We start from the raw sequence: 143,526 nt of genomic DNA on the forward strand, positions 1-143,526 counted from the left end.
AGCATTGTTCGGAGGGCACAACCAAAATGCTATGATTCTCAAACAGGAGGCCATGGCCTATATATTAATGCATGGGGCATTAGCTTCCCATTGGTTTCTCACAAATAATCATATGCGCTTAATCATGAATTGCGATCTCACTCTTTGATCATTTACAAAACCCAGAAACTGAATCACCTAAGTACTTCATACGTTATCCCACATTTTTAACTAAAATTCTATGTGTTAGATTTACTTATAATATTTAAAAGGGAATTAAATTAATCTCTTATAGTTAGGTTTGTCACGATCATTTAAATTAATATACAACATCCATTATTGATAAATTGTTAGGTATCATTAAGGCGCTGCAGAAAAGTTAGGTATATTTTCCTTCATGACTCTTTTTATTTGGGGGTGATGATCAGAAGCACGCAGCATGCCTAGCTAGCTTCTTGATCAAGAGATTGATGGATGTTGTTGAACATATGTTTCGCACCAGTCTGGCTAGTACTTCCTCACTAGACCTTGTGTCAAAACTGCTTGATGGCCCGGAGTGTCTGGAATATCTTCGATATCAAAGTTTAATACGTTACATGAGAGAGATAGAAAGTGAGAGAAATTTTTTTGGGAATTGAACTGTTCATCTTTGTGTTAAAATGGCTCTTGCTCCTATGCATGGGATTTCGCACCCTTGTCCTGGGCGACATGTAGTCCCATGATTTAATGTGGCAGTCCTTGTTAAGGTCTCTAATTTTGGAGTGCCATGTTGCTGGATTTAATGCCGCGACCCCTATTAGGGATAAGATCTCGACCCGTATTAAATCATTTAATACACGTAGTTGGATGCATGCGAGCATGAAGGTTGGCTTGGGCTTTCTTCTCGCCACTCGCTGGATCCTTAGCTTCTGGACCTTTAGTCCTCGCCATGGCAAAGTGGGCCGGGTCCAGCCCGGCAAGGGATAAATGTGCCCTCACCTCCTAGATGTAATCGGTAGTATCCTAATTATATATGAACCATCGTCCATCAAATTGAATTTGTTTGGCAGGTGCCGATCCACGTGAAGAGAAAATGATGGATCAAGGTACGTACACAGAACTATCCAATTAAAATTAATTTTTTTATACAATAAATTTGACGTATTACAATAAAACATATAAACAATAGGTTAATTTGATTATATATATATATATATATATAATAGGTTAATTTGATTATCATGACATACGTACTATTAACCAAAATCAAGAAGATCGAGCTAGCCCGTATCCAAACAGAGAAGACTTTCCATACCTCTCTATCAACGGCTATGACCATAATTTCCTCTCCAACGCTATATCAGACCATACTAGCAAAAGTTAGTAAATATGATTTATACTCTAGTTGATTATTTTCTTGTACAGAGTAGTCCTCCAACGGTGATGTAATTTCTTACCATATAAACACATTGTAATATACAACTATATATACAAAGAGAAGGCTCTCAACACTAGTACTCTCATGGTGTTAAGAGACATTTTTATAAACACCAAGTGCTTGTTTTCTTCATGATAACAGAGCCATGTGAGAGTAAGAGAGTCTTCCTCCATGGCATCTATATCACTCAATGTTAGCAACTTTGTCACTACTCTCCATCTCAAACCCGACAACCACCCACTATGGAGAGAACAAATTCTCGGCCTTGGCCGAGAGCCAAGACCTCTTCAACGACCTCACGGGCAACACAACAGCCCCTCCTCAATATAACCAAACGAATGGTGATAGTTCCAGTAGCAAGCCTGAGATTAGTCAAGATTACCTCCACTGGCGCAAGGCTGATAGGCTTCTTTATGGGTGGATCATTGGGACGCTGTCTGAAGAGGCTCTTGTTCTTGTTGTTGGCCTTGAGTCTTCACACCATGTATGGCACGCCCTTTAGGAGGCATATGCATAGAACTCCCAAGAAAGGGAGTTTCACTTAACCCAAAAACTAACATATTTGAGGAAGGAAGCTTCTACCTCCCTAGCTAATCACTTGCGGCAATTCAAGGGCATATGTGACAGCCTAGCAGCAATTGGAAAACCAGTTACCGACATGATGAAAGTCTTCTCCCTCCTCAGCAGCCTTGGCCCAAAATGAGCCCTTCACAACATCCATACTCAAACCTCCGATGCCGACATATACAGGAATTGTTCCTCTCTTGCAAGGGTTTGAGATGAGGTCTTATTTACACGACTCTGTTACTAATCCAACGTTTGCTTTTTATGGGTAGGAAACAGGTGGTCCTTCATCTAAAGGACAACGCACCATTGGGAACAATTAACCCTTCTATTCAAAGGGACATGGCTTCACTCCTGCGAGCTAGGCACTACGGTCTACCAATAACTCTACTCATAGTGCTGCTCCGAGTCCCACACGTGAATCAACAGGAGCCACATATGTCAAAGATGTGGTAAGAAAGGCCATATGACACTCAAGTGTTGGCATCGCTTTAGTCACTTGTTGCAACCCGATGATATTTTGCAAGCTCTTGCAATGTTGATGCTTGAAAAATTTTCACAAGATAATGAGTGGACTACTGATATAGGTGACTTTGCTCGCATGACTGGTAATCTAGGTATACTTGAAAATCTTCGTCTTTATTTAGGTATCGATACAGTACTAGTTGGTGATGGTAGTACACATGAAATCACACACATCAGTAATACATATATTGGATCTGATTCTTCTAAAATCAAATTAAACAATGTCTTATTAGTTCTGGACTTAGCAAAAAATCTTTTATCTATTGGACAACTAACCCTTGATTATCCTGTTAATTGTGATTTTTCTTGTGATGGTTTCACCCTGCTGAGCCGGCGACGAAAGGGTAATTTGTACGTGTTGTCCCCAACCCATGAAGCTCACTTCTCGACCCTGTTCCAGTCAGTTTCTGAAGAAGTACTGTAGTATCAATGGTTGTAACACCCTCAAGCTTCTAGTGTGCCTTTTCTTAGCTCGCAAGGCCTAATTTACATTGTTGGCAAAAATAAGGGCACTCCCATTTGCACTACAACACATTTGATTTTTTGTGACAGAGGAAAACGTCACAAAAACTGACCAAAATGTCACTAAAGACATTTGGTGACGGTTCGAAACCGTCACGACTACCGTCACCTAATGTGCGTCACAGAAAATAATTGGTGACAGTTTACTATTCAACCGTCACAAAAAACATTTTTAGTGACGGTTGGAGGTCTTCCGTTTGATGTCACATTCAAACGTGAGATTTTTTGTGACAGTTGAAATCTGTCACAAAATGTAACGTTCAAACGTCCAACAAAGTGTTCGAATGTTAACCTGACTGATTGATATTTAAATGAGAAAATTTGACGTTTGTTGGTTATAGTTCGAACGTATCATATTTATGTTGGAACATCAAACAAAACGTTCGAACGTAAATTATTTAAACATTTGAACGTTGTGTTCGTTTTGAGAGTGAATATGTTCGAACGTTGGGTCGTACATTCAAACGTTATTTCATAATTTTGTGTAATTACATTCGAACGTTAGTTCTAACGTGAACCAACATTCGAACGTTTGTTATATACATTCGAACGTATAGATCAAAAATACTATTTTCATAAAATTAAAAAATATACAAATTGTATCATCATATTACACCATCAAATTAACAACTAACAATGTTTTATATAGTTGTAAAATTAGATATTAAAAGTTCTATACAATGAGAAAACTGAATTGATTTCATTTCTTCTTCTTTCCTCGTCTACCGCGATTCTACTGTAGTGACATAACACGCTCTATCTGGACTCTCATCTCTCTCTGCACTTGTTCTTAAACTTCACTGCACATTCTTTCTTCTTGGTCTCTATGTTGCTCCTGTAAACGCATCTCTAAATCAGACTGCTGCTCTAAGAGAGACTACAACTCTTGTTGTCTTGATCTCATATACTCATTTGATAAAAAAACAAATACTGCAAAATAAGTAACGTTTAAAAGAAATACAAATAAAAATTAAATTAATGACATGTTGCATAATTTAATAAATTATTCCCAACATATTCAATAAAAGTTCACAAATTTATTCAAAATGATATCATATATTTCCACAATATATAAACATATTCACAACTAAATTTACAATATTTTACATATACTCAACAATTTTAATAAATACTGTAATACACAAATTCACAATATATAAACATATTTTCCATAGACTAAACTAATTCACAAATCACATATACATATGCACAATAATAACTAATTCACAAATACCAAAACATAGTCACAAAAAAATAACCACAACATATGCTTCAAATTCAGATACACAATTATAAAACATATTCATTTTAATCTATAAATATACACAAATATTTATATTTTCATTTTAAAAATAAGCATACACACAACACAATTTTTCATTTTAATTCATCATATTACATAATCCATATCACAAAGATTTGTTTTTAATTCATCAACATAAACAATTCAATTCCTTCGAATTCATCAATAATATCCAATTCAAAATATATTCACAATATATACAATCAAAATTCACTACTCAACTCACAATATTATACCCATATCTAATCTTTCAAAATCCACGATCAACTCACATTATACACATCAAAATATTCATCATTATCCACAACAAAAGCACAACAAAATATATAAACATCTTAATAAAGTTTAGAAATATATCTATCACTCACAAGATCCTCTTACAAATCACAAGTTTTGAACAAGTCACAACAACCAATCCTTCAAAAAAATCACAACACTAGTTAGTTAAAAACATATATATATATATATATATATATATATAAATACAAAATAAATATCATAAAATTGCAAAACATTTAAAGGAAAAAAGAGTTTTTCCTTACCAAAATCAATGGAGAGAGCAAAAATATTAATCCTCTCTCACTCTACTTTCTTTCTCTCTAACCATCTCTCACTCTAATACACACACTCTCTCTAACCCACAACCCTCTCTCACTCTCACTCTCACTCCCTCTTTCACGCATGGGAGAAGCAGAAGAAATGATTTTGCTTCCTCCCGTGCGTTTATTTATTAAAACCACTCTGATTTGATATGACGTTCAAACGTTTAAAAAGTAACGTTCGAACATTTAAAAAGTAACATTCAAATATTAAATTTTAACGTTCGAACGTTATTTAAAAATGAGTGAAAAATTTCCCGCACTTTTTCACGTTCGAACATTTAAAAAGTAACATTCGAATGTTAAATTTTAACGTTCGAACGTTATTTAAAAATAAGTGGAAAATTTTCCGCATCTTTTCACGTTCGAACATTTAAAAAGTAACGTTCGAATGTTAAATTTTAATGTTCGAACGTTATTTAAAAATGAGTGAAAAATTTTTCGCATTTTTTCACGTTCGAACGTACGTATATGTATAAACATTCGAATGTTTAAAAAGTAACGTTCAAACGTTAAAATTTAACGTTCGAATGTTATTTAAAAATGAGTGGAAAATTTTTCACATTTTTTAATATTCGAACATATATGCATATACGTTCAAACGTGAAAAAGGTAACTTTCAAACGTTAAAATTTAACGTTCAAACGTATGTGAAAGAAATATACTCTATTATTATAAATAATATATAATAATATATATAATATATTAACTATATATAATATTAACTATATACTATAATATATACTATATATATTAACTATATAATATTAATATATTAACTATATAATATATTATATGTAATGACTATAGATATAATATATAATGAGTATATATATACTATATATATTATATAATATATACTAGACTATATATAGTATAGTAAATAGCACTAGACTATATATATAATATATATTATATACTTAACTAGTATATAACATAGTGTATTATATATTATATATATAGTCTATAATATACTACAGTTAACTTATCCAATATTAATATTAAATCATTGCGCTTCAAATTTCAATCTCTTTAAATTTGTAATAATTGTTCACAAAGGATGCATTATTTTATTTAAAAACTACATAAAATTTAAATTATAGTCATATTTACCAAATACTCTATCTAACGTTCGAACTTCACCCACTAACGTTTGAACGTCAATAATCAACGTTTGAATGTCACAACGTTCGAACGTCACTGATCAACATTCGAACGTCACTGATTAACGTTCAAACGTTGGCGCCAAAAAATATTACGTTTGCACGTAAAAATTTTTAACATAAATTTTCCTACATTTGAACGTCAAACGAATTCTCATCTACATTCGAATGTCACAAAAACTGATTTTTTGTGACAGTTTGAGGATTGTCACTAATTCTAAAGCGTCACTAAATCTCAATTTTGTTGTAGTGTTGTGAGAGTTGCCAATAAGGCAAACCTAGTAAATTACCTTTTTGTCCTGTCTTTTAAAGGTTCTTTTATTTTACTTGAAAAAATTTATTGTGATTTGTGGGGCCCTACCCTTGTTATCTTAGCTGGTAAATTTCAATATTATGCTTGTTTCGTTGATGCCTATTCTCTTTATATATGGTTTATTCCTTTGCATAAAAAAATAAGATTTTTTTTTTACATTTTTGTGTCTTTTATTGCTTATGTTGAGAGATAGTTTAATAAGAAAATAAAAAATTCTTAGACGGATGGTGGTGGTGAGTTTGACAACCGTGATCAACTTAATTCTTTTTTTGTAAACACAAGGAATAACTCACCAATTTTCCTTCCCTTATACGCCGGAACAAAATGGTACTGTTGAACGCTGCCACTGTACCATTAGTGAGCTTGGGATGACCATGCTCTTTCATATGGTGTCCCAGAATGTTTCTGGGTTGAAGCTTTTGCCACTGTCATTTTTTGATTCAATAGCTTGCCCTCTTTGTCTATTGCCAAATATATTGACTCTACTACTCTAAACGATGCATTCCATCAACTGACTCATGCTTTTTATGAGTGAAACGACGTACGCCACCTCCTCTCTTGGTCAAACGGAACCATTCCTTCTTCCCCCAAGTTCACTAGTCTTCTTCTTTCTTCCACAGTTCCTCTTCATGGCCTCCTTTTTGTATTCGCCGTGACCCAGCAAATTCATAATAGATATATAATTTATAAACAAAACTTATTAAATTTAAGGCCACAAACAGATCATCATCCTATAATAGCAATTAAATGGCATCATGCCAAACCTAAATTAACTGAGCCTATGTAATATATATATATATATATATAGTAATCTAGGCACAAGACGTCATACGTACAATTATTCCTCCACCGGGCCACTTCTTCAAGTTTCTGGACAAGGCCAGGATCGATCTTTTCATGCCATGTCACAAATTTTTCACTTTGCGCCATTCATATATTTCTTTGTGTTGTAATTCATCAGTTTTACGTATATACGTATGTACGTACGATTCATTTAATTCCATACGTCTTATACCACCATTAATTCATATGCTAAATACGTGCATGCGTGTTGCAATTTTAATTTTTACCAATAATTGATTTCTTCAAACCAACCTTTAATATTTTAGAGTGCCTAAAAAACACAGGTGGAGCTCATAAGGCCAAATGACTTTGTCCCGACCCTTTCTAACTCTGACCACGTATGAGTCCGACAAAAATTCATGCATGCATGAGAAATGCATGGAAGCAGTACTGTAGACACACCTTTCTGCTATAAAAATATTCCACACAATCCTGTGATCCATATACATATTCTTTTGACACAACTTACCAAGAGAGAACCAAGTCCAGGAAACCAAGAGAGAACGATCGACATTTACAATACATACGTACATATAATACTACTTAAATATAGTGGCAATGTCCAAAGGAGCTGTTATTTGCTTGATCTGCATGTTCATGTTGGTTTGTGGATTGGAGATACAGATGCAGCCCCACTCAAATATGGACCTATGCCCAAGGGTAGAATTTCGGCTCCAGACTGCGATTTGGATCTGGACGCTCTGATTTGCATTGAGGATGGCTACTGCCCAAAAGGAAGTGATTGCCCGGCCATCATCAAGCACCGCACCAAAACCTAATAATTAATATCGAATTAGTATTTGAATTCGACATGATTCATCTCCTCTTTTTTATTTTCTTTTCTTTTCTCTCTCTCTCTCTCTCTCTCTCTCTCTCTCTCTCTCTCTCTCTTATTTTTTCCAATGTTGAATTTGATCTTCACTAGGCCAAAATTCCATGCAGCTTAGAGAATATTGGTGCTCTTTTGACTAAATAGGATTAACTTAGTTAATGATGTATCATACTATATATATATGTATTTATAGGCTAATAATTATAGCCTTTTCTTTTATTAAACTCTCTCTTCTCCTGAAACAACCAATTAAATTTTATTATAGCGGCATCTGATCTGATGATGCTTGTTTTCGCTTATGCATGTGCATATATAACATACATTAATTACTAGGGGTGTCAAATCGTGTTAACGGGTCGTGTTCGTGTCGTGTCAAATCGTGTTAACGGGTCATATAGGTCAACCCTAACCCGACCCGTTAAGCTTATCGTGTCAAAATCTCAAACCCTAACACGACCCATTAACATAACGGGTCGTGTCGTGTCAACCCGTTTTGACCCATTAATAAATATTACGAAATATGTTTTTTTTATAAGTAAACAAATAAATTAAAAAAATATTACGAAATAGGTTAATACGACACAATACAACTCATTTTAAACTATTTATGTAAATGGGTTGAATAGGCTCGAAATTAACCTTTTTAACCTGATTAAATTTAGCATAATTTTATATAAATGTTAAAATTACAATATCTATAAAAATTATAAAACTAATTATAAGTCCAAAACTACAATCCAAATAATAAAAATATCGGATTTGAAATTCTAATAATTTTATTTTTAGATATAAGGATATAATTGTAACTTTAACTTTCTTAACGTGTCATAACGGGTTATAACGGGTCAAAACGGGTTAACCCGTTATCAACCCGTTAAGCAATCGTGTCTTAACGGGTCAACCCGTTTTGACCCAAACTCATTAAGGCTAAACCCTAACCCGCTATTATCGTGTCGTGTTCGTGTTGGGTTAACGGGTCGTGTGACATATTGCCACCCCTATTAATTACACATACAATATAAAGTATCATGTATGAATGTGTGTTATGTGTACGTACATGCATGTATGTTATGTGTACATACGTGCATGCATGCATGGTATTATACATAATATGCTTGTTATTTAGGATGCATATATGCTTATGTTGTGAAACGTGCGGAAATTCCACTCCGTTTCCTGTTCCGCTTGTTACGCTACACTCCCCTCACTCCATTCCGTTCTACTTTCGGCATCTGCTTACTTTTTCTGTGAATTTGTATATATGTGGATTTATTAAATGTGACTTACTCAAGTTATAATTTATTTTTGTGGAATTACTACCACAAGTAGATGCATTGGCTTAGTGTAACTGGCAGTAAGCTAGTACTCAAGTTAAAATTAATGCTTTAATTTTAACAAAGTATGGGATAGTCTAAGAGGGGCATCCGCATGCTATCACATCCGTAGCATGGCAGGGCACAAATCCATCCCGTGGGCTTAAGCACAAGGCTCGTCTATACAGCCCGTCTGAAAAGGCACTTTGGTGGATGGCAATACTTCAAAAATTAATATATATACCCAAGTTCATTGTCATGGGTGTGTTTGATCTTTCACAAGCTGTCATTTCATTTTAAATGTAATCTATGAATTTAAACATTTTATTCTCTTATTATTTTTAGTCATATACATAATTTTATAAAGAAACTCTAAAGAAAAGACATTAGAATTGCTATATGAGGTTGGTAACTAGCTTGTTGTTTCCTAAAGATGGATTGTTTGTAACATAATATCAAATTAAACTATTTTGAGTGGGAGCAATTATTACCTTAAAGATAACATTATACACGTCTTAAAGTCGCATTTATTTTTCAAATCTGTTCAACTTTCTTCAACAAGGGATCGATACATGAGATAGAATTGATTACTAGGGGAAAACTAGTCAACTCCATGGCTAAAAGTAAAACGAAAAGGCCAAAGAGTTGAATTTCCATTGATCTGTTCAACATGTGAAGCTCAAATGACATGAAAAGCCAAAGACAAAAAATATGAGAACTTGGCAAGCTATTAATTATGCTAAGACACAAAAATACCAATAACTATATATATATTTTATAGAAATGGTAATATAATTAATCAACGGAAAAAAATTACAGATAATTATCAAGCCATAAAGTTTGAGAAAAAAAGTCTAGAATACAATCTAGCCACCAAACATCAATGCTTTCAACTTTGAAAGCATTCCTAGCCAAATTATGAGCTACCATATTACCCTCTCTATATACATGTGAAAACAAACAATTATCAATACATGTTACAAGCTTCTTTATCTCATGATATAACACCCCTAACGAATAGTTAGTCATGCTATCATCATTAAGAGCATCAATATATAGCAAACTGTCACTTTCCACAAGAAGCTTTGAAACACCCATGGTAGCACATTGTTGCAAACCTCTGAAAAATGGTATTGTTGAACACTACCACTGTACCATTCGTGAGCTTGGGATGACCATGCTCTTTCATATGGTGTCCTAGGATGTTTTTGGGTTGAAGCTTTTGCCATTGTCATTTTTCTCATCAATAGCTTGCCCTCTGTGTATTGTCAATGAATCCCCTTTTTCCCTACTTTACGGGCTTCTTCCTGACTATACGTCTCTTTGTGTTTTTGGTTCATCCATACACTTGGGATTCAAAACATAATAAGTTTGGGATGAGTTACAACACTAATTGCTAAGGTTACAACTACGACCACCCTCCGACTTGCTGCACCTTCATCTCTCACCATGTTGTTTCCCTGTATAGAGTAGTCTCCAACGGCTATGTAATTTCTTACCTTATAAACACATTGTAATATACGACTATATATACAAAGAGAAGGCTTTCAACACTCTCACTGTAATACCCCCATATGATAAATATAAGGGTAGGTGGTGCATAAGATCTCACATTGCTTGGAAAAATAAGTTTTTGCTTTTTATAAAGTTTTAATGGGATTTCAATTATATCATTGACTAGTCCTTTTGGAATATAGACTATATAATTTGGGTCTTCCATTAAGGTGTTACACTCATAGTGTTAGAGACATTTTTACAAACATGACCAAGTGCTCATTTTCTTCACGTATCGCTTCTGAAAAGATCATTAGATATCTAGCCATATATATACATAAGCTATATATATATTCTTTAGAAAGATATTGTTATGCTCCCAAAAGTAAATAACAGAAAAGTAAGAAGATCATGGAAGAACAAGAGATGTAAATGAGGAAATTCTGAGATTGAAATAAAATTGATCACGTCTTGGGATAGTCCGAGGCATCCCAATTCCTCCCAAATTCAGCCAAACAGATTCCAGAATGAATATCTCTCTCTACAGAATTCCCTTACGTACTGACAATAGATTCGAGGTCCCCACATGGAGGATTACAATTAGAAACTAAAATAATAGACTCTGCAGACTACTGGACTCCCAAACGCAACACATAACAGACCCCATACTATTAAAATGTTGTATGACTAGACACCCTTTATTGACTCTACTACTCTAAACGTTGTGTTCCATCAACTGACTCATGCTTCCTGTGAGTGAAACGACGTACGTCACCTCCTCTCTTGGTCAAACGGTATCGTTCCTTCTTCCCCTGAGTTCACCCTTCGTCTCTCTTTCCCAGTTCCTCTTCATGGCCTACTTTTTGTATTCGCCGTGACCCAGCAAATTCATAACAGATATATAATTTATAAAGAAAACTTATTAAATCTAAGGCCACAAACAGATCATCGTCCTATAATAGCAATTAAATGGCATCATGCCAAACCTAAATTAACCGAGCCTATATATATATATATTAATCTAGGCACAAGATCACGTTGTACGTACAATTATTCCTCCGTCGGATCGATCTTTTCATGCCATTTCACAAATTTTTCACTTTGCAGCGCGAGCCAAACAATCCCTGCCATTCATATATTTCATTGTGTTTTTTTATGTATATACGTACGTACTGTTCATTTAATTCCATACGTCTTATACCACCATTAATTTATATGCTAAATACGTGCATACGTGTTGCAATTTAAATTTTTACCAATAATTGATTTCTTCAAACCAACCTTTAATATTTTAGAGTGCCTAAAAAAAGCAGGTGGAGCTCATAAAGCCAAATGACTTCGTCCCGACCCTCTCTAACTCTGACCACATATGAGTCTGACAAAAATTCATGCATGCATGAGAAATGCATGGAAGTAGTACTGTAGACACTATTTTTAGCTCAACGTATAACCTTTCTGCTATAAAAATATTCCACACACCATGTGATCCATATATATATATATATTAATGATCATCAGCAAACTCTTTGACACACCTTACCAAGAGAGAACCAAATCCAGGAAACCAAGAGAGAATGATCGACCTTTACAGTACATAAGTATGTATAATACTACTTAAATATAGTGGCAATGTCCAAAGGAGCTGTTATTTGCCTGATCTGCATGTTCATGTTGGTTTGCGGGATTCTTGTTGCAGATACAGATGCAGCCCCACTCAAATATGGACCTATACCCACAGGTAGAATTTGGCCACCAGACTATAATTTGGATCTGGACGCTCCAATTTGCATTGATAATAGCTACTGCCCAAAAGTAAGTGATTGCTCGGCCATCATCAAGCACCGCACCAAAACCTAATAATTAAGATCGAATTAGTCATTAAGATTTGCATAATTCTTAATTACTAATTCATTAATGATATATATATTATATTAATTACAAAATAAACAATAAAGTACGTGCTGCTAGTCAGGTAATTAATTACGTGCTAGAATAGTATTTGAATTCAACATGATTCATCTCCTCTTTTTTACTTTTTTTTCTTTTCTTTTTTTTCCTCTCTCTCTCTTCTTCTTCTTCTTCTTTTGATCTTCACTAGGCCAAAATTCCATGCAGCTAGCTTAGAGAATATTGGTGCTCTTTTGTTTGAACACGATTACCGGAGTTAATGATGTATCATACTTTATATATGTATTTATAGGCTAATAATTATAGCCTTTTCTTTTATTAAACTCTCTCTTCTCCTGAAACAGCCAATTAGATTTTATTATAGCGGCATCTGATCTGATGGTGCTTGTTTTCGCTTATGCATGTGCATATAACATACATTAATTAAGCATACAATATAAAGTATCATGTATGTATGTATGTTATGTGTATGTACGTGCATGCATGCATGCATGGTATTATATGTAATATGCTTGTCTCGGGTTGAAGTATATATCTTGATCATGAAGAAAAAGGTTCTCAAAACAAATTATTTAGTATTGTTATGAAACTAAAAGAGAAATGATATTGCAAGAGAGAGAGAATATTGCAAAAGAGAGAGAATATTGCAAGAGAAAAAGTTGTTTTTCAATGCAAAAACTTGATGATACACAAGTGAATGATACCCATATATATAAGAGTACAAAGGAATAGGTATGGCTCAATGGTCTTAATTGTAGGCTAAAGATAGGTCTTAATTGATGGCTTCAATGGTCTTAATTGATGGCTTCAATGGTCTTAATTAATGGCTTCAATGATCTTCATTAATGGCTTCAATGGTCTTCATTAATGGCTATGTATGGACATACAAATAAGTTCATACATAACACTCCCCCTTTGGATGACCATACATAAAGAATATGCCTGGTTAAAACCTTGCCAAGGAAAAACCCAGTGGGAAAAAACCAATGGCAAAGGAAAAAGAGTACAATATTCATGTATATCGCCAAGTGCTTTAAGATTGTCTCATTAAAACCTTGCAAAGGAAAATCCAGTGGGATAAAACCTTAGCGAAGGAAAAAGAGTACAATCAGCACAAGTCTTCAAGACATTACTCCCCCTGAAAAGTGCATGATAATAGGTCTTCAAGTCTCCGCATTTTAATGTTCTACACAATCTTCTTAAATGTTGTAGTTGGTAATGCTTTTGTGAATAAATCTACCAGATTATTACTTGATCGTATCTGCTTGACGTTAATTTCACATTTCTCCTGAAGTTCATGAGTATAAAAGAATTTAGGTGAAATATGTTTGGTTCTATCACCTTTGATATATCTTCCTCTAATTTGAGTAATACAAGTAGCATTATTTTCGTATAAAATTGTTGGACTATTATTAATCACTGGAAGACCACACTTTTCTTGAATATGTCGGATCACTGATCTTAGCCAAATGCATTCTCGACTTGCTTCATGAATTGCAATGATCTCTGAGTGATTTGAAGAGGTAGTAGATAGTGTTTGTTTGACAGATCTCCATGATATAGCAGAATTTCCATAAGTAAATACATATCCAGTTTGAGATCTACCTTTGTGTGGATCTGAAAGATAACCTGCATCTGCATATCCAACTAATTGTAAACTTGAACCATGTTGATAAAATAATCTCATATTAACCGTACCTCGGAGATATCGAAGGACATGTTTAATGCAATTCCAATGTCTTCGAGTTGGTGCGGAACTATACCTTGCAAGTAAATTAACTGAAAATGCAATATCAGGTCGAGTGCAATTTGCAAGATACATCAGGGCTCCAATTGCACTGAGATAAGGTATTTCAGGACCAAAAATTTCTTCATTGTCTTCACAAGGACGAAATGGATCCTTCTGCTCATCAAGTGATCGAACAACCATTGCAGTACTTAGGGAATGAGTTTTGTCCATGTAAAAATGTTTTAAGACTTTCTCTGTATAACTTGACTAATGAATGAAAATTCCATTTTGTAAATGCTCCAGCTGCAGGCCGAGACAAAATTTTGTTTTGCCAAGATCCTTCATTTCAAATTTATTCTTTAAATATGTAGCGGTTCTTCTGATCTCTTCAAGAGTTCCAACAAGATTTAGATCATCAATATAAACCGCAATAATAACAAATCCGGAGTCTGATTTCTTAATAAAAACACATGGGCATATTGGATTATTCTCAAATCCTTATTTCAATAGATATTCGCTAAGGCGTTTATACCACATGCGTCCGGATTGCTTTAACCCATATAAAGATCTTTGAAAATTAATAAAATACATACTTCTGGATGTACTTAGATTAGAAGCTTCATGCATTTTATATCCTTTAGGGATTTTCATATATATGTCATGATCTAATAATTCATATAAATATGCAGTGATCATATCCATCAACTGCATATTCAATCTTTTTGTAACTACCAAACTGATCAAAAATCTGAATGTGATTGCATCCATAACAGGAGAGTATGTTTCCTCATAATCAATTCCCAGTTTCTACAAGAAACCTTGTGCAACAAGTCGTGCTTTATATCGCATAATTTCATTGCTTTCATTACGCTTACGTATAAATACCCATTTATATCCAACAGGCATTACACCCTTTGGTGTTTGTACAATTGGTCCAAAGACCTCTCGCTTTGCTAGCGAGTTTAATTCAGCTTCAATAGCTGATTTCCATTTTGGTCAGTCATTTCTACGTCGAGATTCTTCGACAGTTCTTGGCTCAATTTCTTCATTACTTCTAGTAATATCAAGGTCCATTTTATATGAAAATATATTGTCGACAACAGTTTTATTTCTATTCAAAATTTCTCCAGTACTCATGAAATGTATCGAAATCTCGTTATTTTCAGGTACCTGTCCCTCTTCAAGGGAAGACATTTCATTAAATACCTCTTCAGGAGGTTCTTTCTCAGGAGATTTAGTCTCTTTAGGAGCATCAATTACTCTTATGGCCTATGTTGGTATAGACTCTTCAGGAGTACCAAATTCATTTTGTATTTTTCTCTTCCGAGGAATTTTGTCCTTAGCACCAATAGACCGTCCACGTTTCAGGCGTATTTTAGACTCGCCTATTGATGTTTTGGCAACTTGTCCTTTAGGGACTGTAATCCTTGCTGGAACATTAACAGCAGGAATATATGATTTTACCACACCTTTAGTGTCAGTAAATACATTCGGTAATTGGTTTGCAACACTTTGCAAATGACTATTTTTTTGAACCTCTAGATTACATTCTTTTGTACAAGGATCAACTTGGGAAAGAGTTTTATTTTTCCAAATAATTTCCTATCGTGCTTCAGGCACCGACTTCTCGTTACCCAATGTTGGAAAAATGGATTCGTCAAAATGACAATCCTCAAAACGTGCCTTAAACATATCCCCTGTAAGAGGCTCAAGGTATCTAATAATAGATGGAGAATCAAACCCAACATATATCCCAAGTCTACGTTGATGGCCCATTTTTGTACGTTGTGGAGGTGCAATTGGAACATATACCGTACATCCAAAAATACGAAGATGAGAAATATTTGGTTGCTGACCAAATGCAAGCTGTAATGGTGAATATTTGTGATATGCTGATCGCCTAACTCGAATCAATGATGCTGCATGAAGTCTAATATGTCCCCAAGCAGAAATAGGAAGTTTTGATTTCATGAGTAAAGGTCTAGGGATTAGCTGAAGCCTTTTAATCAATGATTCAGCTAAACCATTTTGAGTGTGTGTGTGGGCAACTGGATGTTCAACATCTATTCCTATTGACATGCAATAATTATCAAAAGTTTGAGATGTAAATTTCTCTGCATTATCCAATCGAATAGTTTTAATTGGATAGTCAGGGAATTGTGCTCGTAACTTAATTATTTGGGTAAGAAGTTTAGCAAATGCAACATTTCTAGTGGAAAGTAGACAAACATGTGACCATCGACTTGATGCATCAATTAAAACCATAAAATATCTGAACGGTCCACTTGATGGTTGAATAGGCCCACATATATCCCCATGAATCCTTTGTAAAAATGATGGAGATTCAAAAACAACCTTTGAGATAGATGGTTTAATAATCAATTTACCTTGAGAACATGCAGAGCATGGACATTCATTGGGTAAGATAATTTTCTGATTCTTTAGGGGATGCCCATACGAATTATCAATTATTCGTCTCATCATTATTGATCCCGGATGTCTAAGGCGATCATGCCAAGTCATAAATATTTTGGAGTCAATGCACTTCTGGTGCATTACAACATGTGATTCAATTGTTCTCATTTCTGTATAATACAATCCAGATGAGAGAGCTGACAGTTTTTCTAATACGAGCTTCTGGCTTAGTAATAAGAAGATGTTCTTTATTGTCTTCGTTAGTGGTTTCAATATGACAACCATTACGACGTATATCCTTAAAACTCAGTAAATTTCTTCTAGATCGTGAAAAAAATAGAGCATCATCAATACAAAATTTGGTGTCATTAGGCAACATAATATAAGCTCTTCCGGAGCCTTCAATTAGATTCGATGAGCTAGAAATAGTATGAACATAGGCTTTACTCAATGTTAGATTTTGAAAATATTTTTTATCCTTAAGAATCGTGTGAGTTGTAGCACTGTCAGCCAGACATACATCTCTATTACTCATCTTAGAGATAGAAAGTTCATCAGTAAGACTCATGATTCTACAAAATATATAAAACTTTCATTACTACAAAACATTGCAAAATATAAAAAAAAAAAAAAAATATTGTATAATAAGATAAAGGAAATACATTAATTAAAAAGGAACACTTCCATCACCAATCAAATGATCAACTCTACCACTAGAATCCTTAGAGAAATCAGAAACATCAAGGCTTGTAATATCTTCTGCATCTATAGAATCTAAAGCATATGATGGTTCAGAAAAATTTGTTTCAAACTTTTTTGTTTTTTCTTTTATAGAAGATTGGTATAAGTCAACCAAGTGCTTAACTGTACGACAGGCATGAGACCAATGTCCAGTCATACCACATCTATGGCATCCATCTTCATCTTTCTTTAAAAATTTGTTTTGAGGACCTTTGCCATTCTCTGAGTTGAACCGCTTCTGGTGGTACGGTGTATATCTATTATTATCCCTTTTAGTGTGGTCACTTATAGGACCTCTACTTCTATAGTTTTTCCTACCGTCCTCGGTTTCTTTGAAAAGATGCACCATTCGCTTCTGAGAATGATGTAAATCTAGTACCATTCATTTCAGAGAATGATATAGAACCAGTAGGACGTGACTGGTGATTTCTTGACAAAAGCTCATTATTTTGCTCAGCTAATAGAAGACAAGATATAAGTTCAGAATATTTTTTGAACTTTCGCTCTCGATACTGCTGCTGCAGGAGCACATTCGATGCATGAAAAGTAGTATATGTCTTCTCTAACAAGTCATCATCAGTGACTTTTTCACCACATAATTTCAATAGTGAGCTAATTTTAAAGAGTGCAGAGTTATACTCACTAACACTCTTGAAGTCTTACAACCTCAGGTGCATCCAATCATGACGAGCTTTTGGGAGGATTACAGTTTTCTAGTGTTCATATCTCTCCCGTAAATCATTCCACAAAATAAGTGGATCTTTCATCGTTAGATACTCATTTTTTAATTTTTCATGAAGATGGTGCCGAAGGAAAATCATTGCCTTAGCACGGTCTTGCAGGAACCCTTGATTTTCTTTTTTAATTGTATCTCCCAGGTTCATCTCATTCAGATGGATCTCAGCATCAAGGATCCAAGATAAATAATTTTTTTCCAGAAATGTCAAGAGCAACGAATTCCAATTTTGTAAGATTTGACATTTTCTACATATATAAATCAGGAACATAAGTATGTTTAATATTCATAAAATCAAGATAATAAACATAGAGTTTTCATCAAGTAATAATAAGTAATATAACATTTCATATTCATTTTGGAAACTACAAAAATATATTGAAAAACTTACTTGAAGTAGAGGACTACTGGCTTCAAAATCGTCAGAACCTTCGTGCTGATAACGTGTTATGAAACTAAAAGAGAAATGATATTGCAAGAGAGAGAGAATATTGCAAAAGAGAGAGAATATTGCAAGAGAAAGAGTTGTTCTTCAATGCAAAAACTTGATGATACACAAGTGAATGATACCCATATATATAAGAATACAAAGGAGTATGTATGACTCAATGGTCTTAATTGTAAGCTAAAGATAGGTCTTAATTGATGGCTTCAATGGTCTTAATTGATGGTTTCAATAGTCTTAATTAATGGCTTCAATGGTCTTCATTAATGGCTATATATGGACATACAAATAAGTTCATACATAACAAGTATGCATATATGCTTATGTTGTGAAATGTGCGGAAATACCACTCCGTTTCCTATTCTGTTTGTTACGCTACGCTCCCCTCCCTCCACTCCATTCCACTTTTGGCATCATCTACTTACTTTTTCTGTATACGTGTAATACTCTATATGAGCCACATACTACAACAGCTTATTAATTATATTGGTTAGGAGGAAATTTTGGCTAAAAAATTCTGGTAATTAATTAATCTATTTTTAATTGCAAGCATTCTATATATAATAGCTGCATGCACTTGCATGGTTGATCACCAACATCGTAAATTTATGTAGATCAGGCATTACTCTTTTCCGTTCCGATTTTCTAATCAGAAAAGAGAATGGTATCCGTAACTTTATTAATGTAAAGACTTCATATTGAATTAATCACTCATTTTAGATTCTTAATTTGTTTTTTTTTTTTAAATTAAAGACAGTATCCCGACCTTATTAATATATAACTGATCATTATAACCCTCAATCATAGACTATCAATATCTATGCCATCATATATATTATAAACTCATTATATTGACCAAAATCCACAACAAAGATATTAGACGACGATCCACAAGAAAGAGCTACTTACTACGTGGATTTATATATACGTGGATTTATTAAATGTGACTTACTCAAGTTATTATTTATTTTTGTGGAATTACTACCACAAGTAGATGCATTGACTTAGTGTAACTGGCCAGTAAGCTAGTACTCAAGTTAAAATTATTAATGCTTTAATTTTAACAAAGTATGGGATAGTCTAAGAGGGGCGTCCGCATGCTAGCACATCCATAGCAACATCCATAGCATGGCAGGGCACAAGATCCTTCACGTGGGCTTAAGCACAAGGTTCGTCTATGCAGCCCGTCTGAAGAGGTATTTGGTGGATGGCAATACTTCAAAATTAATATATATACCCAAGTTCATTGTCACGGGTGTGTTCGATCTTTCACAAAATGTCACTTCATTCTATATAAATTGAGGATGTAATCTATGAATTTAAACATTTTATTCTCTTATTATTTTTAGTCATATACACAATTTATAAAGGAACTCTAAAGAAAATATATTAGAATTGCTATTTGAGATTAGTAAGTAGTTTGTTGTATTCTAAAGATGGATTGCTTGTAACATAATATCAAATTAAACTATTTTGAGTAAGAGCAATTATTGCCTTAAAAATAATGTTTTACACATTTTAAAATCGTATTTATTTTTCAGATTATTCTATCTGTTCAACTTTCTTCAACAACGAATCGATACATGAGATAGAATTGATCACTAGGGGAAAACTAGTCAACTCCATGGCTAAAAGTAAAACGAAAAGGACCAACGAGTTGAATTTCCATTAATTTGTTCAACACGTGAAGCTCAAATGCCATGAAAAGCCAAAGACAACAAAATATATACTACAAGAAAAATGGCCTTTTGCGACCAATTTATAGCAACGAAAAGACTATTAGCAACCAAATTTTGTTGCTAATAATCTTTTCGTTGCTATAAATTGGTCGCAAAAACCTATTTTTCTTGTATATGAGAACTTGGGCAAGCTATTAATCATGCTAAGACATAAAAATACCAATAACTATATATATATTGATAGAAATGATAATATAATTAATCAATGGAAAACAATTACAGATAATTATCAAGTCATAAAGTTTGAGAAAAAAGTCTAGAATACAATCTAGCCCCCAAACATCCTAGCCAAATTATGAGCTACAATATTACCCTCCCTATATACATGTGAAAACAAACAATTATCAAAACATGTTACAAGCTTCTTTATCTCATGATGTAATACCTCTAATGAAGAGTTAGTCATGCTATCATCATTAAGAGCATCAATATATAGCAAACTGTCACTTTCCACAAAAAGCTTTATGGTAGCACATTGTTGCAAACCTCTGAAACATGGTATTGTTGAACGCTGCCACTGTACCATTTGTGAGCTTGGGATGACCATGCTCTTTCATATGGTGTCCCAGGATGTTTTTGGGTTGAAGCTTTTGCCACTGTCATTTTTCTCATCAATACGTAGATGCATTGGCTTAGTGTAACTGGCCAGTAAGCTGGTACTCAAGTTAAAATTAATGCTTTAATTTTAACAAAATATGGGATAGTCTAAGAGGGGCATCCACATGCTAGCACATCCATAGCATGCCAGGGCACAAGATCCTTCCCGTGGGCTTAAGCACAAGGCTCGTCTATGCAGCCTATCTGAAGAAGTATTTGGTGGATGGCAATACTTCAAAAATTAATATATATATATATATACCCAAGTTCATTGTCACCAGTGTGTTCGATATTTCACAAAATGTCACTTCATTCTATATAAATTGAGGATCTAATCTATGAATTTAAACATTTTATTCTCTTATTATTTTTAGTCATATATACAATTTATAAAGAAACTCTAAAGAAAAGACATTAGAATTGCTATCTGAGATTAGTAACTAGTTTGTTGTATTCCAAAGATGGATTGCTTGTAATATAATATCAAATTAAACTATTTTGAGTGAAAACAATTATTACCTTAAAGATAACATTTTACATGTCTTAAAGTCGTATTTATTTTTTAGATTACTCTATCTATTTAACTTTCTACAACAACGGATTGATACAGATGGAATTGATCACTAGGGGAAACCTGGTCAACTCCATGGCTAAAAGTAAAACGAAAAGGACCAATGAGTTGAATTTCCATTAATCTGTTCAACACGTGAAGCTCAAATGCCATGAAAAGCCAAAGACAACAAAATATGAGAACTTGGTAAGCTATTGATTATGCTAAGACACAAAAATACCAATAACTATACATATATATATATATATATATATATATATATATATATTGATAGAAATGATAATATAATTAATCAACGGAAAACAATTACAGATAATTATCAAGCTATAAAGCTTGAGAAAAACAATCTAGAATACAATCCAGCCACCAAACATCAATGCTTTCAACTTTGAAAGTATTCCTAGCCAAATTATGAGCTACCATATTACCCTCCCTATATACATGTGAAAACAAACAATTATCAAAACATGTTACAAGCTTCTTTATCTCATGATATCACACCCCTAATGAAGAGTTAGTCATGCTATCATCATTAAGAGCATCAATACATAGCAAACTGTCACTTTCCACAAGAACCTTCGAAATGCCCATGGTAGCACATTGTTGCAAACCTCTAAAAATGGCAAGCAAATCTAAACCTTTAGAATCTTCCATCTGAAACTCAGCTTTACCAACTGCCATAATAAGAACTCTACCTAAAGCATCCCTTAAAACTACCCCAATACCTGCTTTGTCCCATTAAGGAAAAACTATAGCATCAACATTTAGTTTTAGCTAGTCAGATTTAGTTTTAGCCAAATATATATATATATATATATATATCTATAATTGGAGTTATCCCATATATAATTGCTAGCAAAACTAAAAATTACAGATTAATGTACACATTGAGGAGCGACTCATTATAAGAAAATTATTTATTTATGGCAAGTTATTTCCTGCTAAAATGATTATTTCCTGCTAAAATGATTATTTCCTATTAAAATTAGTCTATTCTTGACACAAATAATAATTCTCATCGTAAATAACTAGTCATAAATACTATTTTTTTTGTAGTGACTGCAAAATTAATTATAGATAGACACTAGTACATGATCGAGATAGAAGGCTAGCATTGTTGCACTGCCCTAATTTAATATTGTACCTCATATATATATTGCACATGAGAGTGTATATATATAGATAGATAATTTTACACTACAATTAATTAAATTATATTAGTAAAAATAAATAAATAAATAAATATATTAACATCCACCTTCGGGGTAGATTTCTAATTAGTCAAATGTTTTGGTTTCTAACTAGCCAGCTAGCCCATTTTTCAATTCTCGTCCCCCATTTTAGAACTCCTTTATCTGTATACGGGTATGTCTTTTTTCTTTATAAAAATTTAGTATTAGTATTAATCATATTATCTATATATATTACATATATTAATTGTGTATGATTGCATGTATTGATTTAAGTTGTTGTTTTTTTTTTTTTTATGGTATTATGTGTTTTAATAAATTGTTTTATTTTAATTTGAGACCTTATTATTAGAATATCTATAAAGTTTATCTAACTTTTTAACTTTATTTTATATATTTCAATTTGATTTTAAATTTAGGTTCATGAATGATGTCTAAATTAAAAACTATCGACTCATTCTTTAAAAGAAAAAACGTTGATCTTCCAGAAAATTCTTCTAAAATTTCAAGGATTGAACCTGATGAAAATTGTTGCTCAGATGACTAACACAAGAGGGGGGTGAATTGAGTTGTATTAAAAAAAAAATAACGATTATAAATCAAATATATAATATAAAATATAAACAAAATATGAAATAACAATAAATATAAAGAGTAAGGGTAAGAGAGAAGCAAACTCAGTATGTTAACCAGGTTCGGCCCCACTGCCTACGTCCTCGACTCAAGCTACCCCTTGAGGATTTTCAAATTCACTATTCAACCTCCTTCAGGTGGAGATAGAAACATATTACATCTTTGAACAACACCGCTACAAAGGATCCGTGTAGAACACCCTCTACACTTGCAATCACCTTACACGTGGTGATTCTACTATTCCCCGTGTAGAATACTTTCTACACGCATAAGGGTTATACACACCTTTTTTCTGATACAAAAGCTGATAGTGAGTAGGTTATCAGAAAACACTCCTCAATGAGTGAAATAAGAACAATACAGCGCAAACTATATCTCTCAAAATGAACAAGGATTAAGGCTCAATGCTTAGAGAAGAGAGAATGAAAGTTTTGAATGAATGTTGTATGCTCTTGGTGTTGTAAATGTGAAACTCTCAAATGATCTATTTATAGGCATATGAGACTTTATATTCAAATTTAAAAAGATTCACATGTCAAAGACAACATCATTCACGTTTTCAAAAAATTCAAATAAAAGGTTCTTCTTTTTCAATTGTCAAAGACAATATCATTCATTTTTTTTAAAAAATCAAACCTAATCTTTTACTTTTGGCATATGACAAAATGAACACACTTTCCTTTTCAAAAAATTCAAACCTAATCTTTTACTTTTTGCATATGACAAAATGAGCACACTTTACTTTTTAAATTTTTCAAACAAAATCATCTACCTTTTGTATAAGTCCAAAAAAGTATCAATCACTTTTGAAAATATTTAAATAAAATATGCACATGTGAAAGATGACAATCAATCATCTTTAATATTTTCAAAATTCAACCCTTTAATCAAGGCATGCACATGTAAAAGATGACAATCAATCATCTTTCAAAATTTTCAAATTTAATTTTCAAAAATATTCATGCACATGTGAAAAATATATTTTAATGTTTTATGATAAAATATTAATTTTGAGCATTAATCCTAATTTCAAATTTTGAAAAAATTTACAACATTACTCTATAATTTTAATGTGAACTTGTTCCCTTCTTGCTCATGCTTGTTTCCTTGATATGCTTGACTCCATTGTGTAGACAACTTGAGCTTGAGACTTATTTATTCTTTGAATTCATTTGTTATCATCAAAATTCATGTGTAAATATATAATTACACAAAACTTGAAATCTTGGGTTCAACAATCTCCCCCTTTTTTATGATGACAAATACTTGATAGAACCTGAAAGTTGTATTAATACTTAAGCTCCCCCTGAGAATGTGCATTAGTTTTTCAAGCAAAAGTATAAATATAATTCCAAGCATATATAATAAGTTTAGCAATTCAAACAATGTTAATGTTCTAGTCTAATACTTCTCCCCCTTTTGGCATCATTAAAAAGGATCCGTAACAAGTAAATGGATCTGAAGAAAACGGTGCGTTAGTAGACATTGTAGATAGTTAAAAAAATAAATAAATTTCATTCATCCGTGACCCGACAAGTGCGGCTGGAGATTTGAAAAAATCGCCTGATGTTGTTGACAAACAAGATTGAAGGCTCCGAGTTTCAAAAAAAATGTCATTTTCACCGATCGGGAAAAAATACATTGCTCTTTGACTTGGATGATAGCTTGTCTTGTTCTTTATGCTATCTCTATAAAATCAGTCCTGAAGTTCATCCAATCCACATCAAGTTTTCTTCTCATCTCTATAACTCATCTGCATTCCTTCAACATTCTCGTTTTAAGCCTTCTATTCTTTTCTCAATGGCTCATTCTTCTAACATTTCTCTAGATCCATCCATGAGGCATTCTGCATCTCAACCTCCTATCCTTTCTGCAGCTGCCATTGGTGCCATGTTGCAGCAGGAAAATAATAATTTGACTAATAAGTTAGATTCTGATGCTATTTATGACTTGGTGAATCTTGGGTCTCACTACTCTTCCTCAATTGTTGCTTTTTCTCAGCGGCTACAAGCCAAAAATCATGAAGTTGAAAAGCTCAAAGAACAAATTGTTGTACTTCAACGAATTGTTCAAGAGTCTCACACAAGGGAAGGAATCATTCGGCGGAAGAATAAACAGTTGAATCTTTATTAGATTCTTCATTCCGCTTGCCGGTTCCCATGGATAAGAATGACATGATATTGTATGAAGAGAATGATCGTCTCAAACATGAGGCTAAGAATCTCAAGTTTATGTAAAAGTATTTAAAAAATCTATCTCTATTTTTATTGACTCTAGTCTATCTTTTAAGAGATATTCATAGCATGCATCATACTTATTTATCTTCTGATCATACATAATCTATCTTCTGGTAAAGGCTTTGTGAAAATATCTGCTAACTGATCGTGTGTGTTTGTGAATTCTAGTACTATATCGCCTTTCTGCACATGATCTCGAAGAAAATGATATCTTATTTCAATATGCTTAGTTCTAGAATGTTGTATTGGGTTCTTTGAAAGATTTATAGCACTTGCATTATCACATTTGATTGGAATGTGATTATACATGAGTTTAAAATCTTCAAGTTGTTGCTTCATGTAGAGAACTTGAGCACAACAACTACCCGCAGCAACATATTCTACCTCAATAGTAGATAGTGCAATAGAATTTTGTTTTTTACTAAATCAGGAAACTAGTGCATGACCTAAGAAATGGCATGCTCCGCTAGTGCTCTTTCGATCTATTTTACAGCCAGCATAATCTGTATCTATGTAGCTGATTAGATCGAAAGATGTGTGCTTAGGGTACCATAACCCTAGGTTAATTGTACCACTAAGATATCTAAGAATGCGCTTAACTGCAATTAAATATGATTCTTTTGGAGATGATTGAAAGCGTGCACATAAGCACACACTAAACATAATATCTGGTTTACTGGCTGTTAAATATAATAAGCTACCAATCATACCTCGATATATATTCGAGTCAACTGGCTTACCGGATTCATCTTTATCAAGTTTAGTTGATGGGCTCATTGGTGTTCCAATTTCCTTAGCATTTTCCATCCCAAACTTCTTCAGTAATTCCTTAATATATTTTGATTGATTAATGAATGTCCCACTTTTTGCTTGCTTAATTTGCAATCCGAGAAAGAATGTAAGTTCTCCCATCATGCTCATCTCAAATTCTTCCTGCATAGTCTTAGCAAAAACTTGACACATATTTTCATTAGTAGCACCGAATATTATATCATCAACATAAATATGAATCAAAAGAATATCATCATTTTCATATTTAATGAAAAGAGTTGTGTCGATTTTTCCTCTTGAAAAACCTTTTTCAATCAAGAAATCACTAACTCTTTCGTACCAAGCTCTAGGAGCTTGTTTAAATCCATATAGTGCTTTTGTGAGTTTGAAAACATGATTTGGGGAAATATGATTTTCAAAACCTGGAGGTTGCTCAACATATACCTCTTCAATTATAAAACCATTTAAGAAAGCACTTTTAACATCCATTTGAAAAAGTTTGAAATCTTTATAACAAGCATATGCAAGTAGCATTCGAATAGCTTCTAATCTTGCGACAGGTGCATATGTCTCATCATAATCGATTCCTTCTTCTTGATTAAAACCTTAGGCTACAAGTCGAGTCTTATTTCTAGTAATGACTCCGGACTCATCTTTCTTATTTCTAAAAACCCATTTTGTTCCAATAATAGTATGATTTTTGGGTCTAGGAACAAGTGTCCAAACATCATTTCTTTCAAATTGATTCAACTCTTCTTGCATAGCTAGAATCCAAGATTCATCAAGAAGTGCGTCATCAATATTTTTGGGTTCAATTTGAGATAGAAAAGCAGTATGATTGCAAATATTTCTAAGAGATGATCGAGTACTTACACCTTGTGAAGGTTCTCCCAAAATTTGTTCCACTGGATGATCTTTCACAAATTTCCACTGTTTGGTTGCATCTTGTATTAAATTTTGATGATCTTTCCTGATGGCTCCATGTTGAACTTCCTCTATTGTTTTCTCTTTGTTGAGATTGAGACTTTCCGTATTATTTATACCTCCTGTTTCTTCATCAATAGATTTCTTGAAGAGTGAAGAATTAGATTCATCAAATACTACATGCATAGATTCTTGTACAGTCAAAGTCTTTTTATTGAATACTCTATAAGTTTTACTATTAGTAGAATACCCGAGAAAGATACCTTCATCAGATTTTGCATCAAATTTGCCTAAATTATCCCTGTCATTCAAAATAAAACATTTGCATCCAAATACATGAAAGTAACCAATGTTGGGCTTTTTCTCATTCCAAAGCTCATAGGGGGTTTTATCTAACTTAGACCTTAGCATAACTCTATTTATAACATAACATGCAGTACTTACCGTTTCGACCCAAAAATAACTAGGCAAGTTGTTCTCATTGAGCATTGTTCTTGCCATCTCTTGAAGAGATCTATTTTTCCTCTCTACTACCCCATTTTGTTGAGGAGTTCGAGGAGCAGAAAAATTATGCACAAAACCGTTTTCATCACAAAATGTTTCAATATTTTTATTAACAAACTCTTTTCCCCTATCACTTTGGATACTTGAAATAGTATACCCCTTTTCATTTTGAATTCTCTTGCATAAGTTAGTAAAGACATTATGTGCCTCATCTTTATGAGCAATAAAGATGACCCAAGTATATCTAGAGAAATCATCAACAATAACAAATGCATAATATTTTCCTCCTAGACTTGCAACTCTATTTGGTCCAAAAAGATCCATGTGTATCAGTTGCAATGGTCTAGTAGTGGAAATATGTTTCTTAGTTTTAAAAGAAGTTTTTGTTTGTTTACCAAATTAACATGCATCACAAATTTTATCTTTAAGAAAATATGTTTTTGGTAAACCTCTCACAAGATCATTTTTTGAAAGTTTGGAAATAAGTTCCATATTGGCATGACCTAGTCTTCTATGCCATAACCAACTAGTTTCATTTTGAGCTGAAAAACAAATTGCATCTTGTAGGGTAATTTCTTCAAAATCAATTGTATAAACATTGTTAATTCTAAAAGCAATAAAACAAATATTACAATCATGATCATTCAAAATAATGCATTTATCCATTTTGAAAGTAACTGTAAATCCTTTATCACATAATTGACTTATGCTCAAAAGATTATGTTTTAGACCTTCAACAAGTAGAACATCTTCAATTATGAGAGAAGATTCATTATCAATTTTACCTATTCCCACGATCTTCCTTTTCGAGTTGTCTCCAAATGTCGCGTGTCCTTCTTCTTTAGATCTAAGATCAAAGAATTTAGTCTTGTCTCCCGTCATGTGTCTTGAACATCCACTATCTAAAAACCATTTATTTTTACTTGTGGAAGACTTCATGCATACCTATAAAAACAATTAAAATGATTTTTCTTGGTACCCAAATTCTTTGGGTCCTTTATTTATTAGTATTAGAAGAAACAAGATTTTTAGGTACCCATATGGCCCTAATAGTCATTGTATGATTTCTTCTAATAGGACAAGTATGATAATTATGACCATTTCTATTACAAAAATTGCAAATAGCATGTGACATATATGAAAAATTTGAATGATTATAATAATATCCTTTTTTGACAAAATTATTTTTATGAAAAGAATTTTGAATATTAGTCTTTGATGTAGAATAATTATCAAAGAAATTTTTATAAGATTTGTATTTTTGTTTTGGCATATATCCCAAACCTGCCTTGTCAAAAACACATCTTGGACTACCAAGAAGTTTTTCAAAATTTCTTTTTCTATTCGTAAAGTTTTCAACAATATTTTCTAAATTGGTTTTCTTCTTATTTAATTCAAGATTTTCATCTTTCAAAATGATACTTTCTTTTATTAAAATTTCAATTTCATTTGTTAAAGAAAAATTTTTCTTTTTCAAAGCAGTATATTTGATACCCAATTTTTCAAATTCCTCGTAAACTTCTTCTAAAATATTTTGCAATTCTTCGTATGAAAGATTTTCAATATTATCAAGATTTGTTACCTCAATGTCATCTTTAGCCATAAGACAAAGATTTGCTGATTTTTCATTGCTTGCTTCACTATCTGAGCTACTTGAATCATCATCCCATGTAGCTTTCATTGCTTTCTTGCCCTTGTTTCGATCTTTCTTTAGCAGAGGACAATTTGGCTTGATATGACCAGGTTTATTGCATTTATAACAAATTAAAATGTTATTTTTACCTGAATCTTTCTTGGAAAACTTTTTGAAAGATTTCCTCGGAGGAGTTCTATTTTTCTTCAAGAACCTCTAAATTCTTCTTGTTATCATCGCAACTTCTTCATCTTTATCGTCATTTTTTTCATCTTCATCACTTTCATTTTCATGAGAAACAGCTTTAAGTGCTAAGCTCTTCTTTGGCTTTCCTTCTTCTTCTCCTCTTTTCAATGTGTACTCATGGGTGATAAGTGACTCGATGAGTTCATTGACTTCGAGCTTCTTGAGGTCTCTAGCTTCAAGAATCGCTGTAACTTTTGATTCCCAACGTTTTGGTAAAGAGTTGAGAATTTTTCTTACTATCTCCACCTTAGAATAAACTTTGCCAAGAGCTGTCAATCTGTTTATGATGTTAGTAAGACGAGTGTGCATACTAGAAATAGATTCATCATCATTCATCTTAAACATTTCATATTCATGAGTAAGAATATAAATTTTTGATTCATTGACTTGCGAAGTTCTTTCATAAGTAACTTCCAAGTTATCCCAAATTTCTTTTACCGTAGCGCAATTCATTATTCTATTAAATTCATTTATATTAAGAGCATTATATAATAAATTCATAGCAGTTAAATTTAAAGTATAAAGTCTATCGTCTTCACGATCAAACTCTTCTTCTTCCTTTTTGACCTTTACTCCATCAACCACTTTTGTTGGAATATAAGGTCCATTTACAATACATTTCCAGATTTCTCTACTTTGAGCTTGAGGAAATATTCTCATTCTAACTTTCCAGAATGAGTAATTATCTCCACAAAAGAGTGGAGGCCGACTGCTAGATTGACCTTCACCAAATGAAGCTGCAATGTTAGCCATAAGATCTTAACTCAAAAGATAGTCTTATAATAGAGCTCTTAGCTCTGATACCAATTGTTGCTCAGATGACTAACACAAGAGGGGAGGTGAATTGAGTTGTATTAAAAAAAAATAACAATTATAAATCAAATATATAATATAAAATATAAACAAAATATGAAATAACAATAAATATAAAGAGTAAGGGTAAGAGAGAAGCAAACTCAGTATGTTAACGAGGTTCGGCCCCACTGCCTACGTCCTCGCCTCAAACTACCCCTTGAGGATTCCCAAATTCACTATTCAACCTCCTTCAGGTAAAGATAGAAACCTATTACACCTTTGAACAACACCGCTACAAAGGATCCGTGTAGAACACCCTCTACACTTGCAATCACCTTACACGTGGTGATTCAACTATTCCCCGTGTAGAATACTTTCTACAAGCATAAGGGTTATACACACCTTTTTTCTGATACAAAAGCTGATAGTGAGTAGGTTATCAGAAAACACTCCTCAATGAGTGAAATAAGAACAATACAGCGCAAACTATATCTCTCAAAATGAACAAGGATTAAGGCTCAATGCTTAGAGAAGAGAGAATGAAAGTTTTGAATGAATGTTGTATGCTCTTGGTGTTGTAAATGTGAAGCTCTCAAATGATCTATTTATAGGCATATGAGACTTCATATTCAAATTTAAAAAGATTCACATGTCAAAGACAACATCATTCACTTTTTCAAAAAATTCAAATAAAAGGTTCTTCTTTTTCAATTGTCAAAGACAACATCATTCACTTTTTTTAAAAAAAATCAAACCTAATCTTTTACTTTTGGCATATGACAAAATGAACACACTTTCCTTTTCAAAAGATTCAAACCTAATCTTTTACTTTTTGCATATGACAAAATGAGCACACTTTACTTTTCAAATTTTTCAAACAAAATCATCTACCTTTTGTATAAGTCCAAAAAAGTATCAATCACTTTTGAAAATATTCAAATAAAACATGCACATGTGAAAGATGACAATCAATCATCTTTAATATTTTCAAAGTTCAACCCTTTAATCAAGGCATACACATGTAAAAGATGACAATCAATCATCTTTCAAAATTTTCAAATTTAATTTTCAAAAATATTCATGCACATGTGAAAAATGTATTTTAATGCTTTATGATAAAATATTAATTTTGAGCATTAATCCTAATTTCGAATTTTGAAGAGATTTACAACATTACTCTATAATTTTAATGTGAACTTGTTCCTTTCTTGCTCATGCTTGTTTCCTTGATGTGTTTAACTCCATTGTGTAGACAACTTGAGTTTGATACTTCTTTATTCTTTGAATTCATTTGTTATCATCAAAATCCATGTGTAAATATATAATTACACAAAACTTGAAATCTTGGGTTCAACAAAAATCCTGATCTTGCCTCTCCAATTTTGGAATATGAAGGAATTCATTTACATCGTCACTACTTAATTCTAAAGAGATTGATATATTTTCTCTATAACGAGATCTGGGATTATGTCATCCTATATGGGATTGTCCAGTCAATTAATGTGATGAAACAAGAATAGCTTATTTAAATATAGGTCCATATCAAATATGTCTCTCAAAATATTCATTTTCTAATTCTGTAAAATATCCTCGTCGCTTTTCAAGATTCATGGTTCGTACAATTTGGATCTTGGTTAAAGTATTCTCCATCAAAGAATGCTGCATATTATTTACCTTGTTATAAAAGGTCCACTCAGACCAATCCACCCGCTCGGCTTCTTACCGATAAAAGTATTTTGTCAATATCAGTATAAATGATCTTTTTCAAACACCATTTCTCCTCTAGTAGTTCTATTAATGAGACGTGCTATAGTTATAAAGAGTAGTCTCATTAATAAGACGTGTTATAGTTATAAAGAGATTACATAAAAATAAATTTATAAATTGATATAGTTTTATATGATATATTACAATAAAAATAGTTTTATAATCTGACATATCACATCAAGTTTCATTGATGGTTCATTAATGGCTAAAACATTTCTCTTGATGTGTGCATTATTTTGTTTTTCTTTTATGTTATTGTGTGGTGTTTGAGATTTTAATTGGCTTATTATTGTCTTCGTAATTATGTCCAGCTCTTCAAACCATTATTTAAAAACTTGATAGTGCTTTCTTTTGCCAAATTGTGATTTTTATTCACAAGTCGACCTATCCAATATTATTAATGCAAAAAGACGAGGGATTGAAATTAATTTCATATTGTGGGATCTTTGTCGCAACTGATGTTTCAATTAGGCAATGTAACAAATGAAATATTTCAATATCCAACTTCACATGAATGACAAATTAAGTTAAAATTATAATTAAATGAAATCAATTAATTAATGTCTTTATAAAGAGTAATAATTTGTACAAATTCTGAATAAACATGCAAGTCCTACACGTACAATTCTATTATAAAAAATACAAAAAAATAGAGTCTATTATAAAATAATTTAAACAATTTTATTAATATGACTAATTCTTTTTGAAAAATTTTATTTATAGTCACTTTTGTGTATTTCTTGTACACTCTACTAATGTGATTAGGTACGTCATTTTTTAATTATAAAATAACTGATTTGACCAATCACATCAATAGAATACACAAAAGTAACTATATATAGCATAATTGATTTTTTCTTTTTTATAAAAGGTCGTGTCTTCTCTAAATGAGAAATGATACTTGCAGTCGTAAATATGTAAATACTGTACAATCATTTAAAAAAAGTAAATAAATATAAAATCTAAATAAAAAAATTATTTTTTTAATAATAAATTTTATTTTTTTTAAGACGAGCATTACTCGAATTCAGCCGTTTATTCTTCTAGATCTTTCCCAACAGTCAAACGACAGCACATACGTAACACGGAATCTACAGCCGTTTACTTTAGCAAGACGCTCGTCCATACCTGTTGTCATGCACCGCCCCTTATCCTACGCCGCTCTCCCTGTTCCTATATAAATGCATACCCAGCCAATCCCGTCCAAGTTTTGCTCGACGTTTATACAATAAGCAATTATCAGAATATTCGCTTTTCACACAGGCAAAAGAGAGGGTGTCCGATCCACACCTGAGGTAAGGTCTTCGAAATTCTATATCCGGGGGTGTTTAATTATGGATTGCTACCGTCTTTTAGTTTACAAGATTGTGGTTTTGTGCAAGTAATTAGTTTAGAAATCTTTATTCGAGTTGGAATTAGTCTATCATTAATAAATCTTTGTTTGAACTTTGTTCAGGGCTTGTGTGGATGTATAATTGGTACTTTTGGGATAAATGAAATTATGGGGATGCAAATTTTGTTCAGTTTTCGTCAGTTTGAGCTGGTTTTCTATCAATTTCCATCAAAGTTATTTTTTTCTTGGTTTATATTGTTTTGGAATAACTTGAAGAAACTATTTTAATGAATTCGGGATTCAGGCTATTGATATGATAGGTGACTTATCTTCAATAAGTAGGGGACAGAAACTTTAACTGTATCTACTTTGTTTCACAAATGGACCTCTTGTTTCGAGATTTTTTAAATGTTCTTTTTGTTTTTGACTTGTTTTGCTTAATTAGTGGATATCTGAATTCTGTAAGTTCATGTCCCAAACTGATTTACTTGGAGTGATTGAATTTTATGTCTGCTGAAGCATTCTGTGGAGTTGAAACATGTGGTATTCTGTTCTGTGAAGCTCAAGAACTTGATTATCCTTTACACATGTGGAGAAGTGGGGAAGGCATAGTGTCTATTATCTGTACAACCAGTTCAATCCATATCCCTTTTTGTTTTGTACCCATCTTACTGTACTGCCTCACACTAAGCTGCTAACCTAAAGTATCAGTATAGCTGCATTCTTTGTGGTTTCAGACAATACTGCATTTTCTTAAAATATGATTTAGGCATATTGGTTGCTCATTGTACCTAAAAGCTTTCTAGAATTTGTAGATATTTCTAGGAGCAAGTTTATATCCATCGGTTTTACTTGTGAATGTTAAAAAGAAATCTCTTACAATTTTTTCCTTGCAGCACAAAATGGAAAATCCCGAGCATGTACAAAATATATCAGTGGTATGGAGGGGGAAAAAGTTTACCATAGAAATGGGTTCAGGTGCTACACTCAAGGAGCTTGGGCTCAAACTGCAAGGATTAACAGATGTCAAAGCAGATACCATGCGGCTCATTGTTCCACAATCTTCCAACAAAACATCGAAGCTGCTGTCTCCTTTCTCCGATGAGCAGGCGCTTTTAAGTTTGGAAGAAATTTACATAACAAAGGTACCATCACTTGCTTTTTTTATTCTACATTTTGGTTCATACATTCCAACCATTGTTAAGCTAAAATTCCCTGGTATGCCATTACTTGTCTAATAAGTATTGTTAATTGCCAGCAGCCGCCCCTATGGCACCATCTTTATGATGTGAGAAGTTATCTCAACATTGTCTATCGAGTAATTATTTTTAGTGCTTTTGACATAAGCTACTTGCCGGTGGCAAATCCATGATAGCTTCAATGTTCAAAAACACTTCAGTGCATACGAGAGATTCCTAACTCCTAATTATACATTTACTTATAGTCTGATCTAAAAGAGTATGCTGACTAACATGGAGAGGATTCTCTCTGTGCTTTGGATCCAGTTTAGATGTGCATGTTCTTTAAGTACAAAATATCATGGCTTTGATTATATTTCCATTAAATTCATTGTATAAGGCAAAAATATTTATATGGTATTTAGAATTATGATGTATTCTGAATCTATTGTTTATTTTTTTTAAAAAAAATCTTTAGGAGCTTTAGACAACAACCGTGCATGGATTTAAAAAGCTTTAAATCTAACCTACATAATTGGAGTTCAGAGAACTTTTACACATCCTAGGAAAATGTCAGCCATGTTTTTCATCTTCATCTACTAGTTCCGTATGCTGAATTATCATGTCTTTTAAGACTAATTGCCTTTTTCTTCTATTTCAGGGCAAGTCTATCAGAATGATGGGTGTGCCTGGAAGTGAGGTTGATGAAATTCTACAGAATGCAAAAGCAAATTTAAGGGTAGCTGGATTTGAAGAAGAGGAAAAGAGACTGAGGCAGCGATTGTCAGATAGGCCTCATGCTTCCCCAAAACTTCCACAAGGACCTTATATATTTTGTGATTTCCGCACACTTGAGATCCCAGGAGTTGAGGTATTTGACTTTCTAATTACTTTTTACCATGTATAATACGTAGTTCAAATAGACTAACTTCTGTGTAGGAAGAAATGTCTGTTTTCAAAGTGAAAAGTGGGGCAAAAAGGAAAGAAAGGGGATTTAAAGAGTCATTTATCCTTTTTCTTCACATAAGTCTGTACTGTCTATTGCAAAAGCGAAAAATTAATTAATTAATTAAATTAAATTAAATTAAAAAAATAAAAATCAATTTTTTTCTTCTCATCTTTTTAGCTATTTGGCTGTACTATACTTTTAACTATATTTGGAGTCATTTGAAATTCTGGGTGTGAGGGATAACCGTGAGGAAGTCATCATAATTGTGTAAATATAAGATTCAAACACCAAACTTTTCTATTCAAACCTCATGTCTAAATCTCAAAATCTGTGGGTTCTAGGAGACTTAAAAAATTAGAGTTCTTAATTGATATTAAAGATTATAGTAATATGATATTTCGTTTCATGTTATGTTAATTCCAGATCATTGAGTCAATTAATTTCTATGTTTTTCTATTAAAATCCGTGAAAGTTTCCTAAAGATGAGTTTTATGCTGTTACAAAATCCGTCTTATAAGAGATAGAATTGTCATATACTACCTATTGAAAAGAATTTTCATATAATGGCCATGACAGATGCAACCTGCTGGTGCATGGGTGTGCACGTGTGTCCATGCCCGTACGCCTACTTTTGAGTAAACATCCCTGAATTACTTCAGAACTTGTTGTTTAGCAGGATACGTAAACCTTGCTGGTTCACATATAATCTATACCAATCAAACATAGAAAATTTCTGCAATTTACATGAGTTTCATTGCTTGCATATTTTGTGAAGATCGTGTGAAGCTCATGATATGTTTGTTGAACAGTTTGTTCATGATAGGCTTAGAAATGGAAATGTTTAGATAGAGTGATCTGTTTGTAACTCATTTTCTCCATCAGATGATCTTAAATTGAACTGTTTTGGAGTGCATTAGGCAAGTTTATCGTGGCCAAACATAGGTTGGTTGTTGAAGTGTGGATCCAGATCTCAACAGATATACCGAACGAATGCCCTTTTTTATTTTGTGTATATGTTTTATAGATGAATCCTCCAGCCTCAGAGGCACTGAAGAGAATGCATATGCTTGCGGCAGATCCTGGGATTGTTGCTATTATGAACAAGGTACCACTAAATAATTTTTCACACTACACTTCTTTCAACTAACTCTCTGTTATGTGCGGTATTGTCTCTGATAAATTATAATTTGATTGGTCTTTATAGCATCATTGGCGCGTAGGTATTATGACTGAGTTGGCCCCCATTGGTTATGTTGGCATAAGTCCCAAATGCTTGCTTGGTTTAAATAAGGTATTAGCCTCTCGACGCACAAACATTTGTTGGACTGTTACATTTACTTTCCCCTGCTGAATCTTATTTTTGCAGAATCACGGAGAGGAGATATCCTTGCGTCTTAGAACTGATGACCTTAAGGGTTTCAGGAAGTATGAAAGCATCAAGAAAACTCTTTTGCATGAACTTGTAAGATACATCTCACCAACTTTTAGTGTGTTTGAAGTGCTTTTGCTTGTGTAGATGTGAGGCTATGATTCTTTCCATGTTTAGACAAAAGGCTCGTGGTTTTACATTTTAAAATACTTTGGTTATTAGCTGAAATTGAGATTGATTTGGATTGAGTTGAACTCGTTGATAGTATTGAGGGAGCTCATATTGTTTTTATTCCTGTCAGGCTCACATGGTATACTCAGAACATGATGAAAACTTTTATGCTTTGGATAAACAGGTCAGAATGGCTATACCTTCTCATGTTTTCATGTTGTAAGTGTCAGAATTGATTTAAGCTCATTACCATGCTTCAATTAAAGTTGACCCATCTTGATTTGATATGCCTGTGTTTAGTTGAACCAAGAAGCTGCTAGTTTAGATTGGACAAGATCAAGAAGCCATACATTGAATGGTGTCCAATATTCAGGACATTATGAGGATGATGACTACATTGGTGACAGTAGTAATACTCCTCAGAAGCTTGGAGGAAGTACTTTGGATCAGCTTGCTAATGCTCGAGCATCTTCAGTTGCTGCTGCCTACCGCCGTTTATCAAATGCTTCTGTGAACAGCTCGGGAGGATCTGTTGTAAGTAAAGAACCAGACCCTGATGACTCTGGGTTAAATACGCATGGAAAACCTGCTTCTATGGATTCCATGGAAAATGAAAACTTCAATATAAATATCCAAAGTTCCAATGAAGCACAGATAAAAGCTGTTTCTGAGCCGGATCCCGATGATATTTCTGGCGACCAAAACAAGCTCGAACCCGATCCTTCTGATTTGCAGTATGGTGAAACAATGGAATATGAATCTTATCCAAAATTTACTGGAAACAGGACTGTATTTGGACAAGATTTCAGTAACTATGTGCCAATACAACCCTTGCTGCCCTCAGAAACTAATAGAAAGTTGGGAGCCACAAAGTTGCATGAAGAGCCTGATCCTGATAAGCATCAAGAGATGGAGATTCTGGACAGTGGAATTCAAACAAGGAAGGACATTGACGAACCTGATCCTGATGATTCTCAAGCAAATGGACCTGTTCAGACTGAGCCTGATCCTGATGATAATTTGGGGCACGCATTAGGAGTTTCAAGTGTGCAAACTTATGAGCCAGATCCTGATGATCAAGAACTACAAAGAATTCAAGACCCTGTAACGTTCCTTTGTAGTCGGCTGCAGAAGGCCATTGAGATTCTGCAAGTCGAAGTTACTCCCTTGGAAGCAACTGCAGTCCTACAAACTTTGTCTAAGATAATTAGGTATACTTGCCAAATCCCTGATGCTTTGTTTTCTTCCTTTTTGTTGCCAGTGGGTCATAAGTTTTCCTATCTAGCAGTTACTGACAAATACTTCAATTATGTCATGTGCTCTCAGGAATGTGATTGAACACCCTGGTGAGATGAAATATAGAAGACTGCGCAAGGTACACACTCACTCTCTCTCTCTCTCTCTCAATGAAATTTTGCACCCTATGGTTGCCTTATCAAATACTTTATTGATAACTAATGTGTGATGCATTTGCAGGCAAATCCCATAATCCAAAAGAACGTCGCAAATTATCAAGGTTTGCATCTTTTCTCATACTGAATTCCACCTTTACCAAGAAATTGTAGGTGTAATGATGGTTGAGAAGTCATTAGGGTTAGTCTTGTGTTATAAATTGTTGGTAGATGCCAGATATGTGTCAAGAGCTAACTGAAAACAAAATCGAGCTAGATACCAATATAAGCTTTGGAATTTCACTATCTTGTCGAATACAAACAAAACATGCGTGAGTGCTGGTTAGTTGAAATACATGAGTGCTATATCATGCTCAAGCTTGGGTTGACATGTGCACTCAATTAAGGGACTCTTTGAGTTGTTTTTTTTTTTTTGGATGCATTATCTTATTGTTAAGGTATAGGCGCTAACAATGTGATGCTGAATCCCGAGACATTGTGGAGGGGTTACAACTGTGTTGGAAATGACAAGTTTACATAGTTGGAAGTGAATGTGATTCTAACTTGGTGGTTGATTGGTTGTGTGGGAGGGGCCATGCTCATTGGTCACTAATTGAGATCTTGGATGAAATACATGCAAGTTTTCAATCTAGAGTGGTTCAAGGATATAAAATAAATAAATAAAATAAAATAAAAAACGTAAATCAGATTGCTGATTACCGGGTTCTCAGAAGCTTTTGGATGTTTAGAATGTACCTAAGGAAGTTAGAAGGATGCTTGGTAATGGAGAAAACTAAACTGCCTTATATGAGGTGTAAATAAATTGGTTTTTGTATAGATGGAGGTTTGTGTAGTTCCTTATAGCTATATAGTTTGCATACTTTTTGTTAATGTGGTTTCTTCATACCCTAAGTGAGCTGTGGATTGATAGAAGTTCTTGTTTTTTTAAAATACTTCCCAAAAAGAAAAAAACATTGGATCCACAATCTCTTACGGGATGAGACATATCAGCCAAGTCAAACCTGGATGGATTCTTGGTTAATTAAAGATGACATGAAGTAGATTTATGTGAATTATGCAAATCGAGCATATTGACAGCTTAGCAAAGTCCCCACCCTCAAAATGCTACCCAAGGGGTTGGATAAAGTCTCCCTAATTAGAAGCAAAGGTTGAACATTAATATTTACTGGTACTAAGATGAGATCAACTTATTTCCAACTCTTAATAATGAGATTTTCAATTTACTTAATTGAAATTATCCGTTTGTGCTTATTGTGATTACAGCTGCGATGGACATTCTTTCTTTGGTTGGTTTCAATGAAGATGTTGTGTTGGACGAGATTGGTAAACCAGAGACTTACCTAGTTTTGAAGCGGAATGATCCCGGCTTGCTGTGGCTTGCAAAGTCTTCCCTGGAAACGGCTTACTAGTGATGGAAGTGCGTAGTGCCTTGAGAACATATCAAAACAGTGAAGGTGGCATATGTAAATTGTGCAGTTATACTTCATAAAATTCAGGATTGTACGTTTGGCATCATAGTTTGTCGACAAAACGTTAGTCGCAGATAAAATGGTTGTTTAGGAGTCCAATTGCCGTTAACAGCCTGTTTATGTTTGCAATGCTGTCAAACTATGGAAGCTCGACATTGAAAAGTTTGTTGTTTATAAAATTAAATGGATGAGGGATTGAAAAGTTTGTTGTATGTTGTTCATAAATCATATTTTCTTATTAGTTTATAAAATGTTTTACAACTCATTTGATGCTACTATCATATGATAACGCAAGGATCAGTAAGACAAAAAATGTCGCGCAATTTAATCACAACACTTTATATGTTAAACTTTGACCAACTTTGGCATGCCATGTTGAACTTCTAACAACTCACTTCTAACAACATTCTGCACCTTCAATGTTGAGGAGGGTGGTGAGGAGTAAAGAAGTTCCAATCCCAATGATGAAATAGATGTTCGAAAAATAATTTTATGGAAATATATATGTAGGGGCTTTATAAGGGTGTTCATATTCAAGAACCAGACATTTTCTCAAAATCATTAAAATACCCTACACATGAAATGAAAAGGAAACAAAGTCTCCCTCCCTTTCTCCATCTGATCATCAGCCCAATCTTAATGTATAATGGACATTGAGCATAGGGGAGGATAACAGGAAAAAAAAAGGAAAACAAAACTAGAAGAAACGAGGAAAGAACATTAATAGAGAAAGGAATATGGAATCAGAGAAGACGTATTCTATTGAATCACCTGTATTATATTAGGAGCAAGACAAGATCGTTGCAACTTTGAACATTAGACAGGAGAAGACAAGGCACACAGAACTTACGAACATGTCAAATCTTACAAACCAAAATGTCCCGAGTATTCTACTCACTTTACATCCATATGTGTTAAAAAGAAACTCATATGTCAGGACCGAATATTTAACTTCTGACCAAGGGTTGATCTCGCAAAGGATATAAAGAAAGGAAAATCAAGAACCGCCCATTTGAATATCACTCCCGTTTGGGTTCAGCGTACTATCACTATTCTTCTGAATCAGGCCCGCTCCAAAAGTAAATTCATGCGGAGGAATGTCTAAAGGACTGGCGAAAATAGAGGTAGCACCAACATTGCTGAAAGCAGGAATGGGAACTGGATCATTAATCTTTGGGAAGCCGAAATTAAATGAAGGCACGCCTGCAGGTGCAAAGACTGGTGGGGCAAGGTTGCCTGTACTAAATGATCCAAAGAGCTTCTGCTCATACTCCTGAAGTTGCCGGTAGACAGCTATGTTAAGAAACAAAGAAATGGAAGTTCGAGATGAGAGACAGCTCATTAATTCTCTGGCCATAGTTAATTCCAACTAAATAAGTATTTGCTAGACAAGCCCTTTACTGACAAAGAACTTTCAAGAGCACTACATCACAGCACCAGAAAAGGACAGTTACCAACCCAAGTGCTGCCTTGCATAATAAAACCTTTGAGAAGTTGAAACTTTAATATGCACTAAATTTGCAACCCATCCATGTTACAATATCCCAAACCACCATATGTTCCAATCAGCTTTCCTAGGTTGACCAGCATCAGCACTTGTTTACTTCAAACAACCTCTATAGTCAGAATCTAGGGCTTAACGATGCAATGAGATAGTCCAATCTGATACTCCTCCAACATATTATCTTCAGACTACCTAAATTTAGCTAATCAATTCACTGATTATTCTGACAAAGTGGTAATAGAAATGTTCTTACCTTCAGATAGTTCAACAGATGGTCTCCGCTCTTTCACCCACTGGTAACTTTGGGCAAGTCTCCATCCTTTGCACTTCATCAAGAAAGCTATTACAATAGCTGGTGACCTGTCAGGTAATAAAGAACAACTATTTCAGAAAATCGAAATCATCTTGTATGGAGGCTATGTAGTAGCATTCTCGATGCATTTGTGAGTGGGTGTGCAGCAAGTGTGGCTATATGTGTCTTGTGGATGTTAGTCTTTGACCTTTGTATGTGCAGGGGGAACAGGTGAGAGAGACAGAGACAGTCCCAAATTGTTTTGCAGTAATAATCTACCTATTTTTTCCAGACATGCAGTGCACCAGAACACGAGCTTTATCCCTTTCACATTGCTCTGCAAAATCAAGCACACGAAAACTCAAGATTTGCGGTACAATTAAAAGATCCAATAATTAACATCAGTAAATTGGTACTGAAGCTTATTCTCTGTCACAAACTGCATACGTTAATCATAATAGTCAATGAATTGTTTACACTGAAGGTTTGAATTTATTGAGTACATTGCAGAACAGTAATCTCCTATTGTCAATCTAAGGGATAACAGTAATGAAGGGCTTTCCTCCCTAATCATTCTGACTCTCCATTAGCCACTCTTAGTCCCATTGTCCCACATCGAGTGAAGGACCTATGTACAAAATAGCACCTATAGAGGAAATAATTCACCAGGAGATATAAAGAGGATGAGATTATCAACTTGATAGTGAGAAGAGAACTTGGCAAAAAGTGTAACTAACCCCCAAAATACATAGAGTTTCCTGAATAAAGAGTGAATCAAAGAAAGAATTCAACTAATGTAGTGACCAGTATTACAATGGAGTCGAAGGGTGGCTTCTTCAACTCCCTTGGCATCTGGCTCCCAAGTACAAAGAGGATCTTTCTCAATATTGAAAAAGAGATCAGCAATTGTTTTACCCAGAAGTTAAACCTGAACTGTGGAAGATGCATAGCAGAAAACAAATAAGGGGACCTTTTACAATCCTAATCATATATTAAGGAAACAAGTAAAGACCCTAGAAGCAGATACAAGTTGCCAATGTATTTATAAAGCATATTCTTGTGCATACAACATTAAAGGCACTTATTAGGTAAAACTGAGCAAAGCAAGACCCTACTGCTATTTGTAGCATAACGGAAGCACAATAAGCACAAGTATCTAAAAAGAAGCAAGTGAACAACAAATATAAATTCCCTATGAACTAGAAAGCATAACACACCTAAAAATTGATTTGCATCATCAAAAGGCAAAGTTTTCTCATCTTGGAGGCAGTGATAGGTGAATGAATTCTTGTAGAGGTTTTGACAAGCAGGTACCGTCTGCATATATACATAAAAGAAAGTAAAGTATAATATAAGAATCTCATCCTTGCATTGTACATGATCACTTTTTTTATGGGAACAAATGAATACAGGAGATGAACTTCTGTTTTGAAGTCATTTTGTCTATCACCAACCAATAATTTATTTTCTCGTCCTTTTTTTTTCTGAAATTCAACCTTCCCTACAAATGTATTATGATATGCATAGTTATATTGCTTTTTTCTAATATGAAATAACTATTGATTTTGAAAATCAACATTTTGCATTTAATTCTACATGAGCCAAATTTACATTTAACTCATACGTCAAACGTATTTTGGGATAAACTCATTTAGCTTCATTAGCCTTCACATTGTACCTGTAGCTCCTAAACTGTTTCTCCCGTCTTGACCTCAACTCATGCTGTTATTTACTTCTTTATAGGTCATTCATTAAATATAATCCCATATTTATCCACATAATGGCCATATTATTTCTTAGTCCCCAAACTTTTGATATAACAAAGCATGGATACTTTATAGCCCTCTCATAAACTTTCATCCATCTTCATTAAATTTATGTGATAATGCAACTATCCAACAGCACCAGCATAACCATTGGACCTATCCCTCCAAACGATCATTCAGGGCACTGAAAAGTGTCATATACCACTCCCCCACTCGATCTCAAGGCTAAATCCATTCCATCAAAGATACTTATAAAAAGAAAATCCATTTCATCAAAGATAATTGTTGCAATAGTTATGAAACTAATATATCATCTTTCTTGAAGCCCCACATTACTCAAATTATAAACACGATAAACAAATTAGACAGAACGCATTCAGAAGCCCTCCACCATCAAACAAGTCTTCCCATTATTTTACAAAGCAGCTTCCTATGTTAACCGTGAAGAGAACCACAGCCAAATTCAATCCCAAATCCCAAATTCAATCAAAGTGATCAGTTTCATAGAACATTTAAATAGACTAACATTAACACAGCACGCAGAACAGCCAAAACATTAGAATGTTGATCGTACAAGTCCGAACCAAACATTAGAATGCTAGGAAAACAACGAACTTACATTGAGAACACGAGAGATTCCCTGAGTCTTAAGAAGCTCCGAACGCGATGCGTTATCATAGCTACCAAGAAATAAGAACTCAGGCAAGATCTCCGATGGAAAGGCGCTAACTTGAATCGATGTTTTCTCTGATGGAGCCGGAATCCGGTGGCCACAAACCCCGCAGACCTCTCCTTCTTCATATTTATGATAGTGGCCACAAACCCCACAAGGGTTTTCTCTCTCCCTCTTCCTCATAGCCCCAAGATTTGGTCGAGGGATTCTAAAGCAGAAAACAAAAAAGACCAATATGAAGAAAACGCTTCCAATTCTGAAAACAACGACAGTCCAGATAAATAACAAAGGCCAAAACCAAAAAGGAATCGGAAAAGGTGCGTGAAAAATTGAAGAGTATTTCACGTATCGATGCTTGCCTCAGTTCGCAAATAGAGAGAAGCTCTAACAGAGGGGTGGTACTGAGAAGCTTCAAGCCTGTGCTTGTTCTCGTTTTTTGATCAGATTCTGCACTCGGATTTGTCCTCTCTTTTTCCCCCCCTTTTAGGAATGTCACAAGGTTGTCCTGGTTGAGGTGGAGCTTGCCGCTTGCGACCTTAGAGATCGAACACGTATTTATTTATTTATCTTTTTTCCGGTTGAAAGAGGGAATTTATTACAAGCAACAGCAGTATTCATGGGATATCTTTTTTCAATATAGCAGTATTCATGGGATAGATCAGAGCTCAACACCGCTAGCTATAACGGCTATCAGGAACTAAAAGAAGGTCTTTTCATTTTTTTTTTTTTTTGTTAAGGATTCTTCGATAGGCATTGTGCTGATGAGTAATGAAGAGCGCAGGTTACCTTGTTATGAACTTGCCAGAACTGTTTAGGTCTGCAACCCATAATATACCAATCATTGAGTGCCACATCCTATATGATCTTAGTGCGGTCATATCAGGGCTGGATCTTCCATTAAGCAACTTAGGCAATTGCCTAACGCCACTAACGGAAGAAGAAAAATAAAATTTTTAAGTAAAATTAATTAAAAAGAAAAAAAAGGCCTAACTAAAAAAAATAAATTAATTTAATAAAAAAATATTAAAAATATTAAATAGATATTATATCATTATTAGTTTTAAAAGTATCTCTACATAATAATTATTTGTCTTACACTCCTTATAAAAATACATTTCTGTTTTGTTATTGTTAGTTTAATATATAATATGAAAATTATAAATAGTAAAATTTAATTTTTGAGTACTCATAAAAAAAGTTTTGTATCATCCTTTGAAAAGACAGCGGCCAAAACTTTCCCAAATGGGAAGATTGTTTATAGAATTGTATTGAAAATAATAATTATAATTGTTTTTAAGGCCCCGTTTAAATTTGAAAAATATTTTATCATTACAATTTTTTTAAATTTTCACATAAAATATAATAAATAATTCAATTTTTTCAAATCTCAATTCAATTTTTTCAAATTTTAAAACAATAATAATATTAAAAAATAATATTCTAACAATATTTTATTAAACTTTTATATATCATTTAAAATCATCCCATCTCATCTCTAAATCCAAACCAGCTCTAAGAGTCTAAACCACATCTTGTAAAATTAAATTAAATCAAATCCTCTCTAAACCGATAATTTTATTAAGTTGATTATTAATTAAAAATGTGATATAAAATTCTAATAAGTAATTTACTTTGCAAAAGGATATAAATTATTTTTAAATAAAAAAGTAATGTAAAATTTCAATTTAAAATTATTTTATTTATTTTTATTTTATTTTAAATGAAAAAAGTCTCGCTCAAAATTTCTGCCTTAGACCTTACAACATATTGAGCCGATCTTGGGTCATATGCCGACAAGAGTAGTGATAGGCTTACAATAGGGCATGCGACAGTTCTAATAATTGAATATTTTCTTACTTAAGAAAATTTGAAAATAAATTAATCGTTTCAATGATTAGTATTATTTATGTTAACATATAGGCAAACTTGGGAGTTTCAAAGGGGGCTTGATAAAATCGATTGGGCTCTTCGAGTTGTCATATTATAGTGAGTTATGCACAAAGAAGTAGTAATTTTCTCCACGAAATACTATAGCTAAAGTTAGTATTATCTTAAACTATTTGTATTTTTTTTTAACAAGTAAACGGTTGTATTAATAAGAATAGGTATAGTCCAAATATACAAGATGGTACACAAAAGGTAATACCTATCTAGGAAGAAGAAATAAAAACAAGAAAGTCATGAACACCAAGTCTCTTAAAATATAAAGCTATGGCCCATAGAAATAAAGTTCTAATAATGAGTTCTCCGTATCTTTGAACGTCTGGTCATTTCACTCCTACCATAAGTACCATAGAATACAGATAAGAACCATATTCCAATTGGTTCAATTGGAATACTTCTTAGATTTGTCCAATTGGCCAAAAGCATAACCATTGTGGTGGGAATAACCCAAACTAGCTCTAATCTGCAGAACAATTCATCCCATAACACTCTAGCAATCTTACAGTGCAGTAGAAGTGATTTACAGTCTCATCAATTTTCTTACATATGCAACACCAATCTACTATGATCACCCTGCATTTCCACAAGCTATTTGCCGTCAAATTTTATCCAAAGAAGTTGTCCAAGCAAAAAATGCCACTTTGGGAGACGCCATATTTTACCAAATCCTTCTATATGGAAACTAATTGTTCTACGATTGTGTGAGAGCCTTATAGAAAGAGTGAACTGAGAATGTACTTTTACCTACGGGTATCCACCACAACATGTTAGCTCCTTGAGTGCTTGGTCTTAGGAAATACAAGAGATTAAAAAAGTCATCAAAGCTGCCAACTTCTCAGTCTTGGGCCACCCTACTGAAGTTGATGTTCCATTGGACTTGATTCTTAGATATCATCATAAAGTCAGCCATTGAAGCTTCTTCCTCACATGCAACCTGGAAAGTTGAAGAGAATGGGTCCTTTAGGGCTTTTTTTTTTCACATCATATGTTGCTCCAGAATTTTATACTAGAGCCATCTCCCAACACGAGTCTAATATGACGAGTAAACCCCCCCTCGTCTAATGTGCTTCTAGACTCCCACTCCATAAGCCCCACTTACTTGTCTAGTGCACCTACCCCACAAACCTCCAAATTTGCAATCAATCATTGTCTTCCATAAGACTTTCGATCTCTTATTATATTGTCATAACCATTTTCCAAAGTAAAACCCGATTGAAAATCCTCATATTTCTAATTCCCAACCCACAAGAAGAGATTGAGGAGCATAACTTTTTCCAACTTACTAGATGGAATTTGAAATCATCCTTCATGCCACTCCAAAAGAAAATACAATGAAGTTTCTCAATCCTAGTCACCATACTTGCTGGAATTAGGAATAGAGATAAGAAGTACATTGGTAAATTAGACAACGTACTATTGATTAAGATGACCATGCAACCTTTCGACAAGTACAATGTCTTCCAACCTACCAATCTACGTTTTATATTCTCAATCATTGTATCCTAGATTGATTTAGCCCTTAAGGTAGCCCCCAACGAAATATGAAGGTAATTCATGGGAAGAGAGGAAACCTTCCATCCAAGAGTGTTACCTAACTGTTGGATATTGCGAACATTACTAACTAAAAACAACTTTGATTTGTCAAAATTCACTTTTAAACCTACTGTCGCTTCAAAATAGAGTAGAAGTGCCCTTAGTGCTTGAATCTGGTTTTGTTCTACCCCACAAAATATCAGTGTTTCATATGCAAACAACAAATGAAAAATGTTAAGAGTATCCTCATTAGGGTCACCAATTAAGAATCCAACCACAAAACTATTGTTAACCAAAGCTGAAATTGTAACAGCCCGCTATAAATTCAATTGTAAAATTTCTATTAACTTTAGGAACCTCGTGAAAACCCCATAAGTTTTCACGAATTCATTAATCGTATAGGTTTTTGTCTAATTACATAGTTAGTGTTATTATTTACTATGGTATCAGAAGTGTGTTTTTGATTATTGGATATAGTTAGAAGTGTCAAAATGTATTATGGTTTGTGCCATTAGAATCGGAGGGTTATTTAAAGTCTTATGGCGCAATAACATTTTTTCATATTTTCGGACAAAACGTCTGTTCAAAACTGTAGATATTATTGGATAAAAAGAAATATCTTGAGGTAATTTTCATGAATATTATTGGGTAAAAATATTTTGAGTTGATTTTTATAGATATTATTAGATAAAAATATCTTAAGTTGATTTTTTGTAGATACTATTGGATAGAATATTATGAGATAATCTTTTATAGATATTTTGGATAGGAGAAAACTACACTCAACTCTCAACTCCAGCCTCATCTCTTCCATATCTCATCCATAAGTATCTCCAGCCACCTCTCCCCACGAAATTATCTTCATTTACACTTTCCATTGAAAGAATATCAAACACTCTCTCTCAAACAGCTTTTAGGAGGTCTTTTGCACACCCATTTCGAAGCTTTTGTAAGTATTTTATCATAAAGTCTCCTTCATATAAGTTGTTCCTTTTTAAGTCTAGTTTACATGAATATCTTATTTGTCCCATTTGAAAATTATTTGGTCAGTCAAATATTGTATAAACTATAGAAATGTCATTCTGGGAGATAAACTGGAGAATTTGTTATAGTTTGGAGTTTTTGACCAAGCTAATGGATAGATATTGGTCCGAAATTTTTATGGAGTATTGTTAACATGTGTATATGATTATTGGTTGAGGATTTTTGCATGATTAAAGGTTTTGATGAAAGATTTTCTTAGATTTAGAAAATTAGAAACTGGAAGAGGAAAAACAGTTTCTGTTTTGAGAAAGTTTAACTCTTTGGTGGTCTAAACCTATTCCAATGACTTTGATAATTTTATTGGAGGATCCTAAGCATCTTATATACATGTTATATTATTATTTTGAAAATATTTGATGTTAGTTTCAAAGATATGAAATTTTATGCAAAGAGATATTCAGATAAGCCAAAGTGTGGATATTCTTGGCTAAATTTATGTTTTGATTAATTTCTAACCACGTGATTTTGAATTAGAAGCTTATATATATTTTAGGACATCTTTTTAAACCATGTGATGGTTTGGTTTGAAGATCATATATTTATAAGTCATAGATCAAGAGATTTATCAAAACTAGTTGAGGAAAAAGTTTCTGTTTTTGGACTAAGTATAAAACCAAAACCTCCAAATGTTATTTTGTGATTTTGGTGACTTTAGTTTGATGATTTAAAGTATGGTTGATGTTAGGATGATATTATGAATATGTTAGAAGTAAGATTTGATTTTTGAAATTCTTGGAGATGTTTTGATTTAAGGTCAAAACTTGTGATTCAAGTGCTTGGATCTTTTTACAAAAAGTTTGGTATTAATTATTAGCTTTTTCTAAATGGATGTTTTAAGTATGGTTTTGAACTTAGGATTGGAAGATGTTTGTTGCAAAATTTTGGTTTAAACATGAGTTTTGAAGTTGGAAGGAATTGCAACAAAAATCAAGGGAAATGGCTTATGGATGTTTCGGCCATAGTGTGTTCTTCATAGTTGTGTTTTGTTTTAAATTTTTCTGAGTTATATTTAAGTTTAGGACAAAATTTACATGAGGAATGTAAATTTTGGAAACTTTTGGAGTTAGTATGCAAAATCCTTAAGTTATGGGTAAAACGGTCATTTTCTCACATGTAGAGAGTAAAATGAAAATTTTACTGTTTAAGTTAGTATTTTCCATATTTCAAATTATTAGTGATTTAGTTCTAACTTTTAGAATCACTAATTACAGTTTCTCGTGGTCGCACTTGAAGTTTTATAAGAAACGCGGAGATCGAGGTAAGTTAGCTTTTAACTTACTAGCAGTCTACTGTGTATGTGTGCTAAGTAAAGGAACTACAGTGTATGTATGTGTGATATAATATATGTCATGCCATGCCAAGTCATCACGTAATTGTTTGTTATACAGAATTTATTCTGTCATCAGTTTTTATCTGTTACATAATATATTCTGTCATATATTTCTGTACATTACAAGTACATCATGCTAAGTATGCCATCTATTACATGTATGTCAAGTCATGTAATATTCACTGTTGCAAGTATGTCATGCTAAATATGTTGTTTATTATATGTTATGCCATGTTACGAAATATTTCTATCTCAAGCTAGTCATGTATTTCAAGTTATATTCAAGTCACGTTATATTACGTCGGGGCTTCAGTCCTTTCGTATTCTAGTCACGTTTCATTTTGATTACTTATATATGGGGTCACAGCAATTGTGATGCATACACTACGTGAGACACAGCAATTGTGACACGTAGAATACATGGTGCCACAACAACTGTGGAGTATGTATTTTTCATGTTAAGTCAAGTTTGTGTAGAATACATGAGGCCACAACAACTGTGGAGTATGTATGTACACGTAGAATACATGGGGCTACAACAACTGTGGAGTATGTATTTTTCATGTTAAGTCAAGTTTCAGAACAAGTTCATGATAAGTTAAGTTTCATATCATGTTCATGTTAATTCAAGTTTCAGAGTAAGTTCATGCTAAGTCAAGTTTCAGATCAAGTTCATGTCAAGTCAAGTTCAGTTTATGTTTCAATTTAAGTTATGTCAATTATGCTATGTTGTACGCCAAGTTATGCTTTAATTACTTATGAATTTGATTATGTATTTATGCTTTTACTGTCATCCATGCATCATTAGCTTGTGTGGAAGTTTTTTGTTAACTTACTGAGATTTGTAATCAAATCTCACTTTGGTAGTCCCAACTACCATTCCCCCCAAATGGTAGATCTTGTTACAGGACCTGAAGGAGAATCAGGAGCTGATCAACTAGACGCAGTTGACTAAGCGATGGTGCGACGTCAATGTTAATATAGTAGTTAACGTAAATTACTACTTGTAGAATGGAGTTGCATCTCTAGTACTTTTTGGATCATAACCATTTTGGACTAGTGTTGTGATCTGTTTAATGAGTCTTTATGTATGAAATATGTTTTAAGCATTTGTGATATTTTCAATTTGGTGCATAGTATTGCTAAAGAAAAAAAATTATCCGCTGCGAATATTGCATAATGTTAGATGCATGTTAGGAACATTGCATCTTATATGTCATGAACGAGGGCAGGTAACCTTGTGTTGCATGTCTCGACGCTTCAAATGTCCGTCCAATCCCAAACGGAATTTGGGGGCGTTACAGGGTGGTATCAGAGCAAATACGTCTCTGGGCACTAAATCCACATGTCCTTAGGAAATGCACCAAACATTAGGCTTGAAATTTTAGTCGTCAGTAGGCTTGAATTTCTTAAGGTATGAAAGGTAGTATGTGGTTTTAATACATATACTCGTGTGTTTCAAGAAGGGACACATGACTCGTGATAGAATACCTCGGAATCCTAAGGGAGATAACAATCAAGAGGATCAGAATTTCCCGATGGATGAAGAATTAGTTGAGGTAAACATAGTTAACGTTGATCTGATTGCAATTGATGGCAGTATTGCATTATTGTTATTTTGGAGTAGGTTAAGTCATTGGGGTTGGTAAATTGTATATTGTTTGATTCAAACGAGTCATTGTTTCTATTAATTGTGGTGCTTGAGAATTCAGTTTGGAAGCTAAATTGTTACCCTAGTGGTAAGAGTAACAATTTTCATTAGAAGTATTATTGTTCATACCAATGTAGATATAGAATACCTTTTAGTAATATGAGAAAGGATATGTAGGATTGATGAATGGTATTCCACATATTTGGAGAATTGTTTTGATTCTGAGAATACGATATAAATTGTGTTTGGAAGAGTAATTTGATTAGGAGAAACTTTAGCCTTAGTAGGATTCATTTATGATAATAGTATTACTGCGCCGTCAGTAAATAATTTCTGGCAAAGCACTATCTTTATGGATACATAAATCGATCTTCTTTTGAAGACTATTATATGAGGAGTAAAATCTTGGTCTTGAGGATTTATGTGAACATTAGGAACAAATCATTTAGAGTTAGAATAATTGATAACTCATGATGGATAGAAGAGTTATGACAATCATAAGAGAGAAAGTCTCAAGTTTAAGTTGTTAACTGGTCAGTTATTGAAGTACCACCTAGGAAGATGACTGATTGTTGTGATTATAAAGAAGTAAGTTAGTCCTAGACCAGTAGAACTCCTTGAGGTTTTTATTAACTTGAAGATTACCGAGAGTTTGGATATGCATGATTAAATGCATATTTATATGAGTCATTAGATCATGTCATATATATGAAAATCCCTGAAAGAAATAAAATGGAGCACATAAAACATCTACCAGAAGATAGAAACACAAATATGAGTATTTGTGAAGTATTATTTTATTATCATAAAGCAAAATTACAGAAATTTGAGGCTCTTTGCCTCAATCTTTAAACGCTCTTGCTCTTCAAAAATCTGCATGTCTTTCCTATCTAAAGGAGTAGCCACTCGAAAAGAAGAGTTAAGCAAAGATTTTAAATCTCTGTTCTCTCGCTTTACTGCTTCTATCTTCATGTTGGATTCCATAAGAAGCCTCTGAAAGATAGAAATTTTCTCGTGGAGTTTGTCAACCCCACCAGTCCTGGATTGCAGTCGCTGAGAATATGCGACAATGGCTGATGAGTATCGAGTACCGAAACTCACAAGCTCGTAGATAAGTTCATTATCTAACTTATTAGTCAAATCATTATTGGATTGCATTATAGCACCTACGGAAGACGCATAAACAACTGGTGAACGAGCTGCAGAATACCTCATGTTTTGGTAACGAGAAGATTGTTGAGCCATTGCAAAGTGAGTAAGCAGAAAGAGATTGCAGAGTAAGAATGCAGACTAATTTCAGAAAAGTGAAGAAGATGAGATGAGAAAGAAGATGAACTGAATAATTCTTTTATAGAGAAAATTCTGACGAATCATCTCTCGTGAATCATTTCTCTACAAGAGACAAGAGCAATGTAGTATCATAGCTGCGGTGCCTGACAATTACAGAAGAACAAAGTAGTGTCGTAGCTATGCGGCGCCTGACAACTACAAAAGACCTATAAAAATCATGCGCATCAGAGTTGTCTGGTCTAAAACAGAGGGCCACCGATTTAAAAGAGAGAGAGAGAGAGAGAGAGAGAGAGAGAGAGAGAGAGAGAGGATAACGGCTTAATTTTGATGAATTTTCTACTAACTTTGGTATTTACAAGAATACTTAAAGTATATCGCCTATATTTTTCTAAAGAAGAGTTTCGGAAGATTATTTACTTGAAATTTTAGGTTTGGAGAGTGTGTCGATACAACTTGGCCAACCTTGTGGAAAGAAGTATAATATAATTGTTGATTAAAATAAGAGAGTTAAGGAATGACATAATCTCAAAGGCAAATATATACGGGATAGACACCAGGTTGGTAAGCAACACATATTCCTTAACTTGTTATTTCTTACTTACTTCGATTTCGAGGATGAAATCTTTTTTTTAGGAGGGGAGATTGTAACAGCCCGCTAGAAATTTAATTGTGAAAATTCTATTAACTTTAGGAACCTCGTGAAAACCCCATAAGTTTTCACGAATTCATTAATCGTATAGGTTTTTGTCTAATTACATAGTTAGTGTTATTATTTACTATGGTATCAGAAGTGTGTTTTTAATTATTGGAGATAGTTAGAAGTGTCAAAATGTATTATGGTTTGTGCCATTAGACTTAGAGGGTTATTTAAAGTCTTATGGCGCAATAACATTTTTTCATATTTTCAGACAAAACGTCTGTTCAAAACTGTAGATATTATTGGATAAAAAGAAATATCTTGAGGTAATTTTCATGAATATTATTGGGTAAAAATATTTTGAGTTGATTTTTATAGATATTATTAGATAAAAATATCTTAAGTTGATTTTTTGTAGATACTATTGGATAGAATATTATGAGATAATCTTTTATAGATATTTTGGATAGGAGAAAACTACACTCAACTCTCAACTCCAGCCTCATCTCTTCCATATCTCATCCATAAGTATCTCCAGCCACCTCTCCCCACGAAATTATCTTCATTTACACTTTCCATTGAAAGAATATCAAACACTCTCTCTCGGACAGTTTTTAGGAGGTCTTTTGCACACCCATTTCGAAACTTTTGTAAGTATTTTATCATAAAGTATCCTTCATATAAGTTGTTCCTTTTTAAGTCTAGTTTATATGAATATCTTATTTGTCCCATTTGAAGATCATTTGGTCAGTCAAATATTGTATAAACTATAGAAAGGTCATTCTGGGAGATAAACTGGAGAATTTGTTATAGTTTGGAGTTTTTGACCAAGCTAATGGATAAATATTGGTCCGAAATTTTTATGGAGTATTGTTAACATGTGTATATGATTATTGGTTGAGGATTTTTGCATGATTAAAGGTTTTGATGAAACATTTTCTTAGATTTAGAAACTTAGAAACTGGAAGAGGAAAAACAGTTTCTGTTTTGAGAAAGTTTAACTCTTTGGTGGTCTAAACCTATTCCAATGACTTTGATAATTTTATTGGAGGATCCTAAGCATCTTATATACATGTTATATTATTATTTTGAAGATATTTGATGTTAGTTTCAAAGATATGAAATTTTATGCAAAGAGATATTCAGATAAGCCAAAGTGTGGATATTCTTGGCTAAATTTATGTTTTGATTAATTTCTAACCACGTGATCTTGAATTAGAAACTTATATATATTTTAGGACATCTTTTTAAACCATGTGATGGTTTGGTTTGAAGATCATATATTTATAAGTCATAGATCAAGAGATTTATCAAAACTAGTTGAAGAAAAAATTTCTGTTTTTGGACTAAGTGTAAAACCAAAAACTCCAAATGTTATTTTGTGATTTTGGTGACTTTAGTTTGATGATTTAAAGTATGGTTGATGTTAGGATGATATTATGAATATGTTAGAAGTAAGATTTGATTTTTGAAATTCTTGGAGATGTTTTGATTTAAGGTCAAAACTTGTGATTCAAGTGCTTGGATCTTTTTACAAAAAGTTTGGTGTTAATTATTAGCTTTTTCTAAATGGATGTTTTAAGTATGGTTTTGAACTTAGGATTGGAAGATGTTTGTTGCAAAATTTTGGAAAAAGCGTGAGTTTTGAAGTTGGAAGGAATTGCAACAAAAATTAAGGGAAATGGCCTATGGATGTTTCGGCCATAGTGTGGTCTTCATAGTTGTGTTTTGTTTTAAATTTTTCTGAGTTGATATTTAAGTTTAGGACAAAATTTAGTATGCAAAATCCTTAAGTTATGGGTAAAACGGTCATTTTCCCACATGTAGAGAGTAAAATGAAAATTTTACTATTTAAGTTAGTATTTTCCATATTTCAAATTATTAGTGATTTAGTTCTAACTTTTAGAATCACTAATTACAGTTCCTCGTGGTCGTACTTGAAGTTTTATAAGAAATGCGGAGATCGAGGTAAGTTAGCTTTTAACTTACTAGCAGTCTACTGTGTATGTGTGCTAAGTAAAGGAACTACAGTGTATGTATGTGTGTTATAATATATGTCATGCCATGCCAAGTCATCACGTAATTTTTTATTATACAGAATTTATTCTGTCATCAGTTTTTATCTGTTACATAATATATTCTGTCATGTATTGCTGTACATTACAAGTACATCATGCTAAGTATGCCATCTATTACATGTATGTCAAGTCATGTAATATTCACTGTTGCAAGTATGTCATGTTAAATATGTTGTTTATTATATGTTATGCCATGTTACGAAATATTTCTATCTCAAGTTAGTCATGTATTTCAAGTTATATTCAAGTCACGTTATATTACGTCGGGGCTTCAGTCATTTCTTATTCTAGTCACGTTTCATCTTGATTACTTATATATGGGGTCACAGCAATTGTGATGCATACACTACGTGAGACACAACAATTGTGATAGGTAGAATACATGGGGCCACAACAACTGTGGAGTATGTATTTAAGCAGTTAAAGAATAAGTTTCCGTAGAATACATGGGGCCACAACAACTGTGGAGTATGTATTTACACGTAGAATACATGGGGCCACAACAACTGTGGAGTATGTATTTTTCATGTTAAGTCAAGTTTCAGAACAAGTTCATGATAAGTTAAGTTTCATATCATGTTCATGTTTATTCAAGTTTCAGAGCAAGTTCATGCTAAGTCAAGTTTCAGATCAAGTTCATGTCAAGTCAAGTTCAGTTTATGTTTCAATTTAAGTTATGTCAATTATGCTATGTTGTACGCCAAGTTATGCTTTAATTACTTGTGAATTTGATTATGCATTTATGCTTTTACTGTCATCCATGCATCATTAGCTTGTGTGGAAGATTTTTGATAACTTACTGAGATTTGTAATCAAATCTCACTTTGGTAGTCCCAACTACCATTCCTCCCGAATGGTAGATCTTGTTACAGGACCTGAAGGAGAATCAGGAGCTGATCAACTAGACACAGTTGACTAAGCGACGGTGCGACGTCAATGTTAATATAGTAGTTAACGTAAATTACTACTTGTACAATGGAGTTGCATTTCTAGTACTTTTTGGATCATAACCATTTTGGACTAGTGTTGTGATCTGTTCAATGGGTCTTTATGTATGAAATATGTTTTAAGCATTTGGGATATTTTCAATTTGGTGCATAGTATTGCTAAAGAAAAAAAATTATCCGCTGCGAATATTGCATAATGTTAGATGCATGTTAGGAACATTGCATCTTATATGTCATGAACGGGGGCAGGTAACCTTGTGTTGCATGTCTCGACGCTTCAAATGTCCGTCCAATCCCAAACGGAATTTGAGGGCGTCACAGAAATCATTCTGCTAAGTGCCTCCATAACAACGACAAAGAGGAGTGGGGACAATAGATCCCTTTCTCTTAGGCCTCGGAAGCTGTTAAAGAAGCTAACTAGATTTCTATTCATGAAAATTAAAAAAATTCACCATTAATATACACCATTTAATCCACAAGTACTATCTCTCTCAAATGCAAACCTCCCAAGTAAGTAAAGTAAGAAGTCCTAATTAACATGATCATAGGCCTTCTCCATATCCAACTTACATAGGATCCCCGTATTGCCAGATTCTAGTATACTATCTAGGTATTCATTGGTGATGAGAACTGAGTCTAGAATTTGGGGTTTTGTAATGATCTTCCCCGATACCTCCCTTAGCCAATTTGCAAGCACTTTGAATATGATATTTTACACTCCATTTTACAAGACTGATGGGCCGATATCCCTTTATTCTAATTCCATAATCTTTTTAGGAATTAGTGCAATAAAAGTGGCATTGAGGTTTTTCTCAAATTTTCCAACCAAGAACAATTCCTAGAACATTTTCATTAGATCCTCTTTCACCGCATCCCAACATGATTGGAAGAATCCCATATAAAATTCATCTAGAACAAGTGCTTTGTTTTTTACCATTCTTCTCACCACATTGTGAACCTCTATTTTCTCAAAGGAACTCTCCAACCTAGAGACATTATGTGGCTCAATATACTTCAAACCTAGTCCATCAAGCTTTGATCACCACCTCTCTTGCTCGATAAGCAAGTGTTCGGAAAAATCAGAAACATTTTCTTGAATTACAGGGGCGTCCATAGAAGCCACACCATTTATATTCAACATCTCAATTGTGTTGGTTCTCCTATGAGAGTTAGACACTCTAAGAAATAATTTTGTATTTTGATCTCCTTCTTTCAACTACAATGTTCTTGATTTTTGGTGCCAAAATATTTCTTCCAATAAGATAACCCTCTTTAATTCTAAGACCAACTCTGACTTTCGAGATAACTCTTTTGAGAAAAGAACCTGGCCCTCTTGTATCATCTCTAACTCCTATATCTTCTCCAACATGGACTTCTTACGGTTAACTATGTCACCAAAGGATTGAGTATTCCAAAGTTTTAAATATATTTTTTAAAACTTTTAGTTTACCTGCAAATATGAAGCTAAGGGTTCCATGAATCTAATATGAGGACTACCATTGCCTAATCCTGTCTACAAAACCTTCTGTTTTCATCTACATATTTTTTAATTTAAAGTATTGAAGCCCTCCTTGGATACCACAACAATCCAACAAGATAGGAAAATGATATGAACAAAAGCGAGGCAACCTTTTTTAATATATGTTCAAATAATGGTTTTCCCACTTCGATGAGACTAAAAATATGTCCAATCTAAACCACATCTGATTATTGGATTCCCTAATGTTCCACCCATGAAAGGGATGTCCACCAAACTCAAGTAAAAAATACACTCAAGAAAATTCAATCATTGCTGGCCGCAGCCTAATTTCTCTTGAATATTCACTTGAGAACCTTATAACATTTAAAGCATCACCTATGCACCATGGTATGTCCCACCAGCTATGTACTCCAGCTATTTTTTCTCGTAAAAGTCTTTTATTGTTGTCCAAATTTGGCTCGTAAATACTAGCAAAAGCCAACAAGAAGTTCTTTTCCACACTCTTAAAGCAACATGCCACTATGTACTCTCCTATGAATTCCTCCATTTTCTCTACCACACTTCTATCCCACATCACTAGAACACCTCTTAAAACCCCATCAGATGCAAGATAAGCCCAATTCACATATGAACAACTCCATATACTTTAAGAAATTATTCTTGGAATAGATTTCATCTTGGTTTCCTATAAGCATACTATGTATACCTTCCACTTATGAAGTAGATTTTTATTTGATGACTCTTGTTGGCTTCATTGAGCACTCAAACATGCCAAGAAACAATTTTGGGCTTCATAAAGAAGGTGCTAGCCCCTTCCGTTTGGATCTTTCTTGACTTGAGCTACCCTCATAATTAAGAGACCACGTTAGTCTCTTTAGTTCCCTTTGTTTTTTGGAACTAGATATCTTGAGCTGAACATGATCCACTTCAATGGCAATAAGCAAAGCCGTAAATTGTTCCTCAAAACCCTCACACTCCATCCTCACACAATGTTAAATTTTCTTCACCTTATGTAAAACTCAATTAGAAACACTAGATTGACCTAATAACATACAATTAAGGGGTATGGGCTCTCCATCTCTAGTAGTCCATTGCCAATCCATCAATCTCCCCATCTCCTCCTCTGTGAAGAGATTCCTACACTCCTATAAAGGGAAGCCCTTTATTGGAATAAGCATCCGTGAGGACCCTTCATTGGATACCTCGTCACTTCTAGCTACTGTATACAGATCTCGACCCACATCCATCTGTTGTAGGCCACTTGTCTGCTTTTGAGTTGCCTATCTATAACTTTGTTATGTCTAATTTCCTCTGAACCCATTTATCTCCAAGCCCAAGTTTGTGTCTTTTTTTTCCTCTTCTCTCCTTATAAAAAAATCCACTTTTTCCCTAAGTTCCTTCAGTTATACCTTCACATCCTGTAGCGTACTGCGTACGCCCTCCTCTGTCAGTTTAACAGAAGGCTTGCCATTGCCACCCTTCCACTGAGCACTGAGTGTACCTATGGTTAGAGGAGCTCTGCCGGTCCCATGCATGTTGACTTGTCTTGCAAAGGCGTCGTTGTCTCCACCCTTATTCTCATGGGGTTGCACTGGCTTCATTGTCAGCTTCAAGACCTCCCTATATGAGCGTTTTTGTAGCTGAAGCACTGTCACCAATCACCAATGGCTTCATAGGTGCCCCTCCTCTGTGATGACTTATGCCTCTTCCTTCATTTGCAAATTCCCATAGCAACTCCGCCATCCTCCTCCATCCCTTACCCTTTATCTATGTGGGTATGAAGATAAAACTGCGCCTGCTACCATCACCGTATTTCGTTAGCGCCACGTAGAGACCGTGAGCATATTTTAGCACTGCTGCACTATGAAGCTGCAATTTCCTTCCCTTATCATGGTGTAGAAGTTCTTTTTTTCTCCCTTCAGATAGTCCTCCATTGCTTTAGAAAACCACAATACCGTGGACAACCCTAGTCTCAACTCGGTCATCACCTTCTAGTTTCTCTCAGTGATAAACATGGAAGTTTCCATCATTTGATAATAAAAAACTTTCAATTTTATCACTACATGTTTCCATCATAATCGCATCTAACATCTATAAAATCAATTGTAATGCTGCCATTACAGACCACCAAACATCATCGGAGAGAAAAATTATGACTTTTCATCTTTAGAGTTTTCCTGTAAAGCATTTCTATTTGCATCTATCTTAAACTATTTGTATCAACGATTGGTTATGGTCTATAAGAGCATGTAAGAAGGAAATTCTCATTCTCATTAGAGGATAAAGTCGAAGGTTCCTCTCCTTTCTATTGTATGTATAATGTCAAAGTCCAACTAAGTAGGATGAATCAACGTTAAAATATGCTGGAACAACCGTCTCACTCTTATTCTCTTTCTTTTGTTGATGTGAATAAAGTCAAAGGTGAAGAAGAATGCATAACATCAAACATTAGAACATGTCAGAACAAAAAATCCGTAATGGAGTACAGAGATAGCTGGACATTTGGTAATGGCCATTCTCGGGTTACTAGAGTAGTCCCATTCTATTTTTTGGTAAGGAATTTACGATTGTTTATTAACTGCTCTACAAGTTGTCCTTGAAAAACCTTCTCGACATAGTAGAATACAATATGCTGAAGCCATTTTTCGGACATGGTGGTTCGGCCTTAATGCCTTCGTCCACTTGGGTCTGGACGGGGCAATTCACTGAAAATAGATGTCCCTGCAACGCGCTGTCCGAAATCACACCGATATCTTCAGTAACATAAATACATAATCTGCAAAGTGGAATGATCTAATAGTGTTTGCTGGACTACCATGGCACGGTCCATAAGTCAAATGGCAAACATTCTTGTTATGCCGCATCACATCCTATACCACTCTCAGTTTGAAATAAATTATAAAGTTCACATTAACAAGGCACATTATGAGTAGGTTCTCGCCTGCAACACGAATTTCAACTCAAACAAGAATAAATTACAAATTGATTACACATCAACAAGAACATCAAAGTTACAAGTTGATTACATCTCTTTCTCTCACTAGGTGTTACCATTTGCTAATAGATATATTCAACATTAGAATCCGACTACGAGTACATAGATTTGAAACCTTCTGTAAGAGGAACTACTTTTGCTGACACCTTCGACTGCAACTTTGATACAGCTTGACGAATGTCCTGCAATTGACAGCAATTGCAATGTCTCAGTTAACATGATTTATGAAGGGAATTGAGGACCAAGGGTCATGCCTACATAATGAATCGTTTCCAATAATCAAGCATGTGCAGCTCATGCAAGTGAATTCCAAGTTGTCATCTATCCAACTTAAAATCCAGTCTGCAACATTCTTGTGAGCAGTGGAGGATGATTTGGTAAATAAATCTCTTTTGGTTAAACTTTCCTTTTTACTTATAAAAGAAAAATCTCTTTTGGTTAAACTTGACCTGGGTGTTTAGATTTTCCAAACAAACTCATAAATGAAATACTAAATTCATCACACAAAACTACCTGATAAAAGACCATGATCATCATATGATTCAGACCATCCCATTTTACCCCATCCCTTTAGGTAGTTAAAAATGTTTGAAATGGGGAATTGATTCTGGCATAATACTGTAAACATGCCTTTCTTATTATAGGCAGGAAAGCCTTGCAAGTATCTTATTGGAACTTCAAGAATTATAAGCGAAAAGTCATTACACACTGCCATTACCATCAAACAGTCACAGACAGTATGGTCTAAATAAACAATTACCTCTATATTGTAGCGTGAAGAGAAATGAGTCAATAAAACTGCTTTATTTCGAATCCATTGAGCATGTTCAATGATCTGCAGTTTCAACAGAATCCTACTTTAGTAAACAAAATGAGTCCGAGAGAATAATTTTAGTCCTATTTAGATATCCAAAGAGGGTTATTCGGATAAGAATAGGATGGCTTGTATATCAGCGGACGGGATCCATATATTGGATTTAATGCCATGAAGTTAATGTCAAACTGTGCACTGGGCCATATCAGCCATCCAATTTTCGCTTGAGTCATTCCAAGAGGTTTTAGCTGCCAAAAACTATCATATGATACAATGGGTAACACACAAACTATGCATTTTCACAAAAGTGCAAAAGTTGGAAAACAGCTAAGATTCCGCCTTTCTGGTCTTTGTGCTCTCCAATCAACACCTCCTTCCCTTCCCGGACTCAAATATATGACAAGTTATAATATGTCCCAAGGGAAGTCAAAACTGAATTTTCTATGCTCGACATGCCCTTTTTTATCTTTTAAAAAGAAAAGGGTGGTGCCCCTAAATTTATTCAAAATCAGCCTCATTTATGACAGAGGAATACTGTGGTAACAATCATTCACCTAATGAAAATGCTCGACATACCTCAAATAAATGTGTATGACCGTGTTGTCGTGCATGCTCAGTGCTGAACCCTTCATCTAGGAAAGTTGCCTGTCAACAGAGCTTCATCTATCAAATGATATTGAACCAGAATCTCAGTGAATGATATAAAATCAATATTTTACTTTCAACAACGTAATAAAATTAACTCAAGTCTGGCACAAAATCAATGAGACATACGTTGAATTCTACTCTGATCTGAAAATGTTCATATATCCATTTGGCTCGTACAAAGAAAATCTAGTATCTAGAAAATAGTCACTTAGACTACCACAACTTGGAATATGAACTACTGAAACAATGACAACAAGAGAGCATTGAATCTGTTTAGTAATTTGTGACTTTGCATGTGTATGTGATTAATAGAATAGGGCCTTTACCAGTGGGGGCAGTCAGCATCAAGATTAGCAGCCATATCAACAAGGCTTCAGGAAAGTTATAAATCTCCATCAAATAGCACTTGTGAATGTAGGATGAAAAGAGTTCCAATTTTCAGGAGTAAAATGGTCTAACTTCTTTTTATTTTCATTTTTTTTTAAATATTTATAATTAGGTACAGTGGTCTAACTTTAGTCATTACGAAATCTAATTCTACTGAAAATAGAAAGGTCAAAAGAGAAACTCATGGCTTGTCACACTTCTGACGTGCAATGGAATCTCCTCAAGAAGCTTATCATAAACCTGGCTTTAGACGTTTTAGCACTTTTATACAAGCGGGTTATGCTGCCGACAGAATTCAGACCAGATACAAATTTTCCTTTAAAAGCAAATAAGGCTTTTTTCTCTCCACATGAAGACCACCACATCACACAAACTTCCATCATGACTAAGGTGGCAAGCAAATTCACAAGGAGTTTATCGACATGATACCTCAGTTATAAGAACTTTTGCCCTCAAGGCATCAGCATTTCGCGGATCAAGCATATAATCTGGTGTTGTATCGCCTGTGAATGCCACCTCTGGAGACAATACAATGTCCGTAATCTGAAAAATAGAAAAAGAGGAGAATTCAAGTCAGACATACAACATACAACAGGAGAAGAGCAAAACTATACGATGAAGAAATTACAAACCTCAACACCAGATTTTTTCAATTTCTCAATTTGTCTTCCTTTCATACTACTGTACTGCATCTTCAGCTTTTTCCTAACTGAGTAGATGATATAACCCTGAACAAAACCAAGTAATAACATGTTAAAGACTCCGACCAGTCCTATATTGCAAACACAATATGATGAAGTAAGTCTACATCGTAACTGTCTATATCAACGCCTCAACCTGAGTCTGAGGTTCTCTAGCACAGAACACAATGGTCACATTCATTGCTGCATAATCTGCTTATGAGTCAAAGATAGGCATCTTTTTTTGATAAGTGAAAATAAAAAAAGATGCCTATCTTTGACTCATAAGGATACATTTACTTTTAAAGTGACAATGGCAGATTTCAACCCTCGACTTTCTTGGCAGCTGTCAAAAATAACTTTTCAAATGATGACAAAAGCATCTGGGCATGCAATGTCTGCATCCTAATAGTGTAACATGCTGTTGAGACACAGATTTTACAAACCATTTATTGTTGGGTCTTCTTTGGAAAACAAGTGTATACCAAACTGAGCTACAACTAAAAGTCTCAGTACTTATAATATTCCTTTTCTTTTGGGAAATTGTACATAAAATAATATTAGGAATCATTAGATGAAGATCACCTGGCTGGGTATGACATGTTGAGTTCTAAAAGCTCGGACAACCAGATTATCGCGCATTTCATACGTTTCACCTAAAGGAAAAATCACCAAATCAGTTTCACCACAGAAATACAAACTCATATCACAGACAAGCAAGTAGGCTAGAGCTGCATACCTATGTCCAATGCAACCAAATCAAGGTTAAGCTCCACTTGGCCCATGCTCCTGTGAATTTCAAAAAGCTTCTCAACATCATCTTTGATGCAAGGAGGCACAAATACCGTTGGAGGTTTCAAGTTGTACAAACCACGACTGGCTACATACATTGGCAGACCACCCTGAGTTGGTAACATACAGTCATAAAAACATCAACACCATTTTTTTATAAGGTCATCGACACCAAAATTAAAGCAAATAACTCTGTCCATAAGAAAATTCAGACCAACAAACGCAAAGAAAGTGCATATGATTAAAAAATTAGTCATTAGAGAAAGCTGCATGATTGTTTTGAATCTTGATCGACTCTACAGGGAGCAGTACTCGCCTCTATTTCAAGAAACAAAAACAGATATTCTTATTTACGAACCTTTATGCTGAATCCTGCTCCCACCACAACCTAAATTTGGTTCCAAAACACGAAAAGTCAACCATGTCTGAAACTCTAATGCTGACCATCTAACACCGAATCATGGCTTCATCGCATGCTTTTATATTTACATCAAGTATACGTTCAAAAAAATTCTTTTTTTTTTTTTTAATAAGTAATAACCAATTACATGTTCAAATTGGAAGACCAACAAAAGTATCCTAATTATAACAATAAACTAAAACCTCCACCAGTGTCGTTAATGCTTAAAAACCAATATTCTTGATGATTTCATTCACTTATCACCCGAAAATGACAAAAAAAAAAAAAAAAGACTTTTCCCACTACTAACACCATAATACAAACATATGATGCAAAACCAAATCATAGGCATTCATCCAAGGCATGCAAACTAATGCTGGGTATACAAAAAACAGAAAAAACGAAAGTAGAGGAGCACACAATGTGATCAAGATGAGCATGAGTGATAAAAACGAAGTTTTGCTGAATGGCGCGCGAGGGACAACGGCCAATATCGAAAGCACACTTCAACTCGGGAACTATAACACAAGTCTCATTCCCTCCAACGGAGACTCCCTCAATTGTGTATCCTTCCAAGTCCACTCCTTTTCGGAGAACTTGTGCCCTGGCTTTCCGGTACTCCTCTTCCTCTCTTATAGCTTGGCCTATTGTTGATAAATAGCCGGACCCTTTGACGGAATTCACAGGACTGACATGGGCTGGCAGGGAGAAACCGCGGTGTTGCTGTGGTGGTAAAACGGGTTGATGGAGCGGAAAAATTGATGGAGCAGTAAAGGGTGAAATGGTCAGAGATGTTTGCATTTCTGGGTTGTTGGAATTCGATAGGAGCGCATCAGAGAGAGGGGAAAAGGTGGGGTTTGCAGCGGTTTTTCAATATCGACTGGAAACACGACCTCTAAACGTTGAAGAGATATCAGAGATTCAGAGGAGAGTCGGGAGACCAATGGACTTTCCGTGGTAATCGTCACACGGCCCATAAAACAGGAATTGTTTTTTAAGGAAAGATACAGTTACAAACATAATTGTACATTAATTTATGTATTAATATAATATGATTAGTTAAAAAATAAATTTTATTAAAAATAATATTAATTTAAATTTTAAATATGAATAAATTAGTATTAATATACAGATTAGTGTGCGACTGTATTTATATGTAACAAAATTCCTTTTTTTAATGGTTTAGTTGGACTTTTGTGGTAATCGTAACTCTGTTTCTTTCCCATTTTTTGAGCTACTAATCCTAGCCATTTTTTATCAAATAAAAATTTTAAGAAATTTTTAGTCCAGACTCCATATAAACTGATGTCTCGTTTGTCGCAACTGAAATGGTATACTATTTGCTTTATTTTTTCTGGTTGGATTGCAACCAGGAGACTTTTTATAATGTCACGAGGTTAGTAGTTCATGTGGCATATAATAAAAACTGTATGGCCCTGATTTTAGATCCAGTTTGGCACATGCTTCTAGCATTCATGCTCAAAATACGAAGATTAGCCAAAATTATTGATAAACACGGTATCTTATTTGCAAGCCACCAAAATATATAAATATCTGAACTGTGCATTCTCATTAAACTCTGAAAGTTTCTGTTCAAATGGTTCTATTATACATTCAGCAAAAAAATGGTTTTATTACAATGCACAACCAAATGGTGAATGGTTCAACCTGATCGACCAAGATGTACAAAAGGGGGACTGATTGCCGCTTCCTTTTCCTACAAACACTTCCAGACGGAGGTGGACCGTATATTTATAAACCCAAAGCATTAGATACTGACAAGATTGTTTGATTTTTGTATGATACATCGCTGCAGACCATAATTCTTGAATCCGAGCAAATGATGTCAGCATCATAAAGGGTAAAACCGCGAATGATGGGCAAAGGAAAACCTTTTGCAAGTTGTGAGTTCGCGTGCGGCAAGAAAACTGTTTGAATAAGTGTCCACATCACAGGCTGCAACAGAAGAGGATATTGAACCTTATTAATATAAATAAGCAAAATCAAAATGTTCTTTTGAGAAATTGCTGTGTAAGAGTACCTGAATTAGATATAACCGCAGATTACCAATATTACTCCATTTCAATGACATCGTGAAGTCATTTAATTTCACACTGCCAGCAAGGTTATTTCCTGCGATTTTAACTAAACCTGAGCACCGAATTACCTGCACCAAGAGGAAGCAATTTGAAAATTATGGTCTAAAAGAGAAAGGAGTGCCATACTTTTCATATGGCCTAAAAAAGAGAAAGAAGGAGCATCGCATTTTTCATATGGCCTAACAAGAACAGAAAAGGAGTGTCACATTCATCATATAAAAGATGAAAAAGGTGAGGGAAAGGGGGGGAGGGAGGGAGGAGAATTCTATTTTCACGATGCACAAAATTGGAAAGGAACCAAAAAGATGCACTAGAATGAAGAAACGGAAGTTGAAAAAAAATGTGTTGGTGAATTGATCGTTAATGCATAAATTCAGTGGCTTTTGAGTTCTATAATTTATGCAAAACAGAACAAAAAAAAAAAGTAATAGGGCAACTTCTTTCATATTTTCCCCTAAGTTTTAATTGCTAATATCCATAATATACTGCTTCTACATATCCATAATTTTAATGCATAAAATTACTTGCTTCTACATTGTTTTCAATAGATGGATATACCGAATATTGGGAGAAATTGCTACTTAGATCTGATAATGTTTTAAAACATTGGTTAAGATGTATTGTGAATGTTGACTTATTTCTTTCTCAAAAAAAAAAAAAAAGAATGTTGACTTATTTATACTGTTGATATAGTCAGTTATGCAAAGCTGTGCAATTCTTGTCAGAAGCGAATGGCAAACCCATGTCCAAATCAGCCCCTTACTATGATCATTCTCACATTAATAATGATTATGTTAAATTCAAGAAATACAGAATGAAAGAGACAAGAAAACCCATTCGTACACTAAAAATGTCAATCAGCAATAGGCAAGGGAATAAAAAAAAAAAAACAATATCGTTTGATTAGTAAAAAAGAATAATAATAAAAGAGCTTAACACAGATTGGAGAATAAAGATGACCAAAATTGTCATTTCACCCATCAATAAGCTTACCAGCGTGACGCATGCAACTGGTATTACTTTGCCTGCTTCCAAAACGTCAATCACCAAGTCTAGATTAATGACTGCATCGATGTTATTCCTTGCAATCCTCATGACTGGAGGAGAGGATAAAGATATATTCAAATTCATATCATCATTTGGGTATTTCTTGTACAGTTGGGGAACAATGAATCTCCATCCACCGGTGTTCAAAAGAGACTGATCTGGTACTTTGTCCACAATCCATTGCATAAATGATGCCTGAACGGGAAAAGAAATAATTTCTTTAACAACATGAGAAAATATATAACGAACCAAAATCAACAACAAAAGCAATTTAGCAAGGAATATACAAACAACATAAACTTCAGATTTAGAGACATCAATACATTTTGGCCCTGTAAACAAGAATATTTATAATGAATCCAGCAAAAACATAATCTTTGGAAAAGTAAGTCTTACATTATAGTAAAAGGCTGACGCAGAGTTAAAGACAGCCTCATCTAATGTAATTCCAAGCATTCGAGATGAACTGGGGCAGAAAACTGAAGATTGTGAATTCTCAAGGCGATGCTTGGGGACTGGAGCTCTTTTTCTTCCTGTGAATAACCCATTGATCTCAAATACAATGGAAGAATTACTCAACAAAGGGTCATTTACAAAAGTTATATTCAGAGAAGCATTGTCATCCACTGGGATTTCTTTTGGAAGAGTTTGGAGAAAGGAGTCGAGCTTCAAAATCCCTTCTTCAAGTTTCCTAGTAATAGCCTTTTCCACTGCAGATCCTATTTGCCCTTCAAAAGCATCAACCATACTGCCAGATGACAATAATAAAGTTTTAAATAACAGTGAAATGAGCAGATCCTGGTTCCATCCAAACGATATGCAAAGCAAAGGCATATGCAAATGATGTACAATTTTTTTTTTCCTCCGCGAATTGAGGGGCCCTAATGGCAGGGGAAGTAGGAGGGTAAGGGTAGAACTAATGACCTCAGCTTCATGTGGCCAAAGGATGATTGGAATAGACTACTAGTATCCATTATATGTATCATAACTGTGCTGAAGCACATCACAGTGAAAGAAAATAAAGAATTAGTTAAAAGTAATAACCTTCTAAAACTGCTTGTATATAGCAAAACACTCAGCCTGAACTTCAAGTTTTACCTACCTATATGAGAAGGAAACATTTCAAAATACCAAAAAAATAAAAAAAGGAAAGGAAAAGAGCACTCATGAACACTTCTTATGCAGTAGGGTTGCACCCCTGTACTTTTCTTACACAATTAAATTACTTACCAAAAGAAAAAAAGCAAAGAGCAATACCGTTCTCTATTTTGGCAAAGGTTGTAAGAAGGCAGCTCCTTTCAGAGTATCAAGGGTGAAAGGAGCATAATTGGTTAAATTAGGTTAATCTTCATTCTAGATGTCTGCACGAAGGAAGCGAAGTTCTCAACTTTGAATCACACTGAACATTTTGACATGTGAACTATCAAGTCAATCCATCAGCTTTTCAAATTATACAGTACTATTTTCACAGCCATCAAGCTTGTTTACTGAAGTTAATTAAAAAAAGAGATTATATGTAGACACCAAATACGAGCACACAATACAAATGACTGGCTGAAAGTAACACAAGCTAAGACTGGGATATACTGTAGTTTAGATGATTGAGAGCCCTTTTAGATACTTAGAATATCTCTGTATATCTGTGAATACCAGTGAAATAGTTTGAGTTAAGATATTTTATTAGATTTTGGGAAGGGAGAGAGAAAAGGCTGAATAAAAATATTATAAAGTTAAAAAATTATTTGAATATAATTTTTTAATATTAATTTTGTTTTAAAATTTGAAAAAGTAGTATTGTGTTTTGTGTTTTGTTTGGGAGTTTGGAAAAATTATAATGATTAGATGAAAAAGTTAAAGATTTGAAATTAAAAAGTATTTTGTGTTTGAGTGATGTTTGGAAGGGAAATATATTGAGAATACTTGAAAACAGTTGTGTTGCCAAATGGAGCCTCAATCATTATGAATGAGAAACAAGGGTTACACAGATAAGAAGAATGCAGTGACAGAACCGAAGGAAGAAAAAAAGGTTGGTCAAGGCTACAATAATAGGCATGGTAGTCTGTGATTTTAACAGGGAAAAAAAAAAAAATACAGATAGAATGGTAGCATAAGCTGGATACTTCTCTTTATACAGAGAGGATGCTAGAATAATTAAAAAAGAAAAAGAAAAGAGGAATGCAAACATAAAAACTGCATCATTGGAACGGAAAAAAAGGGAATAAATAACTGCCAATTTCTAGCATACAATGACTAAAAATTCAAAACAACTGGTGCAAAAGTGATGCACCTGTTCCACTTAATAAAATTAAGTTGCGTGTAAATATTACATACCCTTGATAGAGCCATGATGCTCCTCCATCCAATATTACTGATATCTCTTTCACATAGCAACCACACTCCATGAGGGAAAGCTTCAGTGTTCCTTCCTGGTTCTCCAAGCCTAGAGTAAGTCCCACTTCCATGCCTTCAACCTTACCCAGGAGCAGCACCCATCAAATTCCCTTTTTTAATGTACACATGAGAAATGAGCAAACAAACACACGAGAAACTACACAAGATTTAACACATACATGAAGCCTATGCATTTTTAATTATAGTTTTTAGTTTCCCAAAGCAAACGTTAACAAAGGAGGATTATTTGAAACGTCAATTTCAAAATAATTAGCACCTTACGAACCTGAACCCAGAAATATACTCCCTAAGATGACTGAATTGAGAAAGAACAGAGATAAACTCCCTGGGATAACTTGATTCAGACAACAAGAATAAAAATTAGTATAAAGCTCAAAGGCAAGTCCTACAACTCAGGCTTACAGGAAAAAAGAAAAAGAAGGCATAACCTTGATGCAAAAACTACATGAGAAAAAGCCAATCACTATAGGAGCAACAACAACTCATCCTCACATTCCAGTGAGTTTCCAAGACGATATAAAAGGAAATCACCCATGCTGGCTCTTCTAAGCGGGGTTATTGCTAATCTTAACCAAATTGAAACAGCCTATTGCATACTCTAATAGCCTATAGTCTATGTAACAAATTCCACCTTAGTATTATCAAAATACAAGAAATTGGCAACAAAGAAATTCAAGCAGCTAGAAACAAAACAAACAAGAAAATAAGATATCTCCAGAGAACGTCCATATAAATAAATCCAAAGACCACAAAAAGCCTAGAATTTTTTGGGGGGTAAGTTAAAAAGCTAAGAATTCAATCTTGGTAACACAGTAAGGCTTGCAAACTTTTTTTTTTTTTTTATAGGTAAGAGGTTTGCAAACTTAATCAACCAGTAATAACAATTATACGTCCAAAACACCGTAAAGCTATTTTACAGCAATTCAAACACGCCAAAATAAACAAAATCCAATTGCAAATCCCAGATTTCGCATCAAATTACAAGACAATTCTAAAATATGTTATTCCTAAAAGCTAGCCCAATAGAGCTACCAAATTCCCAAACCAAACGCAAAAGTTTGCATCAAACTCCAACAATCTAAGCTATACCTGAACAGAAGCACTCCCTCTATCCGAAATCTCAACCGGCACAAGCCAAGTACTGTAAGAATAATACCAATTCATACTCAAATTACAAGTAGCCCCTGACACAATAATCGCAATCCCTGTATCTCCAGGCTTCACATACGACTCGGAAACATCGATTTTGTATATCGTAGTATTCGACAGGACCATATGGACGTTACCCACAAATGGGATTTTCACAGATTTCTCAATCTTGGGAAGTTGGAGGGGGATTATTGAAGATATTGCCTCGTCGATAAGCAAGTTTTTGACAAAATCCAGACCTTGTTGGGAGAGGGCTACGGAGGTAAAGGCCTGGTCCGTTAGTTCTAGGTGGGAATTCGTGGGAATGAAGAAAGAAGCCATTAGAACGAAGAGAATTGTGGGTGCCATCCGGCTTTGCTATTGGGTTGCTCGCATTCGCAGGACTGAGATGGAGGAGGAAAGAGAAATCCAGACAAAAACAGTGTACTTATTTTGAATGTTGGGTGCTCCAAGATGAGTTTTGTGAAAAGAAACGAGGCAGTAATCATGACTCTTTGCCGTAAAATGTCAATAATGCCCACGTCAATTTCCTTATATCGTTGACAAACTTGACATCCATACGCGCGTGTGGATATATATAAAACGACGACGGATCCCTTTCGTACAGTCGAGGACTCGAACCGAGTCAATAAGGTTCGGCCAAGTGGAAACCCGATTCTTCTCGTGTTGCTGAAAGAGAGAACATGGCGTTGCAGGCTGGGGTTTCGACCTCAAAGGTTCTGATCCTCGTCGGAGCAGGTCAATTTTTCTCTCCTTTTCTTTTGTTTCTTTCTAAATTGATATTTCGAAGTTTTATTTATGATCACCGCTTTAGTTTCGTTTAATTTGGTTTCTAAAACTTCAGCTGATTCGTACTATTTTTTTTTGGTGGTTTTTGTAATTTATTTTGGCGATTTTAGGTTTGACGGGTTCGGTTGTTTTGAGGAGCGGACGACTGTCTGATCTGATTGCACAGCTTCAGGAGTTATTGAAGGGTGTAAATGAAGCTGAGATCTCGCCGAACAAGTACGATACTACAGTCCTTGCAGCTCAGGTATCTCACAGTTAATTAATAAGCATTTATGCAATCGCGCTTACTTTCTGTCCGTTAGAACGCTGCGGAGGAGTGCTGAAGGTTGTAGCTTTAAGACTCTCTGCGTGCGTAACATAGTTGGTTTATATATTCATCGATGGTTATGCTCATTGCGTGCGTGTAACTGAAATGATATGTTTCCTTGATCAAAAGAATGAGGCGAAGTGTTAAACTGTGACTCAAAACATACGAATGAAGAAAAGAAATTCCCGAAGTGCATTTGAATTAAACCGAATCACTTCATATTTTAGGGATGCTTTAATAGTTGTGTGATCCATAGTGTTAAAATGGGTGGTGCTTAGTTGGTTATGCACGTGTGCTTGTCTTCTCTTTATCGTTAGATTCGACAATTGGCTCAAGAGATCAGGGAGTTAGCGGTGTCACGTCCTGTAACCATCTTCAATGGGGATTCATCATCGAATGGTACGCAGACCTATCATATCTTTTATCGTTTTGAATTGCAAATGCAATTCTGTTTATTTTTTGTATTCCATCTTTCTATAATATCCAGGATTGTGTATAGAAAGATGGTGAACAGAATCTCACATTGCTCGGCAGGGAGAAATTCACAAAATTCAAAATCTTTATAATAATTCCAAGGGACTCCAACTGTAATCTTGATTGGTCCTTTGGAGCATGGGCTTAGATGTGCTCTGGGCTTTCCTTGAGTTGTTAGAAATGATATCAGAACCAAACCCAACCAGAATTGTGAGACTTGAGCCCTATCGCCTATATGATGCAATGGCCTAATAAATAAAGCGTATTTAAGAGTTGCAGGATGGAATGATTGATCCTCTTATGGCCACAATTCTTTTAACTTGATGGGCCTTCCTTTGGTATCTTTCATTTTACACATAGTTAGTTTTTTTTGGATCATATTTGCTGATGAGAATGAAAAGAAAAACTTTTGAACTCTCTAATTGGGAATTCGTTTTGATTGGGATTGGGAAGGAAAACTTTTGGAACTCTCTGATCGTATTATAATTCTTTCCCATCATTGCTCATCAGGAATTATTAATTAATTCTCTATTAGCTCAGTGCTTTTTTGTTCTTGTTTCCTGTGTATCATCATTTTCAAAGAGTTTTTATGCACTGTGTTAATAAAATACATGTGATTTTTGGATGGGGAAGGTTAACTACATGTTTTGATGGGCACACAGGGAGCTATGGTTCTTACTTAGTGCCTGCTGCTGCACTTGGAGCAATGGGATATTGTTACATGTGGTGGAAGGTAAGGTTTTTAATTTTGATCCAAACGCACCAATTTTGTTGTCATGAATGCGTTGCATTTGGTAGTGCACTGTTAAGAATAGCTATTCTTTCTGATTTACGATTGTTATCTAATTTTATTTCTTTTGTTGTGCAGGGTTGGTCGCTTTCTGATGTAATGTTTGTAACTAAGCACAATATGGCAAATGCTGTTGCAACTGTGTCCAAACAATTAGAGCATGTCCATGAAGCACTGGGTGTAAGAAGCATTGCTTGGCCATTGTGTAGTATGTTCTTCCAGATAGTAATTCTTTCCTTTACCTCTTTTAAAGTTCACGTGTTATAAAATCTCAATTTGTGCAGGCAACTAAGAGACATCTAACCAAGAAGCTGGAGAACTTGGACTGGAAGGTGGAGGAGCAGAAGGAAACAACCAAGCTTATTGCAAATGATGTATTATTCCTTTCTTTTTTTGGTTGGATATGCATTCATTTTAGATAAGATATAAGAAATGTGTTCCCCTTGTTTGAAGTCATAAGAGGATCAAAATTACCATTCATTTTAGTTCCACTTGTGCCCCATGGTCTTTCTTGTGTGTTTCTCTTGTTAAGATCAGAAGCGATGCTACTTTTGATATCTGCATCTCTTGTCCAATCTGGATTTGGGTTTGCAATCAATATTCTCAAAGTTCTAAGGGTACCACTGCCTATAACTGCATGTCTTGAAGTATGCTTATATTTATTTGCTGCTTTTTTGGCATGCAGGTGAATGAGGTGAAATCAAACCTTTCTCAAATTGGGTTTGATGTGGCATCAATCTATCAAATGCTATCTGGGTTGGTAAGTAGCCGCTTTTCCTTTTTCAAAATAAGTATTTGTTATTAAACCGTGTATTTTTACCTATCCAAAAAATTTATGTATTTTTTATTACTTATCGAAAAATATATATTTGTTATTTTCTCTGGCATGCTAATTTCAGTAAACTTAGAAAATTTTTTATCTTTTGTTTGTCAATTAACTTGACAGGAAGGGAAGGTTGAGCTTCTTGAAAACAAACAGGTTATATCTCTGATACTGTAATCAAGTTGGGTTTGTTAATTGCTGATAAAATAGCTTCAATACGAAACGCTGACATGAATGCAAAATGTTTATGCTTAACATTTCTTTGGCGATTGATATTTTCCTGTGTTTTCTTTTCAACATACAGGACGTGACTAACTCAGGTCTCTGGTATCTATGCCAAGTGGCTGGAGGCTTCAAAGATGGGCTAAATTCTAAACTTTTTCAGGTCAGATACTAGATCCATGTGTTAAGATTTATGCCTATTATAGATGAACTCTTCATGCCAAAATTCAGGAGGTCAGCTTATTCATGTTACAGCCAATTATTGGCATGTATTTGTAGTAGTTGTGATACTCCATACTAATTGGTAAGTGATAAGGGTATATGGTGCATGAGATCCCACATTTTCCTGGGCAGGAGAAGTCCTTGCTCTTTGGGAATTCATAATCTGAAAATCTTAAATAAGGCACTTCTTGGGAAGTGGTCATGGAGGTATAATCAAGAAGGGGAATCTTTATAGAAGACCATTATTGAGTTGAAGTATGGGAGTTTGTGAGGGGGTTGGTGTTGAAATGAAGTGAGAAATGTGCATAGTGTTGGTCTGTGGAAGAATATTTGAAATGGATGGGGGGATTTTACTCGGTTTATTAAATTAGAGATTGGTGACGGTGTGAGGATCAGCTTTTGGCATGACTTATGATGTGGTGATTCAGCTCTTAAGACCACATTTCCCTCTCTTTTTAGGATGGCCCTTAATCAGGAGGCTTCGGTGTTTGAGTTGTTAGATCGTTCTAGTGGGTTCCCTTGTGGAATGTTTATTTTAGTAGAGTTGTTCATGATTTTTGAAGTTGGAATTATTTCTGATTTTTATAACTAATTGTATTCCTTGCAATTTGGTAATTATGAGGTGGACAGAATGCTGTGGGTGAAGACTGGGAATTGGAAGTTTTCTGTTCGGTCATTGTATAAGGCTTTGTCAAGCCAAAATCATACTTCGTTCCCTTGGAAATCTATTTGGAAAACTAAGGTGCCTCCTAAGATTGCCATCTTTGGGTGGACAGCAGCTCTTGGGCAAGTTTTGACGTTGGATAATTTGAGAAAGAGGGGCCTTGTTGAAACAGAATGCTGTTATGTGTGAGAAGAATGGAGAATCAGTTGACCATCTTTTACTTCATTGTGAAGTGGCAGAATGTTATGGGTGGAAATCTTTCGTAGAACGGGCATTGCTTGGGTAATGCCCAAGAGGGTGGTTGATTTATTTGCTTGTTGGCAACGATGCAGGGCCAATTCACATATTGAGGATGTATGGAAGATGACTCCTCTATGTATCATGTGGTGCTTATGGATTGAAAGGAATGGGAGAAGTTTTGTAAACAAGAAACGTTCTCTGGATGAGCTAAGAAGTTTCTCCTTCCATTCTTTATTTCTATGGGCATCTTCTTGTGTTCTGACTAGAGCTTGCTTCAATGAGTTTCTTGTATCTCTTTCTAGCTCATTTTTATGTAACTAGGTGTATGCTGTTTGTATACCTTCTGTGTACTTGGGCTATGCCTATTTACTTCTATTAAGAAAATGTCATCTTACTTATTAAAAAAAAAAAGTCATTGCTCTTTATAGGGCCCAGATTGGTTACACAAAACTAAAAATTTTAACTCATCATTACAACTTTTTCAAATCCCGATATAAAATGTAATAAATAATTTAACTTTTTCAAATCCCAATACAAAATTAATATTAAAAAATTATATTATAACAATATTTTATTCATTACTATTTAAAACATCTCATCCCATCTGTGTAACCAAATGTGGCCTAATAGTTTCAATGGGACTCCAATTGTATCATCGATTGATCCTTTTGAAGTATAAGCCCAGATGTGACTTGGGCTTCTCTTGGAGTATTACAATAGGGATCCTTCTTCACTGTTGCTGAGGGATGGATACCCTTATTACTCACTATCTTTTTCCCCAAATGGTACTAACCTCCGTTCCTTGTGCTTTGGCAGGATGTTGGTGCTAAGGTAGCAAATAATCATTCAACAATCACATTTGAGGATAAGTCCCCCAAGGTAACTCGAGTCTCCTTCAGTTTTATCCTATTTTCATTCACCAATGACATGGTGTGACCATATCATTCAGGGCCTCCAATTCATTGCTGAAGCTAAGGATTCAGGTGTGATTGATAAATCAATGATAACAATGAGGAAAACTGATCTTGACAACTTCTCTGGTGAGAAAGGTCTGACATTGACAAATAGAATACACAGGTCATATCCAGTTGGGATTTCTTTGAGCCGAGACATTAGAGGTTCGGATACATGATTCTTTCATTATGTTCTCTTGCTTTTGTGGGATGAACTCTTCCTATTGATTTCGTAAGCATGCTACGGGATTCCATAATTTGCTCCCAGTGATAAATGCTTCCGGGTGTTTGATTTGCACATCTCCAGATGGAAAAAGTATATAGTGATAGTGATTTGTACAAGTGATGATTTCATATGGTATACAAGCTGAGAATAAGGCACCGCAAGCTCGGTGGCACTGATGACCTTGTATTTTTGTATTTTTCATATAGCCATATGTCAAAAATCCATTCATCTCCAGTTCTGCTTAAAATTTTCTGCAGTTATCTCCATAAGACCCAGTTTTTTTCCCCGTTTGATTGCTGCTAAGGATGGAATATAAATTAAAAAAGAAAGAAAGATGCTCATTGGGTTGAAGCGGAACTTTGAATGTTTCCTGTGTTAAATCTTGTGATCTTGAATCGACTTGCCAAAGAGTAATTCATTAGGAGACATACGGAATAGTCTGAAAATGATCCAAACCGTATTTTTTCCGTATTAGAAACTGCCACATTCAGTAGTCGATAAATAAGAACAAAAGAACAAAAAAAGCTACGACTAGACGACAATTGGCTGTTTATGTAAAATCTCACTTGTGCTGTCTGTTCTCTGTCTTCGAGCTTGACATCGGCTGGAAAATTGCAGTCCATGGTGTCGACATTGTGACCCAGCTAGGAGCAACATCTGTGACAGTGAGCTTGTTGGTGGTTACATAGTGTCCAGTTATGTGAGAAATTCATGTCTCAAAGAAATTGCAAGTGTGAATTGATATAACCTACTCGACTTAAAAGTTCGTATTTTAGTATTGCTTTTACGAGGATCGATCTCTATTTCTTGGCTTGCACGAAGATAATTTTATTAACTATTTATTTTTAGAAACAGAGATAAAATCTATAACTTTAATTTGGTTTCTTTGTTGTGAAAGTATAAATATGTAAGCAATAACGTTGTGGACAGTCAGAGAGTGCTACTTGATGGGGTCGTTTCAATGAAAATAAGATATTTTACGGCAAAACAACGACAATTTCCCTACCCGCTTTACCCAATCATCACCTGATTCACCTCATTACATTTGATGTTGCGATTAGAAAGCAGGGTAGCATCCTAGCATCAATATGCCAGAAAGACACTGGATAAATTTTATTTGCAAAAACTGATTTCATCAGCAGTGTAAGTCCAAATCTAGGAGAAGCAACAGCAGCCTTAATGGCCATCAAAGAAGCGGAAAGACTGTCTGGAAAACATAATTCTCGAAGGGGACTCAAACGTGACAATTCAAGCAATTTCAAACTCCTCTCCCATCCTAGAATGGATCTTAAGCCTCGTCATCAATGACATCAAACTCCATTTAAATTCATTTAAGGAATGGAAAATGAGGAAAATCCATTAATTTCAAAATCGATACATGCATAATTTGACGCAATGGACAGCGACAACTCAAGCCTTTGGTAACATCCTTTTAATCCAAATTTCTCCCTCTTTGTTGTAATTCCAAAGTGGAAAATATCCACCTTCTTTATCTGTATAATTATTATATACTTCCAAACTTTGTCTTTATTGGTTATAATGATGAGATAACATAAAACACTTGTTGTATCCAAATAGGCCCACTATGAGCTTAGTACAGCTTTGATACCATAAACAAAATTTCAGAAAAATGGTTTTGGTTTATAGCAAATTAGTATATTGTGTATTAATTATATAGGTGGTACAAGTCAATGAAAAATCAAAAAAGACAATCTTGAAAGATACACAATATCTTCTGTACAAGGTAGATGATACTATTCACATAAATGTGATTGATTTATTGAATCAATGAGATTACTGAGTTATTATTTCGTAATCCATAATTATTGCAAAGGCGAGTGTGAGCTTCCATATTGTAAGGTTGGTTTTCTAGTGGCTTGCTGTCATGATCTTGAAAAGGTGCTCTTGCCATATTTGTAATGATACTGCTTGGATACTCATTATGTGCACGATCTGCAGAGTTGAAGATTGAGGATTTTAACAATTACTATAGAAATATCTACAATCTTTGCAGACAACTTAGTAATTTGATCTGTATATATATGAAACCATAAGACTGGATATGAATGCAAGGAGAGGAAGAGTAGGAAAATGGATTCCAAGACTGTAGGTGCACATAAGCCTCATGCAGTTTGTATTTCAACCCCATTTCAAAGCCACATAACGCCGATGCTAAAATTTGCAAAGCTTCTCCATCTTAAAGGTTTTTACATAACCTTTGTTAACACTGAGTTTAACCACCAACGTTTTCTACAATGTGGAGGTCCCAACTCCTTAGATGGTTTGCCTGACTTCCGATTCGAAACCATTCCAGACAGCCTCCCTCCATCGAATTTCACCGCCAACCAAGACCTCCATTCTCTCGTTGATTCAATTATGAAAAACTTCTTGGCTCCATTTTCCGACTTGCTCAAGAAACTAAACACCGCAAATACTTCAAATAATAATCCCCCAGTAACATGTGTTATTTCCAGTGGTTTCATGCCTTTCACTGTCACTGCTGCTAAAGAACTCGGAATCCCTATTGTAATGCTCTTTGCAATTTCTGCTTGTGCCCTAATGTGTCTTATGCAACTTCCTTCTCTTAGGGACAAAGGTTTTACACCGCTTAAAGGTGTACCAATAAGGGCATTCCTCCTCGAATCTTCCATTTCGTTGTTATGATTATCGTTACGTTTTAAAACTAAAAACATGCATTCTTTGTTTTTGCAGGTGAGAGCTATCTAACAAATGGCTATTTGGATACAGTTATAGACTGGATTCCAAGCATGAAAGAAATCCGAATGAGGGATCTCCCAACCGTTGTTCGAGCCACAGATCCAAACGATGTTGTTTTCAAAATTGCCTTTGAAGCAGTAGAGAGAGCTCCTGAAGCTTCAGCAGTAGTGATTCACACATTTGATGCATTAGAGCAAGAAGTTTTGGATGCTCTCTACCCCATGTTTCCCCGACTATATGCCATTGGCCCTCAACAACTCTTACTCAATCAATCACCCAATGATTCTCTGAAATCAATTGGGTGTAGTTTATGGAAAGAAGACACTGAGTGCCTCCATTGGCTTAACTCAAAGGCACCCAACTCAGTGGTGTACGTGAATTTTGGAAGCATATATGGCCTAACACCACAACAAATGCTTGAGTTTGCTTGGGGACTTGCAAACAGCAAGTATCTGTTCTTGTGGATTATTAGGCCCGACTTGGTTATTGGTGAGTCGGCTATTTTGCCAACTGAGTTCATGGAAGAAACAAAAGAAAGGGGTTTAATAGCTAGTTGGTGCCCCCAAGAGGAAGTGTTGAACCACTCCTCGATTGGAGTGTTCTTAACTCATTGTGGATGGAATTCAATTCTTGAAAGTGTGTGTGCAGGAGTGCCAATGCTTTGTTGGCCAATCTCTAGTGATCATCATATAAACTGCAAGTATACTTGCGATGAATGGGGTATTGGCATGAAGATAGATGATGATATCAAGAGAGAGGGACTGGTAGAAAATGTGAAAGAGTTAATGGAGGGAGACACAGGTCAGAAAATGAAGAAGAAAGTCATGGAGTGGAAAAGGTTGGCCAAGGCAGCCAGTGAACCACATGGGTCTTCATCCATGAACTTAAACAATTTGATAACTGAAGTGCTCTTATAAAAAGGTAGATGTTTTACAAGAAATTATGTGCAAACAAGAAAAATAATTAACATTGTCATGGTTTTATATTTATCCAGTTAGTTTTGCTTCAAAAACCATGCACTATGCTGTGAGAACCCAGGTCAAAACATTGATAAGATCCTGGTTAGTTCTTAGAATTCTCTTGTTTGTTCAATGATTCATGGAATTACCTTGGCACATGTTGGAAAATATCATCAAAGAAAGAAGCTAATTGCTTGGAATAGTGTTTGCTCTAATTTCTTATGATAATTAACTCTAGAATTTGTCAACACTACTAGTACTTTTGATTGCATTCCAATACAACATTACTTGGAGCTAGTATGTTGGGAGGTTATCCAACATTACTTGGAGTCAATTGCGAAGAGGGCACATCAACAAATACCATGGCACCAGCTTGACTATCACAAATCTTGCATAGATCACGACGTTTCTCCACACTAGCTAGGCTGTGAATTATATGAAAGGAAAATTCTAAATGTAATTATAAAAAACTTACTTCTCCAAGTTTTAGTTATTGATATGCTGAAAATCATAAAATTCGAAATTTAAAATTTAAAATTTAAAATAAAACTGACAAAATAAATCTTGTAATTAAAATTATAAGTACATATCCAATTAAAATGGTATATTGGATGTGTATTTTAATTGGATGTGTGGTTGCATGAAGAATTTAGTCTCAATCTCGTATTGATAATTACAACTCAACTAGCTTCCATCAAGAGTACTTTTGACAAATATTTCGAGAAGAAGATGATGACTCATCAGCATAAATTAAGAATTGACTAAGATGAGTTTAAATGTGTTTGGATGTTAAGGTGAGTTTAGATGTATTAAGTTAAAAAAGGATATGGGTCCCGCGTATAAAGAGGTATTGAGGTGAAAAAGGTTGTAGGTCCTGCGTGTAAATAAGTTTTGAATTGAGATGAGTTTAGTGACTAGAGAGTTGTGTGTTTGGATATTAGACTCAATTTAAAATTAGTTCAGTCTAACTTCCAAACAGCGCCTAACAAACCTTAATTTCTTCCAAACCTAGATCTTTTCTCACCCTGCACAAGTTGGCTGATGCATTTTTAACTTTCTGTCACAAATAGAACAAGAATGATGTAAGATGATTTCTTCATGTTACACGTTTACATAATAGTTTAAGATATTTAATTAAAAATAATATATCATTTTACATCAATTGCCCTAAAAAATAAAGACTTTGTGTACACATTTTTTCTCTACAATATCAAGTAATAAGCTTAGTCATGTCTCTAGCACCCTTTCTCATGTTCATTTTTATGCCTAACTTCTTTTCAAATTCATTAACATTTATAAATCCTTTGGTTACAAGATTAATAAAAACATAAATTGTTGCTACCACAAAGAAACGTGTTATCAAAATCAAAAGGTTACTAATCTTGAATTAAAATCAATCATTAAATTACAAATATTTTTTTATCCATTAAGTTTAACTTAATTTAACTTTTCACTAAATAATAATGCAATTGAAGAATAGATTTAGCTGAAGTGACTTTATTGGAAACAAAAATTCATGCTTTGAGAATTAATATATATATATATATATATATATATATATATATATATATATATTATATTCATTTAAGGACCTTATTTTTAAGTGAAAGTTAATAATTTTTTATATTTTTAATTTAATAGATTTAGCTCAAATAAAGTAGAGGTAGTTCTAATAAACACATAGAGATTTCTATTTTTTATATTTTTAAGGATGATACGAGTGCTTCTACTTGTAAGCTGACATGAAAAAATATCATTCATATAGTTGATGGGACAATATTTAATTTTTAAAATTTATTTATAAATCAAATTATATTATTTCATCCTCCGTATCAATTTACATAAAATTTTATATACTATACTACTATCCTATTAAATAAAATGTGACATATTTATCACCATTAAATAATTATTTATTATATAATTTTTATCATCAAATGATAATAAATATGTTATATCATATATAATAAGATATAAGTAAAATAGTAATATAGTATATAATATTACTACGACTTTTTTAAGATAGTAGATGATGGATCCATCGGAGCAAAATTTCAATTTCACCACCCAAATGCACAGAACAATCCAAGCTATGAGGCCCAGATTATTAGGCCTGGGCTTTCATGGGCTGGAAACTCTCAAAGATCTCGGCCCAAATATCAAGCGATTCCGACATTATCTTTTTGTGGTGCAAAAACAGATGGGGGGTTTGTGGTACAAAAGAGTTGTGGGTGACTTCTGGGACTCCCATGTCAAGTCAAGTCTCAAGTCTCAGGTCTCAAGCACTGCGATTTCCAAATCATATCGATTTCAAGCAGCTTCTCCAATACTACTTCTCTAAAACTATGTTCGTTGCATAAAGGTTCTCTGTTAATTGGTTTTAACATTACAATTTTCTAGTCTTCTATTCTATTGTCGCTTTCATAGACCCGATAGCTTTATTTCAAGTTTGGTGTATGGAAGAACGCTCTCCTCAGTTTGCTTTCTTGTACTAAACGCGAGGTTGAATACTAAATGTGTACAGACATATTAGTATAAATGAGTTTTTTATATTTTTTTAATTATTTTTTAAACATTTTTAACTATTAATAAAATAAAAAATGTATAAATTCATTGATAATCATTTTCTTAATCATTAAAAATTAATAAATAAATAAAATATACAAGTAAGCATATATGGTGGGCATATTCAGATGTCATACTATCATTTTCCATTTTTATATTTGGATTTGTGCTAATATATGACCTCTTTTTATGCGGGAAGTTTAAATTTTCGTGTACATATGTGATCTGAGTTTGGATTAATGATTTTGCTCTGGGTGCGGACACAGATTTAGCAACCATGCCGAAGAACAAGGGAAAGGGAGGAAAGAACAGGAAGAGGGGAAAGAATGAAGCCAGATGATGAAAAGCATGAACGTGTTCAAGGAAGATTAGAAGGAAATGCCGACTCATGATTTACGTCCACTCATTTATTACCAGGAGTTTAAAGCTTGAAGCCTTGAATTGCCCATCATTTGGCCGCAAAAGGCAAACCTTCTTGTACTGGCATAGTGAAGCGAAGGAGAGGAGGAAAATGGATTCCAAAACTGTAGTTCATAAACCTCATGCTGTATGTATTCCATCCCCTGCCCAGAGCCACATAAAGGCCATGCTAAAATTTGCAAAGCTTCTCCATGGGAAAGGTTTTCACATAACCTTTGTCAACACCGAGTTCAATCACCAGCGTTTTTTACAATCTGGAGGCCTCAACTCCTTACATGGCTTTCCTGACTTCCAATTCAAAACCATTCCAGACAGCCTCCCTCCATCGAATTCCAATGCCACCCAAGACCTCCCTTCTCTTTGCAATTCCATTCTCAACAACTTCTTGGCTCCATTTTCCGACTTGCTTCTGAAACTCAACTCCACAGCTTCACATTTCAATATTCCGGTAACATGTGTTATCTCCGATGGTTTCTTGCCTTTCACTGTCACTGCGGCTCAAGAACTCAGAGTCCCTATTGTAATGCTCTTCACGATCTCTGCTTGCAGCCTAATGGGTTTTATGCAGTTACCTTCGCTCAGGGACAAAGGCTTTATACCACTTAAAGGTGTAAAGATAAGGGCATATCTAACGAAATCTTCGATTTGATTATTATGATTACTTTCGAGTCTTAGGCTGGGAGCTATTTAACAAATGGGAGACTAAAACAGTTATTTGCTTTCGCAGATGAGAGCTATTTAACAAATGGCTATTTGGAAACCGTTATAGATTGGATTCCCGGTATGAGAGATATCCGAATGAGGGATCTCCCAACCATGGTTCGAGCCACAGATCCAAATGATGCACTCTTCAAATTGAGCTTTGAGGCTGCAAAGAGAGCTCCTGAAGCGTCAGCTATTGTAGTTCACACATTTGATGCGTTAGAGCAAGAAGTTTTGGATGCACTCTTCCCTATGTTTCGTCGCGTATACGCCATTGGCCCTCACCAACTCTTACTCAATCAATCACCCAATGACTCTCTTAAGTCAATTGGGTATAGTTTATGGAAAGAAGAAACCGAGTGCCTCAATTGGCTTAACTCTAAGGCACCCAACTCAGTGGTGTATGTGAATTTTGGAAGTTTAATTGTCCTGACACCACAACAGTTGAATGAGTTTGCTTGGGGACTTGCAAATAGCAAGCATCTGTTCTTGTGGATTATTAGGCCCGACTTAGTCGTTGGCGAATCGGCTATTTTGCCACCTGAGTTCGTGGTAGATACAAAAGAAAGGAGTCTAATAGCTAGTTGGTGCCCCCAAGAGGAAGTGTTGAACCACCCCTCGATTGGAGGGTTCTTAACACATTGCGGGTGGAATTCAATTCTTGAAAGCGTGTGTGCGGGAGTGCCGATGCTTTGTTGGCCAGTCTTTGGAGATCAGCAAACAAACTGCAAGTATACATGCAATGATTGGGGTATTGGCATGGAGATTGATAATGATGTCAAGAGAGAGGAATTGGAAAAGATTGTGAGAGAGTTTATGGAGGGAGACAAGTGTCAGAAAATGAGGAAGAAGGCCATGGAGTGGAAAAGATTGGCAGAGGCAGCAAGTGAACCACATGGTTCTTCCTCCATGAATCTAAACAATTTGGTGAATGACGTGTTGTTATCAAAAGGCTAGATGTTTTAAGATAAGAGCGAGTGCTAACAATCAAAGAATAAAAAAAAATTGTCGTGTGTTTTATATTTATATATCCAGTTTGTACTTCTGCTTCAAATAAGCCCTTATGTTATGATGAATTATAGCGTTAGTTCTTGGGACGAGTCGAGCAAAGCTAGGCGGCTTTGAGAAGTTCTGAAGAGTTTCTTCTTTTTGCTATGACTTGGAATATTGCTGCTTTAATTTTCTTTGATAATTAATCACTCTAGAATTTGTCAACACTATTATTGATTGCCCAGCAATACAACATTACTTGGGGTTTGGAAAACGAAGGTGAGAATGGATTACTTATGTATGCAATTTTTTGATGGGTATAAGCTTTCCCATATCAATATTAATCTATTGAACTGACTTATTGGGTGCATGAGAACTGCTTGATATTTTATTTTTCTGTCAAAGGATTACCATGCATCAGTTTAAGTACTTTATGAAATAATTAATGTAATTTGTACATGACCGCACATCAAAATATCTTTGTGGACAACTTAATAATTTGATTCTTATATATATATATATATATATGAAACCATAAGACTGTATACGAATGCAAGGAGAGGAAGTGTAGGAAACAGTGCTCATAAGCCTCATGCAGTTTGTATTTCATCCCCAATTCAAAGTCACATAAAAACCATGCTAAAATTTGCAAAGTATCTCCATCTTAAAGGTTTTCACATGACCTTTGATAACACTAAGTTTAACCACCAACATTTCATTTAACATGGAGGTCCCACGCTAACAAATGGTGGTTTTTGGGATGGAGTTTTTTCTGAGGAATTTTATTTGGTGGCAAATAAGTAATCTTTGCTACGAAATCTATGTTGTCAGGAAAAAGTTGGCATGAAATATTTGTAATTAGCCATTTTATTTGTCATGAGTTATAACTCGTGAGAACTAACTGCCACATCATCAGAAAAAATTTGTAAATAATAAATTTTTGTGATGAGATATGCCACTCTCTCTCTCTCTCTCTCTCTCGTTGCATTCGTGAACGGCGTTGGTTTTCGTTTGTTTTTTTTGTGGGCTGCCACTGTCAAGCCCAAAAGACATCGAGCCCACCCCTGAAGCCCAAACGACAAGCCCAACTCTCGAGCCCACCTTCGCAATGCACTGTCTTACCTCTACTGTGCCTTGTGTGATCAATTGGTTCTACAATAAAATTGCAGTTACTAACTATCGCGTACTCCTAAGTCGTTTAAGCATTTACAATTTGTTTGAAAACTGTGACTTTTGGGGTAGGAATGTGATAGTTAGAATTTGCTCGTGTGATCAGTTGAATATACATTTGGTTCACTTGTAAGTTAAATAGGACTATTTTATGTAAATATAAGTGAAACCAAACAGAATTAACTTTAATACATATCCTAATTAAATAATATGATAATTATGCTTTCAGGCATATTAATTAACTTACAAACATATTTTTTAAACCAAGTATGTGTATTTTAACTTACAACTGAAACCAAACATAATTAAATAGGACTTTTTTAACTTCATACAATAAACCAGATGTTTTGACCCATAATTAAAGTTGATTCAAAATTAATACAAATGATAAATTCATAACTTCAAATTTGCCTCATATGAAGTTCAATGATGATATATATGAAAATGCATTGGATGTATGATGTGTGTGTTTTTGCTATTTGTATGCTGTATTTGATGTATTATTGACTTTTTTAACATGCTTCATTGAATTTTTTTTCTTTGCAGGGTTATTATTTTTTTTTCGTCTTTATTTGTTATGTTATGTCTATGTAAGGATGGAATAAAATAATGGAAATAAGAATGCTATTGAAGAGTCAAGGGCAGGAATGTCATTTTCATAAGTTGGGGAAGTCAGGACATATTACACAAGGTATGCAAAGCATGTTGGGTTTGGGGTGACAAAGCGAAGTTCTAAAATTGGAGATGATGGGAAAATAAGGTATTTCACTCTTGCTTGTGTCTATTAAGGCACGTCTGTGAGCATAACGTCGAATATTTTTAAACCGAGGCCAAAGAAACATAATGGGTGTAAGGCAAAGATCAATACCATATTAGGTTCCGAAGAAGATGGTTTATTCATGTTACACATTTACATAATAGTTTAAGTTATTTAATTGAAGATAATATATCATTTTACACCAATTTCCTTAAAAAATCAAGACTTTGTGTACACATCTTTTCTCTACAATATCATTAAGATATTGAATATTTGAAATTGAATGTTGATAGGGCTACCTTTGGTGATCAAAATTCTCCTGGGGTTAGAGTGATTCCTAGAGATCATAATGGTGATGTTGTAGTGGCTTGTAGCAAAGCTAAAAGGGAAGTCCCTTCTATAGAATTTATTGAGGCTACTGTTTTGCTAAGGGAATTACAATTATGTGCTCAATGGAGAGTTCCAAAAGTGTTGTTAAAAATTGATTGTTTGATACTTGTTCATACTTTGAACGATATATCTAAGTTTCTAACAGACTTTGATTTTATTCTACAAGATATTCGCAGACTCATGAGAGGTTTTCGAGAAGTAAAAGTTGAGCATGTTAATTGATTAGGTAATATGGTGGCTCACCAGTTGGCAAGACATGTATGGGAAGTTGATGATGATGTGATGTAGTGGAATTATTGTCTTTAATTTGTAAGTCAAGCTATTTGGCTTGATAAGAACTATATTTGTAATGATTTTATTTGATTTTAATAAATGATTTTCTGGTTATCAAAAAAATAAAATAAAATTATAAGCTTAGTCATGTCTTTAGCACCCTTTCTCATGTTCATTTTATACCAGCTAACTTCTATTCAAATTCATTAGCATTTATGAATCCATTGGTTACAATATTAATAAAAACATCAATTGTTGCGACACAAAGAAACGAGTTATCAAATTCAAAAGGTTACTAATCTTCAATTAAAATAAATAATTAAATTAAAAAATATTTTTTATCCATTAAGTTTAATTTAATGTAATTCTTTATTAAATAATATTTTATAGGATTTTTGCAATAAACTTATAGCAAACATTTGACAGACTGAGTGGACTAAATTGATTGACACTGGTAGGTGATTCAATCTTTGGAATTAAAGCAATATGCGTATGGTTAAGCTCTTGCATGAGAAAGCCCATATTGAAAAAGTATTTAATAGCTTGAATGATCTCCTTTCGAATTAATCCCCTATAATACTTATAAATTAAACCAGTAAACCCATCAGGACCAGGGGATTTAGAAGAATGAGTTTGCTTGATAGTTGTCATGATTTCCTCTTCAAAGGGGATGCCACAGAGAAAATCATTATCATCAGAAGAAATCTTTTGCGGGAAAAAATGTTCTAAATTAGTAGGGAAATTAGGATTGGAAGATTGATAAATCTAGTTGAAATTCTCCAAAACCATAGTTTTAATGGTGGCTGGATTATTTTCCCATTGATTTAAAGAGTTCTTGAGAAATTGAATATCATTCCTTCTTCTATGCATAGTGGAAGTCATGAAAAAAATTCGTGTTGAGGTCTGTGGTTGTCAACCACTAAAGCCTTGACTTCTATCTCCAGAGAATCTCATCCATTTTCAGTTGTTCAGACAAACAAGATTTTAGGTGTTGCTCAAGAAGAAATGTAGATTCAGAAGGAATTTCAGACTGAACTTGGGACAAGCTGAGATTGAGATTTTTAATGGAGGATTGAATATGTCCAAAGCTTTCTCTATTCCAAATTTTGAGTGCAATACTCAAAGATTTTACTTTTTGTGAGAGAATAGAGAAAGGAGAGTCGGTAAAGGATTTCTCCCAAGTACTTTTAATGACCCCAAAGCAATTAGGATCTCAGGCCCAGAATTCTTCAAACTTAAAGATCTAGGTGCTTTCCTTGTAGCTGAGGTACTGAGCAGAAGGGGAGCATGATCCGAGGTATGGATAGGAAGGTGGAGAATTTTTGTATTAGAGAAAAGAAGAGTCCACTCAGAATTTGCTATCCATCTATCTAATCTTTCCCTAATATGACTCCTTCCAAATCAATTATTAGTCCAAGTGAATTTAGAGCCATCATACCCTAGATCTCCTAGTCCAAACTAATTCATAAAAAGACTAAGGCCAGTAGGACGTAAGGAAGAAGTGAAAGGTTTTCCCCTTATTTTTTCTGATTGACTCAGCATTGAGTTAAAGTCTCCTAGTCCTAATAAGATTGGGCCAGGGAAATAATCTGCAATTGCACTAATCAAGGTCCATAAATAATTTTTTTCTTGGGTTTGTGCTGGAGAGTAAATCAAAAAAAGAAGCCAAGGTATATGTGCAAGGTTCGACTACACTAATAAAGCTATTATTTTACTATTTACAAAGACTAGTTCCACTTTCAATCTCATACGCCACATACACAGTAGGCCTCCCCATTTCTTCGGGGGAGGGACATGCAAATACAAAGAAAAACCAAACCTATGTACAATACTATCCGTACTATCATCACATAATAGAGTTTCAAAGAGGAAAATTCAATTAGGGTGATGCTGCCTGATTTGTGACTGCAGACTACGAATTGCTAGAGGTCGAGCAATACCTCTACAATTCTATGATAAAATCCTCATATCTGAGGAGGTGACAGGCTGTGGCCCGCCACCTTGACTACTGAATCGACACAAGAAATTTGTTGAGCAGAGTGATTGAAATTTTTACCATCTTTCTTGGTGACTTCCAGGACTCTTTCTGTTGATTTCTCTGGAAATTTCTCCATTCTGACCATCTTCCTTTCACCTTGCAGTTTCTTTATTGCTGCTCGAGTCTGATCTATATCTTTAATATCTCCAATTTCTTCTTGCAGTTCAGGGTAGCTTACCATCACACGCAGCACAACTGTTTTTTTTTTTTTTTCCCCTTTTTTGTGGAGTCTCCACCTCTGAATGAGTTAGCCTCCTCTTTGTAATCCTTTCACATGCATCCAGCAGAGATATAGGTTCAGTCTTAGAGGGTGGGTTTTTTCGTTTCTTCATTTTTTAGAGGGGAGGAAGGGTTGAAGCTAAGTTTTTGATGGCAATAGGGATTGAGTTTCATTTCTTTCTTTTCGGCTATATCCTTCATCGGTTTCATCTGAGCTTGGGCAAGATATTGGGTTAGCTTAGGTTTTGATGTTTGGGCTAGTAGAATTGGGACAGGAGAGGATTCGGATTGGGTTGGTATGGCTAAGATGATTTTATTTACTTAGGTTTGGGCCTTTGGTTCCCATTTGGCCTTCAAATGGGCCTGCCAAGTGCCTGTTGTTGGGGCTGTTGGAAGCCAGGATTTTGGGCTTGGGTCAAAGCAAGTAGCCTATTTTTTCAAATTCATGAATGTGGGCCCATTTCTTTGTAGCAGGTCAAAATTCTTCAATATTTGCTGATAGACCAAAAAGCTCTAACTAGGCTGTAGCATGGGTTTCTAACTTGGCATTAAGGGCTCAGGTTTGTTAGGTTTTAGAAGACTTCTTGTCGACGGCTTCAGTGGGGGAAAGCTGTATTTTTGCAGAGATGCAGTAAATGGGAGGCCTGCTGCATTGAAGAGGTTACTGAGCATCCAGAGATCTCTTGGGGTAGGCTCGAGATGGGTCTGTTGTTAGAATGAATTGATATTGGGCTTGGGAAATTAAGTGGCTTGGAAGAGACTTTGGAGGCCCACTGTTCATCTTCTCCCCCAATATGTTTCTGCTGTTCTAGATGACTTACGGCTTCCATTGGAGCCTTGCCACAAGTTTGGCTAGACCATGTATCCGCATTAGAGACCCCAGTAAAGATGTTTATAATGTTTCCACTATTCTGGAGCTTAGAATAATAATTAACTTTGTCAACGAAAATTTTTCCTTTATGTTTATTGAAAAAAGTCTTCCCAGTTGATACCTTGGGATGATACATATTAATTGAGGGGAGCTTCAGCTCTCATCCAAAGTCCATATCTTGACCGGTCTGGAACCAAAGCGTGGAATGGACAAGCTAGAGTAACATGACCAAGAGTGCCACATCAGTAACAAAAATCAAACAAACGTTCATATTTAAGCAAGATTTTTTTTTTTTGGAATTCTCTCAAGTCTATTCAAGTCAAAACCTTTAGGAAGAGGTTTTTCTATAGCAATTGCAACCTTAACACGCAAGTATCTCCTCAATGCTACACTAAATATGGAGGTTCTGTCTACTTCAAGCAAATTTTCGAGAACTACACCAATATGTTCTGCATTTTGGTTAGTGAGCATTTCTAAAGGTAATCCATGGATTTGGACCCAAAAAACAGATCTTTTTAACTACACTTCTTGGATACTCAACCCCGGTAGCCAGTTTTTCAGAACCATGTGAAACCTTTTGAAATTCCATGGTCTATTCTCAAGAATCCTTTCCTTATCTTGTTGAGAATGGAAAGTAAAAAGGAAAGTATTCATTTCTATATCCTCATGATCAACCCTATTACGAAGCTTCATACAGCCTTTATAGTCACATGGAGAGCATTTTTATTGAGAGGCCTTGTAGAGACGAGCTTACCAATCAAAAACAGATTGAAAATTTTTTTCGCCGTAATCGTCTCCAGCTCCAGCTGCAGATCATTTCATGAAAGAGCCCATGCTTGACTGATGAGACTATTAATTTCTTCCTCTATGGCCAACATGGTGCTTACTCTGTTTAAGAGGATGATGCGAGGGTTTCCGAAAATGAGGAAGGTGAAAGAAGTTTCTGGTTGGTGGTCCAGACTAATGAGGGATAAGGAATACTGGAAGGGTTGACTGGGAGTTTAAACAAAAAGAGATTTGGATGACAGATTGTTCTCTAGGATACTAAGGTTAAAGGTTCTAGTTGCCTAAAAGGCTTCCACAAAAGGAAAGTCTAAAGTGAGGGTTTCTGGAAACGAACAAAAGGGCTACAGTGAGGGGCCTAACTCATTTTCGAGACAAAGATAACTCATCTAGAGAGAGAGCGGGGACTGGGAAATTCTTAAGTTATTTGATTGCATGTTGGACAGCTTAGCTTATTCTCTTATATATAGAGTCTTAGTTTTTATAATTATGTAGCCGTTGTTGTCAATTAATTATTTGTTGTAGTTTCCATAATTTATATATATTCTAGGCTTTTTAAATATAGAGTTAGATGACCATTAGAGTTAATTCTCATTTTTTCTGTGAAAAGCCTCATGTTATTAATAAAAAAAAAAAAAAAAAAACCCTTACGTTGTCATCTTGTTGATTTGTAACACCCCGCTCTCTTAAGATGAAGAACGATGTCATTTTTATGAAATCAAGGGAAACAAAATGCTACTATTGACCTTGACTTAAAAATTCTCTTTTTTTTCATTTTCTGTTTTCCAATAAAAAATTTTCCAATAAATTTTTTTTTTCCTTGAAAAAGTTTATTTATTTGTAAAATATTTTCTACTCTTTCATAAAGCTTACAAAATCTTTCAACTTGGACTTTGATACTAACTCTAACACCCCGCTCCTCCAAGGTTAGTAACGACGTCATTTTTATAAAATCGAAGGAAACTAGAGTGCTACTAACCTTTCCTATAAAATATTTATTCTTATTGAAGCACCATGTTTAAAAGATCTTTTATAATAAAAGAACTTGTTCTTAATTAAAATACTAAAATCATAAAAGAGAGCGCACAGAAGTACTTATTAAAATTTCTCAAACTTTGTTACTATCAAAATCATAAGTTAAAAGTCTTGTGCATGATCTAAGCCTTTGCTACTCTTCCTTGAACCAAGTCCTGTCTTACATCTCTATTTTCAAAATTATTCTCACTTGAGATACTGTTTCAGTTATTTCCATTTTCTATACATGGGTTGCTCCCAGAGAACATACGCATGCAGCCAAATTAGGCATGAAAATGAAAGACATGAACTCCAAAATAATTAGAACCAAGATGGCACCATTCTAATCAAGAGACACTACGTCACTTGAGTTTGGAAGGGAAGTTACTTGTAGAAGCCATTCTAGAGGGGATATTGTTACTTGTAGAAGCCATTCTGAAGGGGATATTGCGCATGATCATCTCATTCATTGTCTTTTTGGGTGAGAATTATTTAGTACTGTTCTGTCATCTTTTTTGGAAAGAATGATGGAGTATTTCAACTAAGACATATTAAGCCCCAATTTAGATGTTGAGCTGAGTTAAAATAAGTTAAATTCTTTATAAATAGTAGTGAGTTGAGATGAGAGAGTTAGTTTTATGGGGCATCCCTAAAATGAGTTTAGATGTATTTATAGAAAGTTAAAAAAAGTTATGGATCTTGCGTATAAAGATGTATTGAAGTAAAAAAGGTTGTGGATCCCAAGTATAAAGAGATCTTAAATTAAGATGAGTTTAGTAATTGGAAAGCTGTGTATTTAGATGTTAGACTCAATTTAAAATTAATTCAGTCCAACTTACAAACGGGACCAAACAAACCTTAATTCCTTCCAAACCCAAATCTTATCTCACCCTACTCAAGTTGGTTGATGCATTTTTAACTTTCTGTCACGAATAGAATAAGAATAATGGAAGATGATTTCTTCATGTTACACATTTACATAATAGTTTAAGATATTTAATTAAACCTAATATATCATTTTACACCAATTACCCTAAAAAATAAAGACTTTGTGTACACATTTTTTTTTCTACAATATCATCAAGTAATAAGCTTAGTCATGTCTCTAGCAGTACCCTTTCTCATGTTCATTTTTATACCTAACTTCTTTTCAAATTCATTAACATTTGTAAATCCTTTGGTTACAAGATTTAAGGACCTCATTTTTAAGTCAAAGTTAATAATTTTTTATATTTTTAATTTGATAGATTTAGCTCAAATAAAGTAAAGGTAGTTCTAATAAACAGTACTGACAGATTTCTATTTTTTATATTTTTAAGGATGATACGAGTGCTTTTACTTGCAAGCTAACATGAAAAAATATCATTCGGTAGTTGATTTGATAATATTTAATTTTTAAATTTTTTTAAAATCAAATTATATTATTTCATTATCCGTACCAATTTACATATAAATTTTTAAAAAAAATTTATACACTATGCTACCATTTCACTTACATCCCACTAAATAAGATGTGACAGATTTACTATTATTAAATAATTATTTATTACATATTTTTTTATCATCAAATGATGATAAATATATCATATCATATATAATAGAATGTAAATAAGATGATAGTATAATGTATAAGATTACTCGTAACTTTTTGAAAATGGTAGATTATGAAAGCCAATAGGAGCAAAATTTCAATTTCATCCCAAAATCCAAAATGCGCCGAACAATCCAAGTTATGAGGCCCAGATTATTAGGACTGGGCTTTCATGGGCTGGAAACTCCCAAAGATCTCGGCCCAAATATCAAGCGATTACGACTTGACCATTTTGCGGTGCGGAAAGAGATTGGGGGTTTTGTGGAATAAAAGAGCTGTGGGTGACTTCTGAGACTCCCATGTCAACTCCTCTCAAGTCTCAAGCACTGCGATTTCCAAATCATATCGATTTCAAGCAGCTTCTCTAAAACTATGTTCGTTGCACAAAGGTTCTCTTTTAATTGGTTTTAACTTTACAATTTTCTAGTCTTCTATTCTATTGTCGCTTTCATAGACCCAATAGCTTTATTTAAAGTTTGGTGTATGGAAGAACGCTCTCCTCAGTTTGCTTTCTTGTACTAAACGCGAGGTTTGAATACTAAATGTGTACAGACATATTAGTATAAGTGAGTTTTTTGTATTTTTTTTGATTATTTTTTAAACATTTTTAACTATTAAAAAAACAGGAAGAGGGGAAAGAATGAAGCTAGATGATGAAAAGCACGAGCGTGTTCAAGGAAGATTAGAAGGAAATGCCGACTCATGATTTACGTCCACTCATTTATTACCAGGAGTTTATAGCTTGAAGCCTTGAATTGCCCATCATTTGGCCGCAAAAGGCAAACCTTCTTGTACTGGCATAGTGAAGCGAAGGAGAGGAGGAAAATGGATTCCAAAACTGTAGGAGTTCATAAACCTCATGCTGTATGTATTCCATCCCCTTTCCAAAGCCACATAAAGGCCATGCTAAAATTTGCAAAGCTTCTCCATGGGAAAGGTTTTCACATAACCTTTGTCAACACCGAGTTCAATCACCAGCGTTTTTTACAATCTGGATGCCTCAACTCCTTACATGGCTTGCCTGACTTCCAATTCAAAACCATTCCAGACAGCCTCCCTCCATTGAATTCCAATGCCACCCAAGACATCCTTTCGCTTTGCAATTCCATTCTCAACAACTTCTTGGCTCCATTTTCCGACTTGCTTCTGAAACTCAACTCCGCAGCTTCACATTTCAATATTCCGGTAACATGTGTTATCTCCGATGGTTTCTTGCCTTTCACTGTCACTGCGGCTCAAGAACTCAGAGTCCCTATTGTAATGCTCTTCACGATCTCTGCTTGCAGCCTAATGGGTTTTATGCAGTTTCCTTTGCTCAGGGACAAAGGCTTTATACCACTTAAAGGTGTAAAGATAAAGGCATACCTGCCGAAATCTTCGATTTGATTATTATGATTACTTGCAAGTCTTAAGACTAAAACAATTCTCTGCTTTCGCAGATGAGAGCTATTTAACAAATGGCTATTTGGAAACCGTTATAGATTGGATTCCCGGTATGAGAGATATCCGAATGAGGGATCTCCCAACCATGGTTCGAGCCACAGATCCAAATGATGCACTTTTCAAATTGATCTTTGAGGCTGCAAAGAGAGCTCCTGAAGCGTCAGCTATTGTAGTTCACACATTTGATGCGTTAGAGCAAGAAGTTTTGGATGCACTCTTCCCTATGTTTCGTCGCGTATACGCCATTGGCCCTCACCAACTCTTACTCAATCAATCACCCAACGACTCTCTTAAGTCAATGGGGTATAGTTTATGGAAAGAAGAAACCGAGTGCCTCAGTTGGCTTAACTCTAAGGCACCCAACTCAGTGGTGTACGTGAATTTTGGAAGTTTAACTGTCCTGACACCACAACAGTTGAATGAGTTTGCTTGGGGACTTGCAAATAGCAAGCATCTGTTCTTGTGGATTATTAGGCCCGACTTAGTCGTTGGCGAATCGGCTATTTTGCCACCTGAGTTCGTGGTAGATACAAAAGAAAGGAGTTTAATAGCTAGTTGGTACCCCCAAGAGGAAGTGCTGAACCACCCTCGATTGGAGGGTTCTTAACACATTGCGGGTGGAATTCAATTCTTGAAAGTGTGTGTGCAGGAGTGCCGATGCTTTGTTGGCCAGTCTCTGGAGATCAGCAAACAAACTGCAAGTATACATGCAATGAATGGGGTATTGGCATGGAGATTGATAATGATGTCAAGAGAGAGGAATTGTAAAAGATTGTGAGAGAGTTTATGGAGGGAGACAAGTGTCAGAAAATGAGGAAGAAGGCCCTGGAGTGGAAAAAATTGGCAGAGGCAGCAAGTGAACCACATGGTTCTTCTTCCTTGAATCTAAACAATTTGGTGAATGACGTGTTGTTATCAAAAGGCTAGATGTTTTAAGATAGAGTGAGTGCTAACAATCAAAGAATAAAAAAAATTGTCGTGTGTTTTATATTTATATATCCAGTTTGTACTTCTGCTTCAAATAAGCCCTTATGTTATGATGAATTATAGCGTTAGTTCTTGGGACGAGTTGGGCAAAGCTAGGTGGCTTTGAGAAGTTCTGAAGAGTTTCTTCTTTTTACCATGACTTGGAATATTGATGCTTTAATTTTCTTTGATAATTAATCACTCTAGAATTTGTCAACACTATTATTGATTGCCCAGCAATACAACATTACTTGGGGTTTGGAAAGCAAAGGTGAGATTCCGTATATATGGATTACTTATGTATGCAATTTTTTGATGGGTATAAGCTTTCCCATATCAATATTAATCTATTGAAGTGACTTATTGGGTGCATGAGAACTGCTTGATATTTTTTCTCTCTGTCAAAGGGTATTACCATGCATCAGTTTAAGTACTTTATGAAATAATTAATATAATTTGTACATGACCGCACATCAAAAATAGAACTGATATCTTGTAAAATTATTATAGAAATATCTAAAATCTTTGTGGACAACTTAATAATTTGATTCTTATATATATATATATATATATATATATGAAACCATAAGACTGTATACGAATGCAAGGAGAGGAAGTGTAGGAAACATTGCTCAAAAGCCTCATGCAGTTTGTATTCCATCCCCTATTCAAAGTCACATATGCTAAAATTTGCAAAGTTTCTCCATCTTAAAGGTTTTCACATAACCTTTGTTAACACTAAGTTTAACCACCAACATTTCATATAACGTGGAGGTACACCCCACGCTAACAAATAGTGGTTTTTGGGATAGAGTTTTTTTCCCGAGGAATTTTATTTGGTGGCAAATAACTCGTGAGAATTAACTGCCACGTCATCGGAAAAAGTTTGTAAATAATAAAATTTTTGCGGTGAGATATGCGTTCATTCGTGATGAAATTATTTGTGACAACTAACTTACATTTAATTGCAACTGCACTTTCGTAGCAAATGTGATATTGAGAAGGATTATTTTTTTCTCTGATATTGACTCAAATCATATTATTCTATTATGTAAAACCTTTTCAAGATGGTGATGGATTTATTGGAGCAAAATTTCATTTTTACCCTCAAATGCGCCCCCAACAATCCAAGCTTTGAGGACCAGAATTTTAGGCCCTAAGTTGTATGGGCTGAAAACTCCCGAAGACCTGTTTTACCCGGGTTTATATTTCTCGACCCGGCCCAAATCTCAACCGCTTCCGACGACCCTTTTTTTGGTACAAAAGAGGTAGGGGAGTCTGAAACTCAGGTCTCTCGGCTCTTATCTCAAGCCCTGCGATTTCCAATTCATATCGATTTCAAGCAACTTCTCTAAAACTATATTCTTCGCACAAAGGTACGCTCTTTTGCCTCCACAATTATTATATTTTAATTGGTTTTAACTTTTCTATTTTCCAGTCTTCAATTCAATTGTCACTTTCGTGCTTCCTGTGCATATATGATTATTGTTAAAATTTAGGTTTTATCCCCTGTTGTTCATGGTTTTCTGATGTAATCGATTGCTAGTTCTCGTATTGATTCATGAAGATTTTTTTTGTTTGAAACGGCTAGATTATTTGATTTTAAAGTTGAAAACTTAGGGTAAAAGATCCCGCGTTATTATTATCGCGGTATTGGTCTTCTTCGATGTGATTAGGCGTTCATTTCTTATTCAAGTTTGTTCTTGACACCTGCCGGGATCCGTAATTTCTGGGGCTTTGGAGCTTGATAATTTTTTCCCTCAACTTTGGAGCTTGATAAAGTTTTTTATTTTCTTAAAAATATTTGGTAAAATAAAGATTTTTATCTTTTATTTTCTTTGGTGGAATTAGACTTTTCTTGACCCTTAAATTTACGGGTTTTGATTGAGTTTTCATAGACCCAATAGCTTTATTTCAAGTTTGGTGTATGGAAGAACGCTCTCTTCAGTTTGCTATCTTGTACCTCTAATTTTCTACTTAAGCAGTCTTATTGGGTGGGTTTTTTTTTTTTTTTCCTGATTCTGATTCACTGGTAAATTTATATTCTATATATGGATTTGTGCTAATATATGACCTCTTTTTATGCGGGAAAGTTTAAATTTTCATGTACCTATGTGATTGGTTAGATTTAACTGAGTTTGGATTAATGATTTTGCTCTGGGTGCGGCAACAGATTCAGCAGGCATGCCGAAGAACAAGGGAAAGGGAGGAAAGAACAGGAAGAGGGGAAAGAATGAAGCAGATGATGAAAAGCGTGAGCTTGTGTTCAAGGAAGACGGGCAGGAGTATGCCCAAGTGCTTCGCATGCTGGGCAATGGACGTTGTGAGGCAATGTGCATTGATGGCACCAAACGGCTCTGCCATATCCGAGGGAAGATGCATAAGAAGGTCTGGATTGCAGCTGGTGATATCATCCTTGTTGGTCTTCGTGACTACCAGGATGACAAGGCTGATGTGATCCTCAAGTACATGCCTGACGAGGCTAGGCTCCTGAAGGCATATGGTGAGCTTCCTGAGAACACTCGTCTCAATGAAGGCATCATTGATGATGAGGAGGATGGTGGTGGTGATGATTATATTGAGTTTGAGGATGAAGATATTGATAAGATATAGGGTTTGGGAATCACTTCTGTATGGATGTTATGATTATCCTTTGTTTTTGAGAGCTATTATTAGTGACAGTGTTACATAATTTTGAATTGCACTTTGAAGTTTGGGTTTTCAGGTGATGAATCGATTGTATTCCATATAAAACCTGTTGTTACTAATGAATGGCTGTAATGTTTTGCCTCCTTTGCTATCAATGTTAATGCTCTTTTGCTTTTTTTGATCTGAACAATATGTGGTTCTTTTGTTTGACATGTTCATAGAGTTAAGAATTTGAAGATGCATGTCTCCTCAGGGTTTAAGCTTTCCCCGGGCAGATATGTTCAGTTCTTCTGTTCTAGTTTCCGAGAAGCCTGAGAAATCTCTCCGGGTCAAAACTCCTTAGCTATGATTGATCAATAAAATACTCCCCTTCAAGGGTCCTAGTATGTCTTCAGCGTGTCAAATTCGTAGTTCCATAATCTGTCTAATATTCAGTTTCTTTCTTGCTTATGGTCAGTAAACTCTATGATCCATCTGTTTCTTCCGAATATAGTCTTCAGCCAGAAATGCTATTGTTGGCAAGCTTCTTGGTGATTCAAAGCGGTGCTTAAGCTTATTTAGATAAGATTAGGAGTACAGTCGTAACATTTGCATGGGGATTATTATATTTAGAATCCACACAGTAGAATACATCCTAGAGAGCAACAAAAAACACACATTTTTCTCTTTTATGGGCAACAAGAACAACAAACACATATGGCCTTGATAGTCCTGGAATCTTTATGGGCACGCCACTGGTCTGAAAACTTGGGGATTGTTAAGACGAAACGTTTTTGCATTTTATATCTTTTTGCTGCCCTGGTTGGTTTTGCTTGTTCTCGTTTTCGGTCTCTTTTGAACCATTTCTCTGATTAACCTGTAGCATTACAGACAATTTTCCCGTTGGGGAAACAAGTTGTTATTGTACCCAGAGAATAAAGAAGGAAGAAAAAATAGAGCGTATCTCATCTTACAAACCAGCTGGTACCTCATGTTCTACTATCTAATATTAGCGCTGACTCCCAAAGATAATTTAAGACAGCTAAAGCCTACTTTTTCCCAAGCATAAACAAAACTCTTCACCCATGAAGTCCGCAGATCAGATAAGCTGAATATGGAATACGGTTCATGACAAAACTGGTTATATTCTATGACCAAATAGAATTTTTCGTATTGAGTTCTTCTACCTGGGAGTCGGTGTGCAAAGCATATCTTCCGTTTTATTGACATGGTAAGACTTGATTTGTAAGAGATTTTAATTTTAAATTTATCTAACAAATCAAGTCTTGTCATATTACTAAAATGGAGGTGTGCTTTGCACTGACTTCCAAATAGAAATTTTCATATTTTATATATCATTTCTATATCTCAGAAGAGAAGTGTTCTACCTTGGCAGACTGTTTTGCGCATTGAATGCTCTGCACAATTTTTCGCCCAGACACGTTTCTGGTGGCCTTGAGCCTGTTTTTGGTGTGCTTCAACCTGTCTCTCTCTTTTGGTACAGTTGCTTTAAAGCTTTCAAATTGGACAGACACCTCATTTGATCCACAGCTTTCTTTTTCTTCTCCTGCTACATCGAAAATTCTTTTCCCAAGCATGAATCTTTGATTGCTGTCAATTGGCTCGAGTTGCATGCTTATCTGGTCTTCGAACGAGGAGCTTTCCGGAAGGCGGGTTGCCATCCACCGTTCTAACCAGCTCCAACCCATGTTTGGTTCTGTGTCATTGGCTTTGTTTTGTTTTCTCTTCGAACAGACCCGCAGCTGTAAACAGTTAGGATGATGTGAATGTATATCAGCAATGTAGTCAAATCAGGAAAATATTTCAGATTTACAGTTTCTCATTCATTTTGCTGATTAAAAGGAGCGGATGAGGCATTTTAAGCATAATTACAATACCACCTCAAAGGGTAACCTGCCGCATGTACCTGTTGTGAGAAAGCATAAGCTAGTGCTCTCTCTCGCCTTGTTGTCGCTTCTAGTCTGTTTTGAATCCTCAGTTTTGATATGTTGCTACTCACTGTACTATCATCCCAGTCTCCCTGTAAATTTCATGTTGCAGAACATGTTAATATTGCACTGTCTTTCTCTCGGTCAATCAGGTTGATCAGATGGTACCAAGCAAAAGAAAGGGAAATTATGAGAACTAGTTTTTTGAGTGTATCAAATTGTGAAATCACAAATGAGATTACAGTAATTCAGATTACAGATCTACTCGTGCTAGATCTGTTCTGCAATACCTTTAGCCTACTTTTCTGGCATATATTTGGTCAATTTTGTGTAAATCCATCTAGTTCTATGACTTAAAGCAGAAGAAGTTACCTTTAGCTTTAGAGATTGAGTTCGGGCTTTCTGTTGGATTCGGTGGTGAAGAGCCACTCTTTCTTCTTGCGTTGGGAAAACTTCCACAGAATTTCCTGTTTGAACTTCAATTGATGTGCCCAGAGATGCCCTACTTGGACTTTGCTTTCCTACAACAAGCTCCTCTTTACCATCCTTCAATTTTATTCCTTCAGTTTCACGCCTAGCCTGAAATTTGACGAATACAATAACTACGAAGTATTTGAATTCCAAGTGCCATATAGGAGATTCATTGGAAGTCTAACGCATTGAAAATACATTACATGAATATTTGATGCGCATTCAGTTCTTCTTGGAGATATTTCTGAAAATGTTACGTTTTCTGCTTACTTCTTCTATTTCAAGGCAGATTTCTCATTGTCACATTTGAACTAATCATGCCTATGTGCATGCAAACTTCTTGGATTACAGATCTCAATATATTTTTTCAAATCAAGATAACTTTCACACAGGAAGATATCTAAATTTGGTGGAAACTTAATCTTTTAAATAATTATTAAGGAAAAAATAAATAAATAGTTCGAATAACGTAAATGATGTATTTTCAACAGTATAAATTAACCAGAAAGTCTCTAAATGCTGACTGGATGAGGGTTGCAGCGTTTTCTTCACGGAATATTAATTTAGACTTAAAATCCTGCTTTTCCTCAGGTACATCTTCATTGGTTTCTTCGCTTTGGATATCTACTTTGTCTGTCAAGTCCTCTAGTATGGGCTGTGTAACAGTGGCTTCGGAGCTTTTAACTGAAACAGAATCCTCATCTGCAAGAACTGAATTGAATTCATCCCCACATAGGTATGCTCTAACAGAGCTCCATCTTTTCCTTTCCATCACATTGCTCCTTACCTGACATAATTAAACAGAGACCAAATGGCTATTCTGCTCAGAATCAAATTAATACGAAGTGATCAAAGGAAGAGGACTGGGTAAACCACTGGAGAGATATGAAAAAGCATATGGTCAGGACGAGAAATTGATTAGCACAGACCCATTAAAGTTTGTTTTTCTTTGATGCCTACTTGATAACAGGCAATAGGAATAAGATAAGTAAACAATTTTTTTTTGCCTAGAATTCAAATCATCATGCCATCAAGGAATCTGTAAAACTGCAGTTGTAGAGACTCACACTGCTCTCATGAGTCCCAACAGACCGGTTTCTAGAGAAGACACTCCGTACCAATTCCCCAGTGACCCCCATCTCAATTCTCAACCGAGAGATTTCAAGAAGATTTCTCAAATGGGTAAGTCCTCGATTGTATTGAAAACCATCACAACTTCTGAGGTCCCTAAATATGATAGCTAACCTATTTTACTAGAGGAAAGAAACATGTTAGCTAAAGTAAGATCAGAAAATATGCAGGGATTACAGAGCTTTAGAGCTGGACTGGACCTTTAATTTACCACAATAATGCAAGCTGAAAAAGTAAAGATCAGATAGAAAGCAGAAATTTGATGGTACATATTTTTATTGCCTTTTGCAATTACTTTTTGCACATGGCTTGCAGCAGATTGGACTCATAAAGTTTGCTTGCTATTGGGTTCATGTCTATTCCTTTCTGTTTACTGCATCGGTTCTAATTAAGTAGCTCCTTTTGGGATTCCTGCCATTACCTTGTCGAACCAGAAAAACATGCCAATAAATTTAGGGACATGATGTATTGGCAAATCTCTGATCAGGGGCTGTTTAGCCTGATATTGCGCTGAAGCCCTTTAAGTATGTGCCAAAATCTGGTCTTTGACCTCGAACGAGCCTGTGAAGGCAGATTGGGCCTCAAAAACAATGGTCAAATGCGTATTTAGCTACAGTTTGTTGCTGTACAGAGATACTTTTCCAAAGACTGAAGCAACTTGATAAATTGTTGTGATATTAGTTGGGACGGGTGATCAAGACCAATATTGAATCTTCAATGCCAGGAAAGTGGCGTCAAGAATTTGAGATAAGTTGCAAGAAATTGGTCATAAAAGAAATGTTGGTGCCTGCCAGCCACTGATGTATCAGACATGTGAAGGCCACTGATCAATAATGTGGTCCTCGTAATTAAACTAAGTTCATCATTCTTATTTGGCTCAAAACCTTCTGTACTTGAGATGTTGGCTTCATGATCTTTCCTATTAATCCTTTTTCTTAATTAAGTTGGTTGCTCTCTGGAGGTTTGTGCCACTAATTGGGAATCACATGGGAGTTAAGCTTTGCATGCAAACGACAAATATATAAGAGTACTGGTTTTTCACAGAGAGAGAGAGAGAGAGAGAGAGAGAGAGAGCCACACGTTTATAAATGAGACGGCTGGATCAGTACCTGATGAGAGAGAGATTAGTTTTTCTGCCCTCGTGTTTGGCGTGCATCATATGAGAACTTTGGAGTGTTGCATCGCATGCCTTTTGGATAGATTAATTTCAGGTAAAAAACATATCAGAATTAATATTTACGTGACTTTTCCTTCCTTAATTGTTTTTTCTTTTTTTCCCATAGATCTGCTTTTCTTTTGGACTAACAGTACTACAGTACCATAAAAATAAAAGAGGTGCATGACATGTGCAATACACTTATAAAATTAAAGAGGGTTTTACAGACCACGCGAAGACTGACTGCATGCAGTCTGAGGATAAGAAGCTGGTTTTGCAAGAAATTCTGCATAATTCATGTTCTTCATCATCATCATCGTTCCAGCTAGAAGTAGTAGCAGTCCATCATATTTTCCACTTTACTGGCAGCATGCAGCTATTTTCACGTGGAAATAATTGAGGGTCGAGGATGCAGAGTACTGGAGTGGATCGATGATCCTATAAGACCTTTTACATCTTTCTAGCTATTTTTCTTTATGGTTCATTTAATTTGCTCTATACTTGACATTTTTGTCATGGGGATCCAATATTTTATATCACTTTCTAGATCCCAAATGTTCTTATATAAAAAAAAAAAAAATGGCCCCTCGATCAATCCATTTTAAGTCCCTCCACCTTATGTCGAGGAATTATTCCACATTGCATGTGGACAAGATCTTGAGTATGTTTATAAGAAATGAGCAACCATCTCTTAGTTTCTTATTGAACTAGTTTTATGAGATTAGTTAAGTTTATAAATTTCTTCATGGTATCAGAGTAAAGGTCTTGAGTTTGAACCATGACTTTATACTTTACCTAATTTAATTAGATATTCTGTGTATTAGGCTACCCATTGAGGGGGAGTCTGCCTACACGTGAAAGGGAGTGTTAAGATATCAAAAATAAATAATAAAATCTATCCCTTTCCATTAGCTTAACATTTTGGGACAAATGGTTATTTCAAATAGTATCAGAGCCTAATGTTGTTATAGAATTAATATGAACCCACACTACTTATCCGGTGACAAATATCAGAAAAAATACTAGTTTGCACGTGAGTGAAGGTGTTGAGAAATTATTCCACATTGTTTGGAGACAAAATCTTGTGCATATTTATAAGAAATGAACAACTCAATCTTATTGAACAGGTTTTATAAGATGAATTAGGCCTATAAATTTCTTCACCCTCTTGCCATTGACATGGGATGGTATTTTTTTTTTTTTTGTAATTTTCTTTTTAAAGGGATGGAATGGAAATTTTGTACATGTTTTGGGTTGTGATAAAATAGAATTGAATTATAAAAAATGAAAATAGATAAAAAAATCATCATCATCTTTTGATCAACTGTCTTTTTCGTTTTAAATCATTTTTAGAGAAATAAAGACTTCAAAAATTCTTTATACATTAAAAAGAATTATATAATTTTGGGTATAAAGATTGGTAAAATAACCAAGTCCTTGAGTAACCTGCTAGATTTCTTTTTAGATCGAGTGTATAATAAAAAAAAACTCATTGCACCTTAACAATGTCACATTTTCTCGTTGATTATTTCTTAAAAAAAAAAAAAAAAGTTTGCCCAAAGCCCAAATGCTTGAGAATATATTAAACCCGACTCCAATATCCTGATACGTGGATTACCGGACTCACGCGACCGCTTTTATAATACTGACCCTTCCAAATCCAGCCTGCCTTCCCAGTTCCTTGTAACGCGAATCACATTTTGGGTCGCGTCCGAACCCTCTCGCAGAACCCAGAGAATCGGTATATTACCGGTATTAGTAGGCACTTTTCTTCTGCTCTCATCTTCAACTTCAACTCCTGAATGGTTCTGTTCAAATAATTTTGGTATGTTTAAGTTTATCCAAGTATATGACTTTTGTTTCGCTTCCTAGAAAGCTGAATAAAGCAATAGAAAATAGAAAATCTCTTCTCTTTTTTTCCTTTTTTTTTTTTTTGGGGGGGGGGGGGGGGGGGGGGGGGGGGGGGGGGTTAACTGATTAACCCCTTCATTGATCCATTAACTGCTCTGTAGAAAAATGTTTGCTTTCTTTGAAATCGAACTCTTAAATCTCAATTTGCATATATACACATACGCTCAAATTTGTATCTGGTATTTATGTTAATTGAGCTTGAAGTTCTTGTTTATATATTTATTAGTTTCTAGTTCATTTCCAGCTTAAATAATTGGTGGGTTTTGCTTAAATGCCTATGTTTTCTGTTGTCATAGGTTTTTCTTTCTTTCCTTTTTTGTGGATAGCTGAGGCGCTTTGAGTTATGAGATATCACTGACGATTAAGAAAATGAGCATTGTACCGAAGGAGAACATTGAGGTCATCGCACAAAGCATTGGTATTAACAACTTGTCTTCTGATGTTGCACTTGCTCTTGCTCCCGATACGGAATATCGAATGCGTGAGATCATGCAGGTAGTGTTCGGGTTTTTTGTGCATTAGTATTGATATTAGTTTGTTTTGCCGCTGCTGTTTTAATATATGTAAGTGCAATTTGTTGTTACAGACTGTTAGCTTACATTGCTTTAAATGTGGCAATCAGCATGTGTTGTCTAATAGAGTAAGAAAGCATCAGGCAGTGTTTAGTTTTCCAGTTTAAAAAGTATTTGCCATCATGAAGTTGTGTTGGATTTATAATTGATATCTAGGGAAATTGAGCCAGTTTTATGAAATCGAATGTGGGTTGTTTTGCCCAGCAATCCCCTATATCCAGACAAAATTACGTGGCCACTAGGATTCTGTTTGGTAAACATACAAGAAGCAGCAGGCGCGGCATTTGACATTCCAGTCAGAGCGTAGCCACCATTTGGAATTTTTGTTTATTTTTTAGGATTGGAATTGTAAAAAGAGAGGCATATTCTCTTGCCAACAGTGAGCCTAGAGATTTCAAGATTGAACTCAGGTTGCTTTTAGTTTTCTCATTTTACCTATGCAGTGAGGACTTTTATTACAGTTGGAGGAGAGAGCACATCTTTTTACAGAAGAAAAATGCTAACTGTATTTAAGAAAAACTTGCAAAAAACTTACTTCTTCATACGTTAGTTATTGATATGCTGAAAATTATGAAATTTGAAATTCAAAAGAAAACTCAAAATGAGTCTTGTATGTAAAATTGTAAGTATTGGTAGCACTACTCTTTACAGAAATAGAGATAACTGACACATAGAGTAAAACCTCATCACAAAATTGCAGGAGGCTATCAAATGCATGCGTCACTCTAAAAGAACAACATTGACAGCAGATGATGTTGATGCTGCACTGAATATGAGAAATGTTGAGGTAAGTTTTGCAGGTAATTAGATTTTTTTGGCTTTTTACCACTCATTAATTTCTTACATTCATGAGTCATTTTTCCTCTTTAAGACATTAATAGGTTTTAACACAAATACACTTTCATCGCATAGGGCTGCAGGGCGGCAAGAGAACTGCAACATGTTTAGTGCTTTGAGCTAGTCTTCATAAGCACGTCTGAAAGTTTATATGTTGGTTTTGCAATTTTGGAAGTGATTGCTGATTGGATAGTCATAACTATATCTTATATTTTTTGGGGAATGCCCCCCAAAAAATAGTTGATTCTGTCTGCTCAATATTCCACTACGATTGATGAACAAAAAGCTACCATAATTTGATCTCTTGGTCAGTCCAGTATATCACCAAAATGTAGAACTGCTTATATTTTTAGGCTTAAATCTCTTATTTAAGTTGCATGGCTAAGTTTACAAGTAAAAAAAAAAAAAAAAAAACACTCAAGTTCTATCATTAGTTCAGCTAGTGTGTGTCACAGGGAATGAAATGTTTGGTGCATATGATAGAACTGCCTATGTCGTGGCTTTTTCTTTTCGTGTATTTTTCATCGTTTAGGAACCTTTTTTGTTCAATCTCATTTTGTTTAATTTTCCGGAATCAGCCAATATACGGCTTTGCCTCTAGGGGTCCTTTGCGGTTCAAAAGAGCTATTGGGCAGAGAGATTTGTTTTACATTGATGACAAGGATGTTGATCTTAAAGATGTAAGGAGTTACTGGGTAATTTTTCATTGCCATTTCAGCATAAATGGGTGCAATGCCTTGTAATCTTAATAATTTCGTTTGACTTGTAGGTGATTGAGATGCCTTTACCAAAGGCACCTCTTGATACAGCAGTTCATTGTCACTGGCTCGCTATTGAAGGTGTACAACCTGCTATTCCAGAAAATGCTTCTGTAGAAGGTCAGTAGAGGAATAGTTGCAGCTTGCTAGCATAACATTTTTGGACTTGTAATTTTCACTAGTGACTAGATATCATCAAAAACACTTTGGTACATTTTTGCTTGAATGCAAACTATACATTTTTCTTTACTTTGTGACACCTTTTAACTTCCGTCATGGTCTGGCGTGCTTTTTAACCTTTCATGGCACAAGAGATAATTTCAGGAATGGTGTTATGTGATGTGGTTTCTGGATAGATCTGTATATGCATTTTTTCTTTTGGGATTAGGTCTACATATTCAAGCTATAGAATCAGTCTTAAAAAAGCTTTTGGGCTTCTCCTGTAGTAATTGCGGCTCCTTCTGATGGCAAGAAGCTTGAACAGAAGGATGATGGACTTCCTGTTGACATTAAATTACCAGTTAAGCACGTATTGTCTAGGGAGCTTCAGGTATATGATATTTTATGTCCATTTTTGGTATATTTTATTCTCAGCCCTGTAGTTCAGTTATCTATCTTCTATTGCTGTCTTTGCAGCTTTACTTTGACAAAATCACCGAGCTTACCATGAGTAGCTCGGATTCTGTCCTCTTCAAACAAGCATTAGTTAGTTTGGCCACAGACTCAGGACTTCATCCATTGGTTCCATATTTCACCTATTTTATAGCTGATGAGGTAAAAGCTGTTTGAACTGATAGGGAGAAATATACAGCAATATGTTGCTAATTCTATATCTTCTTCTATAATTTCAGGTATCTCGTGGTTTAAGTGATTATTCCCTTCTCTTTGCTTTGATGCGTATTGTGCGTAGTCTTCTTCGAAATCCTCATATTCACATAGAACCTTATGTAAGTTTACCTCTAGTTTATCCATTCTGTTGTTTACCATGTACATAAAGAGTAAATTATAAACCCTTTGGGATTAGGGGCTCAAATGGTAAGGGCCTTGGTCTTGGTGGTAAAGCTCCCTCCAGGACTAAGGTTTGAACCCTTAGGTGCAAGAAATTTCGAGGGGCCATGTCCCCCTGGTTATAAATTGATGATTTACCTTTTAAGTGTGAAGGAGACGCATTACAAGGATTCGGGGCTCAGCGGGGTTAAAGACGTGTCGCAATTGCATGGTCTTTGGGATTCCTCATCATGAAAAAAAAAAGAGATTAAATCATATCTAACTTTATCATCATTAGGGTAAATTTCACTTGCACCCCCCAAACTACTACACCTTTTTTTGACCTATAAAAAAACTGCACTTTTTTCAAATTGTACCTCCAAGTACCAGAACTAACAATTTCCACCCGAAACTACCACATTTTTTCAATTTGCGCCCCACAGTGAAACCCTTGAAAGTGTGTAAAATGCCCTTGTTGAAATTCAAAAATTATGTAACTAGAATGAATTGTTAAAAAAACAAATTACAAATAAAAGATTTTTTTGAGAGAAGTAAAAGAGTATATTAATAAAAAAATAGGCAAAATGCCACGTTCAGTACAAAGAATGTCCTAGATTATGTAGGATCCACAAATAAAAGATAACATAAGATGATAGCAAAAATAAAAAATAACAAATACCAAAAATAGATAAAGAAGAAGAAGAAACAAAATGAGATATTTAACAATAAGGAAAATTACAAAAAAAAGGAGAACAAGGTTGATCTGCATATCCGTTGCCCTTTTATGTTTTGTCTATATCTGTCCCAATAGTTTTTTATTTTTTATTTTTATTTTTAATTTTCGGCAAGGAATTGTAGGAGATTCAAGGTGCAAATTGTGGAGGTTTTTGAGTTTTTTGGTGGATTGGGGTTGCAAAATGAGATTTTCCCATATCATTATTAGTGTCTTTGCTTTAGTGTTATTGGGTATTTTTTTTTTTAAAAAAAAAATTTCAGCAAGGAATTGTAGGAGATTCAGGGTGCAAATTGTGGAGGTTTTTGAGTTTTTTTGGTGGATTGGGGTTGCAAAATGAGATTTTCCCATATCATTATTAGTGTCTTTGCTTTAGTGTTATTGGGTAGATGGTTAGGAGACTCAAAACAGCATTCCGCATTACGCATTTTTATGTAGATGCAGCATATGCTGACCTGGCATTTGGGAGTTATTGAAAAGCGACCATCTAGACATAAGCCATTCATTTAAAGTTAATTGGCTGCTAACCATCAGGTTTCTGAATATTCTGACTGTTGAAAAACTTGATCTGATAATTGGATAAAAGATTTAGATCTGGAGATTATATATGAATTTTTTTCCCAACAAAAGTAGAACTTGAAGCAATTACAAATCCAAATGGAACTTCGTGAACATTCTATAGAAAAGTTTCAGAAGTGAAGTTGGTGTAAGGGTCTTCTATTCTTTATCTGCGAAGGCATTTTTAGTTATTACCGTATAAATGCTTCAAATTTCAGCAGTCAAAGGTTAACATATTTGTGAATCTGAAAATTCATTGGTTTTCTTGTCAGCTACACCAATTGATGCCTTCTGTGGTTACATGCCTTGTTGCAAGAAGGTTGGGAAATAGGTTCGCAGACAACCACTGGGAACTAAGAGACTTCACTGCAAACCTGGTTGCTTCAATATGCAAAAGGTGAGATTTTCCATCCTTTTATATGTTGTGCATGCAAAGAAAATGAGTAAGAATTTGCTGAAACTCTTGCTCATCTTTATTTTTTCTTTTTTTGATAAGTCTCTTGCTCATCTTTCTGTTGACAAGCTTCTCTTTTGTGTTCTTGTGTATACTTCTCATATTGAAATATAGTAGCAACATGTGATCGAAACACAATAATTTTGTGCATAATGTTAAATAGCATGCTCATATTGGATCGCCCATATTTTTATGGATCTCCATTATTGATAAAGTTGATGGATCTCCATTATTGATAAAGTTGATTGATGTGACTAATTAAGTTCCGGATCAACCTACTAGTTCAACCATTGTGCTGACTCCTTGGTCAGGATCATTTATGAACCTGCTGTAACTTAGCAAACATTTTGACCCAATCAACACAATCTGTTCAGATGGTGGATAACTTGATGTTTTTGCCACTCTTCTAAATTTTGTTTTGAAAAGTAACTTTGTTATCAATTCACTTCAGACTAGGTGACCTGGACTGACTAATTAGTGGAATTGATCTGTCTCCTCATCCAATGTTCTAACCTTTGATTATGAAAGTGTTACCCTGCATACTTACAAAAGAGATTTTTTTTTTTGCATCTGTATAGATATATTATCCCTGACATCTAACCTTTTCCCTTTCCAAGTTCTTCTGTTGCAGATTTGGGCATGTTTATAGTAATCTCCAGACACGCCTGACGAAAACTTTGCTCAATGCATTTTTGGATCCCAAACGAGCAATGACTCAACAGTATGGTGCTATTCGAGGATTAGCAGCCTTAGGACCCACTGTGGTATTTTCATCTTCCTTAATGTTATTTGCAACTAATCTCCCCCAATCCCTCCATAGGATGATGACTCCACAATGTCTTAAACTGTCTTTATTGATTCATACTAATTTTCTTGAATTGGAAGTGGTGTTAAGGGTAGTCATGCGAAGGCTTAACTCTGTTTACTATGAGCCATTTGTAGTCTTTGTAAACATAAGTCAAGAAAAGTAAAAATGGCAATTTCAGTTAGTATCTCAGCTCTATTTCATTTTAAGGTCATGTTGTACCTCATGTCCCCTCTGGACGGGATTGTTTGTTGCATATGTCCATCTATATTATGTTTGGGTTTCTAAATCCGATTTTAAGCTGTTTTTAACTCTTCTTTAATTTATAAGTAGGTTCGCATTCTTATACTGCCAAATCTTGAGCCATACATGCGACTTCTTGAACCAGAGATGCTTCTTGAGAAACAAAAGAATGAGATGAAGAGACATGAAGCTTGGCGTGTTTATGGAACCCTGCTGGTGAGCCACTTTTCTAACCTATAGTTCTTCTATGATTATAAAATAGTAAGATATTTAAGATGGATTTTTGCGGTGTAATAAGAGGATGCTTTTACCAGCATGCAGCAGGTCAATGTTTGTATGATCGGCTCAAGGTGTTCCCACCCCTATCATCCCAACCAGCACGTGCAGTATGGAAGACCAATGCAAGGGTTATTACCACAGCACTAAGTAAGAAATATGCTGTGTGTATTTTTTTTTAAATTTCCTTCGATAGACTAATGTGGTGTGCATCTGAGCTTTTATTCTCTAGGAGTAGATCTTAAGGTTCCTGCATTGGTGAGCTTCCACATTATTAACAAAAAATATATATATTTTTAAGAATAATGATATATACAAGCCCCAAATGTATAAGCCTCACGCAAACCTTTTATTAAAAAGTGAACCACCACCACACCATGAAAATGTGGGAAAAACTCACTTTTTCTTGGTAGGGTCTATTTTTTTACAAAAGGCTTGTACATTCAGGGTTGTCCCTAGCATTACCCTTCTTTGAGTGGTTGCAACACTATTAATTGAGATGCCATCTGATTGGTGTTCATATCAATTGATGTAAAGACGCTTAGCTGCTTTTTAAGCCGTCTGAAATTTACCCAGATAAACGCAAGAGGAGCATGGAGCAAGTGGAAGAGCAGTCACCCCACAAGAAAATAGCAACTGATGGTCCAATTCTTGCAGATTTAACCAATTCTTCCCCGCCTCACATGGAAGGGAAAGCTGTGCTTCCAGATTCTACGATTGATTCCAATGTGGGCCCATCCTCATCCTCTAGACAGATGCTTGATGAGATGATATTGGATGGCAGAGGGAGGAGAGACAAGGGTGATAATGAAGCTCTGAATGCATCAGCCATGCTCACTCAGATATGGAAGAACGACTTGGATTCTGGGCGTCTCCTGGACTTCTTGTTTGATCAGTTTGGTGAAGGCATATTATCCTTCATTCCAGCTCCTGAGATGTCTTTGTTCATATGACCATTTGTACAGATACCGGCACTTACCGGCAAGTTTATGTAATACATAAATATAGAACTTTTGGCCCATTCGATTGACCCTATGTTTGACAACATTGTTAGTAGTTAGATCCAATATTATTAATTGAGTTTTTCCGTATTAGTTGCTGAGCGATATATAACCACCGCACTAGGATTAGCTTGTAGTTGGAACTTGGAGCTATTATTAACCTATTATTAACCTATAGAACTTTGCATCTTAACAGAACAAAATTCCTTTATTATCATGATTGCAGCATCAATATCCTGGAAATAGGAGGACAGACAAAAATAAGTTCACACGTTAATGAACTTAAACCGCCACCCTTGTAGATTCTCGATCAACAGCTTTCTTCAGGAAGCTGTCCTCTTCCAGGATCATCTGAACCGGCAAGAACCCCATGCCGTTGGCCACAGCAAGCATCATTCTCTTGGTTTCCTCCTTGAACTCCACCAGATCGACCGTCCCATTAGAGTCATGATCGAACTGCATGAATAGGGAATCATAGACACGAGCTAGCTCATCTGGATCTGGCTTCACGTCGATACCGAAATGGGTCTCAAAGACCCTCAGACACTGAAGCTCCTTCAACATCTCTACATAGGAGAGAAGACCATCATGGTTAGTGTCAAGGTGAGCAAAACGGTCACAAACCGAGATTTCGAATGCTTCTTCATCATCAACGAAGTTGAAGACGGTGGCAGCATCCAAAACTTCTACGCTCATTTTTTCTACAAGGCTTGAAGATGTATAAACTGAAGCTTTGAACTTTAGGATTTTGATGACTCTTTGAATGAGAAAGGGGACCTTCTCATATACATTTATAGAGCAATGTTGAGAGGCTATAGATTCTTGAACTAATGCATGCCTGCAAAACTATGCTGTACGTATCCACTGATCCCCACCTTTTAATCTGTGGTTTCTCTTTGCCAAAGGTTTCAGAATTCTTATGTGGACCGACAAAATCTGATGCGTTGTTCCATGTGAGGTTGAGGCCCGCGTTAAACTACTCTTATGAATCTGGTGGAAGTGGATATCAAATGGCTAAGGATGTTTAGAAAAGTCAAAAACCTTGAAAATGTAAGGTCAGGTACCAAAGAAAGAAAGGGTGGGGCCCACTAATTACCTAAGAAAGTCAAAAGCCAGAAAAAGAGAACGTTGTTTTAGCCGAACTGAGGCGAAAACCCCCTCACTAGGCCGGAGTCCTGTAGTACGGAGAGGTTGAGGCCAGAATGTTGACTTCAAAAACAAAGAGACCCACAGACCTTTTTTATTCCTACTTTCGGTCCCCAAAGGCATGATTTTCGGCCTAAATCTAGTCAAAACACTAACTAGAATGGTGGAAGATTCAAAGCTGGTTTACTAGAGGTCAAGAAATAATAATAAATACGTACAGTACAATTCATAGGTACTCATGCTGACTAAATAACCAAAATACAATAATAATAATAATTAAACTTATACAATATATATAAAATGATCATGACTTCATCGGGTCGGCCGGTACTCCCCATTTGTGTTATTATATATATATATGAAATGAAAATTAACTAATTATACATGATGTATCATATAAGTTAAACTTATATAATAAAAACAACAGTTCCGCTGCTAAGCGGTCGAACCGATTTTTAATGAATAACAACCCTCCACTCAGCAGCTGCCACCTCAGCTAGCACACTAAACTCACGCTACACTCATGCACACGGGATAATAACGGCAAATTGAGAAATCTCTTCTATTCGAATCCGTGTTTCTCCAGACGACTTCGACTCTCAGGCAATCCCGAACGATCTCCACCACCAGTTCACCACTAGTTCACCACCACAATCTATAAATACTATAATATATGTAATATGTATATTAAAAATAACACCAACACGTCCACTTAAAAGTCTCAAATCAATCAACAAACTCTCAGAACAAAACCCCTCTATTTTTCTCATTCAAGAGAAAACAAGAAAGAAAAAGTGGCCAAACTATAGTCAGTTATGTTATAACTTATACCGAGAAAGAGGAGGGAAAATCAATCGAGAAAGCCAGTTTTGCGCCAGATAGCATTTCTAAGCTGGCGCAGATCCCTTCCCTTGAGAGTCCTACCAACAACTTCTGGAACTGAAAACGTCGTTTTAGGCAACACCCCGGAGCCCCTGGCAACGATCTTGTGAGGTGGTAACATATCGGCTTCTTCTCTGTCATCGTCGTCCACGTCGAGAAGCAGTACGTTATTCCTCTTCGCCATGGCATTCGAAAGCACCGGCACCTTCATCTGCGCAGACTGATGGTGGTGCAAGTTCCTGCCCTGCAACAACTGCGAGTACTCCCTCTCCGGCGGTCTCGGGATCGATGGAATCGTTTTCGTTGACAATGAAGACGTGGATGATGTTAAAGGCTTTCGGCACAGGACTGGTCCCTCACAGAGGGTCTGGTAGCGCAATCGATTGGCTTGGGGTAGCACGGAGAGGATTTCGGATTCCATCGATTGCCCGAAATTCAAGCGGCGATGGTGATCATGGTGGGTATCGGAGTGGTTAGGTTCGGTAAAATCAGCGGTCCAGAAGACTTCTGCTTCGTTGAGCTCGTGTTCTCCGGGCGATTCAGTGGATGATGGTGCCGGAAGGGAGAAAACGCTGAGGAAGTTGTCGGAGGAGGGTGAACGGCGGTGACGGTGCCTGGGCCCGATGAACTCCATTTTGATTGGGTCTGACAGAGTCCCCAAGTAACAGAAAGAGAGTGCAAAAAAGAGAAGTAACAAAAAGATTGGGTGAATCGCGGTTTAGACATAAAGAGCATGAGACGCGTACGTGGCAGCCAATTACTGGAGGGCTGTTATTTGAGGCTTAACAGCCCAACCGATCCCCAGGTATTCTCTAAAAACAATATATGTCAAATTACATTACTTGATTTGATTAGAAATTGAATCTATTAGATGAAAAATTATAATAAGTTTAATTAAAAAAAATCTTATATATTTACATTTTTAGTTTTCCTAACGTGTTTTTTTTTTTTTTTTTTTATAATTTTAATCAACTTATATATATATATATATATATATACAATTGTGCTTTTAGTACTCTGACATGATTATATAAATTGAATAAATTTCGATTAGTGCTGCTTTCAGTACTTAAAGCAAATTAATTTGTGAGATTTCTTGTTATTAATTAATATAGATCGAGAAATTGAGATAAAATAGATATAATGAAAATAGATAGAAGATTAATTGTATATACTTCCAAGCTAGCTATATATGCTAACTAATTTGTTAAATCATGTAGCACTTTGTATTCAATATATAAAAACATTTCTATTGTAGCGATCAACTAATTTATATGTATATATATATATATATATGCAATATCATCATCATCAACATCATCCTTAAATTAATAATTGATTAGCTAGCCAGCTGAATCAAATTAATGGCCAAATCAAGTAAAACATTTATTGGCTTAATTAGCATGAACCACGCATGCACGTCTTTTTATCAAAGACAAAACATAATTAAGCTTGACGAAAGGTGCTTAGTTTTCATGAAACCAGCTGACCACGCCGCTTGAAAGGGCCAAAAAAAAAAAAAAAAAAAAAACATGGCTATCTATATTCGCCATTATGCGCACTGTAATAACCCTAGCATGCATCCTTGCTTGCTGATCAAGGAGCTTATTCATAGATTACTAATACACACTAATATATTCCATTATCACTACAACATTTGTTGGCTTTTCCCACAAGGACATGTGGTCGGAAAAGCTATGGTCTTAGTGGAAATTTACTAGTGGGAGCTTAGTGACTTAAAGTTGGTAACACTAAGTATTTTCTAACTGCTCTTTTGATCTTAAATGTATACTTGAGTTCCAAATGATATCTCTTGTCATCATCTTCAAAAAAAGAAATGGCACCATAGTTCTAAGGAAAAAAAAAAATAGACTTCTTGAGTTTCACTGACAAAAGATTCAAACAAAAAGAATATAACCAAAATGAAATGGCACATTCTCATGTTCAACTACTTGGTATACATGAAGCATAGTGCAAGCAGCTTCAGCAGCATATTTGAGAGCAAAAGACCTATACAAAGCCCAAAAAAATCATAAGAATTAAGTGACAATACCCTAACACACATAAAGGACCCAAGTATTACTCCTTAACAAAATTACAGCACTCAAATTTTGATACAAGTCTTCATATGCTGCATTGCATCATGCATTAGAAGTAACAAAAAGGTAACACAAGCTTTTGATAAAAATGAGATTGGTAATAAGATGATAAGAACCAGCTTAATACTTGATAATTACAAGCATACAAAACAAAGAACCATGATCACCAAGTTCAGTAATATATTATTGTATGTATAACAGGTTCAAAGAGATGTAACATTCTTCACATAACCCTATCAAGATGAAAGCTTCCACCCCCTAAAACTATAATGGGGAAGGGTCGAGAGAATGTTTCAATTAACTAAATCAAGTCCTATAAAATGAGAGATCCACCAGAAAATATGAAATTGCTCATAAGGACAGAGCAAAAGGGGAGGGTGCCAGAAAAATTAAGAATGTAACAAGAAAAATTCTCTTGTTATCATCTTCAAATTGTGTTAAGAATGTGTGCAAAAATAATACAAGTGTGCAAAAATTAACATTTCCAACAACCATATAGCTAGCCCACATATTGAGCCATAGGTTTATTACAAGCATAAACTTGTAACCAAGTAAATGTAATATAGGGCCATATATAAAGAAGTATACCACTTGATTAAGAAACAAACTCTACCTAAAATATGTGGAAAGCACACAAGGGAAAATACCTTGTACCAAAAACTTAATAATTGATAATTAAAGGGTCGTTCAAAGCAGGAAATGACCAAAGATTATCTAATGAGCACAAATATAAATATTTGTATATACTAGTAGTGGGGCATTGGTACACTTGCTCAGTACAACTTCTTCATCCAACTGGCCACCATAAAGGATATGATAGTCTGAAACTATTTTTTCCAAAATATTTCCAACAGATGGTCTCTGTTTAAGCTAAGAGAACAAAAAAGGCATTAGTCCAATAGTTGTATATGAACCTTCATGAAGTGGCACCTTCTCATGTTCAACTACCTGGTAACAAACAGGTAACACAAAACTACACAATCACATTACCCAACCAAGCATACTAGCACAACCCTTCCTCCATACACAATCAAATCCAATCCAATCCAATCAAATCCAATAAAAAGTAAAACGTAATCCAAAAGAGCATGTTATTGATTCCCACTTTGATATTTAAACACAGCTTTAAATTGAAAGTTTGGCTACCATTTAACAAAATGAAGGGCTGATTAGGACTTAAATAGGTGCATATATGAAAGGAATCAGTCCTTCTACATACCCATAATATGAAAGGCTGATTTCTCAAATAAGCACATTCAATTTAGACAACAAAAGGAAGTATAGAGATGTAAAGTCTAAAATTCAGCACCTTGTCCTTCACCGATAGATAATACCCCTTCACTCAACTGGTCCTCTAGGTTCTGGAGCTCATTGAAGTTTAAGCCATCTAGCTCGTTTCTCAACATCCGCCTATAAGATCAGAGAGGTATACATAGGAGTAGGAACTAAAGGAAAACCAAATTCCAGAGGTTACTGCTCTAGAAAAGTGTTTGGATACCAAAAAAAAGTTGAGACTTTCCAGGAAATTAACATCACCAATTGAATGAGCTTATTTTTTCATTTCTTTTCTTGGGTTCCCTCATTCTATGCAAATGATAAATTTTGAGGTTTCTAGCCTAGCATTTGAACAATCCCATTTGTTAGATAATTGCACAATGAAATAAATAAAAATATATTAAAATAACTTACAGGAAATGCACAAGCAAGATAGATAAGAATTGCATGACTGCAAAAACAAAAAACTTCAGACACATCAACGAATGAATTGAAATGTATATTACTGAAATTAATTGATAAGTTGAGAAATAATAAAACAGAGCAGATCTTTAAGAGCATGAATGATAAGTGAAACTTCATGCAACTTTAGTTATAAGCATGACAGGCCAAAACCATCAATAACAAGTATTTTATAAATAACTACACACACACACATACACAGAGAATGGGTCTTATCTGAGGTAAACAAGAAAGATGAGTTAAACTGAAGACAACAATTCAAATATAGAAGCGTGACAATATATGCAGCATTGAGCTTTAGTCAAGATGATCGCCATTAAGAAGCCACAATATACATATTCCAAAACTGGTTTCCTAACTTAGTTCTGCGATGAGAATGATTTCTTATTTTATTACCAAATAATTAATGGATCAAACAGTATGTGATAGCAGTATGTATATATGGATAAGGCATTTTAGAATTACACTTTAGATGCCAACCAAAACTGCAAACCAGCATTTAGTAGGAAATTAATACTTGCCCTCTCCCACACCGCTGCAAATCAGCATGTAATGGAGTACCATAGATCTATATTTCAATCCCAACCCTCATGATAAATACAACACGCATATTCAATTCATCATGGCTCAATACAATTCCAACCAAGTATAACACAACTTGCCTATGTCCAAGCATTCAAATAAAACATCATTTAATCAAGTGTAATTATTAATCTAAGAGATAGGGAAATAGGGATTATACCAAAATTTAGGGGCTGGTTAGAGATGGAACTAGATGCTGCGTGGGCGAGGAGAGAAAAGGGACATCTCCATGAGGGATCACGACTTTGTGGTCTGTGGAAGAAGGAGGCGATGGAGTTGGGCACAACTAGGTGGTTCTGTATGACGAACAGTGGCTGGGTATAGAGGAGCTGGAAGCTTCGGTGAGGAAAGAGGCGTGCGATGGTGGCTTGCGGCACTTGTCTGACGTAAAGGGGCTTGGTTGTGGTGTTGTGTGGTGATGGTTGCTTGTGCCTGGTGTGCTTGCGGTGGCTGATGGCGTGGGTGGTGGCTGAGAGATTGGAGAAACAGAAGGAGAAATTGAGAGAGAGAGAGAGAGAGAGAGAGAGAGAGAGAGAGAGAGAGAGGGTTGGGGGATCAGATAGGCATCGTGGGAGAAAGAAGGAAAAAGGGAAATTTTGCCATTTTCTATACTTATTTGAACTTTTCCTCTAATTTTGTTTCATTGGCTTGCGACACTGAAATTTTGCCGCAAATGATTAAATATTCACCGCAAATAATTACACAAGGTCGAATGTATTTTGTCGTCTAATGCAGTTAATGGAAAATAACATTTTTTTTCCACGAATACAATTTGTAACAATAAATTAGTACTCTTAATGAGCATATATAGTGGGAAAAGAACTCGTGGGAAAAGACCTATTTTGTTGTAGTGTATTTTTCTTAAGATATATATATATACATATATATATATATATATAATCATGTAGACGTAATTGGTTTGATTTGGATGGTTGTCTATGTGAGAATTATGAATCTAGAAATAAAATAATCGAGAGAAAGGTTGTTGAAGCATAAACTTTCTGCTATGTTGTATTCATTGTACTATTCTCTTACAAGCTGTTGCAGCTTTATACAAAAAAGGGAAAAAGAATCTTAACAAACTAAAGGAATAAAAAGAATTATGTACAACTATGTAACAAACTTTAAAATTACATTAAGGTACATGATACAACAAAAGAATGGTCCTTATGGTAAATGAACATAGGAACCACAATGTGTATTCTGCACATTGGATGTAGAGTGAATTTGCATGTCAGGGTCCTTGGATTGTCCAGGATCAGCATGTGCTTCATGATCTGAGCTTTGACTGGTATGTTGTGTAGGCTGCTCTAATACCCCCCCTCCCCACAAGATGGAGAATAGATGTTAACTATTCCCATCTTGGAGAGATGTGAATAAAGTAGATAAGAAGGCAAAGCCTTGGTGAAAATGTCGGCTAGTTGTGAAGTAGTGGAGACATGAGCAGTTGTTATTGTGCCCTCTAAGATTTTGTCTCGGATTAAGTGACAATCCACTTCAATATGTTTGGTCCTCTCGTGAAATACAGGGTTAGCTGCTATGTACAATGCAGCTTGATTGTCACAGAATAAATGGGCAGCTTGAGGATGGGAAATAGAGAGATCTGCAAACAAATGTCTTAGCCAAACTAACTCAGTGGTAATGGAAGCCATAGCTCTATATTTTGCCTTAGTAGAGGATTTGGAAACCACGGTTTGCTTCTTAGATTTCCAAGAAATGAGGATCTGTCCAAGAAAAATGCAGAACCCAATTACTAATTTTCGAGTATCAAGGCATGTGGCCCAATCTGAATCACAATATCCTTTAAGCTGAATGTCTGAAGTAGATGGAAGAAGAATGCCTTGTCCTGGTGAGTTTTTAAGGTACCTTAGGACCTTATAAGCTGCAGCAAGGTGGGAACTTGAGGGGTGATCCATGAATTGGCTAAGAACATGGGTGGAATAGCTCATGTTAGGCCTTGTAATGGTCAAGTAAAGGAGTCGACCAATGAGTTGTCTGTAGGGAGTGGGATTAGGTAAGGGAATGCCACTGGATTTACTTAGTTTGTGATTCTGGTCCATTGGAATTTTTAGTGGCTTGGAGGCAAGCATGCCTGAGTCTGCAAGGATGTCTAGTGTATATTTTCTCTGACATAGGTGGATACCAGTAGGATTTCGAGCAACCTCAATGCCCAAACAATATCTCAAAGTTCCCAAGTCCTTAATTCTGAAATGTTTGTTCAAAAAATCCTTAAGGGAAGAAATGGATTCAACTCTATTACTAGCAACTACTATGTCATCAACACAAACAAGTAGTGTTGTAAAAGAATTGACAGTATGACAAGTGAAAAGACTGTAGTCATATTTGGACTGAGTGAAGCCAAATTGAATGATAGAAGAGGAGAACTTGTCATACCACTGTCTCGAGCCCTGTTTGAGACCATAAATGCTTTTGAGCAGTTTGCAAACTTGGTCAGGATGACCCTTGTGGTATCCAGGTGTTTTTTGCATGTATATTTCTTCTTTGAGCTCTCGATTAAGGAAAGTATTGTTGACATCAAATTGATGAAGATGCCAACCCTTAATGGAGGCTAAGGCTAAAATAGTTCTCACCGTGACAATTTTTACCACAGGGGAAAATGTTTCATGGTAATCCACACCTGCTTGCTTGCTGAGTAAATCCTTTGGCAACCAGTCTGGCTTTCTTCCTTTCAATTGTGCCATTGGAATGGTCTTTGGTTTTAAAGACAAACTTGCAATCAATGGGAAGTTTGCTAAGGGGTAGGTCAATAGTGGTCCAAGTGTGGTTTAGCTCTAAAGCTTCTAGTTCAGCCTCAATTGCTTTACACCAATCAGGGTCCTCAATGGCTTGTTTGAAAGTGTGAGGATCAAGGTGTGAAGAGATAGTAGCAGAAAAAGAAAAAAAGAAAAAAAAAAGAAAGACAGGGCAGGTGATAAATGATCATAAGAAATAGAAGAAGATAAAGAGAAGGGAATACCTGATGAAGAAGCCACGTCCATTGATTGGGTGGGAGAGATAGAAGAGACTTGTTGACAATGAAAGTCCTGTAGGTATTGAGGGGCTATTCTAGTTCGAGTAGATCTTTTAAGAACAGGTGGAGAAGGGGTCTATGAGATAGGTGGAGAAGGAGGAGAGAGGGAAGGAAGAGATGAAGTGGGAGCTAGTGTTTCTGAGGAGGTGGGGAAATTACTAATGGGTGGAAGTGAGGTTTGAAGAGGAAGTGGTTGTTGGAAAATGGTTGAAAGCTGGGAAGCTGGTGAAAAAACTTCAGGTTGGTGGAAGGGGAAGACATATTCATGAAATGTCACGTCTCTAGATATGAAAATTGTTTTAGAATGGAGCTCAAGGAATTTATATCCTTTGACTCCAAAAGGATAGCCAAGAAGAACACAGCTTCTTCCACGAGGATCAAATTGCTTCTGTTGTGGGATTGAGTGGATGCAAAGCATAAACAGCCGAAAATTCTCAGATGAGAATATGTTGGGGGAGAGTGGAAGAGAAGTTCATATGGGGTTTTGTTGGAAAGCAAAGGGCTACGAACACGATTGATAATGTGAGCAGCAGTTAAAATACAGTCATTCCAGTAAAGGTTAGGAAGATTGGACTGAGTTTTTAAGGCTCTGGTTATATTCAAAAGGCGTTGATGTTTCCTTTCAGCAACCCCATTTTGTTGAGGGGTTGCCACATAGGTTTTGTGATGGATGATGCCTTTCTTATTGAAAAAAATATGTCATTTGGAATTCAAGGCCATTGTCACTTTGTACGATTTTGATTTTAGCATTGAATTGTGTTTCAACAAGATTGTAGAAAGCTTCAATGTAAGATTTGGTGTGAGATTTGTTTTTAAGTAGGTAAATCCAAGTACTTCAAGAAAAGTCCTCTGTATTGTTAAAAAATACTTGGTTCCATCATATGCTTCCACTGGGTTGGGACCCCAAATGTCACAGTGTATCAGTTCAAAGAGAGTGTTGCTTTTAGTGGAACTGATAGGAAATGGCAATCTGTGATGTTTTGCAATAGGACAAACATGACATGGGTTGGTAGCAGAAATACTAGAAACATGTTGTTTAATGGATGAGTTTGTATTAAAAGTAATTTATTAATGGGAGTATGGCCCATTCGACAATGCCATATATCTGAAACTTGATGAAAATGGTAAGAAACAGCAGAAACAAAGATGTTCTTATGCAAAGAAATTGAAAATTAGTCAACAAGGGCTGATAGGGTGACTGGTTTTGTGGTCAGGTGGTATAAGTCATTCTTCATCTCACCCATGCCAATCGTGGTCCATGTCAAAAGGTCATAGAGAAAATAGATTTGTGAAAAGAACAGAAAGCAGCAAGATAAAGAAGATGTGAGCTACTTAGCTGAGATTAAATTGAAAATAAATGAGGGAACACAAAGGACATTATGCAAAATTAAAGTGGGAGTGATGTGGACAGTGCCTATATGAGTAACTGGTGCTGAGTGACCATTGGGTAATTTAACAACAAATGAATTCTGAGAGGTGATAGAGGAAAAATAGGAGGTGTTACAGATCATGTGATCTGTAGCACCTGTATCAATAATCCAGGATATGTGTGTGTTAGTGTGCTGTGATCGAGTGAAAGAAGTAAAAGAAAAACAGTTACCATTCATGGTGGATGAGGGAATGCAATCTATTTGGATAGTATTGATCGAGTGAGTAGCAATTGAAACTTCCTTTGACTGCAATAGAGAAAGTAGTTGATGGTATTGGTCTTTGGTGAAAGTGGGGGTATCATGAGAGTGGGTTTCTGGGTCGAGGGTGGTCATATTGGCAGAAGAGGGGGCAAGTTGTGGGGTTTTTCTATGGAATTTGTGTTTAGGTGGGTAACCATGCAACTTATAGCATTTTGCTGCTATGTGGCCAATCGTGTGGCAGTGAGTGCAAATGGGTGCTTGAGCATTGCCTGCTTTGAAACATATGTCCACCGTGTGACCTTGAATTTTGCAATGAGTGCAAAAGGGTTTGTCACGTTTAGGCTGCTAGGAGGGTTTGGGAGATGGTTTGTAATATGGTTGTTTGACTGCAAAAGCCATAGAATCAGGTGAAGGAAGGCCATTGAGTACAACATGGTGCATTTCTTGTTGTTGGATCATAGAGAAGATTTTATTGATGGGAGGCAAGGGATCAAGTAACATGATCTGGTTACAAGTGACATTGTGAGATTCATTGAGACCCATAAGAAATTGGATGATGCAATCTCGTTGGTAACGATCAAGCAAGACAGTAAGCTTGCCACAAGTGCAGTCAGGCAAAGGATTACATAGAAGTAATTCATCCCAAATGGTTTTGAGCTTACCAAAGTAAATGCTTACTGAGTTAGAATCTTGTTGTAAACTAGTGAGAGCCTTCTCGAGTTGAAAAATGCGATGGCCATTCTGTTGAGTGAACCTATCCTTGAGCTCAGACCAGATTTGAGATGCATCATCAACTAGGGCAATGCTGGACTTAAGGGTTGAATTGATAGATTTATGAAGCCAGGAGACAACAAGGTCATTACATCTCTCCTAAGCAGCATAAAGAGAATCTGTGGGATCTTTTGGTTTGGTTAGGCTTCCATTGATGAATCCAAGTTTATTTTTGGCACGTAGAGCTCTACACATGGCTCTGGACCAAGTAGTGTAGTTGTCGGTATTAAGAATATCAGAGACCAAAGGAAGAGAATGATTGTCTCCATGGTCAAGATAATATGGGTTGGTGATATTATTAAAATCGAGGAAGGGGGATTTGGGGGTTTCAGTAGTCATTGCAGAGTATGCTTACGCACAGGCTCTTGTTACCATGTGAGAATTATGAATCTAGAAAGAAAATAATTGAGAGAATGGTTGCTGAAGCAGAAACTTTCTGCTATGTTGTATTCATTGTACTGTTCTCTTACAGGCTGTTGCAGCTTTATACAAAAAAGGGAAAAAGAATCTTAACAAACTAAAGGAATAAAAAGAATTCTATAAAGCTGTGTAATAAACTTTAAAATTACATGAAGGTACATCATAAAACAACAAAAGAATGGTCCTTATGGTAAATGAACATAGGAACCACAATGTGTATTTTGCACATTGGATATAGAGTGAACCTGCATATCAAGGTCCTTGGATTGTCCACGATCAGCATGTGCTTCATGATCTGAACCTTGACTGGTATGCTGTGTAGGGTGCTATAATAGTCTCTGATCGAATTGGGCATGTATACGTGGTCTCCTTAATTAGCAGTATAGCACCTTTGGCAGCCTGGTGCATAACAGTATCCGTGGCAATCACAACGATAGCGGCATCCCCTTCTTGGGTAACTTCCATGGCCTGAGTACCCGCCACGACTCCCATATCCACCTCCTAGATAGCCGTAGCCAGGATCTCCATGCTTGGCTTTTTCCAACCCAGTCGTTTCTTTGTGATTTTCTTCATTCAAAACAAGATTGTTGCTCATGAAGATAGATTAATATTATAGTAACACTTTTTTTTTTCCTTTTGCATTTACACTTTTTTTTTTTTGTCTTTGTTAATAATCTATTTAATATTTTATGACTATGTATCTACAGGTATACTTTATAATTAAGCGACAAACGTGTGTAAAGATTAAAAGTGATTTTGTCATCAATACTTGATGAAAATCTCACGGTCTATAAAAATATATTATCAAATAAAAAACTTACAAGCGGATGATGTGGCTTAGTATAATGTTATATTGTAAAACACTTTTTTGTTGTAAAATACTGCATGATGTGACGTATCATATTAAACCCCCTCAACTTGTAAACTTATTGTTAAAAGATTTAATTATGAGTAATGTTACATACAATCAATTTTGTGTATTTTTTATACACTCTATTAATATATATGATTGGTTGTATCAATTTATTTTTAATATGCAATCAATTCAATAGAGTACGTAAAAGAGTACGCAAAAATGACTGCACATAAATTTTTATATAATTACTCAATATTGCCAGTACCCTTAATCCCTATTACTTAAGTACTTGATAGGCCTAGCTTAAAGCAGTATATATGAACTTGAAAGGCGATTAATGACATAAATATAATTACCAAGTATGGTCATGGCTTTAATATTTCACTTCAGTTCTCTTTTATGTTTCCATATGGCAAACATGATCAAAGCATTGTGTGAAAGAGAGTGTGTGCGGGCGCGCGCATGCACGGGTGTGTGTTTTCAAAACTTACCTGTATGATCATCCGAAACTACAACTTCAGATGAGACTATGAGAAAAATAGTGAAGAGAGCAGAAAGAAGTAACAGCATATTAGATTTGAAGAAGCCATTGTTCCTCGATCGTAGAAGAAACTATATATATTGATTTGTCACTGAAAGTTCTATATGAAGTTAGCTATGAGAAGATACGGGTGCTACATGTAGTTAGCTCAACCCTATTTTTAGGGAACGACACGGATGCATGCATGTATATCTATATCTAAATATATATATATATATATATATATATATATATATATATATATATATATATATATATATATATATTAATTTGTTAGAGAAATGAAGATGCAGGGATGCATGTGTGGATGATCAGTGTATGGCGATAAGATCGGGACCTATATATATACCTCCCATGCATTCAATTATATATCACATGCAAGTCGTCAGACTCTTTGAATTGCCACGCACTCATATAACTTCAGTACTGCATGTATAAAGTTTTGAAAGATCGTGGGACACCATAAACTACAGTACTGCCATGCTGATCAGCATCATGCATGACGCTTCTAATCTTTCCCAGCCGCCCTGATCTCTCATTGACGCCCTTTAATATCACTTTCTATATAATTTGGTGCACGCGCGCGCATACATATTTTCATGTTTATCTAGGACTCGTATGTATATATATATATATTTATCTTTGTTATTGTTAAAAAAATCGTACAACAGGCTGAAAGGGAAGAAAACATCATTCATAACCCTCAATAACGATTCGGGCTTCAATTGGTGTGGTTTAGAGCCTTCGACAATTATCTGGTGCGGTTGTGTGACATCTGTACGTACACTCATGGTAGTGAATAAGAAGTAAATGCAAGAAAAATAAAGAATTGAGACATATAAATTTACGTGGTTAGACATAATGTCTACATCCACGGGTGTTTGGGAAGGAAAAGTCCACTATAACATGAGTATTTTACAATGTCTCATAGTCTCTCATTCCTTATTGTATAATGGAAGTTGGTGATCTATTTGCTAGAGGAGATATTTTGGCTGGAGCTTTTATTGTGGGGTTGAAGAAGTGGAAGAAGAAGTCCCATTTCTCGCCTGGTTTGATCCATTTTTATCCTTTGCCTTGGGGTGAGGAATGGTAGCCTTTTCTCTTATGTATCTGACCACTTCTCTTTTCTCTACGTTCTCATTTTATTTTCCGTGGCCACCTTCACTTCAATCTGACACTTTCTTTTCCCTTGTCCATTTTTTGTCCATTCTTACTCTTTCTTCTTTTGTCCTCTATTGGGGGCCATTTGATAGCTAGGCTTGAGATATTTTATCCCCCTTTAGTTGTCTGTAATTCTTAAGGTCAATTTGCTTCAAAATGAGGGTATGTCTACCACAAGGTGGCTAAGGAAGGTCCCTGCTTTGTGGTGAGCAACCTATGTAGTCGAGGGACTCACTATGGCTAAGTTGAGTGGTGGCCGAGCAACTTCAAGCTCAGGCTAGGATGCATTTGTCCGTGATGCTTGTGTTCAGGATGCATTGCCAAGATGGTTTGCTCGTACGCACATGGCCGAGCAACTCCAAGGCATGGTTAGGCAGCAAGTGGCCAAGCATCTTCCAGCTTAGGTCGAGACGTTTGAGGTGGCTGAGATGGGTGGGTGATCGAGTGCATGGCCAAGGAGTGGGTTGTGACATGCATGGCCGAGGAGTTTTGGCGGGGTGGTGCTGGCCGAGGAGTAGGTTGCTGACATAGATCTCAGCCCGAGGAAGGGCTTGACGGGATGCATGGAGGGAAGCTTGCCCGCTTGCTCTATTGAGGGGTTGGCTGAGGTGTGGAGCGCCCCACCAGCAACAGAGATCGCTGGAGGTCCTAGCCAAGGGTGGTGTAGCTCGCCAATTCGCGAGGGACCACTATAACATGGGTGTTTTACAATTTCTGATCATAATCTCTCTTTCCTCACTGTATAATGGAAGTCAGTGATTTATTTGTTGGAGGAGATATTCTTGTTAGAGCTCTCGTCGTGGCGTTGAAGAAGTTGAAGAAGAAATCCTCTTTCTCATCAGGTCTATTCCTTTTTTATCCTTTGCCTTGGGTGTGGTGAGGAATGACAGTATTTTTTCTTGCATGTCTCACCGCCTATCTTTTCTCCACTTTCTCATTTTCATTTTCATGGCCACCTTCTATTCCTTTGATACTTTCTTTTTCTTTGTTCTCTCTTTGTCCCTTCTTCCTCTCTTTATTTGTTATCTAATAAAAGCCTTTTGATGGATTGAACCTAGTTTATTTGAGCTTAGTATATTTTATCCCCCCTTTAATCTCCTTCAGTTATTGCAAGGTCGTCTGGCCTTTCAGTATGGCAACCCTAGCTAGCTCTAGGGTCGATCAACATCAAAGTACATGCCAATACTTTCAACATGTTTCCTCCCATATGGGAAGAAATTATGTTCAAATTAAAGGTGATCACTTTCCCTTATTTTTTGAAGGTCAGGCCGGGATCATTAGGTGCTGATCGATCATGATCATGCTTGGGAATGAGATAGAACTCGATCTCTAGAAATGATGATCATTCATTATGATCAGGGACATTAAGTTGGACGTACGATCAACTAGTTGATGTTGCATGTCATGTATGTAGCTGTAAGTTGACAGTAATCTGTACGTACGTACAAGTTTGTTTTATGGATCATGCTAGAGCCATTGGTGGCTCCCACTAGGGCCATCGTTAAGCTTAAGAATTTTTTTAATGTTTTTTTTAAATTATTTTTTAATATTTTTAAATATTTAAAAAAATATATAAAAAATTTATAATAATATTAAATAATTTTTTCTTAATCATTAAAAAAAAAAAAAAAAGAGAGCGAACGGGAGCACCAGTGGGAGCCACCAGCAATGACCTAAGCATTTTCCTTCTTGTATTCTTCCTTTAATTTTCAACCAGATACAACCACCTAACTTCTCTAAACATATACCTTATGAATATATAACAATGGTAAAAACTTGTGTGCCAATTTTTTTTTTAATTTAATGATTAAAAAATTAATTTTAAATATATTAATACATATTTTTAATTTTTAAAAATATTAAAAAATATATTTATTTTAAAAAAATATTAAATTGAAAGACATAACTAGCAATAAGAAATGGACAGCATAGCAGCCTAGCTCTATACTAATAAAGATTTTAGAATAGAAAAAATATATTTACCGTCTTATTTTTAACTATTTTATAATATAATATTAAATGATAAATAAAATATAATAAATAATTTTTAATTATCTAATTTTATATTATAATTAAGATGATAAAAAATATTAAAAATTAAAATGATCAACAGCAATAGCTTTTCATAAATGATTTGAATTTATTGAACAATAACTAATGATCAACAACCCACTAGACGTGGGAGTTGAGTTGAGATTTGTAGCTAACACTAATATATATATATATATATATAAATAAAAGCTGAATACTCATTATAATATATATATATATATATAATATTAATATTTATGTTATTTATTTAAGCTCAATCCTATAATCATGACTAAAAATTACTTTATGAATGGCCTTCAAATTTAAGCTTGAATTTATTCATATATTAAAAAAATAATAAAGTACAAATTAGAAACTTTTACGTTGTCCGCAATTCATGACAGATCATCAGCGCGACCGGTACTATGCATGGATCATTCAAAAGTCTACTGCATGCAGGAACAAATCCTTCCTGATCTGTATATCTCCAGCTTAGCCGGTCATGGCGGCGCCAGGCTGCTGTATAATAAGTCAGGCGGCGCCGCTGACTTATTATTTATGTTACTGCAAGCTGGTCCATTGTATTTATTTTTCATTAATGCCCTGAAATCCCTGCATCTAGAACTTATGGCTGAGGATCATCCTCGTGTGCTCTAAAATTAATATCTACTAAAACTGCATCACAATTTGAAGTAAAATTAATAACAATACGTACTATATGCCAAGATCTGTCAGTCTTCTTTTTTTTTTTTTTTTTTTTTTTTTTTTTTTTTTTTTTTTCCTGAGCCTATGCCAAGATGTCATGTAGGACGTCCATTTTTGACCCTTTGAAGCGCTCTTGAATGAGGCAGTCGGTGAACATTTATGTTAGTGCATGCTCAGCCATTTGAGACAAAGACCGCAACTTCGTTGCTACTAGAAAAAGGCTAAAAGAAGAAAATGGACGTGGATATATGCAATATTAATCAAAGTACGGGTACCTTTAAGGCCCATGAGATAAGATCGAACATGACAAGTCCACACAACATATCAAGCACCCATGCACCCAACTAGCTTCAATGTAGGGTCATACTCTTTACTACTGATAAGTTTACTCTCCTAATGGATGATTTCTTAGCTCGATTCCTTTATCGCGCGCCCTATAAATAGAGAAGAAAGACATACAGATTTGATCATACTCCCCAATATATATTTTCTTAAAGTAATTAAGAGTACAAGCGAATTAAATGGGTTCAAAGGCTTTCGTTTTGCTAGGTCTTGTGTTGGCCATTATGCTCCTCATGATCTCTTCGGAGGTAGCAGCAAGGGACTTTATTGAACATGAGGGAAGCAAATCACCAGCTACCTGGAAGGCCACCAGACTAAACGTGGCATCAAAATATTGCTCATCACTCAGTACATGCTCAACTCTGTAACTTCATCTTCTGCCTTACGACTGTATCATTGTTAATATGGTATCAGAGCAATGACAGAAAAAACCGATTCACCCAAACAACTCAACCATGCCGAAAATCCACACCATCCAGCCAATCCCTTTTACATTAAACATGGAGACGGAGTTTCCTCCCCTCTAGTTCCTGATTTACATATCTCAGAAAATTATGTGACCTGGGCGAGAACAATGCGCCGTGCTTTAAACATAAAAAATAAGCTTGGATTCATTGATGGTTCCATCGCCAAGTCCACCCAAACTTCCGACCCCCTCTTTGCACCATGGGAACGCTGCAATGACATGCTCATTGCATGGATACAACATTCGGTGAGCACAGACCTCCGCTCAAGTATTGCCCACGTAGACACTGCTGAAAGCGTTTGGAATGATCTTCGCAACCGTTTCTCCATTCAAAATGCTCCTCGGATTTTTCAAATCATCAAATCTATTTCATCAACGACGCAGAACACAGATTCAATCAGCCACTATTACAACAAACTTAAAGTATTTTGAGACGAGTTGGAGATCTACGAACCGCTACCCACCTACACTCGTGGAGCAATCAAAACCATGCTGGATTATTCTCATCGACACAAGGTGATGCAATTTCTTGTGGGGCTTGATAATTCTTATGATTCTGTTCGTGCGTAGATTTTATTGCATGATCCACTTCCTGCTCTCAATCGCGTTCTTTCTCTTGTTGAACAAGAGGAACGACGTCGCCAGCTGCATACTGTGCCTTCACCTCTAGTCATGGTTGCCAAGGGACTGGATTCTTGTAGCTCAAACACTAATCCCAGAGAGCGTCTATTTTGCTCTCACTGTAATGTACCAGGCCATTCGCTGGAGCGTTGTTTCAAGGTAAATCCAAGTCTTCCAGTATGCTCTCATTGCCGCATACCTGGCCACACCAAAGACAAATGTTACCGATTAAATGGCTATCCTCTTGGTCACAAGAACAGCTCCAAATTCAAATCCCTTGCTAACCAATCTTCTCTTGCATAGGAGGAGATTGACAATGGTCCACCTATTACTCGAGAGCAGTATAGCCAAATTCTTGCCTTACTCAAACCTCCTCATGGTGATGCCATCCTACCTGCTGCTAATAACGTTCACAACAGCCCACCTCCTGCTTCTGGTATTTTTCCTCTTGACATCACACCCACACACAAACCCACCTCACTCCGCCAAACCCCTTAGATCCTAGACACGGGCGCTACAGATCATATGATCTGTAGCCCCAAATTTTTCACACACAATTGCACTCCCATTTCTCGTATAGTTAAGCTTCCAAATGGTTCCACCACTACTGCCACATTCATGGGTGATGTTCATTTGTCACCTCACTTAATTCTTCATCGTGTGTTGTATGTGCCTACTTTTTCTTTTAATCTAATCTCAACCAAATCCTTATCTCATCACTCAAATTGTTGTCTAATTTTCTTTTCCAATTCTTGCTATATCCAGGACCTTTCATCATGGATGACGATTGGAGTGGGGACAGTGCGTGATGGCTTGTACCACTTGCAACTATCCAGACCCAAACTGACTACCTTACAAGAACATTTTATTATTTTGTTTCCTTTCATTTCTGTTAATCATACCGCTACTACTAAATTTGACATGTTTACATTGTGGCATTTTAGACTTGGGCACAGCTCCATGGTTCATCACATTTTATGTGACATTATTCCTAGCTCCAAAAATTTGACTCAGTCCAATGTTCCTTGTGATATTTGCCCCTTGCAAAACAACTCCGATTGCCATTTCCAGAAGCAAATCACCAGCTAACAAAGGCTTTTGACGTTATTTCTGTTGATATTTGGGGTTCTAACCAAACACAATCTTATAATGGTGCAAAATATTTTCTCACAATTGTGGACCAGTTTACAAGATGCACCTGGCTCTACCTTCTTAAAACTAAGTCGGAAGCTCGGCATTCCCTTTTAAATTTCTTTGCTCTTATTGAGAATCAATTCAACACTCAAATAAAAATCATTCGATCTGATAACGGCGCCAAATTCCAAATACCAAATTATTATAACTCCGAAGGCGTTTTGCATCAAACAACTTGCGTAGCCACGCCTCAACAAAATGCACTTGCCGAACGAAAACACCAACACATCCTTAACGTAGCACAAGCCCTCAAATTTCAGTCCGGTTTACCCCTTAAATATTGGTCTGATTTTGTCACCACTGCAGTGTATTTAATCAACCGAACACCCACCCCAACACTCAACTACTAAACTCCATTTGAAGCATTCAACCACGCAAAGCCATCCTACACCCATTTCAAAGTCTTCAGATGCTTATGCTTCGCCTCAACCTTGTCCCATGCAAGAAGCAAATTGAAACCAAGAGCTCGGAAATGTTTGTTTCTCGGGTACCCCTATGGTGTAAAAGGCTATAAATTGCTTAACCTCACAACCCAGCAAATATTCATCTCCCTCGACCTCATCTTCTATGAAGAGATATTTCCCCTCAAACAACAAAACCCACTCATGTATTCACCAACCAATCCTGGCCAACCCACATATTCCCCTTTTGACACCAATCCCTCCAATGATTCCAGTGACACATCCAACATTTTACCACCTCCACTTGCTTCCAATTTTGAAATCCATACCAATACAAATACATCACCTCCCATCACACCTACGCTTGAAACCATTTCTCCCTCCCCTGACCACACCAATAATTCCTTGAACTCCCCACCTCATGCTTTACCCAATCCTCTCCACGAATTCCATCCCTCCTCTACCCATGATGAATCTTCTCAAGCACCTCGTCGATCAACTCGAACACGCCACGCTCCTGCCTACCTTCGTGACTACCATTGCCAGCAAGCTTCAACAACCTCTTCTCCCCAATCGCCATCCACGATGACTACCTTTCGACACTCCTTAGCATCAGGTACAAATATTTCATTTCCTCTTTCCTCTATTTTATCTTATACATCTTTGTCACCTCAATTTCAGGGATTCACCACCTGTGTTTCCATCAATACCGAACCTACCACATATGCACAAGCAATTAAACACCCACTTTGGCCTCAGGCAATGGACCAGGAACTTGCTGCCCTTGAGCTCAATGAGACTTAGACCATCGTCGATCTACCTCCAGGCAAGTGACCGATTGATTGCAAATGGGTCTATAAACTCAAATTCAAGGCTGACGACACAGTGGAATGAGCAAAAGCTCACTTAGTCAAAAAGTGTTTTACCCAGCGCAAAGGTATTGATTTTCATGATACATTCTCCCTAGTTGCTAAAATTGTCTCAATTCGCTATCTCTTAGCAGTTACTGCCATCAAAGGTTGGGAACTTCAACAGTTGAATGTAAATAATGCTTTTTTGTATGGTGAGCTCGCTGAAGAAATTTACATGAAGCCACCTCCTGGTTCCCTTGCTGCAAAAACTAACTAAGTTTGTAGACTCCAAAAGAGCTTGTATGGCCTGCGACAGGCTTCCCGTCAGTGGAATGCAAAATTGGTTTCATCTCTTGCTGAATTTGGCTTCACCCAGTCAAAGGCTGATTATAGCTTATTCACGAAGTGCACCAATACTTCTTTCGTTGCCTTACTCGTGTATATCGACAACATTATTCTCATGAGTTCCAGCCTCAATTCCAACCGTGCTGTTAAGCAGTGTCGGAAAAAGCTGTGTGGGTTTCACCGTCCGAACTCTAGCCATGCAAGATGGGGGTGCCGTGCGAGAAGGGGGGGTGCGAGTTGAAGCAGTGCGAAGGACATGGGGGGGCGGCGAAAGGTTTCTGCAAATAAACTATAATCAAATGTAGTGCAACGCATGATAACTTAGATGGAAGGCTTAGGTGTCAGCTATTTAGTGGTGGGCTAATATTCTCCGTTTATTACCCCGACCGATTCCCCGGTTTACTCATATATATATATATATACAGACACATAAATTGCAAATGCACGAGCTTCGATTTAAAAATAAAAAAAGAAAAGTGGATTACATCATGAAAAAGTGTAAAAACCTCACTTTTCTTATGGAGCCCACATTTTTACAAAACGTTTATGCAAAATTTGTACATTTATAATTTATACCTAGTATTACTCTTATTATGTATTGTTCAGTAATAGATCACCATGAACCATAAATGCATGCATGGGCTACGCATTATTGGAATAAAATGGAAAAAACAAATTAAACCCGGCCTCAAAGTATAATTTGCTCTTAGAAATCTTTAATTAGTGAGGAAGATCATTAACAAAAAAAATTGTCCTCTCGATCGTATAAATGAGCTTTATTTCCTCCCTGCAGATATATATACAAGAAGTGGCATTTTCCTTTCTTAAGATATAATTAGTTTGGTGTCATATCAATTGATGTAAAGACGCTTAGCTGCTTTTTAAGCCGTCTGAAATTTCCCAGATAAACGCAAGAGGAGCATGGAGCAAGTGGAAGAGCAGTCACCCCACAAGAAAATAGCTACTGATGGTCCAATTCTTGCGGATTTAAGCAATTCTTCCCCGCCTCAAATGGAAGGGAAAGCTGTGCTTCCAGATTCTACGGTTGATTCCAATGTGGGCCCATCCTCATCCTCTAGACAGATGCTTGATGAGATAATGTTGGATGGCAGAGGGAGGAGAGACAAGGGTGATAATGAAGCTCTGAATGCATCAGCCATGCTCACTCAGATATGGAAGAACGACTTGGATTCTGGGCGTCTCCTGGACTTCTTGTTTGATCAGTTTGGTGAAGGCATATTATCCTTCATTCCAGCTCCTGAGATGTCTTTGTTCTTATGACCATTCGTACAGATACCGGCACTTATCGGCAAGTTTATGTAATACATAAATATAGAACTTTTGGCCCATTCGATTGACCCTCTGTTTGACAACATTGTTAGTAGTTAGATCCAATATTATCAATTGAGTTTTTCCGTATTAGTAGCTGATCGATATATAACCATCGCACTAAGATTAGCTTGTAGTTGGAACATGGAACTATTATTAACCTATAGAATTTTGCATTTTAACAGAACAAAATTCCTTTATTATCATGATTGCAGCTCCAATATCTTGGAAATAGGAGGACACAGACAAAAATAAGTTCACACTCGTTTCATTAACCAGTTTACACTCGTTAATGAACTTAAACCGCCACCCTTGTGGATTCTCGATCAACAGCTTTCTTCAGGAAGCTATCCTCTTCCAGGATCATCTGAACCGGCAAGAACCCCATGCCGTTGGCCACAGCAAGCATCATTCTCTTGGTTTCCACCTTGAACTCCACCAGATCGACCGTCCCATTAGAGTCATGATCGAACTGCATGAATAGGGAATCATAGACACGAGCTAGCTCATCTGGGTCTGGCTTCACGTCGATGCCGAAATGGGTCTCAAAGACCCTCAGACACTGAAGCTCCTTCAACATCTCTACATAGGAGAGAAGACCATCATGGTTAGTGTCAAGGTGAGCAAAACGGTCACATACCGAGATTTCGAATGCTTCTTCATCATCAACGAAGTTGAAGATGGTGGCAGCATCCAAAACTTCTACGCTCATTTTTTCTACAAGGCTTGAAGATGTATAAATTGAAGCTTTGAACTTTAGGATTTTGATGTTGACTCTTTGAATGAGAAAGGGGACCTTCTCATATACATTTATAGAGCAATGTTGAGAGGCTATAGATTCTTGAACTAATGCATGCCTGCAAAACTATGCTGTACGTATCCACTGATCCCCACCTTTTAACCTGTGGTTTCTCTTTGCCAAAGGTTTTAGAATTCTTATGTGGACCGACAAAATCTGATGCGTTGTCCCATGTGAAGGTGAATCTGGTGGAACTGGATATCAAATGGCTAAGGATGTTTAAAAAAAGTCAAAAACCTTGAAAATGTAAGGTCAGGTACCAAAGAAAGAAAGGGTGGGGCCCACTAATTACCTAAGAAAGTCAAAAGCCAGAAAAAGAGAACGTTGTTTTAGCCGAACTGAGGCGAAAACCCCTTCACTAGGCCGGAGTCTTGGAGTACGGAGAGGTTGAGGCCAGAATGTTGACTTCAAAAACAAAGAGACCCACAGACCTTTTTTTATTCCTACTTTCGGTCCCCAAAGGCATAAATCTGGTCAAAACGCTAACTAGAATGGTGGAAGATTCAAAGCTGGTTTACTAGAGGTCAAGGTATGAAATAATAATAAATACGTACAGTACAATTCATAGGTACTCATGCTGACTAAATAACCAAAATATAATAATAATAATAATTAAACTTATACGATATATATAAATGATCATGACTTCATCGGGTCGGCCGGTACTCCCCATTTGTGTTATTATATGTATATTAAATGAAAATTAACTAATTATACATGATGTATCATATAAGTTAAAACTTATATAAAAAAACAATATATGTCAAATTACATTGCTTGATTTGATTAGAAATTGAATATATTAGATGAAAAATTATAATAAGTTTAATTAAAAAAGAATCTTATATATTTACATTTTTAGTTTTCCTAACGTGTATTTCTTTTTTTAATTTTAATCAACTTATATATATATATACAAGCTTTTAGTACTCTGACATGATTATATAAATTGAATAAATTTCCATTAGTGCTGCTTTCAGTACTTAAAGTAAATTAATTTGTGAGATTTCTCGTTATTAATTAATATAGATCGAGAAATTGAGATAAAATAGATAGAAGATTAAGTAGTTGCTCAACCAAGTTATATATGCTAACTAATTTGTTAAATCATGTAGCACTTTGTATTCAATATATAAAAACATTTCTACTGTAGCGATCAACTAATTTATATATATATATATATATGCAATATCATCATCATCAACATCATCCTTAAATTAATAACTGATTAGCTAGCTAGCTGAATCAAATTAATGGCCAAATCAAGTAAAACATTTATTGGTTTAATTAGCAGGAAACACGCATGCACATCTTTTTATCAAAGGAACAATCTAACATAATTAAGCTTGACGAAAGGTGCTTAGTTTTCATGAAACCAGCTGACCACACCACTTGAAAGAGCAAAAAAAAAAAAAAGACATGGCTAGCTATATTCGCCATTATGAGCACTACCGTAACCCTAGCATGCATCCTTGCTTGCAGATCAAGGGGCTTATTTATAGAGTACTAATACACACTGATATATTCCATTATTTTTCTTAAGATATATATATATATATATAGTCATGTAGACATAATTGCTTTTATTTGGATGATTGTCTCTGTGAGAATTATGAATCTAGAAAGAAAATGTCTCTCTTACAAGTTGTTGCAGCTTTATACAAAAAAGGGAAAAAGAATCTTAAAAACTAAAGGAATAAAAAGAATTCTGTACAGCTGTGTAACAAACTTTAAAATTACATTAAGGTACATGATAAAAAAACAAAAGAATGGTCTTTATGGTAAATGAACATAGGAACCACAATGTGTATTATGCACATTGGATGCAGAGTGAACCTGCATATCAGGGTCCTTGGATTGTCCACGATCAGCATGTGCTTCATGATGTGAGCCTTGACTAGTATGTTGTGTAGGTTGCGCTAATACCCCCCCCCCCCCCCAAAACAAGATGGAGAATAGATGTTAATTATTCACATCTTGGAGAGATGTGAATAAAGTAGATAAGAAGGCAAAGCCTTGGTGAAAATGCCGGCCAGTTGTGAAGTAGTGGAGACATGAGCAGTTGTTATTGTGCCCTCTAAGATTTTGTCTCGGATTAAGTGGCGATCCACTTCAATATGTTTGGTCATCTCGTGAAATACAAGGTTAGCTGCTATGTACAATGCAGCTTGATTGTCACGGAATAAATGGGCAGCGTGAGGATGGGAAATAAATCTGCAAAAAAATGTCTCAGCCAAACTAACTCAGTGGTAATGGAAGTCATAGCTCTATATTTTGCCTCAACAGAGGACCTGGAAACCACGATTTGCTTCTTAGATTTTCAAGAAATGAGGGACTGTCCAAGAAAAATGCAGAACCCAGTTACTGATTTTTGAGAATCAGGGCATGTGGCCCAATCTGAATAAAAAATATCCTCCTTTCATCTCACCAGGACAACTCTCTTACTAGCAACTACTATGTCATCAACATAAACAAGTAGTGCTATAAAAGAATTGACAATATGACAAGTGAAAAGACTGTAGTCATATTTGGACTGAGTGAAGCCAAACTGAATGATAGAAGAGGAGAACTTGTCATACCACTGTCTCGAGGCTTGTTTGAGACCATAAATGCTTTTGAGCAGTTTGCAAACTTGGTCAGGATGACCCTTGTGGTATCCAGGTGGTTTCTACATGTATATTTCTTCTTTGAGCTCTCAATTAAGGAAAGCATCGTTGACGTCGAATTGATGAAGATGCCAACCCTTAATGGAGGCTAAGGCTAAAATAGTTCTCACCATGACAATTTTTACCACAGGGGAAAAGGTTTCATGGTAATCGACACTTAGTTGCTGAGTAAATTGTTTGGCAACCAGTCTGGCTTTCTTCCTTTCAACTGTGCCATTGGAATGGTATTTGGTTTTAAAGACAAACTTGCAATCAATGGGAACTTTTCTAGGGGATAGGTCAGTAATGGTCCAAGTGTGGTTGAGCTCTGAAGCTTCAAGTTTAGCATCAATTGCTTTACACCCATCAGGGTCCTCAATGGCTTGTTTGAAAGTGTGAGGATCAATGTGTGAAGAGATGGTAGCAGAAAAAAAAGACAGGGCAAGTGATAAATGATCATAAGAAATAGAAGAAGATAAAGAGAAGGGAATACTTGATGAAGAAGCCATGTCCACTGATTGGGTGGGAGAGATAGAAGAGACTTGTTGACAATGAAAGTCCTGTAGGTATTGAGGGGCTGTTCTAGTTCAAGTAGATCTTCTAAGAATAGGTGGAGAAGGGGTCTGTGAGATAGGTGGAGTAGGTGGGGAAGGAGGAGAGAGGGAAGGAAGAGATGAAGTGGGAGCTAGTGTTTCTGAGGAGGTGGGGAAATTACTAATGGGTGGAAGTGAGGTTTGAAGAGGAAGTGGTTACTGGAAAATGGTTGAAAGCTGGGAAGTTGGTGAAGAAAGTTCAGGTTGGTGGAAGGGAAAGACATATTCATGAAATGTCACGTCTTTGGATATGAAAATTGTTTTAGAATGGAGGTCAAGGACTTTATATCCTTTGACTCCAAAAGGATAGCCAAGAGGAACATAGGTTCTTCCAAGAGGATCAAATTTGCTTTTTTTGTGGGATTGAGTGAATGCAAAGCATAAACAACTAAAAATTCTCAGATGAGAATATGTTGGGGGAGAGTGGAAGATAAATTCATATGGGGTTTTGTTGGAAAGCAAAGGGCTAGGAACACGATTGATAATGTGAGCAGTAGTTAAAATACAGTCTGAATTTTTAAGGCTCTGGCTATGTTCAAAAGGTGTTGATGTTTCCTTTCAGCAACCTCATTTTGTTGAGGGGTTGCCACACAAGTTTTGTGATTCTTATTGAAAAAATCTGGCATTTGGAATTCAAGGCCATTGTTACTTCGTAGGATTTTGATTTTAGCATTGAATTGTTTTTTAACCAGATTATAGAAAGCTTCAATGCAAGATCTGGTGTGAGAATTGTTTTTAAGTAGGTAAATCCAAGTATTTCAAGAAAATTCCTCTACAATTGTTAAAAAATAGGAGTGAAAACCGACCTATCGGTGCAGTTTTTCATCCAAAACCGAAACCGCACCGATGGGTGAAAATAACACAAATCTCAACAGAAACAGGCCAAAGAATGGGTAGGAAACTGTCGTCCTCGGTCTCGGTGTAACTCCGGTCGGTTCGTCGGCATCTTCGGTTGCTATGTGCACCGTGAGAAAGAGCGAGAGAGGGCGATGAAGCCGCGATGACTGAGCTTATTGAGAGCAAGAGAGAGATATGACGCTGCAAGATAAGATTAGAGAGAGAGAGAGAGGGATGGAGCTGGCGACGGAGGTGGCCTTACATGGCTGCGTGGGCCGAGAGAGAGAGAGAGAGAGAGAGAGAGAGAGAGAGAGAGAGAGAGAGAGAGAGAGAGAGAGAGAGAGAGAGAGAGAGAGAGAGAGAGAGGGGGCGGTGGCAAAATGTCTGAGAGTAAAAAGAACAGAAATGGGGAAGAAGAGGAAGTGAACGTGCGCTGTGTTAACCCTAGGGTTAAACAGGGCCGTTCCATTTATTAGTTTTTTCAAATACTAAGTCCTAAAATGACGCCGTTTTACTTCAGTTTAAGTGAAACAGTGTCGTTTTATATATGTATAATTTTAAAAAAATAGATTTAAACCATCGGTCGGTTTAGCGGTACGGCCCAGGTTCAAACCGGGATCGAACTGCTAGATATTGGTTTTGAATAAAATCTACCATGCGCCGACCGGTTCTACTCTGGTTCCGGCTAGTTCTGATCTCCGGCGGCCAGACTGTGTCAGTTTCGATCAGTTTTTTGGTATTTTGTACAGCCCTATTAAAAAATACTTGGTTCCATCATATGCTTCCACTGGGTTGGGACCCCAAATGTCACAGTGTATAAGTTCAAAGAGAGTGTTGCTTTTAGTGGAACTAATAGGAAATGGCAATCTGTGATGTTTTGCAATAGGACAAACATGACATGGGTTGGTAGTAGAAATACTAGAAACATATTGTTTAATGGATGAGTCTTGTACTACAAGTAATTTATTAATGGGAGTATGACCCATTCGACAATGCCATATATCTGAAACTTGATGAAAATGGTGAGAAACAATAGAAATAGAGATGTTCTTATGCAAAGAAATTGAAAAATAGTCAAGAATGGTTGATGGAGTGACTAGTGCTGTGGTCAGGTGGTATAAGCCATTCTTCATCTCACCCATGCCAATCGTGGTCCATGTTAAAAGGTCATAGAGAAAATAGATTTGTGAAAAGAGAAGAAAACAACAAGATAAAGAAGATGTGAGCTCCTTAGCTGAGATTAAATTGAAACTAAAGGAGGGAACACAAATGACATTATGCAAAATTAAAGTGGGAGTGATGTGGACAGTGCCTATATGAGTAATTGGTGCTGAGTGACCATTGGGTAATTTAACAACAAATGAATTCTGAGCGGTGATAGAGGAAAAATAGGAGGTGCTACAGATCATGTGATCTGTAGCACCTGTATCAATAATCTAGGATATGTGTGTGTTAGTGTGCTGTGATGGAGTGAAAGAAGTAAAAGAAAAACAATTACCATTCATGGTGGATGAGGGAATGCAATCTGTTTGGACAGTAT

General features: G+C 35.5%; 12 protein-coding genes, 1 long non-coding RNA gene and 1 pseudogene across 18 annotated transcripts; 7 read left to right on the forward strand and 7 right to left on the reverse strand.

Moving 5' to 3' along the window:
* The first annotated feature begins 33,584 nt into the window (after positions 1–33,584).
* LOC122305427 lies at positions 33,585–40,531 on the forward strand. Of its 2 annotated transcripts, XM_043117970.1 has the most exons (11): positions 33,585–33,743; positions 34,678–34,926; positions 35,621–35,830; positions 36,933–37,013; positions 37,113–37,199; positions 37,275–37,370; positions 37,579–37,632; positions 37,749–38,659; positions 38,775–38,823; positions 38,925–38,964; positions 40,124–40,531. In XM_043117970.1, the coding sequence occupies exons 2-11, from the start codon at positions 34,684–34,686 to the stop codon at positions 40,267–40,269; spliced, it is 1,917 nt and encodes a 638-aa protein (XP_042973904.1). In that variant the 5' UTR covers positions 33,585–33,743; positions 34,678–34,683; the 3' UTR covers positions 40,270–40,531. The 2 variants fall into 2 exon arrangements, with proteins under 2 accessions (XP_042973904.1, XP_042973905.1); XM_043117971.1 differs by lacking the exon at positions 37,113–37,199.
* A 555-nt stretch (positions 40,532–41,086) lies between these two features.
* On the reverse strand, positions 41,087–45,360 carry LOC122305428 (protein-tyrosine-phosphatase IBR5-like). 3 transcript variants are annotated; one of them, XM_043117973.1, is made up of 6 exons: positions 44,924–45,356; positions 44,511–44,820; positions 43,343–43,442; positions 42,405–42,462; positions 42,087–42,193; positions 41,087–41,622 (listed from the first exon to the last, which is right to left on the reverse strand). In XM_043117973.1, the coding sequence occupies exons 2-6, from the start codon at positions 44,745–44,747 to the stop codon at positions 41,327–41,329; spliced, it is 798 nt and encodes a 265-aa protein (XP_042973907.1). In that variant the 5' UTR covers positions 44,748–44,820; positions 44,924–45,356; the 3' UTR covers positions 41,087–41,326. The 3 variants fall into 3 exon arrangements, with proteins under 3 accessions (XP_042973907.1, XP_042973906.1, XP_042973908.1); XM_043117972.1 differs by having other exon boundaries at positions 44,511–44,772; positions 44,924–45,354; XM_043117974.1 differs by having other exon boundaries at positions 41,464–41,602; positions 44,511–44,772; positions 44,924–45,360.
* A 16,023-nt stretch (positions 45,361–61,383) lies between these two features.
* Positions 61,384–66,188, reverse strand: LOC122305429 (tRNase Z TRZ2, chloroplastic). The gene is made up of 8 exons (XM_043117975.1): positions 65,635–66,188; positions 64,762–64,924; positions 64,608–64,678; positions 63,975–64,070; positions 63,772–63,885; positions 62,884–62,952; positions 62,254–62,328; positions 61,384–61,675 (listed from the first exon to the last, which is right to left on the reverse strand). The coding sequence occupies exons 1-8, from the start codon at positions 66,013–66,015 to the stop codon at positions 61,586–61,588; spliced, it is 1,059 nt and encodes a 352-aa protein (XP_042973909.1). The 5' UTR covers positions 66,016–66,188; the 3' UTR covers positions 61,384–61,585.
* Positions 66,189–66,757: 569 nt separating this feature from the next.
* Positions 66,758–72,400, reverse strand: LOC122305430 (putative BPI/LBP family protein At1g04970). Its single transcript, XM_043117976.1, has 6 exons — positions 71,862–72,400; positions 70,692–70,831; positions 68,757–69,108; positions 68,307–68,555; positions 67,256–67,381; positions 66,758–67,170 (listed from the first exon to the last, which is right to left on the reverse strand). Exons 1-6 carry the CDS (start codon positions 72,267–72,269, stop codon positions 66,967–66,969), a joined length of 1,479 nt encoding a protein of 492 aa, XP_042973910.1. The 5' UTR covers positions 72,270–72,400; the 3' UTR covers positions 66,758–66,966.
* A 98-nt stretch (positions 72,401–72,498) lies between these two features.
* LOC122305432 lies at positions 72,499–77,865 on the forward strand. Of its 2 annotated transcripts, XM_043117979.1 has the most exons (11): positions 72,499–72,659; positions 72,821–72,954; positions 73,335–73,416; positions 74,154–74,224; positions 74,360–74,461; positions 74,566–74,655; positions 74,967–75,041; positions 75,228–75,260; positions 75,409–75,489; positions 77,269–77,331; positions 77,402–77,865. In XM_043117979.1, the coding sequence occupies exons 1-11, from the start codon at positions 72,605–72,607 to the stop codon at positions 77,582–77,584; spliced, it is 969 nt and encodes a 322-aa protein (XP_042973913.1). In that variant the 5' UTR covers positions 72,499–72,604; the 3' UTR covers positions 77,585–77,865. The 2 variants fall into 2 exon arrangements, with proteins under 2 accessions (XP_042973913.1, XP_042973914.1); XM_043117980.1 differs by lacking the exons at positions 77,269–77,331; positions 77,402–77,865 and adding an exon at positions 76,179–76,791.
* Positions 77,866–79,678: 1,813 nt separating this feature from the next.
* On the forward strand, positions 79,679–81,344 carry LOC122305431 (7-deoxyloganetin glucosyltransferase-like). The gene is made up of 2 exons (XM_043117978.1): positions 79,679–80,245; positions 80,344–81,344. The coding sequence occupies exons 1-2, from the start codon at positions 79,723–79,725 to the stop codon at positions 81,264–81,266; spliced, it is 1,446 nt and encodes a 481-aa protein (XP_042973912.1). The 5' UTR covers positions 79,679–79,722; the 3' UTR covers positions 81,267–81,344.
* Positions 81,345–83,511: 2,167 nt separating this feature from the next.
* On the forward strand, positions 83,512–86,150 carry LOC122305433 (7-deoxyloganetin glucosyltransferase-like). The gene is made up of 3 exons (XM_043117981.1): positions 83,512–83,670; positions 84,140–84,901; positions 85,021–86,150. The coding sequence occupies exons 2-3, from the start codon at positions 84,262–84,264 to the stop codon at positions 85,950–85,952; spliced, it is 1,572 nt and encodes a 523-aa protein (XP_042973915.1). The 5' UTR covers positions 83,512–83,670; positions 84,140–84,261; the 3' UTR covers positions 85,953–86,150.
* A 9,168-nt stretch (positions 86,151–95,318) lies between these two features.
* LOC122305434 lies at positions 95,319–97,717 on the forward strand (annotated as a pseudogene).
* A 1,000-nt stretch (positions 97,718–98,717) lies between these two features.
* Positions 98,718–100,339, forward strand: LOC122305436 (eukaryotic translation initiation factor 1A-like). The gene is made up of 2 exons (XM_043117985.1): positions 98,718–98,876; positions 99,674–100,339. The coding sequence occupies exon 2, from the start codon at positions 99,685–99,687 to the stop codon at positions 100,111–100,113; it is 429 nt and encodes a 142-aa protein (XP_042973919.1). The 5' UTR covers positions 98,718–98,876; positions 99,674–99,684; the 3' UTR covers positions 100,114–100,339.
* A 384-nt stretch (positions 100,340–100,723) lies between these two features.
* On the reverse strand, positions 100,724–104,363 carry LOC122305435 (protein IQ-DOMAIN 33). 2 transcript variants are annotated; one of them, XM_043117983.1, is made up of 6 exons: positions 104,101–104,363; positions 103,051–103,335; positions 102,450–102,656; positions 102,056–102,169; positions 101,517–101,891; positions 100,724–101,005 (listed from the first exon to the last, which is right to left on the reverse strand). In XM_043117983.1, the coding sequence occupies exons 1-6, from the start codon at positions 104,119–104,121 to the stop codon at positions 100,907–100,909; spliced, it is 1,101 nt and encodes a 366-aa protein (XP_042973917.1). In that variant the 5' UTR covers positions 104,122–104,363; the 3' UTR covers positions 100,724–100,906. The 2 variants fall into 2 exon arrangements, with proteins under 2 accessions (XP_042973917.1, XP_042973916.1); XM_043117982.1 differs by lacking the exon at positions 104,101–104,363 and adding an exon at positions 103,616–103,935.
* A 2,081-nt stretch (positions 104,364–106,444) lies between these two features.
* On the forward strand, positions 106,445–114,063 carry LOC122305437 (transcription initiation factor TFIID subunit 6). Its single transcript, XM_043117986.1, has 13 exons — positions 106,445–106,660; positions 107,043–107,241; positions 108,019–108,105; positions 108,734–108,835; positions 108,925–109,033; positions 109,360–109,463; positions 109,550–109,687; positions 109,765–109,860; positions 111,464–111,588; positions 112,277–112,409; positions 112,784–112,909; positions 113,008–113,119; positions 113,546–114,063. The coding sequence occupies exons 2-13, from the start codon at positions 107,116–107,118 to the stop codon at positions 113,920–113,922; spliced, it is 1,635 nt and encodes a 544-aa protein (XP_042973920.1). The 5' UTR covers positions 106,445–106,660; positions 107,043–107,115; the 3' UTR covers positions 113,923–114,063.
* A 96-nt stretch (positions 114,064–114,159) lies between these two features.
* LOC122305438 lies at positions 114,160–114,925 on the reverse strand. Its single transcript, XM_043117987.1, has one exon. It carries the CDS (start codon positions 114,664–114,666, stop codon positions 114,253–114,255), a length of 414 nt encoding a protein of 137 aa, XP_042973921.1. The 5' UTR covers positions 114,667–114,925; the 3' UTR covers positions 114,160–114,252.
* Positions 114,926–117,614: 2,689 nt separating this feature from the next.
* Positions 117,615–120,927, reverse strand: LOC122305797. The gene is made up of 3 exons (XR_006241249.1): positions 120,577–120,927; positions 119,407–119,507; positions 117,615–118,008 (listed from the first exon to the last, which is right to left on the reverse strand). It is a non-coding gene; the product is annotated as an uncharacterized LOC122305797 (long non-coding RNA).
* A 16,319-nt stretch (positions 120,928–137,246) lies between these two features.
* LOC122305440 lies at positions 137,247–137,988 on the reverse strand. Its single transcript, XM_043117989.1, has one exon. It carries the CDS (start codon positions 137,822–137,824, stop codon positions 137,411–137,413), a length of 414 nt encoding a protein of 137 aa, XP_042973923.1. The 5' UTR covers positions 137,825–137,988; the 3' UTR covers positions 137,247–137,410.
* Between the last annotated feature and the right edge of the window lie 5,538 nt (positions 137,989–143,526).

The sequence above is a fragment of the Carya illinoinensis genome, chromosome 3, assembly GCF_018687715.1.
Source record: "Carya illinoinensis cultivar Pawnee chromosome 3, C.illinoinensisPawnee_v1, whole genome shotgun sequence".
In the NCBI taxonomy this organism is placed as follows: domain Eukaryota; kingdom Viridiplantae; phylum Streptophyta; class Magnoliopsida; order Fagales; family Juglandaceae; genus Carya; species Carya illinoinensis.

What these genes read in the sequence shown, in the direction of transcription:
- LOC122305431 (XM_043117978.1), top strand. Translation starts at nt 79,723, where the DNA reads ATGGATTCCAAGACTGTAGGTGCACATAAGCCTCATGCAGTTTGTATT. An exon ending in AGGTTTTACACCGCTTAAAG is followed by an intron (nt 80,246 to 80,343) that starts GTGTACCAATAA and finishes TTGTTTTTGCAG; the next exon opens with GTGAGAGCTATCTAACAAAT.
- LOC122305436 (XM_043117985.1), top strand. Translation starts at nt 99,685, where the DNA reads ATGCCGAAGAACAAGGGAAAGGGAGGAAAGAACAGGAAGAGGGGAAAG.
- LOC122305435 (XM_043117982.1), bottom strand. Translation starts at nt 103,687, where the DNA reads ATGGGGGTCACTGGGGAATTGGTACGGAGTGTCTTCTCTAGAAACCGG. An exon ending in CAGCATTTAGAGACTTTCTG is followed by an intron (nt 102,657 to 103,050) that starts GTTAATTTATAC and finishes GTCAAATTTCAG; the next exon opens with GCTAGGCGTGAAACTGAAGG. An exon ending in CTTATGCTTTCTCACAACAG is followed by an intron (nt 101,892 to 102,055) that starts GTACATGCGGCA and finishes AACTGTTTACAG; the next exon opens with CTGCGGGTCTGTTCGAAGAG.
- LOC122305440 (XM_043117989.1), bottom strand. Translation starts at nt 137,824, where the DNA reads ATGAGCGTAGAAGTTTTGGATGCTGCCACCATCTTCAACTTCGTTGAT.
- LOC122305437 (XM_043117986.1), top strand. Translation starts at nt 107,116, where the DNA reads ATGAGCATTGTACCGAAGGAGAACATTGAGGTCATCGCACAAAGCATT. An exon ending in GTTGCTTCAATATGCAAAAG is followed by an intron (nt 111,589 to 112,276) that starts GTGAGATTTTCC and finishes CTTCTGTTGCAG; the next exon opens with ATTTGGGCATGTTTATAGTA. An exon ending in GTGTTTATGGAACCCTGCTG is followed by an intron (nt 112,910 to 113,007) that starts GTGAGCCACTTT and finishes TGCTTTTACCAG; the next exon opens with CATGCAGCAGGTCAATGTTT.
- LOC122305438 (XM_043117987.1), bottom strand. Translation starts at nt 114,666, where the DNA reads ATGAGCGTAGAAGTTTTGGATGCTGCCACCGTCTTCAACTTCGTTGAT.
- LOC122305427 (XM_043117970.1), top strand. Translation starts at nt 34,684, where the DNA reads ATGGAAAATCCCGAGCATGTACAAAATATATCAGTGGTATGGAGGGGG. An exon ending in TTGAGATCCCAGGAGTTGAG is followed by an intron (nt 35,831 to 36,932) that starts GTATTTGACTTT and finishes TATGTTTTATAG; the next exon opens with ATGAATCCTCCAGCCTCAGA. An exon ending in TTTATGCTTTGGATAAACAG is followed by an intron (nt 37,633 to 37,748) that starts GTCAGAATGGCT and finishes GCCTGTGTTTAG; the next exon opens with TTGAACCAAGAAGCTGCTAG.
- LOC122305428 (XM_043117973.1), bottom strand. Translation starts at nt 44,747, where the DNA reads ATGAGGAAGAGGGAGAGAGAAAACCCTTGTGGGGTTTGTGGCCACTAT. An exon ending in GAATCTCTCGTGTTCTCAAT is followed by an intron (nt 43,443 to 44,510) that starts GTAAGTTCGTTG and finishes GTATATATGCAG; the next exon opens with ACGGTACCTGCTTGTCAAAA. An exon ending in ATCTGTTGAACTATCTGAAG is followed by an intron (nt 41,623 to 42,086) that starts GTAAGAACATTT and finishes TTCTTAACATAG; the next exon opens with CTGTCTACCGGCAACTTCAG.
- LOC122305432 (XM_043117979.1), top strand. Translation starts at nt 72,605, where the DNA reads ATGGCGTTGCAGGCTGGGGTTTCGACCTCAAAGGTTCTGATCCTCGTC. An exon ending in ATGTCCATGAAGCACTGGGT is followed by an intron (nt 74,462 to 74,565) that starts GTAAGAAGCATT and finishes CAATTTGTGCAG; the next exon opens with GCAACTAAGAGACATCTAAC. An exon ending in AGCTTCTTGAAAACAAACAG is followed by an intron (nt 75,261 to 75,408) that starts GTTATATCTCTG and finishes TTCAACATACAG; the next exon opens with GACGTGACTAACTCAGGTCT.
- LOC122305429 (XM_043117975.1), bottom strand. Translation starts at nt 66,015, where the DNA reads ATGCAAACATCTCTGACCATTTCACCCTTTACTGCTCCATCAATTTTT. An exon ending in TGAAAAAATCTGGTGTTGAG is followed by an intron (nt 63,886 to 63,974) that starts GTTTGTAATTTC and finishes TCTATTTTTCAG; the next exon opens with ATTACGGACATTGTATTGTC. An exon ending in CAAAAGTTCTTATAACTGAG is followed by an intron (nt 62,953 to 63,771) that starts GTATCATGTCGA and finishes CTCTGTTGACAG; the next exon opens with GCAACTTTCCTAGATGAAGG.
- LOC122305430 (XM_043117976.1), bottom strand. Translation starts at nt 72,269, where the DNA reads ATGGCACCCACAATTCTCTTCGTTCTAATGGCTTCTTTCTTCATTCCC. An exon ending in CGTCAGCCTTTTACTATAAT is followed by an intron (nt 68,556 to 68,756) that starts GTAAGACTTACT and finishes TTTCCCGTTCAG; the next exon opens with GCATCATTTATGCAATGGAT. An exon ending in TGCGGTTATATCTAATTCAG is followed by an intron (nt 67,171 to 67,255) that starts GTACTCTTACAC and finishes CTTCTGTTGCAG; the next exon opens with CCTGTGATGTGGACACTTAT.
- LOC122305433 (XM_043117981.1), top strand. Translation starts at nt 84,262, where the DNA reads ATGATTTACGTCCACTCATTTATTACCAGGAGTTTAAAGCTTGAAGCC. An exon ending in AGGCTTTATACCACTTAAAG is followed by an intron (nt 84,902 to 85,020) that starts GTGTAAAGATAA and finishes TTGCTTTCGCAG; the next exon opens with ATGAGAGCTATTTAACAAAT.